This window comes from Callithrix jacchus, chromosome 6 (genome assembly GCF_049354715.1).
Source record: "Callithrix jacchus isolate 240 chromosome 6, calJac240_pri, whole genome shotgun sequence".
NCBI classification, from domain to species: domain Eukaryota; kingdom Metazoa; phylum Chordata; class Mammalia; order Primates; family Cebidae; genus Callithrix; species Callithrix jacchus.
The window spans coordinates 122,210,950-122,344,084 of record NC_133507.1 but is presented as its reverse complement, the minus strand read 5'-3'; the positions used below and the strand labels follow the sequence as shown (position 1 = coordinate 122,344,084).

The 133,135-nt window shown below is 42.9% G+C and overlaps 3 protein-coding genes, 1 long non-coding RNA gene and 1 other non-coding gene across 21 annotated transcripts; all 5 read right to left on the bottom strand.

The window, feature by feature from the left end:
* Positions 1 to 15,091: 15,091 nt before the first annotated feature.
* LOC144576695 (uncharacterized) lies at positions 15,092 to 20,677 on the bottom strand. The gene is made up of 3 exons (XR_013519033.1): positions 20,521 to 20,677; positions 20,028 to 20,124; positions 15,092 to 15,490 (listed from the first exon to the last, which is right to left on the bottom strand). It is a non-coding gene; the product is annotated as an uncharacterized LOC144576695 (long non-coding RNA).
* Positions 20,678 to 33,099: 12,422 nt separating this feature from the next.
* On the bottom strand, positions 33,100 to 75,575 carry CASP10 (caspase 10). 2 transcript variants are annotated; one of them, XR_001912325.4, is made up of 11 exons: positions 75,398 to 75,575; positions 70,584 to 70,925; positions 68,610 to 68,703; positions 60,285 to 60,420; positions 55,281 to 55,390; positions 47,538 to 47,574; positions 45,346 to 45,437; positions 43,322 to 43,430; positions 41,729 to 42,233; positions 40,517 to 40,715; positions 34,941 to 36,479 (listed from the first exon to the last, which is right to left on the bottom strand). XR_001912325.4 is itself a non-coding variant. In XM_002749624.6 (10 exons), the coding sequence occupies exons 2-10, from the start codon at positions 70,916 to 70,918 to the stop codon at positions 36,326 to 36,328; spliced, it is 1,572 nt and encodes a 523-aa protein (XP_002749670.1). In that variant the 5' UTR covers positions 70,919 to 70,925; positions 75,398 to 75,575; the 3' UTR covers positions 33,100 to 36,325. The 2 variants fall into 2 exon arrangements, 1 of the variants encoding a protein (XP_002749670.1); XM_002749624.6 differs by lacking the exon at positions 40,517 to 40,715 and having other exon boundaries at positions 33,100 to 36,479.
* Positions 75,576 to 85,864: 10,289 nt separating this feature from the next.
* On the bottom strand, positions 85,865 to 132,827 carry CFLAR (CASP8 and FADD like apoptosis regulator). Of its 16 annotated transcripts, none has more exons than XM_054257778.2 (11): positions 132,655 to 132,827; positions 129,166 to 129,241; positions 122,760 to 123,179; positions 118,929 to 119,034; positions 116,318 to 116,453; positions 115,381 to 115,463; positions 110,177 to 110,231; positions 108,206 to 108,255; positions 107,419 to 107,500; positions 95,190 to 95,700; positions 85,865 to 92,001 (listed from the first exon to the last, which is right to left on the bottom strand). In XM_054257778.2, exons 3-11 carry the CDS (start codon positions 123,038 to 123,040, stop codon positions 91,863 to 91,865), a joined length of 1,443 nt encoding a protein of 480 aa, XP_054113753.1. In that variant the 5' UTR covers positions 123,041 to 123,179; positions 129,166 to 129,241; positions 132,655 to 132,827; the 3' UTR covers positions 85,865 to 91,862. The 16 variants fall into 16 exon arrangements, with proteins under 16 accessions (XP_054113753.1, XP_078184256.1, XP_008997448.1 ...); XM_078328130.1 differs by lacking the exon at positions 129,166 to 129,241 and adding an exon at positions 124,800 to 125,055; XM_008999200.5 differs by lacking the exon at positions 132,655 to 132,827 and adding an exon at positions 130,368 to 132,112.
* LOC128932408 (coiled-coil domain-containing protein 85B-like) lies at positions 90,128 to 90,370 on the bottom strand. Its single transcript, XM_078328135.1, has one exon. It carries the CDS (start codon positions 90,368 to 90,370, stop codon positions 90,128 to 90,130), a length of 243 nt encoding a protein of 80 aa, XP_078184261.1.
* On the bottom strand, positions 113,375 to 113,437 carry LOC118154977 (U7 small nuclear RNA). Its single transcript, XR_004745219.1, has one exon. It is a non-coding gene; the product is annotated as a U7 small nuclear RNA (small nuclear RNA).
* Positions 132,828 to 133,135: the final 308 nt, after the last annotated feature.

The window sequence follows — 133,135 nt, the reverse complement described above, 5'->3', positions numbered from 1 at the left end:
CATGGTGAAACCCCGTCTCTACTAAAGATACAAAAAATTAGCTGGGCATGGTGGCGCTTGCCTGTAATCCCAGCTAATCGGGAACCTGAGGCAGGAGAATTGCCTGAACCCAGGAGGCGGAGGTTGCGATGAGCCAAGATCGTGCCATTGCACTCCAGCCTGGGTAACAAGAGCGAAACTCCGTCTCAAAAAAAAAAAAAAAAATGTGTGGCACTGGCCAGGCACAGTGACTTATGCCTGTCATCCCAGCACTCTGGGAGCCAAGGTGGGTGGATCACCTGACATCGGGAGTTCAAGACCAGACTGACCAACATGGTGAAACCCCGTCTCTACTAAAAATACAAAAAGTAGTCGGGCGTGGTGGCAAGTGCCTGTAATCCCAGCTACTTGGGAGGCTGAGGCAGGAGAATTGCTTGAACCTGGGAGGCGGAGATTTCGGAGAGCTGAGATTGTGCCATTGCACTCCAGCCTGGGCGACAGAGAGACTCCGTCTCAAAAAAAAAAAAAAAAAAGAAAGAAAAATTTGTGGCACCTCCCTGTTCTCCTGCTTCCTCCTGCTCCGACCCAGATGTCTCGCCTCGCTCCCCGTTTGTCTTCCACCATAATTGTAAGTTTCCTGAGACCTCTCCAGAAGCCCAGCAGACGCCGGCCGGCATCATGCTTCGTCTACAGTCTGTGGAACTATGAGCCAATTAAACTTCTTTTCTTTATAAATTACCCAGTCTCAGGTATTTCTTTATAGCAATGCAAGAATGGACTAACACAATGGCATACTGAATATTTTAAGCTGAAGGAATTTGCAAAAGCAGCATGTGCAGAAAGGGTTTTCTGACCTTCTCCTGAAGCCAGGTCATAAGTCCCTGAGGTGAGAGATGCCCTCCCTATACCTGGTGGAAAGGAGTGTCCTCATCTCTGAAGATGAAGGAACACAGAGGAATCTAAACAAACAGGCCTTGATAAGCTTCTGCCAGTGGGCTACACTTAATTCAAACTCTTTGCTCTATCATATTTTCCACCACTGTCCGCCCTTTATCAAACCTACATCAAACTGTCACTGCTTCTTGGAGTCTTCATTTCCTTATAAAGGCTTCCATGTCACATAAAACTTACATTAAATATGTTTATGCACTTTATTTTATTAATCTGTCTTTTGTTACAGGGTTCTCAGCCATGAACAGATTTGTCCTCCCCTACAATATCAGTATTGGTTCATCACTTGTAACAAATGTACTACACTAATGCGAGATATTAATAACGGGAAAGTATGGAGAGGGGAGAAGAGTGGGGGACAGAAGGTATATAGGAACTCTCTACTTTCTGCTTTTTCTTTTTTTTTCTTTCTGAGACAGGGCATTGCTCTGTCACCCAGGCTAGAGTGCAGTGGTGTAATCTCAACTCACTGCAACCTCCACCTCCCAGGCTCAAATGACCCTCTCACCTCAGCCTTCCAAAGCCAATCTGATTAAGCTAATCTGTTAAGGCTCAACAATAAGAAAATAACCTGATTCAAAAGTGGGCAAGAGATCTGAACAGACACCTCACAAAAAGATATGCAGATGTTAATAAGCATTGAATAAGCTAGGACTTCAGGTGCGTGCCACCATGCCCAGCTACCTGCTCTATTTTTCTCCACACCTAAAACTGTTCTAAAAAAAAATCTATTAATTTTTTAAAGTCTCACACTCTATTCTTACTTGATACGTGGGTAAAGATGACGGTGAAGTGAAGTGAAAAAAGGAGGGTCTTCATAATAAATAATGACTGGTCAACAAGCATATAAAATAAAATGAACCTTGATTTCCTACTCACACAAAATTCAAATTCAGATGGATAATCAATCTAAATATAAAAAGGAACAATTGGCCAGGCACAGTGGCTCACTCCTGTAATTCCAGCACTTTGGGAGGCCAAGGTAGGAGGATCACCTGAGGTCAGGAGTTCAACACCAGCCTGACCAACATGGCAAAACGCTTTCTCTACTAAAAATAAAAAACTTAGCCGAACGTGGTGATGGGCTTCTGTAGTCTCAGCTACTCGGGAGGCTGAGGCATGAGAATCGCTTGAACCCAGGAGGCAGAGGTTGCAGTGAGCCAACATCATGCCACAGCACTCCAGTCTGGGCAACACAGTGAGACTCTGTAAAAAAAAAAAAAAAAAAAAAAAAAAAAGCAACAAAACTTTTATGAAAAATCCTAAGAGAATGTCTTTATGATATTGGAGTAGAAAAAAACTCAAAAAGGCCACAAAAAGTGATGACCATAAGGGAAAGGAATCATCAACAGGACCACTTGACGATTAAGAGCTGCTGTTCAGGAAAACGATACAATTAAGGGAGTGAGGAGGCCGGCTAGAGAATAGGGGAGGAAATACTATGACAGGGAGCAAACACCTACGTGTGTTGGCAAGTGAAAAGGGGCTGTGGCAGAACAGCATGGATCCAGCAATGAACGGATATGGATAAAAAGAGCAACCACTAGAAATCACACAGTGTGTCTTCTCTGCATCTCAGTTCTTTAATATCATAGAGCAATAGTGCCAAAGTGAAAACCCTTTCAGTGATTTTCTGAAGGAAAATTTGCATCTTGTTTTAAGGTGGGTATTAACTGAAAGTCTCACCCAGGCTGAAAACCTAAACAGATGATGTCGCCTCCACTGTCAGCTGTATCCCCACCTCAGCTGATCGGATATTCACTCAGCACTCCAGGTGGATGCTCATCAAAGTACCCTTCTGCCGGGGCCTTCCTGCAACCAGCAACACTCAAGGACCCCAGCACTTGATCCACCCACAGGGTATGGCTTTTCAGAATTTTCTTGTCCTACTCCCTATTATATTGTTCTGGATATTTTTCTTTATCTGCTTAATTACCGAAATGGTAGAAAAAGAGAGAGATTTAAATACTATACTAAGGAAGTCGAATGTTTGAGCCTCAAAAGTGAAGGCTGTCATTCATTAAGAAGTTGTGCTGACCAGACAGCAGTGACTCACACCTGTAATCCCAGCAATTTCTCACACCTGTAATCCCAGCAATTTCTCACACCTGTAATCCCAGCAATTTCTCACACCTGTAATCCCAGCAATTTCTCACACCTGTAATCCCAGCAATTTCTCACACCTGTAATCCCAGCAATTTGGGAAGCCAAAGCAGGCAAATCGCTTGAGGCCAGGAGTCCAAGACCAGCCTGGCCAACATAGTGAGACCCCCATCTCTACTAAAAATACAAAAATTAGCCAGGAATGGTGGCATGCACCTATAGTCCCAGCTACTCGAGAAGCTGAGGCAGGAGAATCACTTGAACCTGGGAGGCAGAGGTTGCAGTGATCCAAGATCACGCCACAGAGTGAGACTCTGTCTCGAAGAAAATAAATAAAATAAATTAAAAAAATTTTTTTAAAGGTTGTGCTAATGAGTATTCTCAGAGAAATCAAGCAACCCCTGGGGAAATGTGGAGCTGAGGGTCAAAGTCTGAGCCAGAAGGCAGGCGCCTTCGGCCTGGACCCAGTAGGTTCCAGAAGCAACCTGTAATTCGTGTACATGCAGTTAAAAGAAAAGTCTCGCCCTGATGTCCCAGTGGCCACCAGACATCCTCAATAGCCTAGAAAACTTTAGAATCAAATTGATTTCTTCCTAAATTTATTTATTTATTTATTTTGAGATGGAGTCTAACTTTGTTGCCCAGGCTAGAGTGTAGTGGCACAATCTCAGCTTGCTGCAACCTCCACCCCCCAGGGTTCAAGTGATTCTCCTGCCTCAGCCTCTCGAGTAGCTGTGATTACAGGCACCCGCCACCTCACCCAGCTAATTTTTGTATTTTTAGTACAGATAAGGGTTCACCATCTTGACCAGTCTGGTCTTGAACTCCTGACCTCGTGATTCACCCGCCTTGGTCTCCCGAAGTGCTGGGATTACTGGCGTAAATCACCAGGCCTGGCCAGTTTCTTCCTAAAATTCTAATCAAATCTTACCCAAGGGAAATTGCAGCTCCTTTCTTTCTCCTTCCCCACTCTCCACCCAACAAAAAAAAAGTTCCACAAAACAGTGAGGTCAAAGGAGAACATTTTACTAGCATTCCAGGTGACAAGATGTCTGGAATTTCTGCAGCCAGAACAGACTCTTAGCAAACTGGTCTGGGAGGGTTGGGATCTGAGCAGGACAGGCAGCTCACATTTTTTCAAAGCTGCAGGACACAGCCTGGTGTGGAATGGCAAGAACACAGGCTGGCGAGTCAGGCAGCTGAACTGGGGGTGAGGCTGGCCCATTCAGCTCTCAGTCCAACTTCCACATTTCCAAATGTGGGAAATTAGACTAGAGGATGTCTAAGAACACCTTCCGTCCAAGCATTTGATGGTTGCATGATAATATGTTTTCTTCATTCAAGTTCTTGTCTTGTTTTTCTTCTGCAATTCTAGCGCTTGTGGTGGGGATTGCACTTCCAGTTCTGAGACATGATGGCATAGATTCACTTTTCCCTGCATCTCCCCTCTAAGTACACCTAAATCCCCTGGGAATAAATCAACAGACAATTACACAACAATCCTGAGAGGGGGGAAGTAGAGGCAGACTGGCTGGGGACCCAGAGGCAGGAACGACACACTGTTTTGTCCCTGGACTGTCTTTTTATTCCCACACATGCCATATTGAAAACTAAAGAAGCCTGCAATCCAGAACCGCCAACAGGCCTAAATTCAAAAGAACAAATAAAGAAAAGCAACAAAAAGAAAACCCTACTCTCTCTGGCCAAAGGACCAGGAAAGGGCAGCCAATCGGAAAACCCAGCAGGGAGATAGATGCCCATGATTCACACCTGGCAAGGACAGTTGACCTGGCCTGTAGCAGTGGGAATAGCAAGAGCTGCCTGGGACTCATGCCTCACTCCAAACCTGTAGCCGTGGCAGGCCACGGCTGGTTGTCCCCTGGGTCCATGATGAGGAAGCGGGAATAGCAGATGATGAGGTTGCAACCAGACTCAGATTTCTAGGTTCGTTCGTGCCACTCCGGATGGTTATCAAGTCCAGTTAAACCTCCTCGTGGCCAGATGCAGTGGTTCCCCATGTAACCCCAGCCCTTTGGGAGGCCGAGGTGGGCAGATCACTTGAGGTCAGGCGTTCCAGACCAGCCTAGCCAACATGATGAAACGCTGTCTCTACTAAAAACACAAAAATTAGCCAGGTGTGGTGGTGGGCATCTGTAATCCCAGCTACTCAGGAGGCTGAGGCACAAGAATCGCTTGAACCTGGGAGGCAAAGGTAGCAGTGAGATCGAGCCACTGCACTCCAACTTGGGTGACAGAGCGAGACTCTGTTTCAAAAAACATACAAAAACAAAAAACCTCCTTGTGAGGTCAGGTCAATCAATCAGTGACACAATTCAGATCTTAGATGGTGGATTCCCAGGGATGGAATGCATCTGATAATGGCCCCAGATTTGTGGCCCAAGACAAGCCACACATCAATAGGCCCAAGCATGTGGCATGTATGATGGATGCCCTGTGCTCTTTATGGCCCCCAAGCATCAGGGGTGGTTGAATGTATTAGTAGACAATTGAAGGACAGGGTTAAGTGATTGACCGGAGAGCATAAAATAACCTTGGCATGGACTACGCATCTCAGGAGAACAGTCTGGGGTCCCAGTGCAGCAATTCCTCAAAGAGGCAGTTATCATTTGCACTGCACATTTGATCAGGCTGTCTACTGGCTTCCTTCGATTGCACAGCCTCAGTGTCTCTGGAGGACCTACAAGGGCCCCCTCCCCATCCCCTTCAATTCCTTTCTAAAGATTCAGATAGGTGAGAGATTGGAATAGGTATTAAATAACAAGGCATGAGAGACCGTAGCCCTTTTCATCAGTTATCTCTTTGGGGCTGAGCATGGGCTTTTTTTTTTTTTTTTTTTTTGCCTGCAAAAAATAATCCCTATCAACTTGAGGCTTCTAATTCAATGTTTTCCATAAGGCGGCTTTGTGGCCTTGCCTGGTTATTTTCAGGAGATGGATATCAGTGTGTAGAAGAGAAACTTTTTTTTTTTTTTTGAGATGGAGTCTTACTCTGTCGCCAGGCTGGAGTGCAGTGGAGTAATCTTGGCTCACTGCAACTTCCGCCTCCTGGGTTCAAGCGATTCTTCTCCCTCAGCCTCCCAAGTAGCTGGGATTACAGGTGCATGCCACCACGTCAGGCTAATTTTTGTATTATTAGTAGAGACAGGGTTTCACCATGTTGGCCAGGATGGTCTCGATCTCTTGACCTTGTGATCCGCCCACCTTGTCCTCCCAAAGTGCTGGGATTACAGGCCTGAGCCACTGTGCCCGGCCAGAAGAGAAACTTTTTTTTTTTGAGTCAACAGAGGATCCAGGCCAAATTACAGCCCACCTCCCTGAGGATAGATGGAAGATGCTACCCTTGCCCATGTCGCAGTGGATGGGGAAATTCCCCCAACTGATAGGACCTGAGTGCCTATGAACCCATAAGCCAGGGTACAGAGGAGGGAGAGGTAGAAATCTAACCTTCCTTCTCTTTCTCCTAAAGAATAGACTGTGTGACTTCCAAGTCACTAAATTCATTGATTTGCCTGTCCCAGGCAGTTCCCCACTGAATCTGACAAAATGCTAGATGTGTCTCCACAAATAAATATTTTGTTCCTGTGCCACTGAATGCTGCAAACAAACATTTCTGTAAACATGGATTTTTCTGGTACCTAAGCTACCCCAACTGGATTAATCTGTCCACGATGCAATGCTGTGGCTAGACTCTGACACTGCAGGAGCAGAACACATTTCGAGATGTCAGCTTGCTCCCGCCCAAGTTGAAGGCAACTGGAACATTTGGGGAAAGGGGGTTGGAATCCACTATCAGGGCTATTATGGCCTCATTAGGGGAGACATTTGCTCCCACCTTACATGGACTTTTCAATTCCACTTAAGGATTTTCCTCAACAGGAGAGATTTCTGCCTGGCTGACCCCTGTGGTAATTAATGACATTTATACTCTTAGCACTGTATGTGTTCCCTTGGAGTATTATTTCTTTTATAAAAAGCATGCCTATAGCAATTGCGTTATTACTGGGATTAAAAAAAGCATGCCTGGCCGGGCACAGTGGCTCAAACCTATAATCCAGCTCTTTGGGAGGCTGAGGCAGTTGAATCACTTGAGGTCAGGAGTTTAAGTCCAGGCTGGCCAACATGGTAAAAATATATATATATACAAAAATCGGCCAGGTATGGTGGTGGGCACATGTAATCCCAGCTACTCAGGAGGCTGAGCTGGGAGAATTGCTTGAACCTGGGAGGAGGAGGTTGTCATGAGCCAAGATTGTGCCACTGCACAGCAGCCTGGGCAACAGAGGGAGACTCTGTCTCAAAAAAAAAAAAAAGTCATGCCTTCACTTGCCTTCCTCCTACCAATGTAACATGCACATATGGGGCATTAATCAGAGATTTCCCCCAGAAGACCCAAACAGCCTCTCTTGTTGAGCATATTGCACTATACCATGGAAGACAGGAACTGAAAAACTAGGCAGACCTTGGTTACTTGTGGTTACTGCCAAGTGACATTACCAACTCTCTGTTCAAGGATGGACTCCAGGCTGGGGGCAGTGGCTTATGCCTGTAATCCCAGCACTTTGGGAGGCCGAGGTAGGCGGGTCACAAGATCAGGAGTTCAAGACCAGCCTGGCCAACATGGCCAAACCCCATCTCTACTAAAAATACAAAAATTAACCGGACATAGTGGCAGGTACCTGTAATTCCAGCTACTCGGGAGGCTAAGGCAGGAGAATGGTTTGAACCCAAAAGGCAGAGGTTGCGGTGATCCAAGATCACACCATTGCATTCCAGCCTGGGCGACAAGAGTGAAACTTCATATCAAAAAAAAAAAAGATGGACTTCAGGCAATTACCACTGTTGGGTCATTTAACTAGAAAACACTGTGCACAACCTTTCTTTGACTCTCACTCAGGTCATGAATGATGCTGCTTCAGCTTGGGAGGCACAATGGACAAGCCATAATTCCTTAGCCTAACTAGTGTTGAGTAAGTACATAGTCCTTGACGTCCTGCTGGCCAAGCAGAGGCCCATGCAACTGGAAACACTTCATGTTGCACTTTGATTACTGAGACTGGCAAAGTAAAACAGTTCATTGTCAGGCTTAGGAAAAAAAGCCTCTCTCTCTCTAAAGCAGATTCAATGGGCTATGGGAACGCATGGTCACACTGCGGCTCATGGTTGCATTCCATATTACAGGCAGGCTTGATCATCCTGCTGGGAGTGATTGTAATCCTGACCATGATCCATTGTAACTGCAGAATAGTAACCTGAGTCCTAACACAGACCCCCAAAATCCAACCCATTCAGGTCCACGATGGGGTAGGCTATGTTTGTTGCTCAGGCTCAGAAAAATCAGTGGATGGAGTTGAGGAATTAATTGGGCTCCAGACCAAAATCCTATGTACTATCATCTGTCAGGCCAAGCCATAGGCAATTACAAAGGCTTTACCAAACAGGGGGTTACTGCCCCCTGTCCCCCCACCCCAGCAACAGAATTGAACAGACTTGGGGGTGCATAATCCATGTGTGGCAGGCCCTCGAGGGAGCTGCAGTCAGGGCTCAGCCCATCGCCTCCTGTATGCCTCAGGAAGGCCATGATGCTATGCACATTCATCTAACTTACCAAATCACCTCACCAGTTAACTTGTCCAGGCCCTCCAAAACAGTGTGGAGCAATACGTTAGTAATGAATTATCACGTTCCTGAGTTTAATGAGAAGACTTCCAAAATTTCCTAATTAATATGATTTTTGATTTGGGCTTCTAGTAGATATTTTTATCAAGTTAGGGACTTTTCCTTACCTATTAGGTTCCTGGCATTTGATAAAAATCAGAAACAGGCATTGGGGCCAGTGGCTCACGCCTGTAATCCCAGCACTTTGGGAGGCCGAGATGGTGACTCACAAGGTCAGGATTTTGAGACCAGCCTGGCCAAGATGGTGAAACCCCATCTCTACTAAAAATACAAAAATTAGCTTGATGTGGTGGTGCACGCCTGTAATCCCAGCTACTCAGGAGGCTGAGTGAGGAGAATCCCTTGAACTCAGGAGGCAGAAATTGCAGTGAACCGAGATAGCACCACTGCACTCTAGCCTAAGAAACAGAGCAAGACTCTGTCCCAAAAAAAAAAAAAAAAAAGAAATGTCCAGATCTTTTGAGATAATTAAAGGATTATTCTGTCTCAGTTTCTTAAAAGTAAATTATTTAGATTATGCTTGTGGTTTCAAGGCTATGTGCACCTTGTGAAGTCAGTTGGGAAATTTTTCTTCTATATCCCATATCTGCCTCAATAACAGAAATTTGCTTGTACATAAGTTGACTGTTCATTGCTTTTTATTAAATGGAAATTAGGTATTGGCCTTTTTATATATAGGAATCCTTTCCTATCACTTTATTAATTTTATTTTATTGTGGTAAGAACATTTAAGTGAGATCCACCCTCTTAGCAAATCTTTAAGTGTACAATACAGTATTGTTGAAGCAGATCTCTAGAACTTACTCATCTTGCTTAACTAAAACTGTATGCTTGTTGACAGGAAACTCCTCATTTCCGCCCTCCCCAGCCCCTGGAAACCACCATTCCACTCTTTGATTATATAAATTTTGACTACTTTAGATACCACATGTAAGTGAAATCACTCAGTATTTCTCTTTCAGTGACTGGCTTATTTCACTTAGCATAATGCCTTCAAGATTCATCCATGTTGTCACATATTGTAGAATTTCCCTCTTTTATAAGGCTGAATAATATTCCATTGTATGTGAATACCACATTTTCTTCTGTCAATGGATATTTTGGTTGTTTCCACATGTTGGCTACTGTAAATAGTGCTGCTATGACCATGAGAGTGTAACATACTTAGAAATCAGGAAGCATGATGCTTCTAGCTTTGTTCTTCCTCAAGACTGATTTAGCTATTTGTGGTCCTTTTATACTTTAGTGGTTTTTTCTGTTAAATGAAAAAATCTATTGGGATTTTGATAGGGATCATACCAAATCTGTAGATTGCTTTAAGTAGTATATGCAATAGAGTGATGCGTTTCCCCTAAAACTCATATGTTGAAACCTAATCCCAGTGTGTTGGTATTTGGAGGTGGGACCTTTGGGAGGTGATTAGGTCATGAAGATAGAGCACTTATGAATGGGACTAGTGCCTTATAAAAGAAATCCCAGAGAGCTCCACTCGATCACCCTAATTCCATGAGGACACATGGAGAAGATGGCCATTTATGAACCAAGAAGTGGCCTCTCACCAGACACTGAATCTACTAGCTCCTTGATCTTAAACTTCCTACCATCCAAAACTGTGAAAAATGAATTTCTGTGTTTTGTAAGCCACCTAATCTATGGTATTCTGTTTTAGCAGGCTGAATGGACTAAAGCACTGTATATGGATGAATTAATTTCTGAGCTCTCTCTTCTCTTCTGATGGCCTATGTGTTTGTGTTTATGCTATTTCCATGCTGTTTCAATTACTATAGCTTTGTAATGTATTTGAAACACATTATGAATTCCATATATGAAAAGCTTACAACTAACATGATACTCAACAGTGAACATTTTCTTATATATGGTCTTGATGATGTTGAGACTCTTTCTATTCGCAGTTTGTTGAAAGTTTTTACCACAAAAGGGTATTGAATTTTGTCAAATGCTTTCTTTGCATCTATTGAGATGCGATCATCAGGGATATTGACCCACAGTTTTCTTTTGCTGTAATGTCTTTGTTTGACTTAGGTATCAGGATAATGTTGGCTGAATTTGGAAGTGTGCCCTCTTCTTCAGTTTTTAAGAATAGTTAAGAGGAACTGACATTCTTCTTGAGATGTTTGGAATAATTCACCTGTGAAGCCATCTAGTCCCGGACTTCTTTGTTTTGGGAATGTTTTGATTATTGATCAAACCTCCACATTAGTTATAAGTCTGTTCAGACTTTCTATTTCTTCATGATTCAGTCATGGAAAGTTGGAAGGTTTTAGGAATTTATTAATTTCTTCTAGATTATCCAGTTTGTTGGCATAGAATTGTAGTCTCGTGATTCTTTTTGTTTCTGTGGCATCAGTTGTAATGTCTCCTTTTTCATTTCTGATATTGTTTATTTGAGTCTACTCTCTTTCTTACTTAGTCTAAGGATTTGTTGATTTTATCTTTTCAAAAAACCAATTCTTTTGTTTTTCTTTTAAAAATTTTGTTGATTTTTTTTCTATTGCTTTTCTATTCTCTATTTTCTTAGTCTCTAATCCTTGCTATTTTCTTCTACTAATTTTGGGCTTAGTTCCTCTTGTTCTTCTTTTTCTTCCCTCTCCTTGAGGTACAAAGTCAGGCTGTTTACTTGAGATCTTTCTTCTTTTTCACTGCAAATGTTTAATGCAGTAAAGTCTCTCTTAGTACTGCTTTTGCTTAGTACTGCTTTTATCCTGTAAGTTTGGGTATGTTGTGTTTTTCTTTTCATTTGTCTCACGGAGTTTCTTAATTTCTTTTTTGATTTTTTGTGCCTAATTTTTGTTCAACAATGTGTTGTTTCATTTCCACATATTTGTGAACTTTCCATTTTTCCTTCTGCCACTGATTTTTAGTTTCATTCCGTTAAGGTCAGAAAAGATATGTGGTATAATTTCAATCTCTTGAATTTACAAAGACTTGTTTTGTGACCCAGCATGTGATCTACCTTGGAGAAAGTTCCATGCGCACTGGAGGAGAATGTGCATTCTGCTGCTGTACGGTAGAACGTTCTGCGTATTTCTGTTTGATCCATTTGGTCTATATTGTTGTTTAAGTCCCCTGCTTCCTTATTGATCTTCTGTCTGAATGTTCTATCCATTATTTAAAGTACAGTGTTGAAGTCTCCTACTATTTTTGTATGGCTGGCTATTTCTCCCTTCAGTTCTGTCATTGTTTGTTTCATATATTTAGGTGTTCTGATATTGAATGCATATATTTGTAATTGTTATATCTTCATGGTGGATTGATGCTTTTTTCATTATGTAATGTACTTTAATGTCTCTTGTGACAGTTTTTTACTTAAAGTCGATTCTGTCTGATATGAATAGAGCCACTCCTGCTCTCTCTGGAACGCGTTGCATCCCTGACAGGAGGCATCATAGTTCAACTCTTCTAAAGGGGAATGATTCTAATGTTTCTGTGGGTAGCGGGGAAAGGAAAAGACCGAAAAATAACAAAATATGTGAGATAGTAAATGGGAGTTAAGAATTCTTTTCTGTCCTTGCAGACAACGGACCCCTGAAGGAGAAGAGTGTTCTGGCCAAATCTGCATGAATACACACAGTTCCATCTGCCTCGCTTATTCTAAAAATGAGCCCATTTGAGTAACACGAGTGCTTCAAAAATCTCTATGCACTAATTTGAGGGGGACGGGGCACAGAGGCCGAGGTAACTAGAAGGGAATGCTCTGAAACTAGGGCGTTGCTGTTATTGGAAAGAGGGGCAAAAGACAGCCAGATCTCAGGAACTTGTTTTCACTTATGAATAGACAAATGCTATCCCAGTTTGCATCAGAAGCCACCAGGGACAATATCAAAAGTTTCACTATTATGCCGGGCGTGGTGGCTCACGCCTGTAATCCCAACATTTTGGGAGGCCGACGCAGGTGAATCACGAGGTCGGAACATCAAGACCACCCTGGCCTACACGGTGAAACCCCGTCTCTACTAAAAAATACAAAATAAATTAGCCGGGCGTGGTGGCACTTGCCTATAATCCCAGCTTCTCGGGAGGCTGCGGCAGGAGAATCACTTGAACCCGAGAGGAGGAGGTTGCAGTGAGCCGAGATCGCCACTGCACTCCAGTCTGGGCGATAGAGCAAGACTCTGTCTCAAAAAAAAAAAAAAAAATGGTTTCACAATTATGCTGCAGTGTGAGCTTCCAGAAAGCAAGCTCTGGGAGGATGATCCAGGTAAGGATTGCTAACCACCCGAGACGCCTCAACAGAGAGGAGCTCCTTGTTTGAAAAGGGAGAAAATTGTCAAACTGGAGGGGAAGGAAACTGAAAGAAGTAATCACTAAGGAAAAGCAAGATGAACCCAAAGCACAATCAATCTAAAGTACCTGAGAATTCAGGAGAAAACAAATTAGAGAAGTAAACTAATACGTGTCTATGTAACTCCTTAAACAGTTTGCTATAAACCAAAAAGCAAAATTCGAATCAGCCAACAACAGCCAAAAAAAAAAAAAAACCTAGAAAAAACCTAGAAATTAGATGGTCTATCTCATAGAACTATCCAATAGTTGAAGACAAATGCATTTCAAAAAAGTAAGGAAAAGGCTGGGTGCGGTATCTCACACTTCTAATACCAGCACTTTAGAAGCCCAAAGTGGGCGGATTACTTGAGGCCAAGAGTTTGAGACCAGTCTGGCCAACTAGTGAAACCCCATCTCTACTAAACATACAAAAAATTAGCCGTGCCTACAGACCCAGCTACTCCAGAGGCTGAGGCAGGAGAATTGCTTGAACACGGGAGGCAGAGGTTGCAGTGAGCTGAGATTGCACCACTGCACTCCAGCCTGAATGACAGAGTGAGACTCTGAAAAAGGAGGGAAGGAGGGAAGGAAGGAAGGAGAGAGGGAGGGAAGGAAGGAAGGAAGGAAGGAAGGAAGGAAGGAAGGAAGGAAGGAAGGAAGGAAAGGGGAAAAGAAAAGTAAGGAAAATAAATGTTTCAGTGTTTCATTGTTCCCAGTGCTGGGGTGGGAGTGGATATTCTCCAAAATTATCTTGTAGATAACCTTTAGGAAATGGTAATGACATCTCATATATTCCAGGCATATTTCCTCAAACAGAGCAAGTTCCCACTTGCTCCATAAGACGCCCCAAGCCTTCTCAAGGCTCTTCTGGGTCCTCTGGATTTCAGCTCAGCCTTAGTTTCCTGACAACATCATGTTGTTCCCTCATACTTTTCTCTTTTGCCTCCCTTCTTGTTTGTTGCCCCCACTTGGAATACTCTTGTCTCTTTGATATCTCCAAAATGTGAATCCACACACTGTCCACTTCCTCCAGGAAGTCCACCCTGACTGCTCCCACCTAGTATATCTCTTCTGTTCACGTTCTTCTTGCACGTTCAGTCTAAAACCTACAGCTGCTCTTCGTTCGCCAACAGATTGTTCTCAAAGTTTATATCGAGATTGTTTGATGAGATTGCAAAATGCCACTTCCCATTTTTCCCCTGGCTGGCTTTTTAACCCATCATGCCTGACATCTAAACCTACTGCTTGATCACTACACAAGGCTGCCCACAGGCTGCGTTGGCGCAGAGACCAAAGACTACTATGCTCAACGTTAACTCCTGTCTCTCTGGGCCAGGATGAAGCCCAAAGACACAGAGCCATCCATTGATGCACAAGAAAATGAATGACTTTAGAAACCAGCATGCTTTCTTGCCAGGAGTGTGTGCAAGCAGGAATTAAACTACGTACCAAAACGATTCACCAAGTTGTGCATTTATAACTTGTGGATTCTTCAATATTTATGTAATGTTTTGATACAAATTTTACACCAGGAAAACCAACACGACTCATTCTTGTCTTCTAATTTTCTATTTTTCCTCCTGGACCTACCTTGCTAGATGTTTTCTTTTCTTTTTCTTTTTCTTTCTTTCTTTTTTTTTTTAACTCTGAAGATCTTCTGGAGAGATGTTTTCATAAAGATAGAGAAAAGGGTCTGGGCAAGGCAGCTCACACCTATAATCCCAGCACTTTGGGAAGCTGAGGCAGACAGATCACTTGAGGTCAAAAGTTTGAGCCTGACCAACATGTTGAAACCCCGTCTCTACTAAAGATACAAAAATTAGCTGGGTGTGGTGGTGGGTGCCTGAAATCCCAGCTACTCAGGAGGCTAAGATAAGATAATTGCTGGGAGGCACAGGTTGCAGTGAGCCAAGATTGTGCCACTGCATTCCAGCCTAGGCAACAGAGCAAGACTCTGTCTCCAAGAGAGAGGGGGAGAGAGAGAGAGAGAGAGAGAGAGAGAAGGATCGTACTAGGGAAAAGGACAAACACAGACACACTGAATAGAATCCAAATGGTTAAGAATATAACAAAGAGAATCAGAGACTATGAAAATTTAATTCAGGGGCATGGGGGTAGAAATAACTTGATACTGCTTTTTGGCTAAATTTGTTCTTCAGTTGAAAACTTCAGTCTGCCCAGGCACAGTGGCTCACACCTGTTATCTCAGCACTTTGGGCAGCTGAGGCAGATGGATAGCTTGAGCTCAGGAGTTCAAAACAAGCCTGGGAAACATGATGAAACCCCATCTTTACAAAATATGCAAAAATTAGCCAGGTGTGGAGGTGCACTCCTGTAGTCCAGCTACTTGGGGGTGGGGAGCAGAGGTGGGAGAATCACTTGAGCCTGGGAGGTCAAGTCTGCAGTGGGGCAAGATTGCCGCAAGCCCAGATCGCACCATTGCATTCCAGCCTGGGCCACAGAGCCAAACTCTGTCTCTAAAAAACAGAAAAAGAAAAATTATGCCACACCTTTCTTCCTGTTTGTTTTGTATAGTTATATACTTAAATTCAGAGGGGAAAATGTGCCCTGGAAAGGATCCAGGTGAGCCTTCAGGATCTGCTAATTTTCTTTATTCCCTCATCTCTACTCCCCACATTGCATCACTGGCTTCTTGATAGACGCACCTTACAGAATGGAAGTTCAGTAGCTGCTTTTAGTATCTTTGTCATGTGAAGAAAGCTTTGGGGTTGTTGAAAAAACCAAGGCCCCACAATGTAATTTAGGCTCATGGCAAACAGACTTTCTTCCCCCTAAATTCCCTTATGTTCTCAAGTAATTAAAACTCAGAGTTTGTCATGAGTGTCTTCATTCTGCTCCTATGTGCTTGCATTTATTAACTGAATAGTCTAGTTCATTACATATTTCAAAATGGTCTCAATTAATTCAGAAAAAAAGAAACCCTGCCATTTGGGTCTAAGCCCTCTCGGCCATAGTGCATGCGTCTCTGCCCTCCTTACCAAACAAGGAGCATCTCCTTGACCTCTCCTGCTCACACCCGTAATCCTAGCCCTTTAGGAGGCCGAAGAGGGTGGATTGCCTGAGCTCAGAAGTTCAAGACCAGCCTAGGCAACATGATGAAACCCCATCTCTTTAAAAAATACCAAAAATTAGCCGGTCGTGCTGGCATGCACTCAGGGTCCCAGCTACTCGGGAGGCTGAAGTGAGAGGATCACTTAAGCCTGGGAGGTAAAGGTTGCAGTGAGCCAAGATCATGCCACTGCACTCCAGCCTGGGTGACAGCGTGACATCATGTCTCAAAATAATAATAATAATTTTGAAATGCCAAAAAGCATAACAACAAATACAAAATTCAGCAGCAATCTTTTTACCCACAGGCGTATCCATGTATGTGTGTGTTTGTGCGTGTGTGTGTAAACACGATTTGATCATATGTATAGAGTTTTGTGTCACCTTTCTCCCTTCCACCCAGCCTCATTTTCCTCCATTCTCCTTTAAAGACTACCCCTCCGTTTATCCGCTTTGCCGGCTCCTTTCTTCCCTCACCTGCCTGAGTCCCATCTGCTTGCCTGGATCGGGAAGACTTTTTAATAGAATTTTCATGTCTGCTTGCTGCCCTCTGGTGGGTTTATTAGGGTTTATCACAAACACTGTGGCATTCACTCTGGCAATGACCACTAACATAAAATACCGCTGGTTCTTGGGTGTAACTCTCCCCCTGAGGAGTCAGATCTTTGACTTCAGGGAGTCAGAAATTTGTTATTGGCTTAGACAACAGAAAAGTATCTGGAAAATCCCCAAATATTTGGAAACAAAATAACACACTTCTAAATAATCCCTGGGTCAAAAAAGAAATCAAAGGGAAACTATGTAATATTTGAATTACATTAAAATCAGAACAAAATATCAAAATGCACGGGATGCTGCTAAAGCAAAGCTAGGGGGAAATTTACAGAACTAAATGCCTCCAAGGAGCAGGGGTGGGAGGGGCAGGAAGACAGGATTCAAGAGGGCATGAGAAATATTTTGGATTTAATATATATGTTCACTATCCTGACTGCGGTGATAGGTCCACCCATATGTATACAGTCACACATCACTCAATGACAGGCATAATTTCTGAGAAATGCATCGTCAGTGATTTCGTCATTATGCCAACATCACAGACTGTACTATGCAAATCTAGATGGTATCACCTACTACACACCTAGGCTGTATGGTCTAGACTATTACTCATAAGATGCAAACCTACAGAGCATGTTGCTGTATTGAATATTGTAGGCAACTGTAACACAGTCGTAAGTATTTGCGTATCTAAATATGTCTAAACATAGAAATGGTACAGTAAAAATACAGTATTATAATCTTATAAGATTGCGATCATATATCGGTCTGTCATTGACTGAAATGGCACATGAATATATATATATGAGTGTGTTTATATGTCTGTCATATATATGTCACATTTATGTCAAAATTTATCAAATTACGTAGTTCATGTGCCATTTGTTGTATGTCCATCATATCTCATTAAAGTGTTTTAAACGGCACGCAGGTGCGCTATTGGCAGCACAACTCAAGTGCATCTAAGAGAATACTGAAGGCACAATCAAGCTAATAACGGGTCGGATGAACTTTCTGAAATTACTAAGTCATCTCAAAGAAATCAAGAAAGTAGAGAAAAGTGAACTGATGTGACAAACAGAAAACAAATGGAAAGACAGATTTCAGCCCAATTACATTGGTAATTACATTCAATGAAAATAGACTAAATACTATAATTTTATGAAAACTTTCCAGAGTATATCTTTCTATAAGAAAAGAAAAACCTTACAGCAGACATAATTCAAGTATAAGAACATCTAAACACTGAAAGTACAAGGATGGAAAAAGATGTACCAACTGATATCATTAGACTAACACCACATAAGGCAAACATAAAGGAAAACTCCAACTTTCAAATGAGAAATTGACAATCCACAGTCATAGTGTAAGATATTTATGTTGCCTTCTCGATAATGGGTAAGAAACACAGACATGCAGTAGAGTTATACAAGATTTGAACAACACAATGAACCTTAACCTAAATAACATAAAATCAATTGTTAGTGCCTTTCTTTCCTCTTTCATAAGGTCACCATAATAATGATTCCTGCATGTGAAGGTTATTATGCGAATCAAACAAGTTAATACATGTAAACTCTTAGAACAGCTCCTGGCATGCAGGGTAAATACATAATAAGTAGGAACTTAACCAAGAAATAAAATCATAAGTATATTGCTTTTATATATTGCTTTTATTATAGCTCACGCCTGTGAGCTCCCAGCACTTTGGGAGGCTGAGGTGGGCAGATCACTTGAGGCCAGAAGTTCAAGACCAGCCTGGCCAACACGGTGAGATCCCCATCTCTACTAAAAATACAAAAAAAAAAAAAAAAAAAGCCACGTGTGGAGGCAGGCGCCTGTAATCCCAGCTACTCAGGAGGCTGAGATGAGAATCACTTGAACCCGGGAGGTGGAGGTTGTGGCGAGACGAGATTGCACCACTGCATTCCAGCCTGGGTGACAGGGCGAGACTCTGTCTCAAAAAAAAAAAAAAAAGTGGAATTAAATAACAGAAGAGACAGCTTTAAATGTTCAAAATGGGACCACAGGGAGAGGAACTGGAAGTGGGAAGTAGTGAGATCTTCCACTGGTAAATGAATGCTGCCGTCTCCTTCTCTTTCCCAGTCAGGAGTCTCAGGTAACACCTATTCCTTATGCCAACTAGGAAATCACTGACTTCCTGCCAATCATTCATAGTCGGCTCCATTCCCTTCCCAAGCTTCCCAGATAGAAAAGCAAATGTGCAGTGAGACTCAGATATCAAAGAGCTCCTTTATATTATCCTAAAAACCACTGATCTTTAACCCGGGCTCATTTTAGAATTTTCCCTAAACAGCCTGAGCTTCTGTAGTTGAATCAGGCACCTCAGATGCTGTCTCTCAGAGCATCTTGGCCTTCAGCATAAATGTCACCAAGTTGGCCACTTCAGTCATTCCTAAATGACATTGACAATGTTTGTCATATTCCTTATCGCTGGTTCTTTAATTTACTATATTTTTAATTGGCTGCCTTTACTGAAATAAAAATTTGAATGAAACTTTTGTAAAAGGACATTTTATATCACTACCACAAATGGAAAAACATTGCATTTGCCACAAAAGAGGAACTGGAAAACTGAATAACATGAGAATGTAACAGTGTTACTAATTCCAGCTAGACACTATTGCCTACTCTGTTGTCAAAAAGGGAAAAACGCATGTTTTGAGACATGATAAGATATATTAGTACTGGCCAGGTGTGGTGGTTCAAGCCTGTAATCCTAGCACGTAGGAAGCCAAGGTGAGCGGATCACTTGAAGTCAGGAGTTAGAAACCAGGTTGGCCATTATGGTGAACCCCCTTCTCTACTAAAAATACAAAATATTAGCTGGGCATGGTGGTGCACACCTGTAATCCCAACTACTCGGGAGGCCAAGGCAGAAGAATCGCTTGAACCCGGGAGGCAGAGGTGGCAGTGAGCCGAGGTCATGCCACCGCACTCCAGCCTGGGCAACAGAGCAAGACTCTGTCTCAAAAAAAAGATATATTAGTACTGACAGTGGGTTTTTTCCTTGATGTACGGGAATCATGAAGAACAACTTTTCACTATGTGAGCCATTGCCATTTAGTGCGTAATGTCTGGGTGTCGCCCAGTATCCCCCTGCGGCTCCTCCACCGTCGTAGGGTCCTGCACTATAGGAAGACAACGCATTTTAGCTCAGAGTTCGGGTCTCCAAACCTTGTCTAAATAATTCCGCCGTCCACTCATACCAGTCTATAGGGAACAATAATGGATTAATAACCAAAGCGAGGGCGCGTAGATCCCGACTGTCACTGGTTCCACCCAGTCCATTGGTGTCTAGACAGAGCACGGTAATAGTGTTCATCACTTCTCTTTTCCCCAGAGCTCCTCTGGAAATTCCAGGCTTACCTCAATATTCCCAAGATTTAAGTGGCCAACTCAAGGGCTCAGGCTGCCAAGGTCCAACCTCACAGGCCCTGAAAGTGGACACACCCAGGGGCTGCTCCTGGAAGGAAGGAGAAAAGACGGTGAGTAGAAGCCAATGTCAGCCTCTCTGGCTGGGCCCTCCTTCTCCTTGTGACTTGACCAGCAGCCCATAGCCTCTGGGCAAGAAACTAAAGTAGTTGTGAGCCAGCAGGGTCAGACTTCTAGAAGCAGCCAGCTGAGGAAAAGGGCCTGTCTTTTACTCTCTGGAAAGCAGTCCAGAGAGGTGGAACCTCAGTGTCAGACAACCTGGACTTCAGTATCAGAGAGATCTGGATTCAAATCCCGACTCTGCCTCTCACTTGCTGAGGAATCTAAACACCTTCTTTTGCTTCACTCGGCCTCCATCTTTTCACGTGGAAAAGATAAGGTTGCTGTGGGGAGTGAGTAAAGCAATATATGTAGTGCTTCAGCTCACAGACAGTGATGCTCCATAAATGCTAATTCTCTTGCCCACGGGTATTCCTCAGGCAGCCGCCAGTCACTGTCTTCTGAAGCTGTTGGCGGGGCACGGACAGGCAGGAAGCTCAGGACGAATAACCAGCCTTCCAGCCAGCTCAGACACAAGGTGAAACAGAAACCAGCAGCACAGAGCACATGACCCACCTCCTGCAAACCTTTGCTCCAGCCACTGCCGCTCCCCAGAGAAGCCGTCCCTGTCTCCTCCCACCCGTGTGGAGGGTGCTCACATTCTCCACCGTTTATCAGGCACTTGTTTCTTACTGCCTGGCCCTGTAAGTTGTCGTTTATTAACTAGTTTAGCTTCTTCTTTGAAAAATGAGTTTTAAAAAAATACCCTATCCATAAACACAAAGCAGTAGTTGTGTCACTGTATTTATTTATTTGAAGGACTGATTTTTACAAAGTGAAAACCCCTCGCATGGCCCCTTCAATGCTTCCTTGCAATCACCGTTGTCGACATTTTGATTCTTTCAGACTTTTTCCTAGACTTATAAAGCCATAGTAATTCTCGCTCTGCCACTTACTAGCTGTGTGACCTTGGGCAAGTTACTTAATGTCTCAGTGCCTTCCTTGGCTCATTCATAAAGTAGCTATAATGATTCCTGCATGTGCAGGTTATTATGAGAACCAAGTGAGTTAATATATGCAAAATACTTAGAACAGATCCTGTAATGCAGAGTAAAGATGTAAATACATAATAAGTAGGAACAAATATTGTGTATCTATAGATACATACACACACAGATCACATATACCATTTTATTTACAAAAGCAGGGTGAGTATACTATGCCAGTATCAATCTTTGTGTTGCATCTCAGCTCCAAATTCACCCTGTCCTGCTTGGTGACACCAAGCTACATCCCATAAAAAGATCTCCTTTACCGGCCGGCACAATTTTAGGCTTTGTCAGTAGAGGGCGCTAGAGGGACGTTGCAAGGCCTAGCAGAGGCCTGGGTTTCTCTTCCGGGTTGTGGTGCTTTTCTTCCTGCTCTAACGTTGTGGCTGCCAGCAGCTTGTAGAACAACACCCAGTGGTGGTCACCTTCAGGAAACTTTGGCAGCCTCCCAGCAGGCAACTTCCTGTTCATCAGCTGGGGCTTGCCGGCTGCAGACAGCTTGAGTGCTCTTGTACCGTTAGCAGTTAGCCTTCTTTTACTAGTGAATAATTCTTCCTATTAAATTTTCCCTTTCAAATTACTGGTGTGTTTTCCATCTCTAACTGGGCCTTAACTTTTAGTTCATGCTTGTAAAATGTATTAAGCATTCCCCTATTGAAGGAATGTGAGTTTTATAGTTTCCAATTTTTGGCTGTTACACACTGTGCAGTGAACGTGTGTTTTCATCCACTTGACTATTTTAGGAGGAAAAGAGTTCGTGGAAGAGGAATGAATTGCTCTGCCATAGGGTTGTGCAATTAAGTCTGAAAAATGTTGCCAAATTGCTCTCCCTATAAGGCTGCACCAATTTATATTTCCAATGGTAGAAAAAGTACCCACTTCCCCTTACCTCAGCAATCTTTTTTTCTTTAACATTTGCTTATCTTCGCAGTGTCACATTGTTTTAGTTTGTTTTGTGCAGTGACTAAGGACAGTGAACATTTTTCATAACTTCATTGTCAATTTTTATTTCTTCTGTGAAACACTTGTTCATATTCCTTATTCATTTTTTAGTTGGACTGACTGTCACTTTTTTCTAATTCATAGAAATTCTTTGTTGATTCATTCCTAAAAGTATGCGTAGTCTTACAAATTTTATTAAGAACCTTCATTCTTAGTTATGTAGCAAATATTTTCCTCTGATTCATTTCATGTCTTTTTTTATGTGATAAAATATACATAACCTAAAAGTTACCATTTTCATCATTTTAAGTGTACAGTTCAGTAACATTAAGTACATTGATATTAATGTGTAACCACCGCTTCAGTCTTCATCTTTCTAACCTTCATGGTATGTCTTTAAATGCATTCTTTGTGTCTTATATTATACAAAAGTTTTACATTTTTATCTACTTGAATTTATCAACCTTTTCCTTTATAACTTCTGGCTTTTATGTCTTCAGGAGGGAACTTTTTGCTGGTACTCTATTTTCTTTTAATACCTTTCCAGTTTTGTTTTAACATTTGTATCTTTAAGCTATTTGGCATTTTTGTGCTGGTGTGCTTGGTCTGAGGTGGGCTTATAACTTTACTTTCTTGCAGGTGGAGACCCAATTATCCTAACACCTTTTTTCAAAAAATCCATCTTTTCACCAGGCCGGTTGACCTGCCCCTGTAATCCCAGCACTTTGGGAGACCAAGGCAGGCTGATCATGAGATCAGGAGATCGAGACTATCCTGGCTAACACAGTGAACCCCGTCTCTAATAAAAATACTAGAAATTAGCCAGGCATGGTGATACATGCCTATAGTCCCAGCTACTTGAGAGGCTGCGGCAGGAGAATTGCTTGAACCCGGAAGATGGAGGTTGCAGTGAGCCCAGATGGCACCACTGCACTCCAGCCTGGTGACAGAGTGAGAGTCTGTCTCAAAAATAAATAAATAAATACACCTTTTCTTGATTATTTTTATTATGTCACTTTGCCAAAAAGTAACTGTCTTCTCTCCCATAGCAGATTATAATTTCTTAGAAGGGAGGGATGTTTCTTACATCCCTAAGTTTCCTCCTACCTGGCACATACAGAGCTTAGTACATGCTGGTTGGTGGTATGACTGATAGGAAGCTGAATGAGAACTAGCACATTTTTAATGAAGCAAAGCAGCAAGTAACAGAACTCTGAATCAAATAAAAGCTGTCTCCCAATTCATAAATGGATATACTTGTGGTTTGTGTTTGCGTTTTAATTACTAAGCAATCTGGCTCATCCCTTTGTGCAAAGACCTGCCTTAGGTTACAGTGTAGGAAACTGTATTAGCTTGTCCTCACACTGCTGTAAAGAAATGCCTAAGACTGGGTAATTTATGAAGAAGAGGTTTAATTGGCTCACAATTCCACAGGCGGTACAGGAAGCATAGTGGCATCTGCTTCTGGGGAAGCCTCAGAGAGCTTTTATTATTCACGGCAGAAGGCAAAGCAGGAGCAGCCATCTCACATGGCAAGAGCAAGACCAAGGGAGCAGGGAGGTGCCATGAACTTTTAAACAACCAGATCTCGTAAGAACTCTATCACAGGAACAGCACCAAAGGGATGATGCTAAACCATTTATGAAGGATCCACCCCATGATCCAGTCACCTCCACCAGGCCCCACCTCCAACATTGGGGCTTACAATTCGACTTATGATTGGGCAGGGACACACATCCAAACCATATCAGAAACAGAGGATGGGTGAGAGATTGTTTCTGCCCTTATGAAGTTTGCAATCCCTAAATACCCATCACTAGGGTGCTAGTTAAATCACTGATGATCCACACCTCCAGTGGAGCTGTAGCAGTCGTGAAAAGGATCAAGCAGATCTATGTGTTCCGAATCAGAGCAGTCTCTAAGATGTGTTACATGAGATAACCAAGGTGCAAAACAGTCTGCTACTGTTCGCGGGAAGAAAATGAGGGAAGGACACAGATACGCATATGCTTATCTAAGAATAAAACATCACTGAAAGAATATTTAAAACATTAGAAACAGTAATTATGTCCATAAAAGGAACTGAAGGTTTGGGGGACAGTATGAAATTCCCTTTTCCCTATGGACTGTTTTGTACTGTTTGAATTGTTTAGCCACCTGCTTGTAGTTCTATTTCTAAATCAAGAAAATGGGAGTTTTAGAAGTATGTTTGCAATGAAAGGAGAGAGATAGACACATGTACACATGAAACAGCAGTGGAGCAGAAGAATGCCAAGTTCAGAAGTCTCAACTTTGTGGTTCCAGAATCGCAAGGTGGCGCTGTACAAAGACGTTTCATACAGGGAAGTTTCCGTCTTGTTACTGGGCGTTGTCAATCTCAGGCAATGTGGCTGGAGGGCAGGCAGAAGGGAGCCTCTACGAAGGTTAGGAAACCTGTAGGTGGGGGGTCAAGGTGTCTGCACAGAGATGGCCATGGGCAGGGAGGCTGCTGAGATCTGAGTCTGTTCAGCACCCCGGACTGTTCTCTTCCTGCCCCTGATTTCCATTGTCTTTTTCAGAAATTTCAACAACCTACTGAGCACAAAGAGAAATAAAAGGGGAACTCTGAGTGGTTTGTCACATGCAAGGATCTGGAGAGGCTTGACACCGCATAGCTTTTGTACAGGCAGCTGTACTTTCGATTACTGGCAGAATGATTCACATTTCTCATCAGTAATGGCTCAGTCTATTTTTTTATTTGTTTACAATCTTCAAGATAAATGACGCCCATTTCTTACAGGCCTGGAACTGTTGATAAAGTTGGCTTGCTGATGTTTCTAGATGTAACTTAAGTGCAGAGGCCGTGGCTCCTAGCTCCAAGACTGCTTAGCATCTCTGGGGCTTGATTTTCTGATCTGTAAAATGAGAACTAAACACCTTTCCCTCACTCTCACCAGCATTTTTAGCAGTAGCAGGTCTAGAACCAAGGGCTAGAATTGTTAATTTGGCAGCAGCAAGAAGCCCCAAGCCAAAATTGGCTCACCGTTTCCCTGCAGTGTGGCCAACTGAGCATTCAGAAGGGCATGAGTGGGGGTGTGAAGATTCTTACTCTCTGATCCCTTCTGCCCTAGTGGAAGGATCCTTCTCAAGTTTCTAAGGAATTTTTTCCCTTTTTTTTTTTTTTTTTTTGAGAGGGAGTCTCACTCTGTTGCCCAGGCTGAAGTGTAGTGGTACTGGCATAATCTCGGCTCACCGCAACCTCTGCCTCTTGGGTTCAAGCAATTCTTGTGCCTCAGCCTCCTGAGTAGCTGGGACTACAGGCATACATTACCATGCCAAGCGAATTTTTGTATTTTTAGTAGAGACAGGGTTCCACCATATTGCGGCCAGGCTGGTCTCATACTTCTGGCCTCCAGTGATCCACCTGCTTCCACCTCCCAAAGTACTGGGATTACAGGTGCGAGCCACCATGCCCGGCCTTTAAAGAGCTTTTTGAAGGTTCTGCAAATGGTAAAATAGCAGCCTGATCCAATAGAGTGCTGAGCTTCTGATTGTGCATTCTGAGTGGAGGAATGCCAGCAGCAGTTTGGACGTGGGGGGTGTCATGGTGAAGATGGCTGATTCTGTAGATGAACACTTTGACTCACACTGATTTGTTACAAACCGGTTTGGGACCCTCAGAAGCGTCATAAGGCAGTTTCCCATCTGCAGCTTGCTTCCTGTTCTGGAGAATATATCCAGATCATTATTTTGCAACAGGAATTGCTCAGGGCAATAAAAAGTGAGTCAGTGCCCCTTATCCTTCCTTTGGCAACACTGATTAACTACAGTCACAGAAATCACCACCAAAGATACAGATGGGTACTCGACTGGAAAAATATACTCTACCCAAGAGAGCAAAACTTCCTTGCAAACCTGGCCAGGTATTCAACAAACCAATAAATCACCCAATCTGGTGGCTAAATGACATTAATCAGCATTGAGACACAAAAAAGGATGAAAAAAAGAGACTCCCCGACATCCAGCACTCAGTTAAAGATATAAAACATGATTGATGCATTTGAAGACCCTGTAATTCCTCCCCATTGGCATGTCCAAATCCCAGTCCCATCCCAGGCAACTACTACTCTAAACTCCTTATCACTCCCATGCATCCGTTTATTTGAACAATATACATATGAATTCCTAAGCAACACATAAGACTCTTGTTCGTGGGAAGAAATGCCAGATATAGGTGATGGGGAGGAAGGCAGCAAATCACACTGCCATGTATGTACCTAGGCAACAATCTTTCATGTTCTTCACATGTACCCCAAAACCTAAAATGCAATAAAATAATAATAATAATAAAAGGATACATATAAAAAAACAAAAAAAGACTCATTTGTGTTTTTAACATTACATGATTTATATAATATATATATTATATATATTATTTACTTAGCCTTATGTTTCTGATACACATATTTAAACTGTATGAAATTGCCAATATTTGGTAGTTTCCAATCTAAAAGAATGGCAATTTCACGTAGTTCAACCTAAATAATTCTAGTTAATTTTGTTTTACTACTTGATATTATTCCTTTATACGACTATGCCACAATGTATCTATCTTCCTCCTAATGAATATATAGATTGTTTGGGATGCTTCTTTTTTCTTTTCTTTGTGCTCTTACAAAAAATACTGCTCAGAAAACTAACACTCTTCCTTATTTCCTGGTACATGGCCAAGATTTCTTCTGGGGCCAGGCGTGGTGACTCACACCTATAATTTCAACACTTTGGGAGGCTGATGCAGGAAGATTGTTTGAGGCCAGGAGTTTAAGATCAGCCTGTACAACATGACAAGACCCTGTCTCTACAAAACAATTTTGTTAAAGTTACTTTTGGGATATAGATCCAAAAATGGAATTGCTAGATTTTACTGTGTGCAAATTTCCAACATATATAAATATTGCACATTGTTCTCTAAAATCATTGTGTCCATTTACATTTCCTCGATCAATGTAATAGAGTTCCCTTTCTCCATATCTTCACCCATACTTGGTATGGACAGAGTTTTAAATGTTGATAATATGACGAGCATAAAATGACATCTCACTGTGGCTGTGTTTTTCAAATTGATGACTAAAGAAAATGGTTATGTTTTCATATGTTTATTGCTCATTGGTATTTCCTTTTAATAACTGGTTTGTATTTTTAGCTCATCTTTGAACTAGTTTATGTTTTCCCCATCTAAATTGGTGTGTTTAAGATATTATGGATTTGCAGATTATATGTACAGTATATGTGTATGCATATCTCCTGTAACAGTTATACAATGGGGCAGATACCATTTCCCAGTTTGTGGCTCATCCTTTCTTTTTTTTGTTTGTTTGTTTTCGTTTTTGTTTTGAGACAGAGTCTTGCTTTGTCACCCAGGCTGAAGTGCAGTGGCATGATCTTGGCTCACTGCAACCTCCACCTCCCAGAGTCAGGCAATTCTCGTGCCTCAGCGTCTCATGTAGCTGGGATCACAGGTGTGCATCACCATGCCCAACTAATTTTTTCATTTTTACTAGAGACAGGGTTTCACTATGTTGGCCAGGCTGGTCTTGAACTCCTGGCCTCAAGTGATCCACCCACCTCGGCCTCCCAAAGTGCTGGGATTTCAGGCATGAGCCACTGTGCCCCAGCCTTATCCTTCAATTTTTTAATGTTGTTTTTGACGTTTTAAAATAATCAAGAAGCAAGCGTTTCTTCTTAAATTCACAAATGATAGCTTCATAGTGGGTTATCAAGGGAAAAGGTGAGACTTCTCAGGAAATATCTCTAACCTTTTAGGTTGAGGTCATAGAGAATTCTATCATCGGTAAAACAGACTTAGAGTGCAAAAGGGTAATATAACCAGGGAAATGTCATAGCATTGCCATAACCCCTAAAAACCTGTTGGAGATTTGTGGTCATTGGTTTTAAACGAGACCTGTCTGCAACGTGGAATGTTTTTACCCCACCCACATCCTTGAAATTCCAGTACAAATTCGGAGGGCACAGATTTATGGGTTTAGCCAGAGTTGGGATTCTCCCACCTCAGTGGAATAGGAAAGGCAAGGATGTTGGTGGGTACATGAGACTGTAACAAAGACGCGACACTAAGCTGAATGAAGAGGGAGTGAGGGGCGGTGCTGACATTGGAAAGACAATAGATGGGGCCAATCAACCTAACTGGAAGCCCCAGTGGCACTGAAGTTCCTTGAGGGGAAGGTCCCAAAAGAAGCAAGATGGAATGATGGGAGGTGGTTGTCAGAGAGGGACATGCTTGGAATTGAAATGTGAGTGAAAGTACACACAGTAGTAATGACAAATTTACTGGATGCATGACTGGGGAGACATGGAGGATATACTCCTTGAAAAAGGGTGGGGGAAATCTGTGACAAATGCAGAGTGAATAATGGGAAAATACATATCAAAATGGAATTATAAATGAATATACTTTTTTCTTTGTGTGTTTTTGTATTTCCCAAATACTCCATAATGAACATACATTACTATGTAATCAGAAAAAAGTTATCAAATAAAATTCCTTTATTTATTAGTGAGTCCATTTCTACTATTTACAAATACTTGGTTCAAAATCTCACAAAGTTATTTCCATTCTAGAATTTTATCAGTATTTCCCAGGCATTTTACAGAATCACTTAAAATAAGAACTAATGATAAATTTCACAGCATATGTTCTTTCTTTCAAGAAATACCTATCTGAAATATGTCTGTAGAAGTGGGGAGGACTGGGTATACGTGGACAGAATTGGGGGCAATACTCTCCTTGGACACCTTTGATATATTTTCTTATCTTCAAACAATATGAATATCTTTATACAAATATTACCTACTCAACATTAAATTTTGTACTTTTACTTTAAAAAGTAAAAGTACAATTAAATTTTTTTAATTTAAAAATCTTTTTATAAAAATTTAGATTTGCAAAAGTTATGTTAGGAAATAAATAGTTGTTTACTTTGCCAAATAAGCAAATATTTAAACACAAAATTTCCTCTAGTGCTTTTTTAAAAAGATTCCATTTTTTTTTAATGTATTAAGAGTTCCAGTTTTGAAAAACACCTGCCTGTAGTCCCAGCTGCTACTCAGGAGGTTCAGGTGGGAGGATCTCTATAGCACAGGAGGCAGAAGTTGCAGTGAGCCAAGATGATACCACTGCATTCCAGCCTGGGTGACGCAGTAAGACCCTGTCTCAAACAAAACTAAACTAAATTTTAAAATTTAGTTCCTGGCCAAGTGCGGTGGCTCACACCTATAATCCCAGCACTTTGGGAGGCCTAGGCGGGCAGATCACCTGAGTTCAGGAGTTCGAGACCAGCCTGACCAACATGGAGAAACCCCATCCCTACTAAAAATACAAAATTAGCTGGGCATGGTGGCACATGCCTGTAATCCCAGCTACTCAGGAGGCTGAGGCAGGAGAATCGTTAGAACCCAGGAGGCAGAGAATGCAGTGAGCCAAGATAGCGCCATTGCACCCCAGCCTGGGCAACAAGAGTGAGCTCCATCTCAAAAAATAATAATAAATATTTAAAAATACACAAATTAGCCAGGCATCGTGGCATGTGCCTGCCTGTAGGGGAGACTGAGGCAGGAGGACTGTTTGAGTCCAGGAGGTCCAGCCTGCAGTACACTATGATCGGGTCACAATACTCCAGCCTGGTTGACAAAGTAAGACCCTGTCTCAAAAAAAAAAAGGAAAAAGAAAAAGAAAATTTTAGTTCCTATTCAAAATCCAAAGATATAAATGTGTTCTACATTCTTATCACATCCTTAAGAGCAAACTGCAGACTTCCAACGAGACTAAAACCCTACCAGAAAAAAGTTCAGTTTAAAAAAAAAACCTGCCTGTAGTCTCATCTGCTACTCAGGAGGTTCAGGTGGGAGGATCACTTGAGCAGAGGAGGCAGAGGTTGCAGTGAGCCAAGGTGGTACCACCGCACTCCAGCCTGGGTGACACAGTGAGACCCTGCCTCAAACGAAACTAAACTAAATTTAAAATTTTAATTCATACTTAAAATTTAAAGATACAAATGTGTTGCTACATTCTTATATCCTTAAGAGCAAACTGCAGACTTCCAACAAAACTGAAACTCTTCCAGAAAAAAAGTTAAATAATTTGTCACATACAATGCCAGTCTCACTAGAGGACAGTTACACTTGCTTGGTGTGGCTCTGGAGTTCAGAATGAAACCCAGTGGTTTTAAGTAGTTTCTAAGGAGGCAGCTTCCAGTCGAACAGAGAACAATTAAAGCTGTCCAAAAGGGAAACCAGGTGGCTTGAAGGGACAGGGTGGCAAATCCAGAGAAACAAAGAATTGCAAATCCTCCAGCAACGGCTGTGAGGCTTCAGTAAATCACTGAGTACTCAGAGGGCTGGACTGCAGGGTCACTGGGGTCCTTTCAAGCTCCCAAATCCATACCCCCACTTGTGGTGAGTTCCCTCTGCTAAAAGCGTTCAGCAGAGGTGAGGGATGGTGGAGGAGGAGTCTGTCATGGAAAGAGAGGATGGAGCGAAGCAAGCTTCAAACAGATTCACCACTGGCACCTGAAGACCTACAGATGCCCATCCACGCTACATTAAAAAATTCAAGGTAAAGTTCATCACTTTCTGTGGGCAGGCCCCAGAACATGAGCAACCATTGTGTGGCAGTACTCAAATGTGAAGCAGTCACCTCGAAGAGCCAGGACACACATCTGTGAGTTTTTTGAGGTTGTTATTGCTCTGGGGTTTTTTTTTGTTTGTATTTTGTATTTTTAGTAGAGATGTGTTTTCACCATGTTGGTCAGGCTGGTCTCGAGCTCCTGATCTCGTGATCCACCCGCCTCGGCCTCCCAAAGTGCTGGGATTACACACATGAGCCACTGTGCCCAGTGACATCTGTGAAGCTTTAAAGATTATCACCAAAAAAGAGTTAAAACACTTAAAAATGAAGGTGGAGAGCTCAGAGGCTCTGAGAACAAATTCATAAACACCCAAGAGCCCAAGAATTCCAGGCTGAGAACAACTTGGCCAGATCATTCAGAAAGCATCCAACTTAGAAGATTCTGTGAATTAGATGTGGCACAAAAATTACCTTTATGAGGTAAACTTCTAATTAGTCTACCTCTGAGGATTTGATCATTATTGATTAAGGGCTGCTATTTGGCAACATTGACCATGGTGTTGTACCAGTCAGTGTCTGTTCCGATGGGTCAGATGCTTATATAAGCACCACAATGGTGGTGGGCAGATTTGATATCACTGGGCTTACCCGTAGCAATGCATTCTATTCCACCTGTGCATCCAGTACGCTTACAGTGGATGCTTATATATTTAACACTGCCTAGGCACAGGTACAATAGAATGCATTGCTAAGGGTAAGCCCAGTAATATCAAACCTGCCCACCACCATTGAGTCCCTGCAGCAGAGGCAAGTAGGTGCTGTGGCTCTAATAAAAATAAACACCAGTAGTTAAATTACAGTAACATTTGTAATAACACTTTATCAAAGTTTTCATGGCTTTAATTTTGTTTGGCAGTATCTAAACTTTTATGAAATAATGAATGAGGCCAGGCATGATGGCTCACTCCTTTGGGAAGCCAAAGTGGGCAGATCACCTGAGGTCAGGAGTTTGAGATTAGCCTGGCCAACATGGGAAAACCCCATTTCACCTGGAAATATGAAAATTAGCCAGGTATGGTGGTGCACGCCTGTAATCCCAGCTACTCAGAAGGCTGAGGCAGGAGAATTACTGAACCCAGGAGATGGAGGTTGCAGTGAGTCAAGATCGCACCACTGCACTCCAGCCTGGGTGAGAGAGCAAGACTTCATTTCAAAAAAAATAAAAAATTAATAAAAGAGAGAAAAAAGGGGAAAAATAGAAACATTTAATTACAGCTATTGTAGGTGAGTAAAACTAGGAAAAATATATAGGAACCTCAGTCAATCTGCCTATTCCCTTCATAAACGTCTTGGCATACAATGACTATCACCACTGTCAAATAGCTGTGATCAAATCACCTGTTATTTTTGAACTCAAAATTCACACAGACATTCGCACCCAAATATAAACAAACTTCATGTTTCACAAAATCTTGAAGGGCGCACTCTACCAACTGTGCACACCTCCCTCTGAGGAATGAGCCAAGGATGTCTATGCTCTGGTGTCTGGCTAGACCCACGACTCACAGCTGTAAATATTCACAGACCTCCAAAGTGCTTGCTGGAGGCCTCTAAAAAGAACATTGCCTGATTCTAGAATTTAATCTTGCACAAGCACTAAGTTCTAACAAAACAGAAATATGATACACACCAGAGGCCCAAAACTTAAACATCAAACCCCAAATGCTCCTGATGAATGAGGTTTTATCAACAGCATTTTGTTCAACTTGGCTCAGAGCAAGAGCTGGCCTTCTGCTGCTGTGGACATCATGAACCAGTGAGGGAAGAATTAGGTCGTACTCAGAGTATGTCAGGGGTACTGCTAGTGTTGAGTTGCTGCTAATAAAGTCAGCTGGAGTTACACACAAAGGAACTTAAGCCCTGCTATTTCTGTGGCAATTACAACCAGAAGACCCTACCACCTAAAGGCCTTATATGCGCCTTAGCACGGTTAGATTTAAATAGATGCACATGTACACATTCTTTTTCATCTTCCCAACAGCTCATGTTTTCTCTACTTTACAGATAAGGCTGAAAACAGCTAGCCTGATTTAGTTAGTGTTTCTGAGCAAAGGAACCACAGGACAAAACGGAAATGCAGGACTTTGATCTCCAGATCCTTCACTCTTCTCTTAGTACCTCGCCATCCTTCACTTGCAGGGAAGGACTGTTACATGGTCAAAGGCTATGTTCTGCCAACTGGACAAACAGTGGCCACTAGCTTTTAGCCTGGACTATTATGAACATGGTTTTGAGGGATCATCATCCTGATACATGTATAAGAATTAAAGAAAGAGAAAAGAAACATGAAAGGTGGCTTGACAGTTAAGGACAGGTTTATTTTAGAGAAAACTAACATAAGAGGGGCTTCTGGCCAAGTTAGGTCAGAGCCCACTCTCTTACAGAGTTTTTAAGGATTTAGGGTGGGACGTTTACCAGAGGCTTGGACTGCTTCGGTGTCTCTTTGTTGTGCTTATCTGAGAGGCAGAGTTGTGTGTCTATTCCCAAACATCCTTCTGCAGCTGCAGGCATACCCACCCCTCCCTGAGTCTGCTTTTAGCTTCTCTATATTAGTGTACCTGAAAGGAAAGGAATGTGCTTATAAAAGCCCATTGTTTTACTGAGGCCCATTGTGTAAAGGTGAAGTTTGGCAGTTACCCAAGAGACATGCCCCCCACCTCCCTCTGTGTCCAGCTGTCTTATCTGTGTTTTACTGTCTTCTCTTTCTAGCTGCTTGTTGTTAGAAGAGAAGTGATTTCTCTGAAATGCATGAGGCTAGAAAGGGAACTGGAACTTAAAGTGGCGGCGTTTGTCTGAGATGATGGTGCTTCTGCTCTGTCAATATGGATTAGACATTTCCTCTGTCAAGTTACATTCAAATCCACATGACGACCAGAGACACCAGAACAGTGTTCTTATGAATACTTCTTAGAGCAAATTTACTGTAAACAAATTTGACTTTCTCATAAATAATTATAAATTCAGGCACCATAGGCCGGATGCAGTGGCTCACACCTGTAATCCCAGCACTTTGGGAGGCTGAGGCAGGCAGATCACCAGAGGTCAGGAGTTCAAAAACAGCCTGACCAACATGAAGAGACCTTGTCTCTACTAAGAATACAAAATTAGCCAGACGTGGTGGCACGTGCCTGTAATCTCAGCTACTCGAGAGGCTGAGGCAGGAGAATTGCTTGAACTTGGGAGGCAGAGCTGAGATCATTGCACTCCAGCCTGAACAACAAGAGTGAAACTCCGTCTCGAAAAGAAAAAAAAAAAAATTCAGGCATGGCTGAGAGTTGTTTTTCTTCATTCCTTTATATTTTTATAAGGATTTACATATCAAAAAAAAAGCCTAATGTCCTGCCACACCCCATGGCATTCCAGTTTACCTGGCTGAAGTAAAATCCAGTAAACAAGGGCTGTGAGGTTGTTCATTTCCCCAGGCCTCAGCTGCCTTATCTATAAAGGAAGGTATTAACCACAGGACTTTGGATCTCCCTACCAGGGCACACCTTCAAAGATTCAAAATAGGGTTCCAGGAATTAAAGAAAGATTTCCTCTATAAATAGAAAAAAAAAAACTCAAGTACATAAAAATGTTCAAAATCTTAATGAAGAAAGCATCAAGGCATCCATACAAAGCCATTCCCTTCAGGCAAGCCAGACATCCCTCGGGCCAATAAGAGCCCAGTGATCCTGAGAACAGCTTCAGTCTCTGGGGCAGCCTCTCTCCTCATCCCTTGGGCCAGAGGAGCAAACTGTAGTAGTAGTGACAAGGTGGGCACTGTCTACACTACAGCTGCCAGCCCTGAGGAAATCCAGCCAAGAGAAAGGTGCTGCCCTGTAGATTGAGTCCTGATTCAAGCTTTGCCTAAAGCAGGTACTATCCATTCCTGGGTTTCCATGTGAACCAGCAATAAATTCTCTTCTTTGCTTCAGTCCATTTGAATTGGGTGTTCTGTCAATGGCCCCTGAAAGGTTCCAACCCCAAAATAGAATTTTTTTTTTTGAGACAAGGTCTCACTCTGTTGCCCAGGCTAGAATGCAGTGGTTTGATCTTGGCTCACAGCAGCTTCCACCTCCTAGGTTCGAGATTCTCCTGCCTCAGTCTCCTGAGTAGCAGAGATTACAGGTGCCCACCACCATGCCTGGCTAATTTTTGTCTTTTTGGTAGTGTCAGTTTGGTATCACCAAACTGGAGCTGGTCTCAAACTCCTGACCTCAGTGATCCGCCTGCCTCGGACTCCCAAAGTACTGGGATTACAGGCACGAGCCACCACACCCAGTCCAAAATGGAATTTGACATCAGGCTGTAAAGTTTCTGCTTGCAGAGCAGCTGAGTGTAAATGAGCCATCATCTTCCTACAGGGAAACCTGTCTCCAACCCAAGAAAAACTTCCTGCGTGAGCTCCTTCCTTATACAAAAGCAGGAAATGGGCCTGGCATAGACCAAATTTTCACCTCACCAGATGTGTAGAAGAGAAGTCTTAGGAAGGGGGAAATCAGAGGAGGGAGTGGGTGAACTGTGACCTCATTGTCCAATGTTCATGCAGAGGGGACACAGAATTATAACTAAGAGACAGTTGCCTAGAGAGGCAATCTAAGCTGCCTCGGCTAAGAACGGTGGTTCTTTGAGCACCAAGGAACCTTAAAATGTACCCAGGCCAGGCACAGTGGTTCACGCCTGGAGTCCCAACACTTTGAGAACCTGAGGTCGGAGGATCGCTTGAGCCCAGGAGTTTGAGACTAGCTTGGGCAACATAGCGAAGCCCCATCTCTACAAAAAAAATACAAAAGTTGGCTGGGCATGGACACACATCTGTAGTCTTAGCTACTTGGGAGGTTGAGGTGGGAGGATTGCTTGAACCTGGGAGGTCAAGGCTGCAGTGAGCTGTGATCCCACCAGTGCACTCCAGCCCAGGTGATGAAGTGACCTTGTCTCAAAAACACAGTACCTACACAAACCAAGGCCAACTACTCTCTCTTCAGGGTACGCATCCAAAACCAAGGCTACAATCCAAGTCTTCAATAATGAAAGTTTTCTGGCCAGGCATGGTGACTCATGCCTATAAACCCAGCATTTTGGGGGTGGAGGTGGGAGGATCACTTGAGCCCAGGAGTTTGAGACCAGCCTGTGCAACAAAGTGAGACACCTCCATTTCTACATAAAATAAAGAATAAAAAGTAGCCAGGCATGGTGATATACATCTGTAGTCCCAACTACTTGGGAAGCTGAGGTGGGAGGATAGCTTGAGCCCAGGAGGTCAAGACTACAGTGACCTGTGATTGCCCCACTGTACTCCAGTCTGGGTGACAAGAGTGAGACTGTCTCCAAAAAAAAGAAAGTTTAAAAAAAAAAAGTTTTCTAACATTTAGACTTATCAAAAGAAAAAGAAAAAAACAGACTGACTGTGTCAGAAAACAGGGTGTTTCCTGTTTCTAGAATGACAGGTGAAGACCGCCAATTTCTGTGCTGGGCAGGAGGTTGGAGGATGCAGCCAATAATTCATTTGAAGTCTAAGAACCAACAAAGACTCTCTGCTATAATGAAAGTTCATCCAGGGGCACAGGGAATATGAGTTTTTTCCTTAGTGTGAAAGCAGGCTGGGGCATCTGTTTCTTTGTTCCCTGTTTGTCTGCTCGTTGACTCACATCATTGTTGACAGCAGTGAGGATGGCTAAGATGTCTTCATGTCTGCAACAGAGAAGAAAAAAATTTTTTTTTTTTACAAAATCTCACTCTGTCACCCAGGCTGGAGTGCAGTGGTGTGATCTCGGCTCACTGCAGCCTCCACCTCCTAGATTCAAGTGATTCTCATGCCTCAGCCTCCCAAGTAGCTGGGATTAAAGGTGCTACCACATTCGGCCAGTTAGTAAAGACCGAGTTTCACCATATTGCTTGCCCAGGCTGGTCTCAAACCCCTGACCTGAGGTGATCTGCCCACCTCAGCCTCCCAAAGTGCTGGAATTACAGGCATGAGCCACTATGCCTGGCTCAGAGAAGAAAATTTTTTTCAACCAGGAGGTAGAAACCACACATCAAGTCTTAGAAAAGACACTAGGTAACATGTACCAGGTCTTAGATCAATAAATCTGCAGCAGATTCCACAGATACCAACAATGCCCTCTCTGTAGTCTTGGGAGAGATCCAAAAATAAACATGACACAATTCCTGGAGTTAAACACTTAAAATGCAGATATAAAACATTTACCAAGGATGGCATATACACAATATTCATAACACAAGGCAGAGTGTGGTCAACACCAAATGAAAGGTCCAGGTTCCACTGCAAGTTCAGAGGAGAACACACTTCCGGTTGGGAGGGAGAGAGAAGGCTTTATGCAGGTGGTAGCATTTGAGCCTGGGCTTGCAGGACATACAGCATTTAGCAGAACATTCTCAGGGTGGCCAATACATATCACTGGAAGCAAGCACAGGTTCTGAAGACAGATTCAATTTTGAATTGTGGCTCCATCACTCATTCATTGTGTGGTCGTAGGCTGGTTACTCACTGCTCCGTGCCTCAGTTTTCCCAGCTCTAAAATAGGGACCCATCTTAGGAGTTGCCAAGAGAATTAAAGAACATATATCAGGTGAAGCACTTAGAACACTGGCTACACTGCTCTGCTGACCATCATTTTTAGAATAAGTATGACTACTCTCATCCCCTCATCCTCACCATCACTGTTTTTCAGGTAGGGGATGCGGGTCCTGACCTGTTCTCAATCCCTGCATCTTGCTTTGCACCTGCTCTCTATTCCCAAATCTTCCTGTGTCTGGTTCCTTCTTATCACTTAGTCTCACCTGAAATATTACCTCCACCAACAAGCTATCATTATCCTGTTTTGATTTGTTCATGGCAGGTATCACTTCCTGAAATTGTCTCTTGTTTTTAGAGACAGGATCTTACTCTGTTGCCCAGGCTAGAGTGCAGTGCGATCACAACTCACAATAGCCTCAAACTTCTGGGCCTAAGCAATCCTCCCACTTCAGACTCCCTAGTAGCTAGGACTACAAGTACATGCCACCACACCTAGAAAAGTTTTTTCTTATTAATTTAAATGTCATTTAAATTAATATTAATTAATAATTAAATACCTAAAATTATTAAATAATTAAAGTCTCATTAATTTAGATATTAACCACTGAAAACTATAAAACATTGATGAAAGAAAGTGAAAAGGACACAAACAAATGGAACGATATCTTGTGTTCATGGGTTGGAAGAATTAATCTCATTAACATGACCATAGTACCCAAGGTGACCTACAGACTTAATGCAGTCCCTATCAAGATACCAGTGACAAGCTAAGTGCAGTGGCAAATGCCTGTAATCCCAGCTACTCAGGAGTATGAGGTGGGAGGATTGCTTGAGCCCAGGAGTTCAAGTCTAACCTGGACAACACAGCAAGACCCCATCTGTACAACAAAACAAAACAAAAACAAGCAAAAAAATTACATTCTTCATAGAAACAGGAAAAAAGAAGCCTAAAATGTATGTGGAGCCATAAAAGACCCCAAATAGTGAAAGCATGCTGAGCAAAAAAAGCAAGCTGGAGGCATCACACTATCTGACTTCAAAATATACTACAAATCTAGAGTTACCAAAACATCATGATACTGGGATAAAAACAGACACATAGATCAATGGAACAGAATAGAGACCCCAGAAATAAATTCACACACCTAAAGCCAACTGATTTTTGACAAAGGTGCCAAGAACATACAGTGGGTAAAAGAGAATCCCTTCAAAAAATGGTGTTGGGAAAATTGGACATTCACATGAAGAAAAATGAAACTAAACACTTATCTCTCATCATCATATACAAAAACCAACTTAAAATGCATAAGATAAAATATAAAACCTGAAACTATGATGCTACTGGAAGAAAACATAGGCCAAATATATCATGACATTGGGTTGGGCAAGGATTTTTAAAATAAGACCTCAAAAGCACAGACAACAAAAGCAAAAATAGATAAATGGGATTACATCAAATTAAAACTCTTTTGCACAGAAAAGAAAAACCAGAGTGAAGAGACAATCTACAAAATGGAAAAAAAAAAAGCTTGCAAACTATCTGGATATTAACTTCACAAGGGGTTAACATCCAGAATATACAAGAAATGTAAACAACTCAACAGAAAAAAAACATAATAATAATAATCCTATTTAAAAATGGGTAAAAGACTTTAATAGACATTTCTCAAAAGAAAACATACAAATGCTCCACAGGTATAGGAAAAAATGCTCAACATCGTTAATCATCAGGGAAATGCAAATCAAAACCACAGTGACAGCCAGGCACAGTGGCACACACCTGTCATACCAGCACTTTGGGAGGCCAAAGTGGGCGGATCACTTGAGGTCAGGAGTTCAAGACCAGCCTGGCCAATGTGGTAAAACCCTGTCTCTACTAAAAATACAAAAATTAGCCAGGCATGGTGGTGCATGCCTGTAATCCCAGCTATTCAGGAGGCTGAGGCAGGAGAATTGCTTAAACCTGGGAGGCAGAGGCTGCAATAAGCGAAGATTGTGCCACTGCGCTTCAGCCTAGGTGACAGAGCGAGACCTTGTCTCAAAAACAAACAAACACAGAGAGATGCCGCTTCGTTCAAATTAGAACGACTATTATCAAAGAAACAAAAAACAACCAAAATACATGTTGGCAAGGATCTGGAGAAAAGGGGACACTTACACACTGTCGGTGCTATTGTAAATTAGTAAGCCATTATGGAAAATAGTATGCCAGTTCCTCAAAAAATTAAAAATAAAAATACTACATGATCCAGCAATCTCCATACCAAGTATACAGTCTAAGGAAATGCAATCAATATGTCAAAGAGATACCTGCACTCCCCTGTTTACTGCAGCATTATTTATAATAGCCGAGATATGGAATCAACCTAAGTGTCCAAAAATGGATATATATGGATCAAGAACATGTGATGTTTATAATGGAATACCATTCAGCCATAAAGAAGAAGAAAATCTTGACATTTCTGACAACGTGAATGAACCCAGAGAATATCATGTTAAGTAAAATAAGCCAGAAACAGAAAAAAACCTGCATGTTCTCACTCATGTGGAATCTTTGTTTTAAAAGTTGATGTCATAGAAGCAGGGAGTAGAACCGCCATTACGGAGATGAGAGAGGGAAGGAGGGAAGGGAAGATGAGGAGAGGTTAGTCAATGCGTACAAAGTTACAATTAGATAGGAGGAATAATCTCGGGTGTTCTATTTATTGCACAGTGGGGTGACTGTGGTTAACAGCAAGGCATTCTGAGCTGGGCACAGTGGGTTGAGCTTATAATCCTAGTTACTTCAAGGCTAAGTCAGGAGGATTGCTTGAGCCCAGGAGCTCAAGACCAGCCTGGGCAACATGGTGAGATCCCATATCTAAATCAATCAATCAATCAATCAATAAGGTGTTATATATTATAAAATAGCTAGAAGAGAGACTTTTAGAGGTTCTCACCACAAAAACAAGATACATGCATGAAGTGATGGATAACTAGCTACCCTGATTTGATCATTATACAACACATATATGTACTGAAACATCAAATTATATCCCCAAAATATGTACAATTATTAAGTATCAATTAAAAATAACAAAGAAATTTCTGGAATATTAAAAAAACAGGCATTTCTTAATCATGCATGTATACTGTCTCCTTTTAATACTGTTGAATTTTTAAAATAATAATAATTTAAATATTCACTTACATTTTTATTATCTGTCTTTCCTTCACTGGACTTTTAGCTCCCTGGAGAGCAGATTTTGTCTCTCTTGTACACAGGCTGCATCCCCAGCCCCCAGTTCAGTACCCAGTACAGTAAGCACATAGTATGCCCTCAATAAATATTGCCTTGTTCCTGAAGCCATAGACATTAGCCTCTGATGTCTGTGGTAGAGATGGAGGGGCTGGTAAAGAAGAGAGAAAAGCAAAGTTGACTCAAGGCTCCAATCCTGAACTCCCAGAAGAACACTATGGCCATTCCTCCAGATGGGAATTCAGGAGTAGGAGCTCCTGGAGAAGGCTGGGGAGATGAGCTTAGAAACATGCATGCTGAATGTGAGGTCCAAGGGCTAAACAGAGGTAAGATATCTAGTGGGCTATTAATGAGATTGGCTCAGGCACGACGTCATTCACTGGCCCAGAAAATGTTTATCAGGTTCACAGTATATCAGGTCAGGGGCTGAGGATATCGAGTTGACTAAAACAGGGTCTCTACTCCCCAGGAATTCAGAGATGAGTGGGCCAGAGACGGCAACTTTGGAGACATTTTCATGGAGGCACCCATGGCCTCTAGGTAAAGCTAAAGCTGTTAGGAGGGTAGCATGTGGCAGAGACAGAAGGGAAGCTGTCAGAGCAGTGGCAAAGAGAATGCCAAAGACAGCACATAGGTGCTCAGGACTGACAAATAAACAAAGGAACAAATAAAAGGCCCCCATTCTTTTGTCCATGCTATTCCCTCTGCCCAGCACATCTCTCACCTGATTTTTGCCTAACATCTATTTGTTATTTCTAGAAGCCTCCTCTGATCCTTCAAATATGGGAAAGGTACTCATCCTGCATGTTCCCATTAACACCTATACATCACAGTGTACACTTACCAGCTGGGGATGTCCTTCCCTGTCTATTTGTTTGTCTATCCTTCTAGATTGTAAGCAACCTGAGGGCAAGAACTCTGTCTTTTTTTAATTCCGTATCTTTCTTTCCAGATCCATGCTGGTACTCAATACAAGGTTGTTGGATGGATGGACGGATGGATGGATAGATGGGTAGATAAACAGGAAGGTAGGCAGATGAATGAACAGGTTCATAGATGAAACAACTTAGAACTCTCACCCTTACCAAAGGTGTTGAATGAGAGTAAAATAAATAAATAAATAAAATTAATTAATTAAAAATAGAAGAATAAAAGATCTCTCACCTTGGGACCAATGTTTTCAGATGATTACACAGAGACTGAATATACCAGCTGCCTTCCTGCACATCCCGAAAGGATACATAGCCTGGGACAGTGGCCAGACCAAGCAGGAAGTCAGCCTCGACAGGAATACTGTCCTGCAGTATTCCCTGCAGGGAAGTGGGCTGCTGCTCAGGGTTCAGAGCATCTGCTTCGATGGAGACAGAAGGCTGTATCTCATCACCCTGGCAGGCCTGGATGAAAAAGAGTTTAGGTTTTTTAGCCAGTCCAGGGCACTGCAGGGCTGTGAAGTGAGACATGATCTCCCGAATGGGAATGAGGGCCTCATCTGAAGAGTAGACAGCTCCAAATTTCCCATGGGTCAGAATACAGAACACAAAGCAGTCCCCATTGACATGTTCTGGATTGCACTTCTGCTCCTGCAGGACCTCCTCCATGCGCCCTCTCGTCACATTATTGTATGTGCACACTGTGAACCCAAGCCAGTTGAACACACGCCTCAGGATCTCTGTTTTAAAAGAGAGAGAGAAAGAGAGAAACGGGAAATAATAAAATGAAGCAAAACAAAATGAGGAACTAAAACAAGACTGGACATGGTATCTCACTGTAATCCCAGCACTTGGGGAGGCCGAGGCAGGAGGATCACTTGAGGTCAGGAGTTTGAGACCAGTCTAGCCAACATGGTGAAACCCCATCTCTACTAAAAATGCAAAAATTAGCCAGGTGCAGGGATTGCACTGCTGCACTCCAGCCTGGGCAACATTGCAAGACTGTCTCAAAAAAAAAAAAAAAATACCCAGAACTGAAACAATGATAATAGTTACAAAAATTGCACAGCAAAAGACCTAAAGCTTTAAATTACCTTTTTTTTTTTTTTGAGACAGAGTCTTACTCTGTCGCCAGGCTGGAGTGCAGTGGCGTGATCTTGGCTCACTGCAACATCCGCCACCCGGGTTCAAGCAATTCTCCTGCCTCAGCCTCACGAGTAGCTGGGACTATAGGCAGGCACCACCACACCCAGCTAATTTTTGTCTTATCATTAGAGTTGGGGTTTCACCATGTTGGCCAGGATGGTCTGTATCTCTTGACCTCATGATCTGCCCGCCTCAGCCTTCCAAAGTGCTGGGATTACAGGTGTGAGCCACCATGCCTGGCCATTTTTATTTTCATAAAAATAAAATCTTACAATGAATCTCTTATCATGTAATAGCCAGCGTCGTCACAACAGTCCTGAAAATTGGCCATGGCCAATGTTTCATCCTGTTCCACAGTTGAAGAAGCCAAGGTCTCTCGACTCTCCAACCATCACAAACCTAGGTAGTGGTGGAGCTGGAGCTCACACCCAGGTTTTCTCATATCAATCCAGCATGCTCTCCCCGGTACATGCTCTCCCCTATTCAGAGTTGTAAACAGTCAGAAATTCTTACCACTCTTCAGCAGATTGATGCTGCCCCAGGGATATATAAGAGACTCAGAAACATGATATCATCCTTATATGTATATGGGAGATAAAAGTCACAGAAAGAAAATGTGAAAATAAAAAATATTTTTAAGATCCCCAATTTGCATTTGATAAACTATTCCAGACTTTCTTACCAGCATCTTTATAGGTTCCTCGTCTATCCTTCAGGGAGGTAAAGCTGTGGTTGTTGACAATGACACAGTGGCCTCTGTGCTTCCGATTCATCCTGTACACAGCTGCCGCCTTGAAGAACAGATAGAACCACTTAGAAGGGATCCTCATCTTAGGGCCTTAAATGTTTCTAACTAACCTCTCCAGTGGTATCCGTTGTGAGGAAGAGCAGGATGTATCTCCTCGTGCCAGTTGTTTAAACCATGGTTTTTGGGTTTTTTTGAGAGAGTCTTCCTTTTGTTGCCCAGGCTGGAATGCAGTGACACCATCTCAGCTCACTGCAACCCCTACCTCCCACTTTCAAAGGATCCTCCTGCCTCACCCTCCCAAGTAGCTGGGATTACAGGTACCCACCACCAAGCCCAGATAATTTTTGTATTTTTGGTAGAGGCAGGGTTTCACCATGTTGGCCAGGCTGGTCTCAAACTCCTCAAGTGATCCACCCACCTCAGCCTCCCAAAGTGCTGGGATTACAGGCGTGAGCCATCATGCCTGGCCAAAACCATGTTTCTATACTCTAGTCTAAACTCCTTGGAATATTTATGCCGCATTATTTCTAAAGTCACATATTGAAAGACTAGGAATTCTGACCACTCTGCAACTCAGTTTTACTGCACAAGGTGATCTGAATAAAATTTCAAAGATTCCTTTTTAAGTTCTAGAGCCCAGGACAAAGGATAAATTTCATTTGCACTAAAGATCAGACACTTCCTTTTTTACAAGATGCCACTCCCCAGTATCAGAGGCAGAGAGTTCTCAAGATCCTGGCTCTGGCCGGGTGTAGTGGCTCACACCTGTAATTCCAGCACTTTGGGAGGCCAAGATGGGTGGATCATGAGGTCAGGAGTTCAAGACCAGCCTGGCCAATATGGTGAAACACTATCTCTACTAAAATTACAAAAATTAGCTGGGCATGGTGGCACATGCCTGTAATCCCAGCTACTTGGGAAGCTGAGGCAGAAGAACCGCTAGAACTCGAGAGGCGGAGGTTGCAGTGAGCCAAGATTATGCCACTGTACTCCAGCCTGGGTGACAGAGTAAGACTCTGCCTCAAAAAAAAAAAAAATACTGGCTCTAGTGTGGAATTAGCTAATTAATTCCAAGGAAGAATACCAGGTCCTAATTAAAATCAGACTTTGCCCAGTTTGACTGGAAAAGCTCAGTTATGAAAGTTAAAAAATTGAATATGTATTTTAATATTGTCAAACCCAGGGTTTATGCAAAAGCATCTTCATTTTCATATTAGCAACATGAATGAAGAAAGCATACGCAAGGGTTTCATGAGACGACATAAATATCAGAGATTTTTTTCAGATGGTATACTTCTGGAGTGACCTAATGCCTTCAAAAAAAGAGAAATCTCTTTTGTAACTTTATTTCTGAATATAAAAATAATATGCAAGCTGGCATGGTGGTACTCAGGTGGCTGAGGCAGGAGAATCCTTTGAGCCTAAGAGTTCAGGACCAGCCTGGGCAACATAGTGAGACTGCCATCTTTGTATATAAATATAAATATATACATTTTCACAGTAGGAATTTAAAAATATGCGCAATTATTTCTGAAGACTGTTGTAAACAGCATGTGATTGCAAATTAGCTGAGCTGACTTTAGCAGAGCCTCTGTGGAGCTAAAATCATCCTTGAAATCATGATACATCTTTATCCAAGCAGAAAATAAGAGACTTCAGTGGATAAGAAAAGAAACTTCCCTCTCCAGAAATAACCCAAAGGGAATGCAGGACTCACAGTGCAACAGCATTTCCTCCACAGTCCAAGGTATCAATCACTTCTGATTGATGTAGAAAAAGTGGGAAGAACAGAGGTAATTACAGAGAGAGGGAGAAACATATCAGAAACAAACTGCTCTGAGCCCTCAAAGCCATCAAAGGCCGGACCCTACGGAGAGAGCACCTAAAGAAACCATCCTTTTGATTGCATTGGAAAAACATTTTTTAATTAAAAAAAGAAAAAAAGAAACCATCCAGACCTTTGTGCTGGTTTCAAAATTGGGAGGGTCAGCAGATGCTCCTTGCATCCTCCTGGAGACCAGGCTTGGTGCACCATTTGTGGCTCTGTTACCTAGAAAGAGAGGTACTCAGACTCCAAATATCTTCCCCAAGCACTTAGATTTCCTCACTAATAATTTTCTGACATCAAATCTAATTCTGGAGGATTATTTTTATCTCGAGGCCCTCCTCAGACAAATTCAGCCACCATGCCCTTCCTAACAGGAGAGGCTGATGTGTCTTTGCATTCCTTTTTGCTTTGTCCAGGTTGGAAACTATGCTGCTGGCAGGGATAGGGTGGGAAATTAATTAAAATCCCATGGATCATCTCAAGAATTCCAACTCAAGCATTGTTGGGTTGAGCAGGCATTTATCTGTTACTGGATATACAGAGGCTAGGTGGACCTCGAGAAGAAAAAAGAGGGAGGCTGGGTGTGGTGGTTCATGTCTGTAATCCCAGTACTTTGGGAGGCCAAGACGGGCAGATCACCTGAGCCCAAGAGTTCAAGACCAGCTTGGAAAACTTAGTGAGACCCCCATCTCTAGAAAAAAATATATAAAAAATTATCTGGGCGTGGTGACACATGCCTGTAGTTCCAACTTCCTGGGACATTGAGGTGGGTGGTTCACCTGAGCCCGAGAAGTCAAGGCTGCAGTGAGCTGTGATTATACTACAGCACTCCAGCCTGGCAACAGAGTGAGACCCTGTCTCAAAAAAAAGAAAAAAGAAATAGAAGAGAAAAAAGAAGGTTCCAGTTTGGCATCAGCTGAGGATCATACTGCTTTGAAGTGTTCTTGCAAACTCCCTGATTCTTCTGGAAAAGACACTATTACAGAGAGAAGGTCAAGGATGGGTTATTTGTCATGTGGCACTAACAGGGAAATGTAACATGAAACAGTTTTCTTTTTCCTCTTGTAGAAAGTTTGTAGTAGAATCCACCAAACTCTATCCTTATCTCTGGGGCATGAGTTAGTTATTAACTACTGCTAAGGATCAATCCTCAGGCTTAGCTCAGGCTGAGCAAGTCCATACTCTCCAGACCAGAAAACACAGCAAAAGAGATCCACACTGCAGTGGCTCAAGCACCTATAAATTTCTCCTCACCATGGGAGAAGGTAACACTCCAGGGGAAGCCACGTCTAAATGTTGGAAGCCACGCAGAGTTGTAAAGCTGAAAGAAACTGCCTTATTCCTCAGAGGGGTGAAGTGGTCGCCTGAGCTCACATAAGTAGATAGCGGAAGAGCCTGGCCTTAGGAGAGCTAGCTCTGGAACCAGACTCAGACTGCTGGGTTCAAATCCCAGCTTCACTTCTTTTTAGCTGCAGTGCAAACAAAGCACTAGATTTCATGGGTCTTGGTTTCCTCACTGGTGAGAATAACAGCAGTACAGTGATTGGAGGATTAAATGACATACTCCCTGGAATCTCTCTGAACAGTGCCTGGTACATGACAAGGGCTTCATAATGGTAACCGAGCCAATGTTATCAACATCATAGCACACCACCTCCATGTTAGGCAAAATGACAGATGGCTAGCAAAGTTGTATGTCTTGGACTCTGAAGGTTAATTTTCCAGAAAAAAAAAAATGAGGAATGGGCTGTGACAAACTCTATATACCACAGAAAGACTTCACCAAAGCCTGTTTGTTCATAAGCAGTTTAGCCCGATGGCAGATTCTGGAATACTTGCTTAAGGTTTTGGTTTCTGAGCAGGGATTCAGGGAACTAAACACACCATCCTCAGGTCCCTCCTCTAGTTTCTTCTCTCCCTCTGAATCAACATCTGGAAGCACTCCATAAAGGACACCCACCCAGACTGCATGTTCCACTGTCAGTGCTGGCCTGAAGGCTCCAGCCCTGCTGGGGGCTGTTTCTGCTACACAGAGAGTGACCTAATTCTGAAGGGTAGAGGGAGAGCAGCTGTCTGCACTTTCTAGAATCTGCTACACTAGGCATTCAGAGCAGAAACCACGCAGCCCTCTCCATACGGCCATAGAAAAGCCTAGTGTAAAACATGCATTCAATGTCTTGCCTTGAATTGGAATAGAAAATGAATTCTCCATTATCTGTAAACCTTCTTTTCCAAGTCACCTGAAATTCCTTCATATATATCAAATATATCTACCCCTGCCATACTGATCTAAGTTGTAAAAAGTGTATTAGAAACACCTACCATCACTCCTTCCATGCTTATTTTTCCAGGGCTCCTCCTGTTGAGAAAACAAACAAAAAAATCCATGAAATGTAGGAAATTCACACAGTTGGATGAGAAACAAAAACTAGACTTGATGGAGGGAAGGACAGATATCTAATCCCCAGCCACAGAAAAGGTCATTGGCAGGAGATGGGAAGAGAACCAGCTCTCTCATCCAAAAGAGAAAGTTCACAAAGACGCACTGGCAAAAACAAAGTGTGACATATGCTCAAGGGTATTTATTCATTGCAGCATTATTTGCACTAAGGACTTAAAATAGCCTAATGTACACCAATAGGAAGCGACTGAAAAAACTACGATATGTCCACACAGTGGGGTGAGATGCCGAGGACAGACTCTATAGACGTCTCCAGGGGTGCTGTCACATGGAGAAAGGAGAACGAAATGGTATTTGAGTACACTACCTCTTTTGTAATAAAGAGAAGATATGAGTTGGACTTTTTTCAAAAGTGACAATAGGATAAATCAAAAAACAAATAAAAATGGTAATTGAGGGAGAAGGAGAGGCAAGGATGCAATATAGACTACTTTGGCATACGTTAATGTTTTATATAATTAAATACAAAATTAAAACAAAGTCTAGGACCCTGTCTTTTTTGTGTCCTCCTCCCCATTCACCACCACTCCCTTCCCCCATGACCCTCAGCCATCAGCCTGCAGCAGAAAGCCCCCAAGGGAACATGAGCAAGGTGTTGGGGAAGGGCTGGCCCTGACCTGCGTGAGGGAACCAACAAATCACCCCCAAGTTCCTGGGAATGCCTCCCTGCTGGAGCCCCCAGCCTTCTGGGCTGCACAATACTATGATTTCCCATCTCTGGCCAGGTGTGGTGGCTCACACCTGTAATCTCATTTGGGAGGTCAAAGTGGGTGGATCACGAGGTCAGGAATTCAAGACCAGCTTGGCCAATATAGTGAAACCCCATATCTACTAAAAATACAAAAAAAAAAAAAAAAATAGCCAGGAGTGGTGGCACATGCCTGTCATTCCAGCTACTTGAGAGGCTGAGGCAGGAGAATCACTTGAACCTGGGAGGCAGAGGTTGCAGCATGCTGAGATCATGTCACTGTACTTCAGCCTGGGCAACAGACCAAGACTGTCTAAAAAAAAAAAAAAAAAATTCCCAGCTCTGGGGAAAACAAATGCAAAGGAGGCTTAGTTTCACTCTCCAAAAGGCTTCCTGCCGTTCTTTTCACAAGCCACTGTTCCCTTCCTGCAGAATCCTAGATTCCTTCCAAGCGGCAGACAAGAGCCTGGCCAGGCTGCCGTCTGGTTTTGTCCAGTACTTGAGTGAGTCTTCAGGACTAAAGGGAATGCAGACACAGCAGCAGGCTCTGCCCAGCCCCTTCAGACCTTAGCTCTCCTTGATTTGTTCTTCCCCTGGCTGAAAAAGTCAGCCAGAACAGGGACTAGAAAAAAAGCTTTAAGGTCTAGTCTGTCTTTCTTCTCCTGAGAATGTTGCATCCTCTGCTGACACCTCTTAAGTATCTATGTCAAAGAGGAATGAATGAATGAATGAATGTTGCACAGCCTAGCCACACTCAGTCATCTTTCAACTTCTTTTGATTGTTTTCAAGAGGAGTCCAATAAGGCCTTATTAAGAAGAAGGTGTTAGGTCTCCTCCAACGAGAGGCATGCCTCTCCTTAAGAAAATCTTGTGTCACACTTAAAAATATCTATTTGGCTGGGCGTGGTGGGTCATGCCTGTAATCCCAGAACTTTGGGAGCAGAGGCGGGAGATCACCTGAAGTCAGGAGTTCAAAATCAGCCTGGCCAACATGGTGAAACACTGTCTCTACTAAACATACAAAAAATTAGCCAGGCATGGTGGCGGGTACCTTTAATCCCAGCTACTCGGGAGGCTGAGGCAGGAGAATCACTTGAACCTGGGAGGCAGAGGTTGCAGTGAGCCAAGATAGCACCATTGTACTCCAGCCTGGGCAACAAGAGTGAAACTCCATCTCAATTAAAAAAAAAAAAATATATATATATATATATATATATATATATATATCAATTTAATTTTTCAACAAATTAGGAGATGTTGCTTAAAATTCAATGAGAGTCTCTTCTCATTGAGCCCAATAAAATTTTTTTTTAAAATCTTCAGGTGCTTAAGAAACATGAGATGTTTCACCAAGTTATATTTTATTCATCACTTGATGGAGAGAGGAAGGGCTGCCCAGATAACTTTTAAGACACCTTCCAACCCTAAGAGTGTGTGAAAACATGTGAGGTCCTGTGCTGCAGTCCTCCCACACCTCCAGCACTGCCACAACTATCCCCACACTGCACGTGCTGTGGCCAGAGTCATCCCATGTCAGCAGAATCACATTGCTTCAGAGGCCACAGCTGAGCCATGCACCTTTAGAAACCACTGGATTTCTCAAAGACAAAGAGCAGAATGTATGTGTGTGTGTGTGTGTGTGTGTGTGGGTGTGTATGTGTCTGTCTGTCTACATGCACATCAGTATCTGAGTACAAACCTACTTGAAAAAGTGGGTGGGAAGAGTTAGGTTTAGCAGGCAATTTAACTTAGAATTAGGGAATCCTAAAATGTTAGTGCTGGAAAACCACGTTTTAAAGAGCTTCTGGGATGGCCAGGCTCATGCCTGGAACCCCAGCACTCATGGGAGGCTGAGGAGGGTGGATCACCTGAGATCAACATAATGAAACCCTGTCTCTACTAAAAATACAAAAAAAAAAAAAAAAATTAGCTGAGCATGGTGGCGCACACCTGTAATCCCAGCTACTAGGAAGGCTAAGGCACAAGAATCATTTGAACTTGGCAGGCGAGGTTGCATTGAGATTGTGCCATTGCACTCCAGCCTGGGCAACAGAGCAAGACTCCATCTCAAAAAAATAATAAAATGAAATAAAATTTTAAAATAAAGAGCTTCTGGGGGAGGGAGGAGTGGGGAGTGGGGAGGGGTTTGCAACGCTCTAAACAAAGTTGTGCCCAGGGTCAGGGAGTTGCCCATAAATGTCAGTTTAAGTGGATTACAGTAACAGAATCAAGGGGAGCAGCCTCCCTCCCTCAATACCTCAATTAGATGTCTAAGCGCTTTTCTAGGACTGGAATTAATTGAATCAAGGGCTATTTTCCTAGAGAAAAGAAGCCAATTTAGGCTTTTATAAATAATTGCAATTTTGTGTTATTTCCCTTTGGGGGAGATACGGAATTCAAATAAACTCACAGCAAGCAGGCAGAGGTGTTTCTTTTAATTAAGGATGCACTTAATCTCTTAAGATCACTTACAAAGTGCCCTCCCAAAGCTGAGATTCCCTCAAATGCCTAAATACCTCCACCTGCTGAATCGGCTTCAGGGCAAGAGCCACAGAGCAAACCTTCCTGTTCTGTGTCACTTCCTGGCTGCTGCACAGTCTTCAGGTGGAGCATTTGCCCAGCCTTTGCCAAACTCCAGGAGCTACAGGTCATCTGACCAGTTTCCACTGTCTCCTTTATTTAAAAAAACAAGAACACCTTCCTGGGGAGACAGGAGGGTCCTTCTTTACAGTAGAATGCTGAGAGCCAACTTACAAATGTGGAGAGAATACTGGAGTCGGAAAAGCATTGCTTTACAACCAACATCGCAAATGCTGGATCACGCAAGAATCATCAGTGAACACTCAATCTAGGGGAAACTTCTCATGTGCAGCAGGATATTTACAGAATCTTAAAATATCTCTCCAGCACTTGCTTATTAATTGTATGGGGGGAAAAATAGTAACTATATAAAAATTAACTACAGAGTGAAGATATCAGAAAACCAAACAATCAAAATTAGCATCACGAATTGGAGGGCAGATGGACATCTTGTGCCTACAAACGGGATGCCCTGAGAAAAACACACCACTTCTGTGATATTCTGGCTAGAATGTATGTCTTGAATCTAATTGTGAAGAAACACCACACGTACCAAAGATAAACAAAATTCTACTTAATGAAAGGTGGGAGGAGTGACTGCATTCTTCAAAAGTCTCAATGGCGGCTGGGTGCGGTGGCTCATGCCTGTCATCCCAGCACTTTGGGAGGCTGAGGTGGGTGGATCACAAGGTCAGGAGTTCAAGACCAGCCTGGCCAACATGGTGAAACCCCATCTCTACTAAAAATATAAAAATTAGCTGGGCATGGTGGCATGTTCCTTTTATCCCAGCTACTCAGGAGGCTGAGGCAGAAGAATTGCTTGAACTGGTACCCAGGAGGCAGAGTCAAGCCACTACACTCCAGCCTAGGCTACAGAGCAAGACTCCGTCTCCAAATAAATAAATAAATAAAGTCTTGATGGCATAAAAGAGGAAATTAAATGGCATAAAAGCTATGGAAATGTTCAAGATTAAAGGAGACGAAGCCAGGTGTGGTGGCTCATGCCTGTAATCCCAGCTCTTTGGGAGGCTGAGGCAGGCAGATCACTTAGGTCAGGAGTTTGAGACCAGCCTGGCCAACATGGTGAAACCCCATCTCTACTAAAAATACAAAAATTAGCCAAACGTGGTGGCACATGCCTGTAATCTCAGATACTCAAGAGGCTGAGGCACAAGAATTGCTTTAACCCAGGAGGTGGAGGTTATAGTGAGCCAAGATCATGCCACTACACTTCAGCCTGGGAGACAGAGGGAGGCTCTATGCCCCCTCAAAAAAATAGAAAAAAAAGAGTAAAGATGACTAAAGGATCATGACAACTAATTACAATATTGCATTGTATTATATTGTATTTTTAATTTTTATTATTTTCTTTTAGAGAGGGTCTCACTATGTTGCCCAGGCTTGTCTCAAACTCCTGGTCTCAAGTGGTCCTCCCACCTCGACCTCCCAAAGTGCTAGGATTACAGGTGTGAGCCAATGTACCCAGCCTTACCCAGGGGTAAATACACTGTACCCAGCTGTATTTACATATGATCTTAGGTGGAATTTTGTGCTGGATGAACTGTCAAGGACATTATTGGGTTCAACAGACAAAATTGGAATATGGACCATTGATTTGATAAAAGTATTATATTAACGTAACTTTCCTGGCATTGATAATTGTATTATAGCTCTATAAAAGAATATCCTTGTTATTAGGAAATACACACCAAAATGTTTAGGAGTAAAGGGCCATGATATATGCAACTTACTCTCAAAAAGTTCAGAAAAAAAATTTGTGTGTGGAGACAGAAAAAGAGCACAAGTATGAGTGAATGCACAAAATAATAAAGCAAATGGGGTAAAACATCGACAACAGGTAGGTGAATCTAGGAAAACAGTACATAGGTGTTCTTTGTATTATTCACATTCTTACAACTTTTCTATAAAATTGAAATTATTTTTAAATCTAAAAATCATAACTAAAAATATGAGACCATGACAGTTGTAAAGAAGCCATAAAACAATTTTTAAGAATAAAAAATAAAGGCCGGGCATGGTGGCTCACATCTGTAATCCCAGCACTTTGGGAGGCCAAGGTGGGCAGATCACTTGAGGTCAGGAGTCCGAGACTAGCCTGGCCAACTTAGTGAAACCCTGTCTCTATTAAAAATACAAAAATTAGCCAGGTGTGGTGGCGCACACCTGTAATACCAGCTATTTGGTATTACAGGAGGCTGAGGCAGGAGAATCACTTGAACCAGGGAGGTGGAGGTTGCAGTGAGCCAAGATTGTGTCACTGCACTCCAGCCTGGGTGACAGAGTGAGACTCAATCTCAAAAAAAATAAATAAAATAAAACTTCTACAAACAACCCAACTAGAAAATGAGCAAAGGACTTAGACAGACACTTCTCTAAAGAAGATATACAAATGGCCTAAAAGCACATGGGAAAGATGATCAACAACCACAAAACCAAATCCTTGTGGTTTTTATTTGCATTTCCTTAATTTGCATCAAAACCACAAGGAATGGCTACTATCAAAAGGAAAAGAAAATAGAAGGAAATCAAGGAAATGCAAATCAAAACCACAAGGATGGCTACTATCAAAAGAAAAGATTAGGTTTTGGTGAGGAAGTGTTGCTGAGGATGTGGAGAAACTGGAACCCTTGTGCACAGTTGGTGGAAATGTCAAACAGTAGTCACTGCGTAAAATAGTATGAAGGTTCCTCAAAAACACTGAAAATAGAATGACTATATAATCCACCATGGGTACGTACCCAAAAGAACTGAAAGCCGCATCTCAAAGAGATATTTTCACACTGATATTCTTAGCAGCGTTCTTAAAAATAGTCAAAAGGTGGCAGCAGCCCAAGAGTCCATCAGTGGACGAGCGGATAACAAAACGTGGTAGACTGAGTCCTCACTCAGAGTCATCCATAGGTTCTTGGTAACTCCGACTTTCAGTGAAACAATGAACTGTATGCTGTAGGAACTTAAATCTTAGGGATTATTTTTGTTATTGTTTTTTGAGACAGGGTCTAACTCTGTCACCCAGGCTGGAGTGCAATGATGCAATCTCAGCTCATAGCAACCTCTGCCTTCCAGGTTCAAGCAATTCTTGTGCCTCAGCCTCCTGAGTAGCTGGGATAATAGGTGTGCGCCACCACACCCGGCTAATCTTTGTATTTTTAGTAGAGATGGGGTTTTGGCAAGGCTGGTCTCGAACTCCTGGCCTCAAGTAATCCACCCACCTTGGCCTCTCAAAGTGCTGGGATTACAGGTGTGGGCCAGCATGCCGGGCCAACTCTTGTTTATATCAATTAGCCAATGGTAAAATTGGTTTTATTATATGGTATGTGGCTGAGCATGGTGGTTCACTGCTGTAATCTTAGCACTTTAGGAGGATAAGGCAGGAGGTTTGCTTGAGCCCAAGAGTTTGAGACCAGCCTGGGCAACAGAGTGAGACCCCATCTCTACCAAAAAATTTAAAAATAAAAATAAATACATTATACAGTGTGCTATCACTTAAAGTCAGTTTCCAAAAATCTATCAATGCTGTTAAGTGAGGATATACTTTATATACACACAGTGGAATATTATTCAGCCTTTAGAAAGAAGAAAATTCTGAGATATGCTACAACTTAGATGAACCCCGAAGACATTACGTTAAGTGAAATGAGCTAGTCACAAAAGAACAAATATTGTATGATTCCACTTATATGAGGTACCCTAAGGAGTCTAATTTATATAGAGAGAAAGTAGAACAGTGGTTTCCAAGCTCCCAGGGATCATGATCACATTGTGAGGAACAGACTGCAGACTCTCCCAGTGTTTCCCCTTCCACCCATCCTTTCAGAGCTGAGCACCCAGAAACCAGAAACACACTTCTTGTCCTCTGGGTTGCCCAGCAACATGCTTGGCAAACCTCTTGTTCAATACATTAAGAATTTCAAAGCAGTAACAGCAGAGCATTAAACAAAGGTCTGCATTTGAACTCTGGAATTACTGCTAGGTGTCCTGTACTCCATAGATTTTATGTCCCTGAAGCCAAGTCTAATTGCATCCCACAGATAAGAACAGAGAAACCATTTCAAAACAACTCAGGGATGTGTGGAATAAGCTCAGACTAACTAGTGAGAGCTCACACTAACTACCTCTCACTAGTCAGCTAGCGAGAGCCAATTGTTAAATTTTCAGAAAATGTGCACTCTGGTTAATATCATGTTGTTTCCTTGAAATCACCACGGCGGGAGCATATACAGCAAATGGTACAAACTGGGGCCTCTCTTTTTCTTTTTGGGGTTGGAAGATGGAGCTGGTTGTTAAACAATGACCAGCACACCACTGAACCTACCGGTAAGGCTTCCAAGAATGTTTTAACTTCTGTTTGGGAAAACAGTTCTTCCTTTCCTTGATACAATGACTCAGCTTCCTTGTCTACAGGAGGTATCACTATCTGGGTAGCTGGAAATAAAATCACAAACAGAAAAACAAAAATCACCTTCTGATTCATAGCAATCCAAAATAACCAGTCATCAAAAGCAGCCATGTAAAGTAATTATTTTGAAGAGAATTGTAATTTTCTTTTTTTTTTGAGATGGAGTTTTGCTCTTGTTGCCCAAGCTGGAGTGCAAGGGAGCAATATTGGTCATTGCAAACTCTACCTCCCAGGTTCATGTGATTCTCCTGCCTCAGCCTCCTGAGTAGGTGAGATTACAGGCATGCGCCACCATGCCCTGCTAATATTTGTATTTTTAGTAAAGACAGGGTTTCACCATGTTTGCCAGGCCGGTCTTGAACTCCTGACTTCCGCTGATCCACCCACCTCAGCCTTCCAAAGTGCTGGGATTACAGGGGTGAGTCACCGTGCCTGGCCTGAGAATTGTAAATTTCTAATTGCATTTGTTTATGGAAGCCTACATATATACCTGGAAAAAAAGGGTACATTTATAAATGATTTTTATTCTTTGTATTGTTATATTTTCTATTACTTTTATGTTTTTGTTATTTTTATAATTTTATGAGTGCCTTAAAATTACTATATCCTTTATTAAATAGTATTTTAAAACTTACTGTTGTTTTAAGCTGCTAAAAAAAAAGTATGGTGTTTAATGTGCCAGATAATTGCCAAGTAGAGATTTCTAAAGCATTACCTCAAAAAATAATATCAGAATTCAGGCTATAATAGCAAAAAAAGAAGAAGGAAAAAAGAATGGAAGAAAAAAGACAATCCATTTAAAAGTGGCAATTATATAAAAATGTTATATCCATAATATGACTTCTAAGAGAATATTAATAAAAATGGGCTATCTCTGTATTATTAATATATTCATTAAAATGTCAGCTACATTATGTGGGAGGGGAAAGCAAGTTATAGAATATAATTAGCATGGTCTTTGTCAAATATATATGTGTCTCTGTGTGTGTGTAATAGCTATGTACACATACAATTGTTTCTAAATAGAAGAAAATCAGTAATATATATTTCAAACAGTGGTTATCTTTGGGAAATGGGTTGGTAATAGAAAAAAAAGAAAAGGAGAAAGACTTTTACCTTCTACATTCTATACTGTTTTAATTATTTGAATTTGTATTTGATTTTATTATTATGTACCATATTTGAATAATAAATTAAAAATACTAGGCCGGCACAGTGGCTCATGCCTGTAATCCCAGCACTTTGGGAGGCCAAGGCAGACGGATCATGAGGTCAGAAGTTTGAGACCAGCCTGGCCAAGGTGAAACCCCATTTCTACTAAAAATGCAAAAATTAGCTGTGTGTGGTGGTGTGTGCTTGTAATCCCAGCTACTTAGGAGGAGGCTGAGGCAAAAGAATTGCTTGAACCTGGGAGGCAGAGGTGGCAGTGAACCAAGATCACTCCACTGCATTCCAGCCTGGCGACAGAACAAGATTCTGTCTCAAAAAATAAAAATAAAAATAAAAAACTAAAGCAAACACCAAGGCTCAAGAAAACTTAAAAAGTTAGCCAGGTGGTCCTTAAATAAAGTTACCTAGCTTGGACTTTGGATCACACTTACAGAAATGTCTAAACTCTGATTCCCATTCTTTTCAGTCCTTTAGTCTTTCATCTTATTGGCAGAACTAGGCTCAAACTCTTAGAACTAAAGAAAGTCAATATTGAAATAGCAATAATGATTGACACCCAAAAGAGATCTCACACACAGGTAGGTTGTAGAAAAGAAAAATCAAAATTAGGGCCTGGTGCAATGGGTACACCTGTAATCTCAGCATTTTGGGAGGCCAAGTCGGGCCAATCACCTGAGGTCAAGAGTTTGATATCAGATTGACCAACATGGAGAAACCTTGTCTCTACTAAAAATACAAAAAATTAGCCAGGTGTGGTGGTGCATGCCTGTAATCCCAGCTACTTGGGAGGCTGAGGCAGGAGAATCACTTGAACCCAGGAGGCAGAGGTTTCCGTGAGCCAAGATCGCACCATTGCACTCCAACCTGGGCAACAAGAGCGAAACTCCATCTCAAAAAAAAAAAAGAAAAATCAAAATTAGAACTCTGCTGATGTAAAGCTCAGTCCTGGGCCCAGTACAGTGGCTCTCACCTGTATTCCCAGCACTTTAGAAGGCTGTGGCAGGCAGATCAGAGATCACTTCTTAAGGTCAAGAGTTCAAGATCAGCCTGCCCAACATGGTGAAATTCTGCTTTACTAAAAATACAAAAATTAGCTGGATGTGGTGGCAGGCACCTGTAATTCCAGCTACTCAGGAGGCTGAGGCAGAAGAATCACTTGAACCTGGGAGGTGGAGGTTGCAGTGAGCTGAGATTGTGCCACCGCACTCCAGCCTGGGCAACAGAGCAAGACTCCATCTCAAATAAAAATAAAAAAAAGCTCAGTGGGCATGATGGCTCATGCCTGCAATCCCAGCACTTTGGGAGGCCAAGGCTAGTGGATCACCTGAGATCAGGAGTTCGAGACCAGCCTGACTAACGGTAAAACCCTGTCTCTACTAAAAATACAAAAACTAGCCAAGTGTAGTGGTGGGCACCTGTAATCCCAGTACTCGGGAGGCTGAGACAGGAAAATCACTTGAACCCAGGAGGTGGAGGTTGCAGTGAGTCAAGATCATGCCATTGCACTCCAGCCTGAGCAACAGAGTGAGACTCTGTCTCAAAAAATAAAAATTAAATTTAAAAATAAAGCTCAGTCGTCAACACTCACTGAGACAAATGTAATCAACTACATAGAAACTAGTGTGTCTTCTTTTTAAATATCCAAAATAATATGACCACTTGCCCTGTGTTTACTTTATATGGGATACAACATTACAGGAAAAAGACAATTGGTTCAGAGGAAAACTCAGCGCTCATGTGAAGATTCCAAATATTCTTTCCATATCAATTTTTTGCTTTTTATTTCTCATTTGATAATTTGATGACAAAAAGAACTGTTTTATTCTTCATAAATTAAATTATGCATTTATTCATTGTTTTATTGAGATTTTATCAATTTAACAACAGTATATTTTGCACCTCAACTCATTCTGTGTCGTTTCCTCTTAGCTAGTTTCATTTTTAACCAAAGAAATTTGCACACTAGAGTCACTCACTGAACTAAATTAAGGGTGTGGCATAAAAGTTTCATGAATATACTCAGGAGTTTTTAATGTATAGCTCTTGTTTAACAGTGGAGAAGTGGACTCGGAAAAACATAGATATTTAGCATATTGACACATGGTGAGGCAGCCAGGTTTGACTTCTGTCCTATATAAAATATCACAGCAGAACTACCTTTATCAGACAGACTTAAAAAAAAAAAAAAATCTGGGTGAGTTGGCTCACGCCTGTAATCCCAGCACTTTGGGAGGCCAAGATGGGCAGATCACGAGGTCAGGAGTTAAAGACCAGCCTGGCTAACATGGTGAAACCCCATCTCTACTAAAAATGCAAAAATTAGCCGGGCATGGTGGTGCCTGCCTGTAATCCCAGCTACTTAGGAGCCTGAGGCAGGAGCATTGCTTGAACCCGGGAGGTGGAGGTTGCAGTGAGCTGAGATTGCCCCACTACAACCCAGCCTGGGTGACAGAGTGAGACTCTGTCTAAAAAATAAAAAATAATAATAATAATAAAGTTCTTCTTTGATAGTCGTTTCTGAGAATGTGAAGTCTTCATTACTTATCTCTCAGTAACAATAGTCACATGTATTGAATGCTTATTCCATGCCAGACAAGCATTTTACAGAAATTATCTCATTCAATCCTCACAAAAACCTATGATGTGGGTACTATTATTATGCCCACTTTACACATGGGAAAAGTGAAACAGAAAAGCCAAAAAAGTACCACTGCACCACGAATAAGCGGAGTCCTGGCAACCTCACTATAGACTCCACTCTCACCCCAGGCTATCCTGCCTTCTTTTTTATGTCATTTCATTTAAAACAATTTCATACACTCTCACTCCCATATTAGAATCAGAAAAAGATGTTTGTCTAAAACTATTTCCCTGCACTGAAATGTAAGTTCCAAGAGGGCAGGAGCTTTGCTCTGTACTTTGCTATATCCCCAACTTCTTTTTTTTTTTTTGAGACTGAGTCTAAGTCTGTTGCCCAGGCTGGAGTGCAGTGGTGTAATTTCGGCTCACTGCAACCTCTGCCTCCTGGGTTCAAGCAATTCTCTTGCCTCAGCCTCCCAAGTAACTGGGATTACAGGCACACACCGCCATGCTCTGCTATTTTTTTGTATTTTTTTTAGTAAAAATTGGGTTTCACTGTGTTGCCCAGGCTGGTTTCGAACTCCTGAGCTCAGGCAATCTGCCCGCCTTGACCTCCCAAAGTGCTGGGATTACAGGCATGAGCCACCACGCCCGGCCATCCTCAACTTCTAAAACAGTGCCTGGTACAAAATATGACCTCAACTAATGAATTCAATATGAACAAAAGGAAGATTTCTGGCTTTTCTAGTAGAATATTACCAGAATGATGAGTAAACATCACACACGGGCGTGGTGCAGTGGCTCACACCTGTAATCCCAGCACTTTGAAAGGCTGAGGCGGGTGGATCACTTGATGTCAGCAGTTGGAGACAAGCCTGGCCAACGTGGTGAAACCCTGTCTCTACTAAAAATACAAAAATTAGCCAGGTGTGGTGCCAGGTGCCTGTAATCCCAGCTACTCAGGAGGCTGAGGCAGAAGAATCACTTGAACCTGGGAGGCGGAGGTTTCAGTGAGCCGACATCGCACCACTGCACTCCAGCCTGGGTGGAAGAGTAAGTGAGACTCTGTCTCAAAAAAAAAAAAAACCCCAAACAAAAAAAATCATGCAAGGCCAACTGGGTTAAGAATGTCCATGGTCTTGTGCAAGTTAGCAAGCACAAGCTACTTACCTTTCTCTCTTTTATATTTCTCTATGTTTCTCAAAAGGTTAGGTACAACCTTTTCGCAGAGGTCCTCCAGGACTGTCAGATTATCTTCATCTATTTTATGTTGTTTCTCTAGAAATGCCAGTAACCCTAGAGAGGTCTACAAGAGAATCAATAGAATTACACTTCCTTCCCTACTGATTATCCACTCACTCAAATGTTACCTGCATGGCCACGAGGCACTAGGTTTTGCACTGATAAATAAGATACGACAGCATCTGCCCTCACATTGCTCAGGAGTGTAGAGGAAGAGGCATTACCAAGCAAATATGTATACAATCTATATTAATACCAGGTACCAAATATATAGAATTATACAACAGGAGCCATGCTTGCTGTATATTAACATTACAACAACTGAATGAGTAGATACTATTATAATCCTCATGTTAAAGATGAAATAATTGAGGCACAAAGAGGTTCCAGTAACTTGCTCAAAGTCACAAAGCTAATAAATGGCAGAACTGATACAATCTGATGCCACAGTCTATCTCATTAACCACTGAACTCTAACTCACTGCTTTAAGTGATACTGATTAGGGAACCAGCAAAAGAGGAACACCAAAGAAATGAGGGGGAAATGTTCTGAAAGAATTTTAAATTTGGTGTTTTAAAAGAAAAGGAATTCTCTAAAAAAAAAAAAAAAATCACAATTTGGGCCGGGTGCAGTGGCTCACACCTGTAATCCCAGCACTTTGGGAGGCCAAGGTGAGCGAATCACGAGATCAGAAATTTGAGACCAGCCTGGCCAACATGGTGTAAACCCCATCTTTACTAAAAATACAGAAATTAGCCAGGCATGGTGGCGGGTGCCTGTAGTTTGAGCTACTTGGGAGGCTGAGGAAGGAGAATTGCAGAGGTTGCAGTGAGCAGAGATTGCATCACTGCACTCCAGCCTGGTAACAGAGCAAGACTCTGTCTCAAAAAAAAAAAAAAAAAAATCACAATTTGATGAGCATTTTTTTTTATTTTATTATTTTCTTTTATTTGAGACAGAATCTCAGTCTGTTGCCCAGGCTGGAGTGCAATAGTGAAATCTCGGCTCACTGCAACCTCTACCTCCAGAGTTCAAGCGATTCCTCTGCCTCAGCCTCCTGAGTAGCTGGGATTGTAGGCACGTGCCATCACACCCAGCTAATTTTTGTATTTTTAGCAGAGAAATACAAAAATAAAAATTTTTGTATTTTTAATAGTAAGTAATAGATTACTTACCCGCCGTTGGAAGAGGGCCTGAACACCCCTCAGCCAAAACAGAAAGGTTCTAAATTCATGTGGTCTCTCGGGGAGAATACAAATAACCTTGCCTTTGTAAGGGATTCTGGGATTTCTCTTTGAGAGCTTTCACAGAAACATAACCAGCATAGCTGGCCTACACACATCCTGAGAGATCTAACAACTGTCAGGAAATCCGTTCTCAGCATAGCAATCAGCATAGAATACTGAGTCTAAAGGAAACCACACCTGAACCTACTAACTCTTTAGCAAAGAAACAGAACAAGAGCTTTCAGACCTTTGCTGCTAGTATTTGCCAGAGTGGTATTCTTAAACTAATGTCCAGGTCCCATTTAAATGTGTGTGTGTGATGTACTAAGCATCTAATAAACTTTTAGAAAGTATAATGAATCTCCATAATTACTTCTGGAATCACATCTTAGCTCCTTGTATTCCTCCTGGTAGGATGTTTCAAGACATGAGTTTCTGGCTGGGCGGAGTGGCTCACACCTGCAACCCCAGCACTTTGGGAGGTCAAGGCGAGTGGATCACCTGAGATCAGTAGTTCCAGACCGGCCTGGCCAACATGGTGAAACCCCCATCTCTACTAAAAATACAAAAATTAGCTCGGTGTGGTGGCAGGCACCTGTAATCCCAGCTACTTGGGAGGTTAAGGCAGGAGAATCACTTGAACCCAGGAGGTGGAGATTGCAGTGAGCCGAGATGGCGCCATTGCACTCCAAACTGGACAGTAAGAGTGAACTCTGTCTAATAACAATAATAATTCTGTAGCCACAGATCCCTTCAAGTAAAGTTCTAGAACCTGTGCAAACAAAAGAGAAAAAAAAAACATTTTCCGGCTTTTCTTATTTGAAAACTAACACTCAGTGTTCAGCATACAAGAGACAACTGCTTTAACAAATGACCTTTCTCTCATCCCTCACCCCCTACCTCATATTATTCAGAGTTCTTAACATAGGATGGGGTATAACAATAAAAAGTGGTCTCATTTTGTTTATAAACCTAGACACTGGAACATTTGTGAGTGGATGACCTGACTTGGGAAATAATCTTATCAAATCCACCTGGAGAGCTTGTCAAACTGCAGGAATCTCCTCTGACTTTGAGAAATTCTGCATTTAAGGTATAATGCTGCCATTTTAGCAGGAAATTGCTTTGCACCACCGCAAACGTGGGCACTGAAATTTAATGGCAGAAGCAGAATATCCTTACGATGCTTTACATAAAAGTATTCCCTAAAACAAAATCCTGTTTTTAAAAATTCTCCAAGAATTATTAACCTTTAGGTCGTGTGTGTGTGTGTGTGTGTGTGCATGTGTACATATATATGTATATGTGTATGTGTATGTGTGTTTGCGTGTGTATATATATGTATATGTGTATGTGTATATATGTAGTGTATGTGTATATATACAAAAACCCAAAAGCAAGGAGCATGCCAGCATCTAGTTTGTGGTCTTGAAATGACATCTCTCATTAAAAGAAACCAGGGCTTTTGGGAGAAATGAGAGATTCTAGGACTGGGCAGAAAATATGCAAGATGAACCTGAAATATTTTTGCCAAATAGTAAAGAAGCCATCAGAGACTACTAAGGTCATGTCAGAATGACAGGAACCAAACTGAAGATGCATCCCCTGGGGAAAAAAAATGGGACAACTGAACTTTTTTTCTTTCTTTCTTTCTTTCTTTCTTTCTTTCTTTTTCTTTTGGAGACAGGGTCTCACTCTGTTACCCAGGCTGGAGTGCAATAGCACAACCATTGCTCACTGCAGCCTTGACTTCTTCCCTGGGCTCCAGTGATCCTTTCACATCAGCCTCCTGAGAAGCTGGGACTACAGGTGCACACCATCACGTCCAGCTAATTTTTGTATTTTTTTTGTAGAGACTGGGTTTTGTCATGTTGCCCAGTCTAGTCTTAAACTCCTGAGGCTCAAGGGACCTGTCTGTCTCAGCCTCCCAAAGTGCTGGGATTACAGGCATGAGCCACCATGCCTAGCCTCAATTTGAACTTCAGTAAGGATAATAATTGCAATAGATTGAAACACCTCATATGTTTAATCCATGAGTTTAAATTTATATATATTTTGTAGTGGGTCACCCGCAGAGAATGAAAAGAAACCAATTAACTTAAAAACTGGATAACTAGATGGGGCACAGTGGTTCACGCCTGTATTCCCAGCATTTTGGGAGGCTGAGGACAAAAGTTTGAGTCCAGCCTGGCCAACATAATGAAACCCCATTTCTACTAAAAATACAAAAATTAGCCAGGCATGGTGGTACATGCTTGTAATCCTAGATATTCAGGAAACTGAGGAAGGAAAATCACCTGAACCCAGGAGGCAGAGGTTGCAGTGAACCAAGATCACACCACTGCACTCCAGCCTGGGTGACTGAGTGAGACTCCGTCTCATTAAAAAGAAAAAAAAGGAAACTGGATAACAAAAAGAATCAAGGATTTACATATAAGCTATATCACTGGGTAACCAAATAGTAGATGAGGGGAAAACGAAATGATAGAATTCTAATATCTGGCTGGGTGCAGTGGCTCATGCCTAAAATCCCAGCACTTTAGGAGGGCCTCAAACACCTGAGGTCAGGAGTTTGAGACCAGCCTGGCCAACAAGGTGAAACCCCATCTCTACTAAAAATACAAAAGGTTAGCCGGGCATGGTGACACACACCTGTAATTCCAGCTACTTGGGAGGCTGAGGGAAAAGAATCACTTGAACCCAGGAGGCAGAGGTTGTGGTGAGCCAAGATCGTGCCATTGCACTCCACTCTGGGTGACAAGAGCAAGACTCTGTCTCAAAAAAAAAAAAAAAAAAAAGAATTCTAATATCTCCATTTTTGCAACCCCTAAAAATTCAACATATAAAACAGTTGCTAATATCGAAGAGAGAGAGAAAATCAGGTACCTCCGGATGAAAAAACAAGACTACCTCTAATCCTGCCAAACAAATCTGACCTGAATCTGATGAAACCTCTGGATTCAGCTGCCAGTCTGCAGGAAATGCAGAGGACAGAGAAACATGCCGAACTGTACCACAAGTGTGCAGTCAGCAAAACCCAGCCTGGGAGAAACTCTACAGGCCAACCGTCAAGAGGTTCTTCAATGAATACATTTTAAGAAAAAGAAAGAGATTTGGGGGCAGGGAGGAAATCTAACCTACAGATTAAAAGACACTTGAAAGAAAAACTGGACAAGGCCAGGCACATGGCTCACGCCTGTAATCCCAGCACTTTGGGAGGCCGACGTGGACAGATCACCTGAGGTCGAGTTTGAGACCAGCTTAGCCAACATGGTGAAACCCTGTCTCTACTAAAAATACAAAAATTAGCCAGATGTGGAGGTGGGAACCTGTAATCCCAACTAATTGGGAGGCTGAGGCAGGAGAATCACTTGAACCCAGGAGGCGGAAGTTGCAGTGACCCAAGATCACACCATTGCAGACCATCTCAAGAAAAAGAGAGAGAGAGAGAGAGAGAGAGAGAGAGAGAGAGAGAGAGAGAGAGAGAGAGGAAGGAAGGAAGAAAGGAAGGACAGGAGGAAGAAAGGAAGGACGGGAGGAAGGAAGGAAGGAAGGAAGGAAGGAAGGAAGGAAGGGAGGGAGGGAGGAAGGAAGGAAGAACGGGAGGAAGAAAGGAAGGACGGGAGGAAGAAAGAAAGGACGGGAGGAAGGAAGGGAGGGAGGAAGGAAGGAAGGGAGGGAGGAAGGAAGGAAGGAAGGAAGGGAGGAAGGAAGGAAGGAAGAACAGGAGGAAGAAAGGAAGGATGGGAGGAAGAAAGGAAGGACGGGAGGAAGAAAGGAAGGACGGGAGGAAGGAAGGGAGGAAGGAAGGAAGGAAGGAAGGGAAGGAAGGACTGAACAAAAGTAAATTTGAGGTCTAGGGAAGCCCAGTTAAGTGATAAAATCATAAAGAAACACATCATAATAAGGCAGTTCCTTAAAAGCCAGGACAGCAATCAGTTCTAGGGGCCAAGAAGGGGCCATGACTGGGATTGGGTAAATAGAGAGCTTTCTAAAGTAGCTAACAAAATTCTGTTTCTTTTTTCCTTTTTATTTTTCTCTTTTTCTTCACTTTTTAAATTACTGTCTATTAATTTGTTTTGAAAACACCCAGCATATAAGAACACAGAGAAAATTCAGATGACACATTATACAATGTCATTCTGCATTTTGCTAAAACACAAAATTGAACTTCTTGATCTGGGTGAGGGTTTCAAGGATATTAGCCTTATAATAATACATTAAGCTGTGTATTAGTTTTGTGTCATTTTCTGTGCCCATGTTTTGTTGGTTGGGTTTTGGGGGGTTTTTTAGAGACAAGGTTTCAGTCTTTCGTGCAGGCTGGAGTATAGTGGTGTGACCATAGCTCAATGAAGCCTCAACCTCCTGGATTCAAGTGATCCTCCCACCTCAGCCTCTAGAGTAGCTGGGACTATAGACGTGCACCACCACACCAGGCCTAATTTTTTTTTTTTTGTATAAACAAGGTCTCACTATGTTGCCCAGGCTGGTCTCAAACTCCTGGCCTTAAGCAATCCTCTCACCTCAGTCTTCCAAAGTGCTGGGATTACAGGTGTGAGCCACTGTGCCCAGCCTGTTTTTGTTTTTTTTTTTTAATTTTTAACAATAAAAAGATAAACAGAGGCATGCCAATGAAAAAGCACAGAACTTCCAGGGACCATCTAAGTAGGAAATTAGTAGATTCTAACAAGGGACCACAACTATGAGAATGTTATAAACCCCACTGTGTGTTTTAGTTCATCCTGCCAGTCCCCCTAATTACTCATTATAAAATCCCACAAATAGAAAGGGTTCAGGCAGCTTTCTGAGAAATAAAGGAGGAGAAAGATCACATCATCCCTTTCATTCATGCGTTCATTCAGATCACGTAAGCACCATTTCGTAATAGATTCTGAAAGGTCCTGGAGTTTACTAATGGGTAAGACTCAGTTCCCACCCCCAAGCACCCCCACAGCCCTTCTTTGGAGAAAGGAACCCCAAGAGGTAGAGCAGTGGTGACCAATCAGAAGCACACAAAAGGCTGAAATCCCTGAGGGCTCTAAAAAAGAGGAAAAAATGACTCAAAGGTTTTACCTCAGACACTATTCACTTTCCCAGACCTACAGGCCTGACACCAGGAAACATATTTAATAAATTATTAAATAGTTCCCATTGTATCTACTACATGTAAAACAGCTTCCCATTCCAAGGTGACTTTATTTCAAGCAATTTGTCAATAATATCAGTTGATCTGGGAACACTATACATGTAGGCTTTTGATGTTTTCATTCAGAAGTTGAAAGGTGGCCGGGCGTGGTGGCTCACGCCTATAATCCCAGCACTTTGGGAGGCCCACGTGGGCAGATCACTTGAGGTCAGGAGTTCGAGACCAGCTTGGCCAACATGGTGAAACCCCATCTCTACTAAAAATACAAAAATTAGCCAGCCATGGTGCCATGTGTCTGTAGTCCCAGCTACTTGGGAGGCTGAGGCTGGAGCATCCCTTGAACCTGGGAGGTGGAGGTTGCAGTGAGTCGAGATCGTGCTACTGCATTCCAGCCTGGGAAACAGAGTGAGACTCTTGTCTCAAAAAAAAAAAATTAAAATTAAAAAAATTTTTACAAAAAGACGTTTGATGGTGGGTTTATGGCTCTTCACTTTATTATTATGTTTCCTTTTTTTTGGAGACAGGGTCTTGCTCTATCACCCAGGCTGGAGTGCAGTAGTGCAATCACGGCTCACTGCAGCCTCAACCTCCCTGGCTCAAGCAAGTCTCCCACCTCAGCCTCCAGAGTAGCTGGGACTACAGATACACATTACTAAGCCCAGCTTATTTTTGTATTACATTTCATAACTTCCATACATGTTATATGTATTCTTTTGAATTTTAAAACATTAGTCAACCTAAAATATAACAAAAATAGTAGTTGAATAATAAGTTAATGCTGTAGGATAAAATTTGAAAATTGCCCCCTTCCCAAATTAACTAACTTGCTCGTCACAAGTTGTTATTAAAGTCATAAGAAAAAACATATATAAAGTTTTGAGGCCTAGAAGAGCTACTTCTCTGCCCTTAAATGTGACCGATATGGCAATATTAGCAGATAGCAGTTATATTAATATTAAAAACATTACAATTGACTCAAAGCACCTGTGCAACCCTTTACAAAGCACATCCTCGAACATTTGTCTCATTTGATTTTCACAGAAATTCTACATGAGAGAAATTGCAGAATCCACTAAAAGAGACACTCAGGCTCCCTTCAAAACCTGATCTAAAGTAAATGGATGAAGAAATAATTTCCACTCTGCCATTGTTTACCACTTCTGCATTTCCTCATGTGCAAAAACCTTTTTACATCATAAAACACAGTGGATGGGCCGGGACAGTGGTTCACACCTGTAATCGCAGTACTTTGGGATGCTGAGGTGGGCTGATCATAAGGTCAGGAGTTCGAGACCAGCCTGGCCAACTTGGTGAAATCTCATCTCTACTAAAAATACAAAAATTAGCTGGGCATGGTGGTGCATGCCTGTAATCCCAACTACTGGGGAGGCTGAGGCAGGAGAATAGCTTGAACCCAGGAGACGGAGGTTATAGTGAGCTGAGATTGTGCCTCTGCACTCCAGCCTGGGCAACAGAGCAAGACTCCACCTCAAAACAAGCAAAAAGAAACCCGCAACGGATGCCAACGGAAGTGAGAATTTACCGTATGCTATGCCAAATATAGGCCTCATGCTAATGCTTCATGCACGCTGTTTCAGCTAATTCTCTTAACAGACCTAGAAGGAAGTCATATGATTGCCCACAATTTTACATCTAAGAAAACAGAGACTCAGAAAAGTTCAGTCATTGGCCTCACAACATGGGTTTAGAAGCAAAATCAGGACCAGAATCTAGGCTCACCTAACACCAAAGTCAGTGTTCCTAACCGTTGTATATTGTCTCCCACAAAAAATAAAAATCCCTAAAACCCTTTCCAGCATCTTCCTCATCATTGATTGAGACAGGGCTCACACAGACCCCATTCTATATGACCCACTCACCATTTCGGTTTTGGGAAGAGAGTCTCCAAGAAGGAAGATCATATCCTTTAATTTCTCTTCGTCAATGCCTTCTGACAGTTCATAGAGCAGGTTTCTAAGACACACAATCAAATGACAAATAAAGCCTTACACTTGCAGAGGACACCATAATCAATCAAGTGCTTTCATAGATGTTTCTGTCATTTGAATGATCAACTCAGTGTGTAGACAATTATTAATCCCATTTAGAGGTTCAAAAAATGAAAACTTTCAGTTTCTAAGTGACTTGTTTAAATGAAGATAACACAGTAAGTAGTAGAGGCAGGCCTTCTGCTTCCAAGTCTAGTGCTGTTTTCACCACACTCAGAAGGCATATTTTTAAAAAGGCATAAAACACAATTCTGACACACCCTCCCATCTCCTTATTCCAACTAGAAATTCAGACTTGCTTTACACACACTTGGTAGAGAGGACCCCAAGCCAGCCGAGGTACAGTTGGTTGTATATCGAAAAAGGAAGAAAACTATCCCAGCTTCGAGATAATTATATAATCCACAACCAGAAAAAGTGAGTATTTCATCCACATACTAACAACCCTATGTGTCAGAGATGGTCCTTCAGATGTCTAGTGAGCAGAATGGAAATACGGATTTCTGGAATTCATCATTCCTTTCACTGACTCAAGGGCAGCTCAGGTTCTGGGAGCCAGCTCCACTGCTAAGGCTTAATGTATTCTAATCGCCTAGACCATAAAACACCCTCCAAGGCTCTTCTTCGTGAGGTTCTCTGATCTGGACACTATGTCAGTGAACAATTTTAAACACTGTCATTGGCCAGGCACAGTGGCTTACGCCTGTAATCCCAGCACTTTGGGAGGCTGAGGTGCCTAGATCACTTGAGGCCAGGAGTTCCAGACCAGCCTGCCCAACATGTTGGAAACCCCTTTTCTACTAAAAATATAAAAATTAGCCGGGTGTGGTGGTGGGTGCCTATAGTCCCAGCTACTCAGGAGACTGAGGCAGGAGAATCGCTTGAACCCGGGAAGCAAAGTTTGCAGTGAGCTGAGATCATGCCATTTCACTTCATCCTGGGTGACAGAGCGAGACTCTGTCTCATAATAAAAATAAAACGCTGTCATCCATGATAAGGCCAATGCCTTAATTTTACCTCTTTGGGCAAAATGCCTATTTTTACGTCTCTGGATTTCCACCTAAAAATATATAAATATCTATAACTAGACATGGCATAAATGACATCCCTCCCTACCCCAGAAACACATCTCTTTTTTTTTTATCTTGCTTATTTCACTCCAAATATGCCTTACTCTCTTCTCAAGGCCCCGGGAAAGAGGTAGACAGAGCAGAGGATCCCAGGAGGGAGAAGATCTACACGTGTGGCGGCTGGTAACCAGGGAAAATGCAGGCTTGGCCACACTGAGGTGGACTTCACTGCTAGTGAGAAGCAAAACAAAGGGAAGCCACCTCCAGGCCCAGAGCTTGGGCTTGAAGCTTTGCTGACCTCCCACCTCTCATCTCATTAGCATCAGAGGCTGAGAAAAAGATTTAGAGCCTCCTGGTTTATCATCCAAAAAGATAGATAACCAAAAGATTTATTTTTGAGACAGAGTCTCACACTGTTGCCAGGCTGGAGTGCAGTGGTGCAATCTTGGCTCACTGCAACCTCGCCTCCTGGAGGATCAAGTGATTCTCCTGCCTCAGCCTCCCAAGTAGCTGGGACTACAGGCACATGCCACCACACCTAGCTAAGTTTTGTATTTTTAGTAGAGACAGGATTTCACCATGTTGGCCAGGATGGTCTTGATCTATTGACCTCGTGATCCGCCCACCTCAGCCTCCCAAAGTGCTGGGAATACAAGTGTGAGCCACCTTACCTGGCCACCAAAAGATCTTAACTGCAGCTTCCTTTCAAAGCCCAATGGCCAGAATGAACACTAGATGGGAGATCCTCCCATCTTCATCACAGACGCGTCCTCACCTGAACAGAGAGACCCTTCTTTGGGTGGGCAGCAAATGCTCCACTTTCTCTTTGGTGTAGTTGAGGTACTGCAGCAGTTTCTTCTGCCCTATGATATAGAGGAGTTCAGCCAGGAAGAAGGGGCTGCTCTCACTCAGCAGATCCTCTGCCAAGAGATGTTCGAAAACATCTGAGGCTGAGCTGGACTTCTCCAGCTTCTTGTGGGTGACCAAGTCTCTGCAGAGAAACTTGAGGTGCTCCACATCTTCGACTCCCAGGTTCGAACCAATAATCAGAAGTTTCTCACGAAAGCTCCCTTTACAGTTTTTATCTGAATGTGGACCTTGAGAACTCATGTCCAGGCTGAAAGAGACAGAGAGGTGAGGCAGGGCACCACTCTGTTAGACAGTGAGGACATATGGCACCCTGACTTCCCAGGCCCTCCCCTCATCACAGCCTCCTCTGTTGTGGGCATTAGACTTTCCGAGAGGTGCTGAAAAATAAAAATTACTTTGAGGCTACTTCAAAAACCAACAACCCAGAAAACTTTGCCCCAACACTTGCAAGTTACTTTTTAGGAAGCTTGGAGGAAGTTTATATTGAAACTTAATTCACTTTGATTTCTCCCAAATCAAAATGTGCCCAGAGGGAGAAAGTTAAGATGGAGGGACACAGTACTATTTCTTTCAAGCCTGGTAGCCTGATTAGAGCCATTACGTTCATCTCCACCAAGTGGCAGAAACAGCACTTGGATCTATGCTTTAAGTTTTAGAAACAGAGACTGGGCGCAGTGGCTTCAGCCTGTAATCCCAGTACTTTGGGAGACTGAGGCAGGCGGATCACCTGAGGTCAGGAGTTTGAGACCAGCCTGACCAACATGGAGAAATCCCATCTCTACTAAAAATACAATATTCACCGGGTGTAGTGGCTGGCGCCTGTAATCCCAGCTACTCAGGAGGCTGAGGCAGGAGAATCGCTTGAACCCGGGAGACAGAGGTTGCAATGAGCCGAGATCATGCCATTGCACTCCAGCCTGAATGACAGGAGTGAAACTCTGTCTCAGAAAAAAAGAAAAGTTTTAGAAACCAAGCAACCTAGGGGAGGCAGGTTTATCCTTTTGAATTATCTATCAACACAAAGACAGCGAGGTACCATGAGGGATGTGAGTTACATCTTCACTTCAGACTGCTACCTGTAAGCGGACAGGCCTCTATCTTACAGAAAAGGAAGGCAGAATCTAGACTTCAAGCCTGAGCAACATGGCAAGACCTGGTCTCCGCTAAGAATACAAAAAATTAGCAGGGCATGGTGGTACATGCCTGTGGTCCCAACTCAGGAGACCAAGGTGGAAGGATCATGTGAGCCTGGTGGGCAGAAGTTGCAATGAGCCATGATTGTGCCACTGCACTCCACCCTGGATGACAGTGAGACCTTATCCAAAAAAAAAAAAAAAAAAAAAATCCTAGACCTCAGAAGGAATGGGTGGTTTTAGACAAGAGTTTTTCAAATCAGTGCAGGAAGTTAAAAATTTCATGGGTCAAAAGAGAGCCCGCATAGCCAAGTCAATTCTAAGCAAAAAGAACACAGCGGGGGGCATCACACTACCGGATTTCAAACTATACTACAAGGCTACAGTAATCAAAACAGCATGGTACTGGTACCAAAACAGAGATATAGACCAATGGAACAAAACAGAGGCACCGGAGGCAACACAACATATCTACAACTATACAGTCTTTGATAAACCTGACAAAAACAAGCAACGGGGAAAGGATTCCCTGTTTAACAAATGGTGTTGGGAAAACTGGCTAGCCATGTGCAGAAAGCAGAAACTGGACCCCTTCCTGACACCTTACACTAAAATTAACTCCAGATGGATTAAAGACTTAAACATAAGACCTGGCACCATAAAAACCCTAGAAGGAAATCTAGGCAAAACTATCCAGGACATAGGAGTAGGCAAGGACTTCATGAACAAAACACCAAAAGCATTGGCAACAAAAGCCAAAATAGACAAATGGGACCTAATGAAACTCCACAGCTTCTGCACGGCAAAAGAAACAGTCACTAGAGTGGATCGGCAACCAACAGAATGGGAAAAAATTTTTGCAGTTTACCCATCTGACAAAGGGCTGATATCCAGAATTTACAAAGAACTCAAACGGATTTACAGGAAAAAAACAAACAAGCCCATTCAAAAGTGGGCAAAGGATATGAACAGACACTTTACGAAAGAAGACATATATGAGGCCAACAATCATATGAAAAAATGCTCATCGTCACTGGTCATCAGAGAGATGCAAATCAAAACCACATTGAGATACCATCTCACGCCAGTTAGAATGGCGATCATTAAAAAATCTGGAGACAACAGATGCTGGAGAGGATGTGGAGAAAAAGGAACACTTTTACACTGTTGGTGGGAGTGTAAATTAGTTCAACCATTGTGGAAGACAGTGTGGCGATTCCTCAAGGCCTTAGAAATAGAAATTCCATTTGATCCAGTAATCCCATTACTGGGTATATATCCAAAAGGCTATAAATTGTTCTACTATAAGGACACATGTACACGAATGTTCATTGCAGCACTGTTTACAATAGCAAAGACCTGGAATCAACCAAAATGCCCATTGATAATAGACTGGATTGGAAAAATGTGGCACATACACACCATGGAATATTATGCAGCAATCAGAAATGATGAGTTCGTGTCGTTTGTAGGGACATGGATGAATCTGGAGAACGTCATCCTCAGCAAACTGACACAAGAACAGAAAATGAAACACCGCATATTCTCACTCATAGGCGGGTGATGAAAAATGAGAACACATGGACACAGAAAGGGGAGTACTAAACACTGGGGTCTATTGGGGGGAAAAGGGGAGGGCCAGTGGGAGGGGGAGGTGGGGACGGATAGCCTGGGGAGAAATGCCAAATGTGGGTGAAGGGGAGAAGGAAAGAAAAGCACACTGCCATGTGTATTCCTATGCAACTTTCTTGCATGCTCTGCTCATGTACCCCAAAACCTAAAATCCAATAAAAAATAAAAAATAAAAAAAAAAATTTCATGGGTCGGCTGCTCTGTCTATGGAGTAGCCATTCTTTTGTTTACTTATCTAATACATTTGTTTTTACTAAAAAAAAAAAAAAAAAAAAAAATTACGTAAATAAATGTTTCCATCTGACAAGTTTATAAACTACAGTATCCTCTATACTAAACTTCATTATAATCAGAGGAGCAATGCAGTGATAACATTTTCATTGTAATATTATTTATTCTATAAGCACTTGAGGTATATAGTCATTATGCAGAACTTCGCTATTTTTAGAAACAGGAAACTACTTTCTAAAGGAAGGAACAGGCAGTGTGCAGTGGCTCACACCTATAACCCCAGCCAGGAGTTCGGGATCAGACTGGGCAACATGGTAAAACCCTGTCTCTACAATAAATACAAAAATTAGCCAGGCATGGTGGTGCACACCTGTGGTCCCAACTACTCAGGAGGCTGAGGCAGAAGGATCATTTGAGCCCTGGGGGTGGAGGGTCCAGTGAGCCATGATCATGCCACTGCACTCCACCCTGGGTGACAAAGGGAGACCCTGTCTCAAAAAACAAACAAACAAACAAACAAACAAAAAAACTGCTAGACCTCAGAAGGAAAGAATGGTTTTAGACAAGAGTTGCTCAAATCAATGTAGGAAGTTGAAAATTACATGAGTCAATGTTTCCATCTGACTAGTTTATAAACTACTGTATTCTCTGTACTAAATTTCATTATAATCAGAGGAGCACTTCATGAGGCCAAGGCAGGTGGATCACTTGAGGCCAGGAGTTTAGGACAAGCCTGGGAAACATGGTGAAACCCTGTCTCTTAAAAAATACAAAAATTAGCCAGGTGTGGTGGTGCCTGTGGTCCCAGCTATTTAGGAAGCTGAGGTGAGAGGATTGCTTGAATCTGGGAGACGGAAGTTGCAGTGAGCCAAGATTGTGCCACTGTACTCCAGCCTGGTGAAAGAACGAGACTCCGTCTCAATTAAATAAATAAATGAAGGAAAGAAGGAAGAAACACATAGCAAAAATCAAAACCTCCATAATAAGGAGTAGTTATATCGAGATGGCATAACTAGAGATAATACAAATTTTCTCCTGGGCTTTCAACTGAATTTCTCAAATTTTATTTATACATGAACATACACATTAATTTCAGTGTTAAAAGAAACAAAAAATGGTGGCTCACGCCTGTAATCCCAGCACTTTGGGAGGCCGAGGTGGGCAGATCACCTGAGGTCAGGAGTTCAAGACCAGCCTGATCAACATAGTGAAACCTCGTCGCTACTAAAAATACAAAAATTAGCGGTGCATGGCAGTGCATGCCTGTAATCCCAGCTACTTGGGAGGCTGAGGCAGGAGAATCACTTGAACCCGGGAGGTAGAGCAAAACTCTGTCTCAAAAAAAAGAAACAAAAAATGTCATTTTAAATGTGATGATCCAGGGGATCTTCCCTGCTGCTAGCCCTGAGGTCAAATGAGTGGTTTCCTGGACCTGTTTCTATTCTACCACATCTTACATTTGCCTTGTGGTTTCTTGACAATTCCAATTTCTAGTTTTAATGAGTCTGCCACACTTTGTCTCCGGGAACTAACATATTTCTGCCGGTAAAAGGCTATGTTGGAGGCTTCTGGATTTTTGAACTTTTGTTTTCCCAGGCATGGCAAAGAAATCTAAGCAGAAATAATACCATTGCTGACAAGTTTTTGCAAGTTTCTACAACATGAAGCCATGAAGCAAAGGAAAAGATCCAAGCATGAGACTCTGTGGTATTTAATTACATACCTTCAGATCAGGCTCCACCAATCCTCTGGAGGTAAACGATTCTCAGGGAAATTGCCTGAAAACAAAATTTTAAAGAAAGTAGAATCCTCTATGTGCTCCAAGGTCCAAGGAAGCTCCCAATTTCGCGGGAAGAGACTTCAAGACTTGCTGGCTGTTGAAGTGAAAACTGGATCCTACTGGGCTGGGTAGCCTGATACTGATTTCCTGCCAATGTCGTCACTGCTTATTTGGCTTTTTCCCTCCCCTTTTCCAGGCTTAAGATAACTGACAAACAGCGTCTCCTAAAGGCTAATTTACAACTTTCTCACTGTAGAGCTTGGGGTTTCCCCATGTAAAGCGAAATCTTCCTAGAAATGAACCCACGGAAGCCATGAAGTCCTCCAGGCTTTCCTTAGGATCTCCATTTTCTTGTTAAGTCAAAAAGGGAATCTATCTATAGTTGGTGGGAAAAGAATAAAAACAAAACAAAAAAAAAAGAAAAGAAAAAAATGGGAAGCATCTATTTTTCTAATCATCTCCTTCCCCAAACACTTAACTTTTCAAATAAAGTCAAGTTAACCCTTTCCTTAGTCCACATGCAAATAAACAAATAATTTTTTTTTTTTTTTGAGACTGAGTCTTGCTCTGTCACCCGGGCTGGAGTGCAATCGTGCAATCTACACTCACTGCAACCTCTGCCTCCTGGGTTCAAGCAATTCTCCTGCCTTACCCTCCCAGGTAGCTGGGATTACAGGCACACGCCACTATGCCAGGCTAATTTTTTTGTATTTTAGTAGAGATAGGGTTTCACCATGCTGGCCAGGCTGATCTCGAACTCCTGACCTCGTGATCCACCCACTACAGCCTCCCAAAGTGCTGGGATTACAGCCATGAGCCACCACACTCAGCCAATAAATAAAATTTTTAAATGATAAAAGAAAAGTGGGGATTCACTTTCAGTCTTTGTGGGAGAAATTAAGAAATAAAAAGAAAAGGGGAAAAAAAAGAAAAGTGGGGATGGTGAATTACAAGCCCATTTGGAGGTATCTGCAAGAGACTCAACCAATTAATGGTAGACAAAACTGACAGTGCATGTTCTCACAGCACATTCAAACCAGAAAAAAAGAGACTTTGAAGACATTATTTCTAATAAAACAATACTGAACACTTGCTTTTTTTTCTTTTTTTCTTTTTTTGAGATGGAGTCTTGCTCTATCACCAGACTGGGGTGTGATCTCAACTCACTGCAACCTCTGCCTCTGGGTTCAAGTGATTCTCCTGCCTCAGCCTCCTGAGCAGCTGAGACTACAGGTGCGTGCCATCACACCCAGCTAATTTTTGTATTTTTTAGTAGAGTCAGGGTTTCACCATGTTGGCCAGGATGGTCTCAATCTCTTGACCTTGTGATCTACCTGCCTCGGCCTCCCAAAGTGCTGGGATTACAGGTGTCAGCCATCGTGCCTGGCCTAATACTGCACACTTCTATTGTAACTACCATGTGCCATAGGGTATTTACAAATTTTTACTCATTTCACCATCCCAACAACACCCCAAGATAAAATACTATTACTATGACTCCTGCTCTAACATGTGAAAACTACAACACAGAAAGGTTAAGTAATTTTCCCAAGGTCACACAGTGAGCTACTGGGAGGGCCAAGATTTAAACCAGCAAGTTTGGCTCAAAGTCACTACACTATAATTAAGCTACCTCAAATGTGCAGAACTCTGGAAAGACGTACAGAGTCTTAGAAAGATGTTTTATCTCTGGGGGAAAAAGCAAGATTATGATGCTTTGATTAGCAAATGTATTAAAAAGTCCTTTCCATGTCCTAGGCATCATTCGGAGAACTTCCATGAAAGACAAGTTCTGGTCAGGCACAGTGGCTCACACCTGTAATCCCAGCACTTTGGGAGGTTGAGGTGGGCTGATGGCTTGAGGTTAGGAGTTTGAGACCAGCCTGGCCACCATGGTGAAACCCCATTTCTACCAAAAACATAAAATTTGCCAGGCATGGTGGCACATGCCTGTAATCCCAGATACTCAGGAGGCTGAGGCTGGAGAATCACTTGAACCTAGGAGGCAGAGGCTGCAGTGAGCCAAAATCATGCCATTGCGCTCCAGCCTAGGCAACAGAGAAAGACTCTGTCTCAAAAAAAAAAAAAAACTCTTCTTGGGAAAGGGGGGCCCGGGTGCAGCAGGCTGGGTTACTCACTACCCCAGTCTCAGGCAGGGTGGGGCCCTGCCCCTAGAATGCTGCAGCAGAGTGAGGAGGGGGCCCCAACTGACCATAAAGCATGTAAGGACCACCTTCTCTGCCTGTTCTGTTGGGCCCAGGCTAGTCATTATTTGGCCCAGCCTGGGGCTCCCCCTGTGGTTTCCAGCTTGCAGTTACTTTGAATTAAACTATAAATATTATTTTCTGGAAAATAATTTAAAAAGAAAGACGAGCCATAAGTCTTGGTCTTCTATTTAGTTGTTTTATTATAAATATTTCATTTCTGGCGGGGGTGTGGTGCACACCTGTAATCTCAGCACTTTGGGAGGCCGAGGCGGGCAGATCACTTGAGGTCAAGAGTTCGAGACCAGCCTGGCCAACATGGTGAAATACAAAAATTAGACGGTGGCGGACTCCTGTAATTTCAGCTGCTCGGGAGGCTGAGGCAGGAGAATCGCTTGAACTGGGGAGACAGAGGTTGCAGTGGGCCAAGATTGTGCCATTGCACTCTAGCCTGGGGGCAGAGTGAGTGAGACTGTCTCAAAAAAAAAAAAATTCATTTCTTGGGCCATTTAGGGAGGCAATGTAATGAAACTATCACTCTCTCACCCTGTTCATAAAATATGTTAACTCTTTCAACTTTGACTCAATAATATTAAATATTTAGCAGGCAATTCAAAGCTCTGAATTGGGCACAATTGGAAAGCAAGGTGAGTAAAACATAGTGCCTGCTTTCCATAATAACTATGATGACTGGTACTACCATTTCTCAACTCCTCCTTCCCTGATGAACTCATAACAACTCCCAGCCTCAGCTGGCATTATTATCCACATTCAATAGATGAGGAAACCCAGATTCAGAGAAGCAAGGAATCTTGCCACCATCTCAAAGCTACAAACAGGTATTCAGGGCTCAAACACGAGTCTCTCTGACTCCAAACCCCTTGCTCTTGATCCCCGGGCTACCGTTGCCCGAATGTCAGTATGACATCATGTAGCATCTGTTAAGTGTGGGCAGGGGGTGGCGATGCCGCAGGGAGGCTTCACCTCGGTGCTACAAGGGACAATCCAGTCAGGCATTCCTTAGAGGGAGTGGTATTTGATCTAGGCCTGGAAGGTAAAAGCAGAATACAGGCCCAGGAAGTAAAACCGAAACTTCTATCCTAGTGGTCCAGGGAAATATTTGAATCAGGTTACAGAAGGGAGATGGTACGCAGGGAAAATGTTTGTATTCAGCATTTTCTACTTGCTTCTACACAATCAATTACTGAGGGCATGTTGATCGTGGTAGAACAAACACATCTTACAATCTCTTTCCTGATTGGTTGCAGTCTACTGAGTCCACATGAAGAGCCAATCAAAACCCTCATGGCCTTTTGTAGAGGTGGATGTCAGCGACTGCTTTAGTTCCACCTTAGGAGCGTGTAGTGGTAGCAGTGTTTGGCTTTTCTTTACATCCAGTCTCTGGTCCAAGTTCCCCACCTTCTATTCAGATAGACTTTAAGAACAATGACTCCTGTACTAAAGGATTGCCATAAGCAATGGGGAAGGAGGAAGGAACATATTGGCTAGAGAAGAGCTCGGAGTGCTGAAACCTCCACCCCAACCAATGAGGGTCCTTCAGAAGGTCTTGAAGTAGCAGGTCCTCTAGATTTGACACCCCCAACCTCCAGGACTCCTTTACCCCCACTTTGCGCCATACCTTTGGTACAAAATCTTTGGGTTGTCAATTTTCTGGCCATGAAAAACCTCTATGGCTGCAGCATCTTTGCCTGAGTTCTGGCCTCCATCCAGGAAGAATGAGGTACACAGACAAGTGAAGGGTGAACAAGACGGAAAAGAGCTTTATTTAGTGTTAGAACAGCTCAGAGGAGGCCCTCAGTAGGTAGCTCCATTCTGTAGGCAGGTTGTCTGTTCACTGCTTAGTTCTCAGTAGAGAGGAGGCCCTGGAGAGGGTGGCTCCTCTCTGCCAGCAGGTTGTCTCTGCAGCTCTCAGTGGAAAAGGTAGCTCCTCTCTGCAGCTGGCCATCCCATTTTCTCCAGAGAGTACTCCTCTCTGCAGCTGGTCATCTCATCACTTCTCAGCCCTCTTAGTCCTCTGGCCATCCTCTGCCCTGCTCTGGCTAAGCCCAGGGCTTTTATGGACCTCAGAGGGGAGGAAGTGGCTGCTGATCGATCCATAGGCACCTGGAGGAAGCACCACAAGTCCCCACTCCAGTTTGCAGGACTGGAAGCCCCACCCCCAGCCTTCAGGCCTTCCCTGGCCTGAAGGTAGGGACTTACTGGGGACCTGCCCCCTTCCTCCCAGGACTCTGTCTGCCTCCCGCTGCCATTCAAGGCCCTAGGATTTGGCCTCCATGCTGCTCCAAGATCAGAGCAGTTGCCAGGAATGGAGAGAGGCCAGGCAGTAGGAGCAAACACCCCCAAGCATGCAGGGATGAGGTCGTAGTAGGTCCTTCCTGGGACCCTCAGGGTGCAGGCTGCAGAGAGGTCCGCGTCCTGCACCTAGAAGGGTGGCTGCAGCCACACCCAGGAAGGCAGATCCTGTCTGCTCCTGGCCCTCATCCAAGAGCACAGGGAGGCTGAGATCTACAGCTGCAGTCTGGGTGGCTGGGTTTGGGCAGCTGCAACAGTACCCGAGGAACTCCCACTTCAACTCAGAAGGTGGGGAGCATCCACCAGCTCCATGGGGTGTGTAGCCCAAGCAGTGCCTCCCTGTTGCAGCCAGCATGATGGGAGCAGCCACTGCCATCACCTTTATCCACACATTCCAGACCTTCCCAGAACTGTCTTATGTGGCATATGGGCGTACAGTGAAACTAAGGTCTGAAGGAGTAGACTTTTTCTGTCAAAGATCCCATCAGAGATTTCCAAATAGCCAACAGGAAGGAGATGATAGCTAGACAAGTAAAATGCAACCAGACCCGGGCAGTGTGGTAGTGTGCTCCTATAGTCCTAGCTACTGAGGAGTCTGAGGTGGGAAGATCACTTGAGCCTAGGAGTTGGAGACCAGCCTGGGCAACATAGCAAGATCCCATCTTAAAAAAAAAAAAAAAAAGTGACTCATTTTGTGTTCACTATGCTACATAATAGAACAGAGCCGCTAGGAAATTCTGGGGTGGCAAAACCTCAAAGTTCCGCAAGATGGCAGTAGTTCCTAAAAGTTAAATTAGCAATAGCAATTGGTTGGCAAGGGAACTAGGTGGATGTGATTAAATTGAGTAATGTGGGAGAGGGGTGGAGGCTCATGCCTGTAATCCCAGCATTTTGGGAGGCCAATGCAGGCAGATCACCTAAGGCTAGGAGTTTGAGACCAGCCTGGCCAACATGGTGAAACCCTGTCTCTACAAAAAATACAAAAAAAAGTAACCAGGTGTGGTGATGGGTGCCTGTAATCCCAGCTACTCAGGAGGCTGAGGCAGGAGAATCTCCTGAACCTTGGAGGTGGAGGTTGCAGTGAGCCACGATCACACCATTGCATTCCAGCCAGGGCAACAAGAGTGAAAGTTCATCTCAAAAAAAAAAAAAGAAAGAAAGAAAAAATGAGTAATGCTTATTATATATATTTATATCAATAATATATATTTGAACTTAAAATATATATATTATATATTATTAAAATTATATATAACATATATTGTATATTATATATATTTAAAATATATAACTTTAAAATATGCTATATATCAATAAATTTAAAATGTAGCATATAAAAACCACTACATATATATATATATACGTATATATACGTATATATATATATATATTTGGGTTTTTCTTGAGACAGGGTTTTGCTGTATCGCCCAGGCTGGAGTGCAGTGGCAAGATTCACTCCAGGGCTAGTTCACTCCAGGGCTCAAGTGACCCTCCCACCTCAGCCTCCAGAGTAGCTGGAACTAAAGGCATGTCCCGCCGTGCCCAGCAAAATTTTTTTAATGTTTTTGTAGAGACTGGGTCTCATTTCTTTGCCCAGCCTGATCTTGAGCTCCTGGGTTCAAGCAATCCTCCTACCTCAACTTCCCAAAGTGCTGGGATTACAGGCATGAGCCACAGCACTGGCCTGAGTAAAATAGTTTTAATGCTGCAAAAAATAAAAGCAGCAAGGTCCTTCACTTTGAGGTGAGTTTGTTGTTTCTAGGACAAAAAAACTAAATAATTTTTCAAAAGGGAAACATATGACTTAGCCACATCTATAAAAATTCACAATGAAGCCAGTGACAAGAAATGTCACCATATCAACTTATACAAAGGAGCTTGTTACAGCGAGTAGCTAGTCAGGTCTGAGCAAGGCAGGAGAGGGCTCCCCCCACACGCACCAAGAGTGTTGGGAATCATCAGGTGATGGTCAGGTTGTTGTTAAATGTTTCTCTAAAGTAATAATTGGTCACACAGGTGATGCCAGGGACAGGTAGGCTCCTAATAGAAAACAACTGAAACTGATCATCAGCTTCCCAAAAAGGTCTCAGGAGTCGGAAGAAGTAACGAAAGATCCCAGAAATGTGCCAGCTTATAAAAAAAACCCAAGTCAAGGGGGCAAGCCCTGCACTTGGTTTCTCAGCTCACCCACCTGGCCCTCTTCCAAGTTATACTTTCCTTACTGCTCTAAAGCTTAATATACATTCTTTCTCAGGCAACCTCTGCCTTCCAGGTTCAAGTGATTCGTCTACCTCAGCCTCCCAAGTAGCTGGGACTACAGGCACACACCATGCCCAGATAATTTTTGTATTTTTAGTAGAGACAGGGTTTCACCATGTTGGCCAGGCTAGTCGAACTCCTGATCTCAAGTAATCCACAAGCCTCGGCCTCCCAAAGCACTGGAATTACCAGCGAGAGCCACCATGCCCAGCCTAAGGCTTAATAAACTTTCGCTCCTGCTCTGAAACTTGCCTGGGTCTTTCCTTCTGCCTTCTGCCCTTCAGGCGAATTCTTTCTTCTGAAGAGGCGAGAATTGAGGTCGCTGCAGATTCGCCACCAGTAGCTTGGATACCTTCCACCAGTAACAAATTCAGTTAAGATGGCAATACACCTCAAATTTATTTTATTTTGAGACAGGATCTCACTCTGTTGCCCAGCCTGGAGTACAGTGGCGCCAGCTCAGTTCTCTGAAACCTCCATCTCCCAGGCTAAATCAATCCTCCCACCTCAGCCTTCCAAGTAGCTGGGATTACAGGTGCATGCTAATACCCAGCTAATTTTTTAAATTTTCGTATAGACAGGGTTTTGCTCTGTTGCCCAAAGTGGTCTCAAAGTCCTTGGCTCAAGTGATCCATCCTCCTCACCTCCCAAAGTGCTGGGATTACAGGCATGAGCAACCATGCCCGGCCAAACTTATCTTTATATGTTTGTTACAGGCAAAAGTATCCCAAGATTGAGGCTCAGCCCAGGAGGCCAAGTGGATTCAGAAAAGATTTCAAGAGCATGCTGACTGAATAAAGTGAAAGCAAGTTTATTAAGAAAGTAAAGGAATAAAAGAATGGCTACCCCATAAGGAGAGTAGCCCTGATGATCTGCTGACTGGCTATATTTATGATTGCTTCTTGACTATATTATGCTAAATAAGAGGTGGATCATCCATAAGTTTTCCAGAGAAGAGGTGGAGAGATCTGGACCTTTTCGACCATACAGGGCAACTTCTGAAAGTTGCTATGGCATTTGTAAACTATCATGGTGCTGGTACGAGTTTCTTTTAGTGTGGTAATGGATTACAGTTAGCATAGAATGAGCAGCCAGGGTACCCAGAGGTCTCTTCTGTCACCATCTTGGTTTTGGCTGGTTTGGGTTTGCCTTTCTACCACATCCTATCTTATCAGCAGGGTCTGTGACTTATGTCTTGGGAAACTAGTCCTGCCAAACTCCTCGCATTCAGTGTAATCACTATCAAAATTCCAGAGGCCCTTTTAACATAATTTGGCAAGCAAATCCTAAAAGTTATATGAAAATTTAGGAAATGTAAAACCAATACAGCCCAAACAATTTTGAAAAAGAACAGGCTAGCCAGGTATGGTGGCTCATGCCTATAATCCGAACACTTTGGGAAGCCAAGGTGGGTGGATCACGAGGTCAGGAGATCAAGACCATCCTGGCTAACATGGTGAAACCCTGTCTCTACTAAAAGTACAGAAAATTAGCCAGGTTCAGTAGCACACGCCTGTAGTCCCAGCTACAGGCAAGAGAATCGGTTGAATCTGGGAAGCAGAGGTTTCAGTGAACTGAGATCACGCCACTACACTCCAGCCTGGGAGACCAAGTGAGACTCCGTCTCAAAAAACAAACAAACAAAAAGAACAGGTCAGGTGCAGTGGCTCACCCCTCAGCACTTTGGGAGGCAGAGATGGAGGACTGCATGAGGCCAGGAGTTTGAGACCAGCCTATGTAACATAGCAAGACCCCATCTCTACAAAAAAAGGAGCAAAGTTGGAGGACTACATTTCTGGATTTCAAAACTTACTACAAAGTTACAATAATCAAGACAATGTGGTACTAGCATAGGATAGAGCAACAGAATAGAGTCCAGAAATAAACCCTTATAGTTAGTTGATTTGTAATAAGTATAAAACTATTCTATAGGGAAAAAAATAGTATTTTCAATAAGTAATGCTGAGACAAGTAGACATTTATGTGCAAAAGAATGAGGTTGGACCCTTATCTCACACTGCATACATAAAAATAACACAAAATGGGTCAAAGAGCTAAAATCATAAAACTTTAGAAAACATAGGTGTAACACCTCATGGGCAATTGATTTAGACAATGGTTTCTTAGATATGACACCAAAAGCATAAGCAGTAACATAAAAAACAGAGATCAATTGAACTTCATCAAAATTAAAACTTGTACTGTAAAGGATATTATCCAGAAAGTCAGAAGACAATCCACAGAATGGGAGAATATATTCGTAGATTGTATCTAATAAGAAACTAATATCCAGAATATTTAAAAGAATGCTTACGGCCGGGCGCAGTGGCTCACGCCTATAATCCCAGCACTTTGGGAGGGATTATAGGTGGATCACGAGGTCAAGAGATCGAGACCATCCTGGTCAACAAGGTGAAACCCCCGTCTCTACTAAAAATACAAAAATTAGCTGGGCATGGTGGTGCACGCCCGTAGTCCCAGCTACTAGGGAGGCTGAGGCAGGAGAATTGCTTGAACCCAGAAGGCGGAGGTTGTGGTGAGCCAAGATTGTGCCATTGCACTCCAGTCTGGGTAATGACAGCGAAACACCATCTCAAAAAAAAAAAAAAAAAAAAAGAAAAGAAAAAGAATGCTTACAACTCAACAATAAAAAGTCAAATAACCCATCGGGTGCAGTGGCTCATGCCTGTAATCCCAGCATTTTGGGAGTCCGAGGCAGGCAGATCACCTGAGGTCAGGAGTTCAAGACCAGCCTGGCCAACATGGCAAAAGCCTGTCTCTACTAAAAATACAAAAATTAGCCAGACACGATGTCACATGCCTGTAATCCCAGTTACTTGGGAGGCTAAGGTAGGAGAATCATTTGAACCCAGGAGACTGAGGATGCAGTGAGCTGAGATCACACCACTGCACTCCAGGCTGGGCAACAGAGGGAGACTCCATCTCAGAAAAAAAAAAAAAAGACAACCACATCTTAAAATGGGAATTTGATGCTGGGCACAGTAGCTCATGCCTGTAATTCCAGCATTTTGGGAGGCTGAGACAGCAAATCACCTGAGGTCAGGAGTTTGAGACCCGACTGGCCAACATGGTGAAACCATCTCTACTAAAAATACAAAAATTAGCTAAGCATGGTGGCAGGCGCGTGTAATCCCAGCTACTATGGAGGCTGAGGCAGTAGAGTCACTTGAACACGGAAGGCGGAGGTTGCAGTGAGTTAAAATCATGCCACTGCACTACACTCTGGGTGACAGAGTGAGACTCCATCTCAAAAAAAAAAACCTACTGCTGGTGGGAATATAAAATGGTGCCACTACTTTGAAAAGCAGTTTGGCAGTTCTTCAAAAGGCTAAACACAGAGTTACTATATGGCGAACATTCTCACTTCTAAGGTATATGCCCAGAAGAAATGAAAACATACATCCATATAAAAACTCATATGCAAATATTCATAGCATCATGCATAATAGAAAAAAAGTGGAAACAATCTAAATTTCCATCAACTGATGAATAAAATAAAATGTGGTATATCCACACAATAGAATATTACTCAGCTATAAAATGGAATGAAGTATTGGTACATTCTACAGCATAGATGAACCTTGAAAACCTGCTAAATGAAGGAAGTCAGACACAAAAGTCCATATGTTTATTTTTATAAAATATCCAGAAGAGACAAATCATAGAGACAGAAAATGAATTACTTGTTTCTGGAGACTGGGGGAAGAGGAGGATTAGAGTGGCAGCTAATTGGTATGGAGTTTCTTTTTAGGTAGATGGAAATGTTCTGGAATTAGACAGTGGTGATGATTGCACAATTCTGTGAATATACTAAAATCCACTGCATCACATACTTTAAAAGGGCAAATTTTATGGCATATAAATTACATTTCAATAAAAAATAAAAAGACAAGGAAACCTAGGATATGTCACAATCCCATGCCACAAACTACTTACACTTCACAATATAAAAACTATATCAACAAGTGTAAATTATGTTCAGTACATTGCTTGCTAAAGTAAGGTCATGAATATATCAAAATATTTTATAAAAGTTAAATTTAAGAGACGCATCATTTCTCTTTTCATTGCATCACTAATTCATTCAATATATATTTGTGTGCCAGGCTCTGAGTCAGGTAAAACACCTAGGAGAGATATAAAGATAAAACTGTTGAGAATTCTGCACTCAAACAACATACTCTCCAAGAATTGCAGCGTGAGATATAAAATCAAAAGAAGCCTTGGAGGAGATTCACATGAAATAGTACTGTTCGGGAGAGGGGGTGATAATTCCAATGGAAGAGATAACTGACTTCATGGAGGACAGAAGGAGATAGTATTTGAGCTGGCCTTGAAGTACGGTTATATTTTAGAGATATGAAGATGTGGGGTAGGGTGATATGGCGGGATTCCAGATGGACCATAAATATACAATCTCCAAGACCAAAGATCCAGAGGTTGGAGCTGTGAGCTGTTCAATTTGGCTGCGCTTACAGTGTTTGGAGTGGGGAGGCTGAAAATGAAGATACCGACTAGACAGTTAAAGACTCTGAATGTTTGAACTGCAATTTTATTGTGTACGCACTGAAGAATCTTTTTTTTCTTATTATCTAAGATTTAACTTATTTTGTTTTATTTTAATTTTAAGCTCTGGATACAAGTGCAGGACGTGCAGGTTTGTTACATAGGTAAACATGTGCCATGGTGGTTTGCTGCACCTATCAGCCCATCGCTTAGGTATTAAACCCTGCATGCATTAGCTGTTTATCCTGATGCTCTCCCTCCCACCACCCCTACAAAAGGCCCCAGTGTGTGTTGATCTCATCCTTGTGACCATGTGTTCTTATTGTTTAGCTTCTGCTTACAAATGAGAACATGTAGTGTTGGTTTTCTGTTCCTGTATTAGTTTACAGAGGATAATGGCTTCCAGCTTCATCCATGTCCCTGCAACGGACATAACCTAATTTCTTTTTTTGTCTTTTGACAGAGTTTCACTCTTGTCCAGGCTAGAGTACAATGGCATGATCTCAGCTCACAGCAACCTCTGCCTCCTCTTCGTTTAAGCAATTTCTCCTGCCTCAGCCTCCTGAGTAGCTGGGATTACAGGCATGCGCCACCACACCCAGCTAATTTTGGATTTTTAGTAGAGACAGGCTTTTGCCATGCTGGTCAGGCTGGTCTCAAACTCCCAACCTCAGATGATCCGCCTGCCTCGGCCTCCCAAAGTGCTGGGATTACAGGCATAAGCCACCATGCTAGACCTGATCCCATTCCTTTTTATGGCTGCATATTATTCCATGGTGCATAGGTACAACATTTTCTTTATCCAGTCTATCATTGATGGGCATTTGCCATTGTGAGGAGTGCTGCAGTGAACATACATGTGCATGTATCTTTATAATAAAATAGTTTATATTCCTTTGGGTATATACCCAGTAATGGGATTGCTGGGACAAATGGTATTTTTAGTTCTAGATCTTTGAAGAATGGCCACACTGTCTTCAACAATAGTTAAACTAATTTACATTCCCACCACCAAGGTAAAAGTGTTCCTATTTCTCCACATCCTCCCCAGCACCTGTTTTTTTTGACTTTTTAATAATCACCATTCTGACCAGCATGAGATGGTATCTCATTGTAATTTTGATTTGCATTTCTCTAATTATCAGTGATGTTGAGCTTTTTTTCATGTTTGTTGGCCACATAAATGGCTTCTTTTGAGAAGTGTCTGTTCATCTCCTTTGCCCACTTTTTGATGTTTTTTTTTTTAATGTCTATTTAAGTTCCTTGTAGTTTCTGGATACTAGACCTTTATCAGATGGATAGATTGCAGAAATTTTCTTGCATTCTGTAGGTTTTCTGTTCACTCTGATGATAGCTTCTTTTGCTGTGCAGAAGCTCTTTAATTAGATCCCATTTGTAATTTTTGGTTTTGTTGCAATTGCTTTTGATGTTTTTGTCATGAAATCTTTGCCCTTGTCTATGTCTTGAATGGTATTAACTAGATTTTCTTCTAGGGTTTTTATAGCTTTAGGTCTTACATTAAGTCTTTAATCTTGAGTTAATTTTTGTATAAGGTGTAAGGAAGGAGTCCAGTTTCAGTTTTCTGCATATGGCTAGCCAGTTTTCCCAGAACCATTTATTAAATAGGGAATGTTTTCCCCACTGCTTGTTTTTGGCAGCTTTGTAGAAGATCAGATAGCTATAGATGTGTGGTCTTCTTTCTGTGGTCTCTATTCTGTTCCATTGGTCTATATGTCTGTTTTCGTTCAAGTTCATTGCTGTTTTGGTTACTGTAGCCTTGCAGTATAGTTTGAAGTTGGGTAGTGTGATTCTTTCAGCTTTGTTCTTTTTGTTTATTATTGTCTTGGATTGTCTTGGTTATATGGGCTTTTTGGTTCAATTTGAATTTTAAAGTAGCATTTTTCTAATTCTGTGAAGAATGTCAATGGTAGTTTAATGGGAATAGTATTGAATCCATAAATTACTTTGGGTAGTATGGCCATTTTCACAATATTGATTCTTCCTATCCACGAGCATGGACTGTTTTTTCATTTGTTTGTGTCCTTTCTTATTTCCTTGAGCAGTAGTTTGTAGCTCTCCTTGAAGAGGTCCTTCACTTCTCTTGCTAGCTGTGATCCTAGGTATTTTATTTTCTTTGTAGCAAATGTGAATGGAAGTTCATTCATGATTTGGCTCTCTGTTCGTCTATTGCTGGTTACAGGAATGCTTGTGATTTTTGCACACTGATTTTGTATCCGGAGACTTTGCTGCAAGTTGCTTATCAGCTTAAGGAGCTTTTTGGAAACAATGGGGCTTTCTGCAAACAGACAGTTTTACTTCCTCTCTTGCTATTCGAATATCCTTTATTTCTTTCTCTTGCCTGATTGCCCTGGCCTAAACTTCCAATACAATGTTGAATAAGAGTAGTCAGATGGGGCACCCTTGTTTTGTACCAGTTTTCAAGGGGAATGCTTCCTGCTTTTGCCCATTCAGTATGATATTAGCTGTGGGTTTATCATAAATGGTTATTATTTTGAGATATTTTTCTCACATAAAGGGACGTTGAATTTCAGTTTTATGAGGTCAAGCATACACATTACTTCCCACTGGCACCCCTATGCAATATTAAATGCAAAGATACCCTCAGGAGTCCTGTGCTGAAAAAAAGTGCAAAATAACTTTTTGTTGTTGTCCGTGGTGCTGGTGGTTTTATTTATTTATTTATTCTGAGACAGGTTCTCACTCTGTCTCCCATGCTGAAGTACAGTGGTGTGATCACAGCTCAACCTCAACCTCTCTGGGCTTAGGGGATCCTCCCACTTTAGCCTCCCAAGTAGCTGGGACTATAGGACTAAGCCACCACAACCAGCTAATTTTTTTACTTTTTTATAGAGATGGAGCCTTGCTATATTGCCCAGGCTGGTCTCAGACTCCTGGGCTCAAGTGATCCGTCGGCTTCAGCCTCCCAAAGTACTCAGATTATAGGTGTGAGCCACCACGGCCTCAAAATAACTTGGAAAGTGGGAATAGTTGCTTGTTGTTCCTGAAAACTGTCTCTTTCAACTTTTCAGCCTCTGTTGCATAATCATGACAAACTACACACAAATACACATACAGATACACATCAGTTAAAACTAACTTCAAGAAATATAAAAATAAATAAATAATTTTAAAAAATCATTTAAGCTTTTGGATCGTGAGCAAATCTGTAGACGCAGTATCCCCTCTTCCACTTACCGCTGCAGCCAATAAAGGCCATTCCTGCCATTAAAAAAAAAATCGTTTAAAAAGTGGTATTCTGCTACACTGCCCAGGTCCTCCCACACGGTCTGGGATGCTTGGGTCCTGAAGAGCTTCTACTGGTGAGCCGTGTGCCGCCCGCGCTGGCGCTTCAGTCCACAAAGCGGCAGAGGTCGTGCAGCTCACGGTTCTCTGCCAGCAGGCGCCGATTGAGCTGCCTGAGCTGACAGATCTCGTCCAGGTGGCCCTGCAGCTGCCAATTCACCTCCTCCATGAGGCGGTCGCACTGCACCAGTGCCGCAAGGCGCATCGCCTCCTCCCGCCGCTCTTCCTTGCCCAGTGTTGCCATCTTCTCGTCGGTCAGCTCCTCCAGGCCGCCTGCCTCGGCCTCCATGGCTAGTCAGGCCGCTGGAGCATCGCCTACCTGCCGCTGAGGCCCAGGGGCACAACGTGGGGCCCGGCGCGGCTTGGGCTCGGGCTCCGGCTCTGCGCGCTGCAGGCAGTGGCGCAGGTCAATTCTAATGATATTTTAAACAACGGTCCCCTTTTAGGTCACACTATCTAATCGGAGAAAGATATACTTGATTAGCTGTTAAATGCGACTTGAGGTCAAGGTGAAAGAACAAGTAACCTCTAAATCATAAGGCCATTAAATGAATACAGACTGAATGTTTGTGTCCCCTCAAAATTCAAAAGGGGAACATTTTCCCCAATGTGACAGTATCAGAAGGTGGGGCCTTTGGGAGGTAATTAGGTCTTGTGGGTACAGCCCTCATGAATGAGATTAGTTCCCTTAAAGAAGATACACATTGGGAAGCTGAGGCAGGAGAATCGCTTCAACCAGGGAGGCAGGGGTTGCAGGGAGCCAAAATCCGCCATTGCACTCCAGCCTGGGCAACAAGGGCAAAACTCTGTCTCAAAAAAAAAAAAAAAAAAAAAAAGATACACGAGAGCCTGCTTCCTCTGTCTTTTTCTGCCATGTGAGGACATGAAAAGACCAACATCCGAGAAGACCTGGAAGCATGCCTTACCAGACACCAGATCTGCTACCACCTAGATGTTGTATATCCCAGCCTCCACAACTGTGAAAAATAACTGCTGTTTAAGTCACCCAGTCTAAGGTAATTTGGTATAATTGCCCAGATGGACTGTGATGGTTAATACTGAGTATCAACATGATTGGATAGAAGGATGCAAAGTACTGTTCCTGGGTGTGTCTGTGAAAATGTTGGCAAAGAAAATTAACATTTGAGTCAGTGGACTGGGAAAGGCAGACATCCTCAATCTGGGTACGCACAGGCAGAAGAACATAGAAAGACTAAACTGGCTTAGTCTTCTGGCCTCCATCTTTCTCTTGTGCTGAACGCTTCCGGCCCTCAAACATTGGACTCCAAGTTCTTCAGCTTTGGGACTTAGACTGGCTTCCTTGCTTGCAGATGGCCTTTTGTGGGCCTTTACCTTGTGTTTGTGTGAGTCAGCACTCCTTAATAAACTCCCCTTTATGTATACATCTATCCTATTAGTTCTGCTCCTCTAGAGAAACCTGACTAATACATGGACTAAAATAGTTCCTGTCCTTTTTTTTTTTAAGAGATGGGGTCTTGCTATATTGCCCAGGTTGGTATGCAGCGGTTATTCATAGGCACAATCATAATCTATGATCCTGAACTCCTGGGTTCAAAAGATCCTCTGTCTCAGCCTACCAAGTAACTTGGATTACAGGTACCCATCACACCCAGCTAATTTTTGTATTTTTATTAGAGACAGCGTTTTGCCATGTTGGCCAGGCTGATCTTGAACTCCTGACCTCAAGCGATCTGCCCTCCTTGGCCTCCCAAAGCGCCAGGATTGCAAGCAAGAGCCACTGTGCATGGCCTTTTGGTCTCTTATGTGTAAGAGAGGATAAGTTTCTTTCTCAGAGTGTGCTGCAGCCAGACATCGTATTTCTCCTTAGCAGAAACTCTGCTGTTCCAATCATACATGTGGCTATTGAGTTCAATGTGGAGATCCAGGAGTGGACGTTTTCTGGAGGAAACAAGAAAGGCAAAACTTAATGCCATGCAAATATCAAAGAGAAGACAGATTGTCGTTAGGGTGAAATGAGCCAAAAGATGTGAAAGTTCTTTGAAACTGTTCCTTTCTAAAGGCACCACAAGCTGCTTAATGAATGATCCAAACTAACTTACAGTGCTCTGGCCTGGTGGCCACCATCCTCCTCCCTCAAGGGGCAGCCAAGTTTCATTCTGGGAATATACCAGCCATATGATAACCCATGTGGATCACCTATGCAAATAAAGAGGGCTCAAAAGGCCAGTAATACCACTGGTCCATGGAGTATCTATCTTGGAAGGCTGAGTGGCTCCTGCTCTAACCCGTGCTTCCTGCCAGGCCACCACTAAGGAGACCAGGTAAAGGCCATGAGATTTATTCCTGGGGTATGCAGAGGTACAGCCCAGAATGCATTTGACAGGTGGCTCAGAAATATCATTCTAAACTGTAATTAGGGTACAACTGAAAAAAGCTAGTTAATCTTATACTTGAGGTACACTGTGGCTTCATTCAGCTTAAATGGATACCAGGACACTGATGTTTCTCTTAGAAAAGTATTCTTGCCAATAAACATTTTAAAAATGTTTATATAACAAAGTCTTCCAGACCTGAATAGTCAGATACCATTTTTCACCTATCAAATTGTCAAAACTTAGGGAAATATAAGAACATGCAGTGAGGGAGAATTCAGGGACACAGCTACTCTCCCATTAAGCTGGTATGACAATCCTACAGGACATCTGGTAAGATACCTCCAAGGCTTGAAAAATGCATGTCCTTTGACTCAGTAATTTCACTTCCAGGAATTGTCCTGCATGAAAACAATTAAGGATAAGAACAAATACTAAGCTGCAAGGATGTTTAATACTTACTTTGTAGGAAAGCAAACACTATCCAACAACTGAAGATTGGTCAAGTAAATTAAGCTATAGCCTTACAATGGGCTGTTGTGCAGACATTAAACTGATGCTGTAGAAATGTGACTACTGACATGCAAAAATGTTTGTAATCTGTTAAACAAACTAAAAGCAAGTTATAAAGTAGTGGTAGGCTGCGAGTTTCAGGCGATACACAGGCTAGAGGGGTACTGGTCCTTGCCCTCTCCCTGTGTGCCTCACCGCCATGCCTTGAAAAACAGGAAATCAAGGACTTTCTGCTCACAGCCAGGTGAAAGCATGTCACATTTGTCAAGATCAAGAAAAACAAGGATAATGTGAACTTTAAAGTTCGATGTAGCTATACCTTGGTCATCACAGAGAAAGAGAAGGCAGAGAAACTAAAGCAGTCCTTGTCTCCTGGTTTGGCAATAAAGGAGCTGAAATGAGCCAGACATGCTGATTTGAACTGTATTAATATTATTTTAATTCAAAAAAAAGAAATAATAGATTATGATTCCATCTGGGCTTGCAAACATACTTCTGGGCTGGGCATGGTGGCTCACACCTGTAATCCCAACATTTTGGGAGGCAGGAGGATCACTTGAGGTCAGGAGTTCGAGACCAGGCTGGCCAACATGGTGAAACCCTATCTCTACTAAAAATGCAAAAATTAGGAGCATGGAGGTACATGCCTATAGTCCCAGCTATTCAGGAGGCCGAGGCAAGAAAATTGCTTGACCCAGGAGATAGAAGTTGCAATGAGCCAAGATGTGCCACTGCACTCCAGCCTGGGCAACAGAGCAAGACTTCATCTCAAAAAAAACAAATGAGCTGGGCACGGTGGCTGATGCCTGTAATCCCAACACTTTGGGAGGCTGAGGCAAGCGGATCACAAGGTCAGGAGTTTGAGATCAGCCTGACAAACATGGTGAAACCCCGTCTCTACTAAAAATATGAAAAAAGAAAATTAGCTGGGCATGGTGGCGTACACCTGTAATCCCAGCTACTCAGGAGGCTGAGGCAGAAGAATCACTTGAACCCCGGAGACAGAGGTTGCAGTGAGTCACGATCACACCACTGCACTCCAGCCTGGGCAACAGAGCGAGACTCCATCTCAAAAACAAACTAACAAACAAAAAAGACATACTTCTATATGTGGTTGTGTGGCTATCAAGTAAAAAAGATCTGGAAGGCAATACATCAAGATTTGATTAATAGAAATTAGTTTCAGTAAGCTTACAACTACTTATGACATTCTACTTTTAGCACCTAGGTATATTTTAGGATTTTTCTATAAATGCTATACATTGCTTTAATAAAAATATTAAAAATAAGTCTGGGCACAGTGGCTCACACCTGTAATCTCAGCACTTTGGGACGCCAAGGTGCATGGATCACTTGAGGCCAGATGTTCCAGACCAGCCTGGTCAACATGGTGAAACCCTGTCTCTACTAAAAATACAGAAATTTAGCCAGGTGTGATGGCAGGCGCCTGTAATCCCAGCTACTCTGGAGGCTGAGGCAGGAGAATCACTTGAAACCCAGGAGACAGAGGTTGCAGTGAGCCAAGACTAGGCAACTGCACTCCAGGCTGGGCAACAAGAGTGAAACTCTGTCTCAAAAATAAGATAAATTAAAAATAAAAATTTGTTCTTTTTTTTTTTTTTTTGAGATGGAGTCTTGCTCTGTTGCCCAGGCTGAAGTGCAGAGGCGCAATCTTAGCTCACTTCAACCTCCACCTCCCTGGTTCAAGCAATTCCCCTGCCTCAGCCTCCTGAGTAGCTGGAATTACAGGTATGAACCATCACCCCGAGCCTAAAAATTTGTTTTATTCATATATTGATTTATTTATTGGAGACAAGGTCTCCCTCTGTTGCCCAGGCTGCAGTGTAGCAGTGTAATCCTGACTCACTGCAGCCTCAAATTCCTGGGCTTCCTAGGCTCAGGTGATTCTTCTACCTTAGACTCCCAAGCAGTTGGGACTACAAGCGCATGCCACCACATCCAGCTAATTTTTAAATTTTTTATAGAGCAAGTTCTCAGTTGCCTGGGCTGGAAATTTATTAATTTTGAAGGAAAGTATTGAAACTACAAGCTAACTAACACAAAGTGTTTATAAATCATGCCAGGTCTATATTGTAGTCCTAGGGCAACCCTAATGCAGGAGGGAAAATCTCTTTTCCTCCCTGAAGAGAAGGGCAGCAAACGTAGCACAGTGGTAATTCCCTTCTTGGTGGCACAAAAATAAGCAGGTGGTCCAGGACTGACCACCTCTTGGGGGCTCACCTTTCTTGTCTCAGTTTCTGGGAGAGGCACTGCAGGTACAGGGACGGTGAGCCACAGGACTCTTCCAGCAGGGACACATCTGCAGTGCAAAGGCTCCAGAAGAAGTCAGCTTCTCGGTGAACTGTGCACGGCCCTCGCTGCTGAGACTTGGATTCCACATTCTTCATCGCTGGCCCATCCACCTCCAGGAGGCTGCTGTCCTCCAGCTGGCCCTCTGACACCATATAGTTCTGAATAAAAAACACCTTTGGCTTCCCTACTAGATAAGGGCATAAATCTCCCATAAACATCCTCCTGATGTGATGCAGGGGGAGCCCTGGGTGAGTCTGATCCACACCATACACAGTCTGGGAGCCTCCTCGGCTCACCAGGACACACACAAAGCTGTCGTAGTCTTGGTGTTGGGGCATACAGGCAACTCGTTGAAGAACCTGTAATATACCATCCATAGTGAGATGCAAGGATTTCTGAACTTCATAGCCCAGGGAAGTGAAGGTATCTCGAAGAAGCTCTGGGGGAAACAAAAAACAAACATGGAAAAGAACACTGGAGTGAGGAGAGCTCAAGAGGAACTGGGAAGGAATCCTAGTCATGGTCTAATCTCCATTAGGAAAAGCTTCGGCTTTTGTCATATTTAGATGGGCCTGAGTCCTAGGCAGTTGGAACAAAATCACCTGAAACATGAAAGATAAGACTTTAGGTACCTAAATATGGTCTCTGCCCTGCTATACCACTGTCCCTGCCTGATGCCAGCCACCACCACAACCAGCCACAGGTATAGACTAGTCTAGAACCTTGGATTGACTTTGCCTCGAGAAGCGGTGTAAGGTAGTGGAGAGAGCAGACTTCGTGTCAGACAAGCCTGCTTTCTAATGCTGACCTTACCACACCTTGGGCTGCACAACCTTAAGAAAGTGGGTCTCCCTAACTTTATTAGTTTTTTTTTTATTTTTTAGGTTTTGTTTGTTTTTTTCAAGGCAAGGTCTCATTCTGTTGCCCAGGCTGGAGTACAGTGCTACAATCATGGCTCACTGCAGCCTCGACATCCTGGACTCAAGCGATCCTCCCACTTCAACCTCCCAAGTAGCTAAGACTACAGGCACACACCACTATGCCTGGTTAATTTTTGTAATTTTTATAGAGGTGGGGTTTTGCCATGTTGCCCTGGCTGGTCTTGAACTCCTGGGCTCAAGTGATCCTCCCACCTCAGCCTCTAAAAGTGCTGGCATTACAGGTATAAGCTATCACATCCAGTCCTGAGCCACTGCACCCAGCCCTCCCACCTCCTACTTTAAATGGAAGTGATAACATCCACTACTCTGATAATTAAATAATACAAATAAAGCTCTTGATACTCAATAAATATTAGTCTTGTTCCTTTGTTTAAAATCTTTTTTTCCCTCGTCTAGAAGTTTCTATGGCCCTAGAGATCCTACCAAGTCCAGTTCTTATTCATCTGTTCAGTCTGCCTTAATTGGAGGAATAAACACAGCATCCTGAATCAATTTATATCTTTCTAATAGCAAAGGGAGACTTTTTTCTCTTCCCCATTCAGAAATTCCACATCCGGCCTGGGGCAGTGGCTCATGCCTGTAGTGTCAACTACTTGGGAGGTGAGGCAGGAGGATCCCTTGAGGCCAGGAGTTTAAGACCTGCCCGGGCAACATAGCGAGACGTTGTCTCTACAAAAAATAAAAATAATAATAATTTTTAAATTCCATATTTGTTTGAACTACTCGTTCTATTTCTGTTCCTTATCTGGGGGATGCCTCCAATTTTTAGTTCATTTGCTGGGCAGAAATTCTGCTCTATTCAAAACCCAGAAACTGGCCAGGTGCGGTGGCTCACGCCTATAATCCAAGCACTTTGGAGGCCAAGGCAGGCGGATCACCTGAGGTCAGGAGTTCAAGACCAGCCTGACCAACATGGTGAAATCCCGTCTTAAAAATAAATAAATAAATAAAAGGGAAAAAATTAAAATTAAAATTAAAAACCCAGAAACTAAACAAGCATCTCCCAATTCAGGATGTCACTCAAACTATTAGTCCACTTCTCTGTATTTGTTTCGATGTCTCATCACTGAGTACCAACCTATATTCCTCTCCTGGGCTGTGATCTTCCAAAAGTTTACCTCTGTGTTCACCCCAAACCAAACAACACAATAATAATTATAGCAGGTATCACTTCCACCAAGGAATAAAGGGGCCCCATCTTATACTAGTTTATGCATCACAGAAAGAGATCAAGAGGGGGGAAAATACCTCAAGGCATCACATAACTGTTTACTACAAGTTCTCAATTATGCTAAATGGGAATTATATGAAGCATAGATAGTTACAAATAAGTCAAAGATTCACAGCTTCACTCAGTAGTTTCAACCTTCTTGCCCAGCAAACTTTACCAAATACTAATGAAATATAAAAGTGAGTGAAGACTCAATTTCTCTTCTGGATTCTTAGAAGAAAACAGGAGAAAGATAAAGGAAAAGAAACACAATCATGGGTTTAAAAAAAAAACTGGACTAAGGAGCCACTGGACCTGTGAGAGTTGGCTTGAGTGCTCTGAATTTAATTCACTCAGCCTATGAGCCATATCTATATACTCACATAGGGTCTAGGAGAACTTTCTGGCCCAGGCTTCTGGGTTGGCCTAAAATCCTACCAGATATGGTGGTTTTAAAATACATTCAGAAACTCTTTGATACTCCTCCCTTACAAAGATAGAGTACCTCCCCTCTCCTTGTAAGTAGACCAGATTTGGTAACTCATTTGAAATGAATACACTGTGGCAGAAGTGATAATATGTCACTACCAAAGCTAGATCACAGAAATGATACAGCTTCTACCTGGCTCTTTCTTTCTCTCTCTCTCTCTGTCTCTCTCTCTCTCTTTTTTTTTTCAGTCTGATTGAAGTCCAGACCTCACAATCTTTCTTCTGAGTGGCTCACTCTAGGGGAAGCCCACCACCACACCGTGAAAGTACTCAAGCAGTCCCTCAGAGAGACACATGAAGGACAGACTTCCTGCCAACAGCCAGCACCAACTTCCCAGTCATGTGAAGTGGAACCTCCAATTCCAATCAAGCATTCAGATGGCCTGCTGACAACTGATCACAACTTCACTAGACTCTGGGCCAGAACAGCCCAACTAAGCTGCTCCAAAATTCCTCACCCACAGGTGAGGATATAATTAAATCAGTAACTGCGAAGATATAACTAAATTAGTACTTAATTTATTAAGTGAATCTGCATTAATTTAATTAATATAATTAAATTAATTTGTGGAGTGATTTGTATACATTTTTAGGTAAATAATTCACTAGGTTAGTCCTTTAACCTTTCCTATCAGTAAAAGGAAATGGCTTCTTACCTTTCTCCTTTGCTTGGCCTACAACTAAGGATTAAACAATGAATTATTGGCTGAACACAGCAGCTCATATCTGTAATCCCAGCACTTTGGGAGGCCCAGGAGGGCAGATCACCTGAGGTCAGGAGCTCAAGACCAGTCTGGCCAACATGGTGAAACCCCATCTCTACTAAAAATATAAAAATTAGCTGGCATGGTAGTAGGTGCCTGTAATCCCAGCTACTTGGGAGGCTAAGGTGGGAGAATCGCTTGAATCCAGGAGGCAGAGGTTGAAGTGAGCCAAGATGGTGACACCGCACTCCAGCCTGGGCAACAGAGCAAGACTCCATCTCAAAAAATAAAATAATTATTATATCATGTAAGAAGAAAGAGATACAAAGAAGATGTTGATTGATATTCCTAAGTCTATAATCAATAAGCAGCATTAGCACAGAAATAGGAGATGTGATTAACAGGTTGCAAATAACCCATTAAATAATGAGGGCAGCCAGGCATGGTGGCTCATACCTGTAATCCCAGCTATTCAGGAGGCTGAGACAGGAGAACTGCTTGAACCTGGGAGGTGGAGGTTGCAGTGAGCCAAGATTGTGCCATGGCACTCCAGCCTGGGCGACAGAGCAGGGCTCTGCTTCAAAAATAATAATAATAATGATGATGATGATGAGGGCAGATGCCTTCATAGGATCTCCAGGTAGCTGTTATTAGGACTGTAATTTTGTACAGCCTTTTTGAGGAGCAATTTCGGAGTACCATTAAATTTTAAATGTGTATATTTATAAAAAAAGAAAAATGTCTGTGGTAGAAGAGGCCTGGCCGCACTGTTCCCTAGCCATCTCCGCCGAGGGTGCAGGCAAGGCTTTGATACCCAGAACTGCATCCAGGCTGAATAAGGAGAGAACCTGGACTCAGACTCCAGTTCCATCACTGCTATTCTTTTCCAAACACTTCCTGTCAGGACTCACACGTCTCTAATCATGGAGTATTTGCTCCTCCAGGGGGCAGAAGCAAACAGGGAAACACCAGACTCAAAGCTCTTTTGTTTACTTATCTCAAGATTGGTTCACTCCCCTCAAAACCTCTCTTCACTGATAAATGTCCTTCCCTATCAAAGTCCTTGAAAGAAACCTTCTCCCTACCCATGCTGATATGTGAGGCTTGGACGGAACAAATGCTGTTGTGTGCTTTCCGGCTCCTTCCTTTATTTGTGCTCCCTGAAGGTTCTGGCTGGGGAAGTCCCTGTCACATGACCGTGAGCAGACAGCTGTGTAGTGCTGGGCAAAAGAGGAACCAGCCTTCGATCACAAGATGTGAGTTTCAGTCCTAGCTCCTCCATCCCCACCTGTTAGTGTCTGAATCTTGCATGGTCTTGGAAGAGGACTGAGCTATACCAGCAGAGGAGCTAAGAAGGGAATGGGAATCTGAGGTCTGGGTCAGAAGATCCTTACCTAAAAGAACAGGAGAAAAATGGCTAAAGCTGGAGCTGAAGCCAAAAACCACACAGGTCCCAAATGCCAGTAAGAACAGCAAGATAATGACAGTGTGACTTTGAGTCAGTTTGAGTCAGCCCCAGTTTATTCATCTCTAAAACTAATACTTGGCCAGGTACCGTGGCTCACACCTATAATCTCAGCCCTTTGGGAGGCTGAGGTGGGAGGATGGCTTGAGCTCAAGAGTCTGAGACTAGCCTGGACAACACAGGGAGACCCCATCTCTAGAAAAAATAAAAAAGTAGCAAAGCATGGTGGTGCACAGCTACTCAGAGGCTGAGGCAGGAGGATCTCTTGAGCAGGAGGCTCTTCAAAAGGTGACTGTGAGGGCAAGGTACGGTGGCTCATACCTGTAATCCCAGCACTTTGGGAGGCCAAGGCAGGTGGAGCTCTGGCATTCAAGACCAGCCTGGGCAAAATGGCAAAACCCTGTGTCTACCAAAAATACAAAAAGTAGCTGGACATGGTGGTGCACATCTGTAGTCCCAGCTACTTGGGTAGCTAAGGCAGGAAGCTCATGTTCACTTGAGCCCAGGAAGGGGAGGAGCCAAGATCAACCCATTGCACTCCGGCCTGGGAGACAGTGAGTCTCTGTCTCAAAAAAAAAGGTGACTGTGACGATCCAGTGAGAGTTCTGTAAAGATGCTTTGCAAACTCTGAGTGTTTATTCAAATATAAAATATTGACTTCAAAGGAAATAAAGGCAGCCATTTCTAAGTACAAATCACCAGTCTTATGGTGGTGTGCCTCTCTCATGGAATCTATCTCTTAGGACCTGGATGGAGGTCTCTATATTCTAAACTAAAATGCACCCAGAACAAACAGAGTCCACGTCCTATGTATGGCGGTAACTGTTTTGTCCTTCCACATAGAGGAAGAAACACTTGGGGACTGGGTTTGGAAAATAAAATTTCCACAAACTACAGAAGCACCACTTCTCCTTCTAGAACCCACCCTGGAAATTCCACACCCAACCCGAACTGATCTCTGTAAATTTCAACTGTTCTTCAGAACTTCTTGAAATGATTCTGGGGGTGGAGGGGAGGGGGGCGGGGTTCCTTCTAGCCTGTTAGTACAGGGCTGTTCATGAAAGGCCAGGGTCAGCACTACTCACAGGTTTGAGGACTTCACAGATAAACCAAAAAAACCTAAATACAGTAAAATGTCATAACTCTATTAATTTAGAATTTGTTTTGATCTAAATGAGGGTACATGTATCTTGATAATTTCTATGAAAAGGGATTCATTAAATAAATGTATCAAGGCCGGGCACGGTGGCTCAAGCCTGTAATCCCAGCACTTTGGGAGGCCGAGGTGGGTGGATCACGAGGTCAACAGATCGATACCATCCTGGTCAACATGGTGAAACCCCGTCTCTACTAAAAATACAAAAAATTAGCTGGACATGGTGGCACGTGCCTTTAATCCCAGCTACTCAGGAGGCTGAGGCAGGAGAATTGCCTGAACCCAGGAGGCGGAGGTTGCAGTGAGCCATTGCACTCCAGCCTGGGTAACAAGAGAGAAACTCTGTCTCAAATAAATAAATAAATAAATGTATCAAATAAACAAGAATGAGGGAAGACTTCACCAGTTAATTTGCAACCACTTATTGAGTACCTTCAATAAGCCCATGTTAATTGCTATAGAGCACATGAGCAAAATGCAAGATAGGCAAAACATTCTTAGCGGAAAAAGGGAGTTCTGAGGTCAAATGTGCATGGGAAATGCAAGGTGGTCAAAGCTAAAATAGGTTTCTTTGAAGGAAGACTTCTCAGAGCCTTTAATAGGCCAATATGCATTGCAATTCTCCAAGAGGGAAAGAGATTAGGCAGCACTGCTCAAATTTTCTTGATCAGAAAACTCTTGTTTTACAAAGTTCCCCTTACTGCCTACAGAAACACTTGGATGAGAAAATACAGATCAAATATATGATGTAGTTTCAATTTTTCAAGGAGCTTATAATCTTGTTAGGGAAGCAAAGCTTATAAATGCACATAAAACAAAGATTGTGCAGTGGTTCATGCCCATAATCCCAGTGCTTCGAGAGGCCAAGGCAGGAAAATCACTTGAGCCCAGGAGTTTGAGACCAGCATGGGCAACATAGTGAGACCTTGTCTCTACAAAATATTTTAAAAATTAGATGGATGTGGTGGCACCTGTGTGTAGTTCCAGCTACTTGGGAGGGTGAGGTGAAAGGATTGCTTGAGCCTGGAAGGTGAAGGCTGCAGTGAGCCGTGATTGTACCATTGTGCTCCATTCTGGGTGACAAAGCAAGACCCTGTCTCAAAAAATAAAAGTACAGAAAAATGTTCAAGCTTTTCAGAAAGAGCAGGAGAGAAAAAAAAAAAATACTTCCTCTTGGCTGGGTGCAGTGGCTCCTGCCTGTAATCCCAGCACTTTGGGAGGCAGAGGTGGAGGCGGAGGTGGATCACCTGAGATCAGGAGTACAAGACCAGCCTGGCCAACATGGTGAAACCCCATCTCTACAAAAATACAAAAATTAGCTAGGTATGATGGCGGTTCCCTGTAATCCCAGCTACTCAGGAGGCTGAGGCAGAGAATCACTTGAACCAGGAGGCGGAGGTTGCAGTGAGCCGAGGTCATGCTATTGCACTCCAGCCTGGGCGACAGAGCAAGACTCCATATCCGAAAAAAAAAACTTCCTCTTAAAATCTGCAAACATCATCTTTTATTCAGGGACCTTAAAAACAACCAGAGCTTCCAGCAGCATGTTAGAAGGAAAATTTTAAAAAATTAAATAAACATAGGGAAAAAAAACCCAGAGCCTTAGGCCAAGCTGTAAAGCCCATCTGTTAGAGATATGAGATGTTTGCTGCTATATTCCTAACAAGATAAAAAAGTCTAGTGTTTAAAGATGGCCCACCAGAACCTAGCACAGGTCTAGCTTTGCTATGTCACTGACACAGATGACAGACCAAGGACTTAATTTTCTTTTTTCTTTTTTTTGAGACAAAGTCTTACTCTGTCACCCAGGCTAGAGTGCAGTGGCAAGATTTTGGGTCCAAGTGATTCTCCTGCCTCAGGCTCCCTAGTAGCTAGAATTATAGGCACCCAGCACTGCACCCAGTTAAGATTTTTGTATTTTTAGTAGGGATGGGGTTTCACCATGTTGGCCAGGCTGGTTTTAAACTGACCTCAGGTGATCCACCCACCCAGCCTCCCAAAGTGCTGGGATCTCAGGCTTGAGCCATTGCACCCAGCCAGATTTAATTTTCAATTCTACCAAACTGAGATAATGAGCCCCCAAATCCCTCAGCATTTACCTTTGCCTCAAGAAGAGGTTACTGACCTCTATAAGGATTCTTTTCAAGAATGAGCTACCAAAGAATAACCTTACTTCATGCATAACACAGCTGTGAGACTAGACTCCACCTCATTGCCTTAATATTTGCTTCACACAGGGCCAAGCATGGTACTTTGCACATAGTAGGCACTGAACATTTATTGGACAAAGAAATAAAGTTAAAAATAAATCTATAAATACAAAGAGCATACTTTTACCTGGCTCTTTGCATTTATAGGTTTAAAAGGCTTTTATCTGGCTTTTTGAGAATAGAAGGGATGATAGGCAGAAGAGAGTCTGCTAAACTCTAAAGATAAAAAGGTAAGGCTTTTATAGACACACTGACACTGGGAGAGCTTATTCTTTCATTCATTCACCCAACAAATATTTATTGAGCACCTATGTACCAGGTACTATTCCAGGTATTGGAGACCCATAGTAAGAGAGATGGATAAACTCCCCTACCTTCACGGAAATTATATTGAGACAAAGTAGTCAAAAGCATAGGCTTTGGAGTCCAGCTTTTGAATCCCAGCTCAATCAGTACTAGAGAAGGTAGGAGTGTAGTTCACTGCTTAGCTTCTTCACCCTAAAAATAGAACATTCCTAGCAAATTAGTTCTAAGTAGAATGACAAAAAAATTTAATGGAGAATAGTACCTATATTACGGCATTATTTATGAGGATTAAGTAAGAATCCATGTAAAGCAATTAGCAAAGTACCTGGTACATAGTAGATTTTTAATAAATTATGTACTCTGAGCACAGCTGTGCCCAAGTTAGTCCTATCACATTCCTGTTTGTTTCTTTCAGAGCCCTTATTTTGGTTGGCAATTAACCTTATCTGCTTGTTTATTATCTGACTCCTGCACTATTCCCAAGTGTTCAATGTTAACCAGGTGGCAAAGTTAACTAGAAAGAGGAAACCCACATAATTACTCTAGAAGCCCCCTAACTATGGATTAGATGGAAAAGAGATGAAGGGTGCTACACTAATAACAACCATTTTCAACCAAAGCAGGATTCTGGGCCTATTTTTTTTTTTTCTGAGATGAAATCTTGCTCTGTTGTCCAGAGCTGGAGTGCAATGGCATGAGCTCAGCTCACTGCAACTACTGCTTCCCGGGTTCAAGCAATACTCAGCCTTCTGAGTAGCTGGGATTACAGGTGCGCGCCACCACATCTGGCTAATTTTTGTATTTTTAGTAGAAACAGGGTTTCACCATGTTGGCCAGGCTGGTCTTGAACGCCTAACCTTGTGATCCACCCGCCTTGGCCTCCCAAAGTGCTGTGATTATAGGCATGAGCCACCACACCCAGCCATGCTGTCTTGTTTCTTACCTGCTAATTACCCAGCTGAGCCCAGGGGCGTTTATAAGTGGCCTCAAGCCCAGTTATTGATTTTGTTCCCAGAGGCAGGGAGGGCTTGAGTCAAATCACCCTAATTCTCAGGGGAAGGGCAGCAGTAAGCATCCCCGGTACCCTGTAATGGCCCAGGCCTACTCTTGTCCAGCACTGCACCACCAAGATGTTGAACTTAAAAATACTATGTCTGACCAGGAGGGACCTGCTGCCTAGAACTGCCATTCTGATTCTTGGAGCTCATATACAGACACATTAGCAGCCATGGGGCAGGAAGAGATGTACCAATGCAATCGAGACTAATACTTGCTCACACCCTGACCAAAAGCATGATGTCCCAGGCTCTGCCTGCAATTCTACCATCCTCTTCCATCTTTCTCTCTTATCAGGTCTCCACCCTCCCGTGCCCCAACCTTTGTACTTAGATTCTCCTCTGCCAAGCCCATTCAGACTGTGACTGGTAGGAATGTTGTGCTTAGCTTTCCACTTGAGTGTTTATCCAAGAAGTTGTCCCCTTTCAGGTTATGGCCTCCATTCCAGTGTACCACAGCCTATGGGGATGCAACCCACTCACCCTTGGGCACAGAGTGGGCCTCAGTGCCTGGTCTCTCACTTGCCTGAGATCAGACTCTAAGTATCAAGCGCAAAGCCATGGTGAGGTCTTGCTTATAGCTAAAATTAAACAAGGAAATGAGGATAATACTAGTTGGCATCTAGTGCATGCTCACACTGTGCCAGGCACTGTTCTAAGCCCTTTCTAAGTACAAACTCACTCATTCTGCCCTACCTCCGGTCCTGTTATTAACTGACTTTACAAAAGAGAAACTGAGGCTTAAGGAGGCTGAGAACTCAGCACTACAGGAAAAATAAAAATAAAATTTAAATTAAAAAAAAAGAGGCCAGGGACATTGCCCAAGATCACAAGCCAGAACATGGCATAGCCATGATTCAAACTCACACTGTCAGATTCCATTTCTCAGCTCTGATTATGCGCCTATAATGCAGAAAAATATGAATATACATTCAGCCCCTGTCCACAAGAGGCCCACAACCCAGCAAGGGAAGCAAGCACAGACACTGAGTTTTAGCCAAAAAATTTAGTTTTTCAATTCACAAATCATGGCTTTTTTTATGATTCTCTTCATAAAACAGATATATGTACAATATCTACTGATGAACAAAACAAAACTGACCAAAACCAGAAGTACAGGACAGTTATATAATCTCTTAAAACGGGAAGTGACTCATTAAGAAAATATTTTCTCATTCTTATATGAGTACTAATGGCTAAAAAGGAGAGGACACTTATCTACAGCTGAGGAGACAACATTTCTCACATCTAACCAAAAATAGGACATGAGCAGGCAGGATTATATCTGAAGTCCTAGAAAATTTAGTCTTATATTTGCTAATTCGACTTTCTCATAGCCTCTCTTCCCATAAAACTCCCCATGGTAACATTTTAAGTAAGTCTAAAAGACAGTTCTGACTCATCTTAAGAGAATGTTGAGAAGCTCTAAAGCTGGAAATACAACGATCGATACTCTTAAAGAAGAGCTAAATAATTAAATAGAACGTCATTCCACTTTTCTAGGCTCTTATTATTCTCTTTTGATGTATCACCAGTGATTCAGTTTGAGTCAGACATCCAACAACAACTGAGCTAAAGAATCAACTCAGATTGAAGCAATGGTGACGCACAGATAGAAGAGACTGAGGCCAACAACCAAAGCAAAGGATAGCAGAACTGAAACATTGCTCAGGAAATACCCAGAGCTCTGTAAGTGAACACACATTTATCACATCTTTAATGTTCCCAGGAAAGCTTTTGTAGTCTATCTAGGTGAAATGATAGGGCATGTGATAATATCTGAAGCCAGAATGCCTTCCATTATTATCAATGTCCCTCTGGATTCCAGCACTCCTCCCTTCTACAGCATCCAAATAAAAAGACAAGACTAAAGCTCACCAACTACCATAAATGATGTCTTTGTGCTAGAGACACTGTTACGTGTTTCTCAAACCCATTTCATTTTCCTCCTGACACACAGCTAATTTCTCCACGTCCACTACAGTTAGATGGAGCCACGTGACTGAGTTCTGACCAATGGAATGGGGTGGAAATGATGCACCTTTAGGCCTGGTCCCTAAAATTTCTTATGTGATCCTCCACACATTCTCTCTTCCCTTATCTGCTAGCCAGATGCAGGGAATTCTACAGAAAACTCCAAGACCTCAGAAGATGATGGAGCCATTGAATGGCCACATGGAACAAAGCTCCCCACTAGCCTGTGACATGAATGAGAAACAAGTCTCTATTATAGTGTTGAACCACATATTCTTTTTTCTTTTTCTTTTTTGAGACAGAGTCTTGCTCTGTCACCCATACTGGAGTGCAATGGCATAATCTTGGCTCACTGAAGCCTTGATCTCCTTGGGCTCAAGTGATCTTCCTGCTTCAGCCTCCCATGTAGCTGGGACCACAGCTATGCACCACCACACCAGCTAATGTTTAACTGGCCTCAAGAAATCCTCCCATCCCAGTCTTGAAAAGTGCTGTGATTCCAGGCGTGAGCCACCACACCCAGCCTGAAGCAGATTGTTGCACTGATTTGTCATGGCAGCTGGTGCTGATCACTCTGATGAATACAGCTTGCCTGTGCCATGATCTCAATGTGGGGGAACCAGTTAATCTGCAGCTTCCACACCTACCTGTCTCATTGCCAATGCAATCGATTATCAGGCAGATTCCTAGGGGCTTGCTCTTCATCTTGTATCTCTCTTCAGGCATGCTCTGGAAAGGAAGGCAAGAATTGCTAAAGACTCCTGATACTGCTCTGTTTCTATAAGGTCCCACCCATATGCCATCTCTTCTTCAGGATTTCCTTTGGCAGGTGAGTCACTCAACAGACACAGCCTGAAATTTCCCATTACGACAAATGTTTCCCATCAATATCAAATTTTTTCTCTTTTAGGGTAATATGCTTAAGTCAAACACATTATTTTCATTTTTATTTAATTTTAATGAAAATCCCAGTTTCTTTATTGGCTTTGTGGAATAAAGATAATTTGAAAAAGAGAAAACATGAGTCATCTGTCTCCACAGTAACCTGAAGTTATATAAGTGGTATCTTCCCAAGTACAAAGGGAGGCCTTTGATTGCCTCTGCTTACAAAGAGGTGTCAACTTAAGAAAAAGCCAGAACAAGTCAAAGTTCAGTGAAGTATCACTGCTGACTTGTATGTTCAGCAGTCACTCAGCTGAGACAAGGGGTGCTATTTTGGAATTTTCCTGCATTTTCCAAAGTCCACTAATGCAATCCACTTAAACATCTTTCTCTTTGTTATTCAGGGTTCCCTTGTATGGAAGTTCTCAGGAGAACAACACTCTTAGCATCCCATTATCACAAAGAATTCTTAATGGACAGATATTTTTAAAGAAGTCAGGGTTCTCCACAGCTATGGAGATACTATACCAAATCAGATCATTTATTCTGTACCTGAGGCAAAAAAGCTTCTGATTCCTGAATGGATGTCTTCACTGGTTCTTCTGGGGGATGAGAGAGACAAATCATTTACAAAGCTGAAGGAGAACTAAGTCCACCCCCACACTGGCTGAGTTTCTTTGTATCACAACTGTCCTCCCTTCCTATTTTCTTCAATTATGTCTTCTTTCCCCAGTTATACTTGGCCCCAAGGTTCCAACCTCACATTGAATAAACTGACATAAGAAAACACAAGTCCCAGTGCTACCAGGGGCTATCTAGAAAAGCTGCTTAAATGGCAAGTGAAAGAAGGCTCTCCCCTACCCAGCTCTAGGTGAAGAACAGGTGGCTGGTGAATTTTTAACTTAAGAGTAGAATCTAATAACCTCACCACCCAACAATACTGATAGCTTTCCTATATGTGCTGAAACTGTTGACAATACCTAAAGGGAACAGCCTTAGTGCAAAGCAAGGAAAGCTTATATATGTTTGCTAGTTATAAAACAGATGGCAGTGTTTTCACAGTCCAGCGATACTGGAAGACCATAAAATAAAATGTCAATGGCAAGACAGTGACAATGGGGGCAGTGAGCCTGGCAAATGGAGGTAAGCCTACAGCAAATTTTGCTAGACAAAAAATGACTTGATTAGGTTAGGGAGGTGGAGGAACCACCAGTTTTGAGCCGAGATTGTGCCACTGTACTCCAATCTGGGAGTAAGCCCCTTGGGTAAGATTGAAGCCCTCCATCGCAGCCCATCAGCCCCTGCTTCCTGGAGTTCAAAAACACAACCATGTGCTTTATCAGTGTAAGACTGAGTCTCAGCTCTCACTTCAAGAAGGACTCAAGACAAGCAAAAGAAGTAAACTTTTGCTGGGTGCAGGGGCTCACACCTGTAATCCCAGCACTTTGGGAGGCCAAGGTGGGTGGATTACGTGAGGTCAGGAGTTTGAGACCAGCCTGACCAACATGGTGAAATGCCATCTCTACTAAAAACACAAATATGAGGCCAGGCACGGTGGCTCATCCCTGTAATCCCAGCACTTTGGGAGGCCGAGGCAGGTGGAACACCTGAGGTCAGAAGTTTGAGACGTCTGAGCAACAGGGTGAAAACCCGTCTCTACTAAAAATACAAAAATAAGCTGGGCATGGTGGCACAAGCCTGTAACCCAGCTACTCAGGAGGCTGAGGCATGAGAATCACTTGAACCTGGGAGGCAGAGGTTGTAGTGAACTGAGATGCACCACTGCACGCCAGCCTGGGTGACAGCACAAGACTCTGTCTCAAAAAAAAAAAAAGCTTGGTGTGGTAGCACTTGCCTTTAATCCCAGCTACTCAGGAGGCTGAGGCATGAGAATCACTTGAATTCAGGAAGTGGAGGCTGCAGTTAGCTGAGAGTGCACGACTGCACTCCAGCCTGGGTGACAGAGTGAGACTCCCTCTCAAAAAAAAAGTAAACTTTTAAAAAATGATCTATAGGATCAAGTGCTAACGTTTTAAGACAGAAGACAGAGATCATGTGGGTTGAAATGACTCGTCTTTAAATTGCATGTCTTCTTTCCTTTTTAGGAAAGGGGGGATATCATCTGTAGAGTATCCAGATTTATTAAATGGGCTATAAGACAAGAACTTATTTACCTTTTCTCTTCCTGCTGCTAGATATTTGGTTTAACATGGTTCGTTATTATGGTTGGATAAATGTTCAACATAGCCTGGTTATAGCTCCATTCCATTTCAGTTATAAACGTCACATCTCTTAAAATATAGCCAAGATGATGACGCTGATGGAGTACAATGGTGTTCAAACTTAGATAAGCTAATTCAATAGACAACTAGAAATGCCAATGAGTCTATCTAACAGTTTAGTTTTTATTTTGAGAACTTACTTAGACTATGTAAAGGAAATGGCCAACTCTAAAAATGCAACATTTGTACTAGAATTATCAAGCATTTATAAAGAATGAATATAAAGAGAAACTGGCCTTACGTTGAGTGCCAAGTTGTTCCTTAAGTCTTTGTTCTTTACTTCTCCCATTATGGAGCTAAAATATAAAGAAAAAGGTCACACTTCTGGTTATTTCAGAGGCACACAATACATTACACCTCTTTAAATGTCTCCATAGAATTCTTAACCCAGGAAAAAATTAAAATATCATCCCCACAGTTAAATTATCTAAGGAATAGCAAGAGCTGTTAACTTCCCAAATCCCATATTACATTATCAAAGAACAAGGAAATTCTGCTTTTAAGATGAAAATAGGCTGGAGGTGGTGGCTGACACCTGTAATCCCAATACTTTGGGAGGCCAAAGTGAGTGGATCATCTGAGGTTGGGAATTCAAGATCAGCCCCTACTAAAAATACAAAAATTTGCTGGACATGGTGGCATGTGCATGTAATTCTAGCTACTCAGAGGCTGAGGCAGGAGGATCACTTGAACCCGGGAGGCAGAGGTTGCACTGAGCTGAGATCATACCATTGCACTCCAGCCTGGGTGACAAGAGTGGAACTCTGCCTCAAAAAAAAAAAAAAAAAAAAAGAGGAAAATATAAGGAAAGTGTAAATATGCTAATCTAGCATATTAGAATGTTTCAAAACAGCCCAATAAAAGCTGATGTTATAGTATAGTATAGTTGCTATAATAGCTCCAGGTTAGGATAAGCTGTTAGCACATGAGATTGACATTCCACCTGTTCCTTCAACATAGGGGCAAAATACAGCATGGTTCAGAGTTGGATTTTGCCAGGCGCAGTGGCTTACACCTGTAATCCCAGCACTTCGGGAGGCCAAGGCAGGCTGATCACCTGAGGTCGGGAGTTCAAGACCAGCCTGACCAACATGGAGAAAACCCATCTCTACTAAAAGTACAAAAAAAGCCGGGCATGATGATGCATGCCTGTAATCCCAGCTACTTGGGAGGCTGAGGCAGGAGAAGTGCTTGAACCCAGGAGGCAGAGGCCAAGGTAAGCCAAGATCGCGCCATTGCACTCCAGCCTCAGCAACAAGAGCGAAACTAAGAGTCGAATTTCTAGGCCAGATTAGACCTGGCTAGGAATCCTGATTCTGCCACTTATTAGCTATGTAACCTCGAGCAAGTTATTTAACTTCTTTATGTGTGTTTCTTCATATGCTAAATAAGGATAGCAATAATACCTACCTTATAGATTTTGCATGAAGATTAAATGTACATAAAGCACTCAGCACAGTGCCAAGCACACGCAAGTACATAATAAATGTCCAGTTTTTGCTTTTCTATCATTATCTAACTACACATAAGCAACATATGGTCTTGATTCTGGGGAATCAAATATTCTTGATAAACCACTTCTGAGGGCTAGAGTAAGATTAATCAGAGAATGAAAGATTGAACCGACCCTTTCTCTTCTCAGATGACAGGTCCTATGTAAGGTACACATACCACATGCTGTCAACCCATCTGAGACACTCAGCTTTCAAATGACAGTTCTTCTCTGAAGCTAACCTAGCCAAAAGAGAGAAGTACACTATCCGTTAAGCTGTGTCACTAGCTAAGTCTGTGTGTCTAAATTAAAGAAAAACATGTTAGTTGCCTTTTTCACTAATAATCAGTGACTTAGCCAGACGCTGATCATATCAGATAGAAATTGGCCCCGCGCATAGATGTGTATTCACTTTTACATACTATTAGAGAGAGGTAACATATCAAATCAAAAATGGATTTTAAAAGCATTATATTGTTGCCATACAATTTTTTAATTCTTTCTTTCTTTTTTTTTTTTGAGACAGAGTCTCAATCTTTTTTTTTTTTTTGAGACAGAGTCTCAACTCTGTCGCCCAAGCTGGAGTGCAGGGGTGCAATCTCAGCTCACTGAAATCTCTCCTGCCCAGGTTCAAGCTATTCTCCTGCCTCAGCCTCCCCAGAGTAGCTGGGATTACAGGCACCTACCACCACACCTGACTAATTTTTGTAGTTTTAGTAGAGACAGTGTTTCACCATCTTGGCCAGGCTGGTTTTTAACTCCTGACCTCGTCATCCATCCGCCTCAGCCTCCCAAAGTGCTGGGATTACAAGTGTAAACCACTGTGCCAAGGCCTTAGGGTCACATATTAATTATAGGAAATTTAAGGAGAAATTAATATGCAGAGCATATTGGCTCACAACAGGCTACACAGCAATGAATATTTAACACAATATTTAAAATATGGCAGGTTTTTAACTAAGAATGACAATATAATTTATATTAGACAGACAATAGCAGAGAAAACTCAGAAAACCTGGAATGGAATTCTAAATCTGCTTTTTCTCATTGTTTGGTATTACAGAGACTCAGAAGAACAAAAGGAAGCACATTTCATTCTTTAAAAAAAATATACACTAGGCTAGGTGCAGTAGTTCATGCCTGTAATCCCATCACTTTGGAAGGTGGGGGCGGGCAGGAGTTTGAGACCAGCCTGACCAACATGGAGAAACCCCATATCTACTAAAAATAAAAAATTAGCCAGGTGTGGTGGTGCATGCCTGTAATCCCAGCTACTCGGAAGGCTGAGGTAGGAGAATCGCTTATACCCAGGAGGCAGAGGTTTCAGTGAGCTGAGATTGTGCCATTGCACCCCAGCCTGAGCAACAAGAAAGAAACTGTCTCAAAAAAAAAAAAGTATGCTATATCTAAGCTATGGCAGGAGGAGTATATAGTTTATTATATACATCATCGTGCAGTGAAAGGAGTACGGGCTGGGCCCAGCTCTGCTAGTAATTACTGGTAGACAATCACTTAATGTTCTTTAGGGCTAAGTTTCCTTATTTTGTTGATGAAAGGGGTTGGATAATAATTCATAAATCCATTTTAGCTCGGAAACTGTATTGCTTAGAAGTGTTTCTTACAGACTTATTCTCCATGAGAAAGGGTCTCACTCTGTCACCGGGGCTGGAGTGCAGTGGCACACTCTCAGCTCACTGCAACCTTAACCTTCCAGGCTCAAGCAATTTCTACCACCTCAGCCTCCCAAGTAGCTGAGACTAGAGGCACACCATCATGCCCAGCTAATTTTGTATTTTTTGTAGAAATGGGGTTTTGACACATTGCCCAGGTTTGTTTTGAACTCCTGGGCTCAACCAATCCACCTGCCTTGGCCTCCCAAAGTGTTGTGATTATGGGCATGAGCCACCACACCCAGCCAAAAGCATTTTTTTCCTTCTTTTTTTTTTCAGGGGCTTTCCGGCAAAAACTGAAAAGCCTGCTAGATAAATTCTAAAACAACTGTTAACACTGCCAAAAGCATGTCTAATTTAACAATGAAATTGTACCCCAGTCTAAGTCCTCAGTACAAACTCCACATACCTTTATATGAACACGAGGATGAGAGTACACCAAGATTTAACTTCTTAAGATAAAAGATTAACCAAAGAACAATTCTGATACCTTGTACTAAGTACTATGAACACAACAATCAAAAGTGACTATATGATACTTATGCTAATGAACCCAAAAAAATCTTTTTTTCATTACTCAATAACAGAATAACTTTTGCTGAAATCATTAAAATTAGCTCAGTAAAAAAGAAAATGCACAAAGAAGTACAAGGATATTTATTTTATAGCATTATTAGTAGTAACAAAAGATCGGAAACAACCTAAACATACAGCCACAAGAAAGGGCTAAACACATTATAAACATCTAGAAAATAAAACTAATCATTCAAAATAATGATTAAGTAGAAGCAGTTCCATGTTAATCATATGGAACAATTTCCAATAATTTTCAGGTCAGGACAATGGGCACAGGACGCTAGCATTTGTACAAGAGAAAAAAGCAAACACAAAATACATGTGTAGACTATCTCTGGATAGTTACAGGATGAACTAGTTCACAACAGCTGCCTTTAGGGAAAAGAACTGGAGGTCAGTATTATAGGAGTAGCAAGAAGGCATACTTTTTTTTTTTTTTTTTTTGAGGCAGAGTTTTGCTCTTGTTGCCCAGGCTAGAGTGCAATGGCACAATCTTGGCTACTGCAACTTCTACCTCTTGGGTTCATGCGATTCTCCTGCCTCAGCCTCCCAAGTAGCTGTGATTACGGGCACCTGCCACCATGCCTGGCTTATTTTTGTATTTTTAGTAGACATGGGGTTTCACCATGTCAGCCAGGCCAGTCTCTTAACTCCTGACCTCAGGTGATCCTTCCAGCATAGCCTCCCAAAGTGCTGGGATTACATGCATGAGCTACCGTACCCGGGTAGAAAATATACATTTTTTTTTTTTTTTTTGAGACGGAGTCTCACTCTGTCACCAGGCTGGAGTACAGTGGCGCGATCTTGCCTCATTGCAACCTCCACCTCCCAGGTTCAAGCGAGTCTCCTGCCCCAGCCTCTCGAGTAGCTGGGACTACAGGCACGTACCACCATGCCCAACTAATTTTAGTATTTTCAGTAGAGATGGGGTTTCACCATGTTGGCCAGGATGGTCTTGATCTCTTGACCTCATGATCTGCCCACCTTGGCCTCCCAAAGTGCTGGGATTACAGGCGTGAGCCACCATGACCACCAGAAAATATACTTTTAAAACTTCCTGTAGTACATTTAAAAATCTTTTTTCCATAGGCATGGTGCATCTATTTTTATTTTTAAAGTTACATTTTCTTTTTTTTTTTTTTTTGCCAATCAATTTGAGCTTATGAGGTTGCTCAGGTTAGCCTTGAACTGATGACCTCGCCTTCGCGAGCGCCATGACCTCCGGCGGGAGCCACTTTGGACCCCTACATTTTCTTTTTTTAAATTACAATTTCAAGTGAATAAATGAACAGTGAAAAAAGTCCCATTATCCAACTGTATATAAATATATATGTATATATGTGTGTGTGTGTGTGTGTATATATATATATATATATATATCTGTACAGATACAAACCATACAGATGCAAACCCACATAAAAAAGAGTCTAGAAGGAAATATATCAAAATATTAACAGTGATTATCTTTGGGTAGTAGAATATAGATGATTTATTTTCTTTTATATTTCTCTGTAGTCTCCAAAGATCTCAATGAACATGTATTAGCTTTGAAATTATAAGAAGTTACACATTTTTAAAACAAGTACATGTTTCTATCACAATTTTTTCAGATATTAAATAAATTACATGCTGTGAGACTATGTATATTTTTATTAGAACCCTGAAGTGGTTTCATGCTGGGATTCCAAATGCTTGCTCCAGACTCACCCTGAAGTTATTTGAAGGATCCTTGAAACTGTTTTTGATTGCTGCTTGGAGAACATTCTTGTAACTTGTCCCTGCTCCTTGAGCTATAAAAGCAGAAGGGAGGTACTGAGTTAAAATTTATAAATTATTATCAAATAAATCTTCAACAATGGTTCAGTCCAAGGTCAATCATCATCTTTCAAAATACCCTAAACTTTCCAGTCACCTTACTGAATTCAAAATATTAGATGACTCTTCCACCAAGCATCACTAAGAATGGAGTATAAATGCTACTTCTGTTCTTGATCTTTAATCAGTCTTTTAGAGTGTGTTGGGGTGGAAGAGTGCTCTATAGATCAATGAGTCTCAGCCATGCCCTTTAGGCTGTGATACTATGGTGGCAGTGAAATTGCTAACAGAGCTCAAGCTGAGGCTGAGTCTAAAAGACAACGAGGGACGTAAGTAAGGTAAAAGGCCAATGTGAGTCTGGTCCCTTATATCAAGGAAGAAATCGAATGTGCTCTTTTCTATAAGGAGGTTTTGTGAAACCTGTGACACATGCAGGGAAGGTAGGAGACCCAAGTGACATCACCCAAACTTGGATAGTGGTTATCAGGCCAAATACTAGAGCACGGCAGTAGGGTTCAGCATACATGCAAAACACCTGAATATCCATAGCTCTGCCAGCCTGTGCAGATCCGAGATTCTTTCTTGAAAATTGAAATGTTAAGAACTGCTTGGCAGCATTTTGCAGAGATCATGAATATACAGGGAAATGGAGTTGGCAGATCTGGCATATGAAGGATATAAAGTGACATGATTTCTAGCCACAAGCTAAAGGGGGCTTTGGTCATTTGGGTTCCATTCCATCCACCTATTCAACAATTGAATCTTTACCAGTCATGCGCCCCGTGCACAGAGTCCTTCCTCTAGACCACTGAGAGGCCAAAATTCTTACCAGACTGCTTGTACTTCTGGATTTTTGTCTTCAGGTCTAATCTGTGGATGTTCTTTAGGCATTTTTCTAATAAATCCAGTTGATCTGGGGCAACCAGATTTCGTTTCTCCAACTCAACCACAAGGTCCAAGAAACTCTAATAGAACCACCAACAAAAAACAAATGTCAATAGAGCTAGCTAGGCCAGGTGCAATAGCTCATGCCTGTAATCCCAGCACTTTGGGAGGCTGAAGCAGGAAGATTGCTTGAGCCCAGGAGTTTGAGACCAGCCTGAGCAAAATAGCGAGACCCCCATCTCTACAGAAAATAAAAAAATAAGCTGGGTGTGGTGGCACACAACTGTGGTCCCAGCTACTCAGGAAGCAGAGGTGGAGGATCACTTGAGCCCAGGAGGTCAAGGCTGTAGTGAGCTGTGATTGTGCCATGGCACTCCAGCCTGGGCAGCAGAGCAATACCCTGTCTCAAAAAAACAAAAACAAAAAAACAAAACAAAAAAAAACCAGAGCTAATAAGCCCCAAATGTAAAACTCAGTCCACGTGATTTATAACAGTAAGAGAATGTGACAAGATGAGCCCTTTCAGTGACCTTCAGTGATCTTAAACCAGACATCTCAGTCATGAGCACCTTAGACTTGTGATTTTTACTCAGAACAGAGGTGGTGGTAAGTCTTTTGGTCATCAAGCTGCTCCTTGGGTGCAGACAGACACGTGTGCCATGTTGTGTCATTGAAAAGGACCATAAAAGAGCAGGCCTGAAAACAGAACCCACCTGAGTTTATTATTTTCCAAAAGATCAGGCTGGTATTACAGTGAAAAACTCTAAGGACTTCTCCGAAAAAGGAAGAAAAAAGGTAGCTGGGGAAAGACTTTATGAGAAAAATCACATGATATAGTTTCAAAGTTCCCAAAATGTTTGAATCTATGCTGGACCTTCCAACTCATTCTGACTCAGGGGGTTATAGAGAAGTAAAATTACAACAAGGTTTGAGTGTTTTGCCATTCATTTACCTTGGGCCACAGGGATTATGAACAAACTATATTTCAGAAACAAGCATTGCTGTGGGGTTTATTTCCTTTGCATTTAACATTTGGTTACTGAAGTGCGATCTTTATTTTAGAAAACAATAATCATAATTTAAATATATATAAATGACGGAGAGACAATTACTAGGAGAAACCAAAAAGGGAGTTCCAGTTTCATTTCCCTTCCCATTTTGCATTTGATGGGACTTAAGAAACAAAACTACAATCATTAGGAACATAAGGAAATTCTCAAACAATGACTTATTTGAATTCTGAGGCAGGCACTGGCCTGCCTCCTTTGAGGACCTATTGTCATATTTTGGAAACAATAGGTTCTCAAACATTTCCTGGCCTGTTACTAGGTCAACATTACCATGTAGGGCCAACTGGAATGTTTTTGTTTTTTCCTTTGAGATGGAGTCTCGCTCTGTAACCCTGGCTGGAGTGCAGTGGCACAGTCTTGGCTTACTGCAACCTCTGCCTCCCAGGTTCAAGCAATTCTCCTGCCTCAGCCTCCCAAGTAGCTGGGATTACAGGCATGCACCACCAAGCCCGGTTAACTTCTGTATTTTTAGTAGAGATGGGGTTTCGCCATGTTGGCCAGGCTGATCTTGAACTCCTTAGTTCCAGTGATCTGTGCAGCTTGGACTCCCAAAGTACTGGGATTACAGGCATGTGCCACTGTGTCCAGTCAGGCCAACTGGAATTTAAATATTTTTCTTTTTCTTTTTTTGGGGACAGAGTCTTGCTTTGTTGTCCAGGTTGGAGTGCAATGCCACTATCTCAGCTCACTGCAACCTCTACCTCCTAGATTCAAGTGATTCTCCTGCCTCAGCCTCCTGAGTAACTGGGATTATGGGTGCCCACCACCATGCCCGGCTAATTTTTTGTATTTTTAGTAGAGATGGAGTTTCACCAGGTTAGCCAGGCTGGTCTCCAACTCCTGACCTCAGGTGATCCACCCACCTCGGGCTCCCAAAGTGCTGGGATTAGAGGTGTGAGCCACTGCACCCAGCCATGGATTTTAAATATTTTTCTAGCAATCACGACATCCCCAAGATCTTCACCACTACCTGGTTTTCAACTCCAAATCTCTATTTTTACCATTTCCCAGATCCATCAGTCATAAGAACCTCCCCCCACCCCACTTCTACATGCAGCCTAGACCCCACACTGACCTTGAGTCAGCTGAAGAGAAATAGATGGCAGTATGAGAGTGATACAATAGTGGACTAGCATCTCCTTCCTGTTTCTACCCAGCACAAGCAGATGGGATGTCCTTCCCACACCCCCGTGAAACCAGGGAGGGAAACACATATGAGCCAGGCCTATGAATTTTACAGAAATAAGGATAAAATCCAAGGATGAAAGAAACATCCAGGGCCACACCAGAAGATACTATCCTATTTCTTCTCAATTCACAAACCAATTCTCTTCTCATTAATGTTATCATTTAAAAACCACCTGAGATGTCTGACTCCCACTACAGTGGTTGCAGACTGCCTGCTTCCCTCTCTATATATCAAAAAAAAGCAGCTCCCATTTCTCATAAGCTCTTAGGACCATGAACCAAAAGAAGAAAACTCACCTTCTCCTTGTTTATCTTGCCTCGGCCCATATAATCCCTCATGAGGAAAATTAATGAGGACACATCAGATTTATCCAAATTCTCACCGATCTCTGCCATCAGCACTCTGCAAACCAAACAAGTTCATTTAGTTAATTCAGACATCAGTCCTAAGAACTCCAAGAGCCCATGCCTTCCCTATGCCAATAATTTATTCAAAGACTAGTTCTTGCCTCTAGGTGAATGTGTCCCTCTCTCATAAAACAGCAAGCCTAGATCACCCCAGGAAGAGATCTTAATAGGAGATAGTACCTCCTTTGCCAATTAACAGCTTCTGAAAACAGCTCAGTTAATGGAAGCTTCCCTAAAGAATCCCCTAGCCCCCACCAGAAGTTATAGTGAAATGACTTAAGAACCCAAATGACTAACATAAAGACAAATCGAATTCAAAGTAGCCTTATCATCTCTGTTTAACAAGCTCTCAGATGATGTTGATTCAAGGACCATACTTTGAATTGCAAAATGCTAAAGGAGCCTGGAGCTAAAGGAGCCTCATGCCTGTAATCCCAGCACTTTGGGAGGCCGAGGCAGGCGGATCACGAGGTTAAGACATCGAGACCATCTTGGCCAACATGGTGAAACCCTGTCTCTACTAAAAATACAGAAAAATTTAGCTGGGCATGGTAATGGGCACCTGTAGTCTCAGCTACTTGGGAGGCTGAGGCAGGAGAATCACTTGAACCCGGCAGGCGGAGGTCAGTGAGCCAAGACTGCACCACAGCACTCCAGCCTGGGCAACAGAGACTCCGTCTCCAAAAAAAAAAAAAAAAAAAAATGCTAAAGGGAAAAACACCTGGGATATCCCAGCCCACTTCTGAACTTAAAGGGTACAGGCATCCAGATCACAGGGATTCTGAACTTAGGTGTTTTTGCCTAGAAAGCTTCTCCTGACTCAGTGGTGGCTGAATCTACCACTATACTTTCCACCCCTCACCCCCCTCAGGAAGTAGACGTTGAGAACCAACAACCACAGTTTACTGGAGCTCCTAAGGACACCCTGTAGTTAGTATTGTTACCATGACATTGTCATCAAGGACATTTTCCCAGTTTCCTCAGATTTTTGAGGATGGTGGATTTTTCATACTGTCCTAGAGCTTACCAAAACATCTAGCACATGCCAATATACAAGGAAGCCCACTCGACCAGATGAATAAATGAATCTAGTGCTCACCTTGAATAGCCCCACCTCTCTTCCCAGAGGGCCTAAGAATCTCCACTCATCATAGCAAGGAAATGGGAAATGGAGTGATTGCCCTACTCTATTCACTGAAACCCAGTTGGCGCCTCCCAGAAAGTCTGAAGATTAGACATTCAAACTGATGGCTGGCCCAGGCGCAGTGGCTCATGCCTGTAATCCCAGCACTTTGGGAGGCCAAGGCAGGCGGATCATGAGGTCAGGAGTTCAAGACCAGCCTGACCAACACAGTGAAACTCTTGTTTCTACTAAAAATACAAAAATTAGCTGGGTGTGGTGGTGCATGCCTGTAATCCTAGCTACTCAGGAGGCTTAGGCGGGAGAATTGCTTGAAACCAGGAGGTGGAGGCTGTGGTTCCAAGATCGTGCCTGGGCGACAGAGCAAGACTCCATCTCAGTAAAATAAATAAATAAAACTAAAAACAAACAAACAAAAAAACTGATGGCTGAATAGGTGGAAGATAAAAAACAACAACAACAACAATAATAATCCCTTGTATCTGTAGAATGCTTCACAGTTTAAAAAGTACTTCACATAGTAAATTATCACAACTGATGCTCGCAACACCTTATAAAGTTGGGTATTATTATTTTTCACTTTACAAGTAGGAAAACAAAGGCCCAACAAGGTTAGTAATTGGCCCAACCTGCCTGACCCATAACTGGTAGATCTGAGGCTTGAAACAGGTCTTCCAGCTACAGTGAGCTATGATCACGCCACTGCACTCCAGCCTCCGTGACAGAGCAAAACCCTATCTCAAAAAAAAAAAAAAGAAAAGAAAAGAAACAGGCTTATACCAACTTCAAATCTCATATACTTTCCAAAGCCCACACTGCTTTCAGCTCTCTTTAGTATAGTTCTTGATAATATATATCATCTCCAAATAGACATTATCAACATAATAAAAGGCTGATGGTGGAGAGAAAAAACACCGGCTAGGCACAATGGCTCAGGCCTATAATCGCAGCACTTTGAGAGGCCAAGGAGCACAGATCACTTGAGGCTGGGAGTTCAAGACCAGCCTGGCCAATACAGCGAAACCCTGTTTCTACTAAAAATACAAAAATTAGCTGGGCATAGTGGCACACGCCTATAATCCCAGATACTCAGGAGGCTGAGGCAGGAGAATCACTTGAAACCCAGAGGCAGAGGTTACAGTGAGCCGAGATCGCACCACTGCACTCCAGTCTGGGCTACAGAGTGAGACTTCGTTTCAAGAAAAAAAAAGAAAAGAAAACATCAACTTAAGGTTACAAGTTATCTTCCTTTCTCAGTAGCTTCCCTGCCCCTCTGAACCTCTAAAGACAGTAACGTATGAGCAAGAGGAAGGAGCAACCCAAAGCTTGTCAGAACTAAAGAGGACTCCAATAGCCATTTCCTCTTTGAACTGAAGGGGCTTAGATTAGTTAACTGACGAGATTTTCAATTCAGGCTCTCCAGCAGCGAAGGAAGGCAGCCCACCCTGATAAACTTCCTTAGCAGGGGAAGGACCAATGGGGATTCAGAAAGGATGATGAGGTTTCTACAAAGGTAGGAAGATTACTGTCAGACTTGTTATTTCCTTTCTTTGTACCAGAAATTACCAAAGACTGACTTCACAGAAAATTAACTAGCAAACACCACTGCAGATCTCCCTCTTTTTTTTTTTTTTGAAACCGAATCACACTCTGTCACCCAAGCTGGAGTACAGCGGTGAAATCTCAGCTCACTGCAACCTCCACCTCCTGGGTTCAAGCAATTCCCCTGCCTCAGCCTCCCGAGTAGCTGGGATTACAGGCACATGACACCACACCCGGCTAATTATTTTTGTATTTTTAGTAGAGACAGGGTTTCAACATGTTGGCCAGACTGGTCTTGAACTCAGGTAATCCTTATGCCTCGGCCTCCCAAAGTGTTGGGATTACAGGCGTGAGCCACTGCGCCTGGTCTGCAGATCTCACACTGTCAGAGGCTGGCAAGAATGACCAGCTTTTAATCGTTCCTATCCTTCTTCATGTCTTGTCATTCTGTCCTTCAGGCAAACACATATCATCTGTCCTGTCCCTTCTACCTGCATATGATCCCAATTCCTTTGAGAAAGCATGTTTCAGTTGGGGGCAGTGGCTCATGCCTATAATCCCAGCTTTTTGGGAAGCCAAGGCAGCTGGATCACTTGAGGTCAGGAGTTCAAGATCAGCCTGGCCAATACGGTGAAACCCTGTCTCTACTAAAAATACACACACACACACACACACACACACACACACAGACAGCCTGATGTGGTGGCATGCACCTGTAGTCCCAGCTACTTGGGAGGCTGAGGCAGGAGAATCGCCTGAACCTGGGAGGCAGGGGTTGCAGTGTGCCAAGACGCACCACTGCACTCAAGCCTGGGCAACAGATGTCTCACGAAAAAAAAACAAGAAAGCAAGTTTCAAGAATGTAAAGCGTTCACAGGAATGAAGTGACATCATCTGGCAGTTGGATAAGTGGGCAGAGAAATTAAAGTGGCTGCACTTCTTATTGTTCTCATTTCTGCCATTCAGTAAAGTCTGAGATACTTCACTTCACTCCCTCCCACCCATCCAGCCTCAGGAAGAGTTGATGAATTAATTACCTGTAGTCCGAAACAAGGTGAGGGTGCCTGAGCAGGTGGTCCTCCACAGCTTTTCTGTCCATTTTCAAGATCCGCTTGAGCAGGTCGAATCGCCTCACTCTGTAGAGCAGTTCAGCCAAGCTCACGAGAGAGAGCTTACCTCTTTCACGTAAAATATCCAGAAGGTCCCTGACATTAGGTGGAACCACATCTATAGCAACATCCCGGCACAAAAAGAGCAGCATCTCCTTCTCATCTGTGTCAAGTGCTTCTTCAACCTGATGGATGACCTCTGCAGACATCCTACTTTTAGGATGGGAAAGCTCACAAGGGTCTACAGGAGTACAGCTCCAGGCCAGTCAACAGAAAGCCAGGAGGTAGTCAACTTCATTTCTGAGGGATGACTTCATTTCTTTCAGAATCCTTTCCAGTGGAGGAGGTCTGTGGTTAAAAGGGAATTTTTTTGAAAATTTTATCAAGCTAACTTATGCCTAACATTGAAAGTACAGGTTCTTCTTTTCTTGCTGGTCTCCCTGACCTAAGTAGATTAAGGTCACATCGTTAAATCTATATTAAGGGATCCTTGGTAGACAGAGCTAAACACTCAGACTAATCCAAAAACCATAAGATAGAGAAGAAAACCTACATTGTAAAGGAAATGAAGCAATATATGAAATCATCTCAAAGGAAACCCCACACGCTTTTTTCAGAATTCATCAGGTGGTAAAGCACGTTACAGAAAAAATTAAACTAAGAGGTTTACTTAGTTGTAAACTAAGGAGGAAAAGGGAAAAGCCCAATGACTACAGGCTGACTAAACCAGGGAAACTTGTGTCACAGGGTTAAACTTCCGCTTCAATGACTCCACCCACGTGGCCTTTAACAAACAATGGAGAAAAGAAGTTTCTGTCCCTGTGCCACTCCTTTGTTTCTAGTTGCTCTTCTACTTCAAAAGCCCTTCACTCACACCTGGAAGCAGAAACTTCTGCTACCATCCTCCTAGACTCCAAGCCCCTTTCACAACTTCATCATGAATGCTCACAGGACCTGCCACCAAGTTGTCAGGTTTGGATCACATCTTCAGACCCTGAGCCCCATGGAGGTGCCAGAGGACCTGACTCTCAATGCACTGCTACATGGCAGCAACTGCCATCAGTGCTTCTGATGTTCTCAGTGGAACATCAGAAGTTACAGAGGATCTGGGGGAAGGTCTCACTCCTGGGATGGGGCTGGGTGAGAGGGGCAAGGAGCTCATGCCATGGGTGTGTTCTTATTTTTAAAAACTAATTTATTCATCTTTTTTATTTTCTCCATTTTTCAGTACAACATGGGTGTTTTAACTCTTTCCATTGGAACTCATATTTTTTTTCAAAATTTAAGTTGCTAACCTATCTAAATTTCATAGCTAAAAATTACATTAAATCAGCTCTTGTGTTCTTTATCTGTTCCTACAAGACAATATTTCAAGTTACAATCAAATTTATTAACAAAAATAAGTGGAAATACTCCCCAACCCTAAATTGCTAATGGTTGCTTTGTATTTGTATACAAATATATTTATGTATTTATCTAGCTGTATTTAGTGAAAGAAGTACTGAATCCATTTATTTATTTACATACAATATCAGTCCACAAAAGATTTGAGGTATCGTAAAATAAAAACACATAAATAGAAAAGTTTTATATGAGAACAAGGGGAAAAAATTAGGTTAGAAATTTGAAATGGGTGTGCCCATTCATTCAAACTTCACTTAAACATGACTATTTGTAAATAACTGGAGAAATTAAATTTGCTAAGTCAAATATACTAAAATTAAATTTGCTCAATGAAAGTGGAAAAACCAGTGCTCAGACTATTTTACATTTTTTTAAATCAGAAAGATAAATGCTACTTTTATGTGTTCTGGAAAGCCCAAATCTATACTCGCAAGCCAGCAGTGCTTTAATCTCACCATCAGCTTCCATGAAAAGGAGGTCAAGATAATTTCTATTATATTCACTAGTGGTCACAATTTTGTCAACAGTTGTTATTATAAATTAAACTATAAAATATTTACATACACAGGCTGGGCGCGGTGGCTCACTCCTGTAATCCCGGCACTTTGGGAGGCCGGGGCAGGAGGATCACAAGGTCAAGATATCGAGATCAACCTGGCCAACATGGTGAAACCCCATTTCTACTAAAAATACAAAACTTAGCTGGGCGTGGTGGCGTGCATCTGTAATCGCAGCTATTCAGGAGGCTGAGGCAGGAGAATCACTTGAATCCAGGAGGCAGAGGTTGCAGTGAGCTGAGACGGCACCATTGCACTCCAGCCTGGCAAGAGAGCGAGACTCCATCTCAAAATAAATAAATAAATATTTATTTTTCTTTTCTTTCTTTCTTTTTTTTTTTAAGACAGGGTTTCACCATGTTGGTCAGGCTGGTCTTGAGCTCCTAACCTCAGGTTATCTGCCCGCCTTGGCCTCCAAAGTGCTTGGATTACAGGCATGAGCCGCCAATAAATAAATATTTTAAAAGTATATACGCTGAAGGGATAAAATAGACCCAAAAATAAAATCATTAAACACAAGAGTAAGAAATGAGATATTATACAAATTCACTAACATGTTTGAAAAAGAACAAAACAGAACTACTAGAAATGAAATGCTTAATTCTCTATTTTTACAGTCATCCAACTTTTGTAATTCCTAAATATCAACAATATGCCAAGAGTTAACAAAATTAGATAATCATTTAAAAAAACATTATCTAAGTTTTTTCTTCCAACCATCACACCCATGACTGCTTTCTGCCAGTCACGCACACTCAGCAAGAGCACTGGCATACTGTCTTCCCTCTGTGCTAATGGGGGAAGAGTTTGGCAGCAAATTCTAGATTACTCAGTGGTAGCATCTGGCACACTGAGAGAAAATATCAAAAGGAAACTACAGATCCCGTGTGGAGCCAGCCCACTCAGATGCAACAAAATATCTGTGTGTGTGTGTGTGTGCGCACGCGCACACGCGCGCACTGGGGTGGTGTTGGGGGCAGTACACTGGCTAGAGTGGTGGGCATTTGAGAAAGGAAAGTATACTAGGGAGAGGTAGGGCTGGGGTCCAAATCATCATTACTTTATTGGGGTTTCTTTTAAGCCTAAGCCAAATTACTCTTAGACTAGGGAAGCTCATAAGGTCTTCAGTTTTTTGCAAAAAAAAAAAAAAGAGTCCTACTGTGTTGCTCAGGCTGGTCTCAAACTCCTGGACTCAAGTGATTCTCCTGCCTCAGCCTCCCAAAATGCTGAGATTACAGGTGTGAGCCACCACACCCAGATGAATGTGTTCTTTAGAGCCCAGTAAAAGGGCTTGTGCTCAGTTTCCAACCACACCCTGCCTGAGATGCCGGACTCAGTGTCCCATTCACTTCGTCTGAAGAGTCACCTGCCTTCACCTTACTCAGATGAAGGGCTAAGGAATACCCAAGCCCAATTATTTTTCTTCCCTGCTTTCAAATATCCAATCCTCCTGACTGATCAAGATTCCATTAATTTCATTTCTCCCTCTGGTGTTTTCAGCAGTTCAGTTTCCCTAGCCAGACAAAATTGGCACCTATGTACGTTTTCAAGAATTTTAAAGGAATTCCCCTTAACTCCCCTCACAGGCATATTCTAATTTAATGACTGTATCTCCCCTTCTTTCCACACCCACACCCTGGTACAGACTGTCCCTGATCTTCACAACAACAACAACGAAAACCTGAGACCAATTTCTGTTTCATTTCTCTTGCCGAAGTCATGAGACCATTGCCAATTATTATTCAAAATGCCAACAAAGCTTAGGCAAGTCAGAGTTATCTTTCACACACTAACTAACAGGAGCATCCAGTTCTGGAAACAGAAATACTCCAGGCATTTTTTGTAGAAATTACGCTTAATACTGGTACTAACAAAACTGCTGGAAGGGCTGGAGGAAGGGGCCCTGGCAAAGACTCCTGGGGCTACTGCAACGACCTTGCCTCAGCCAGGAAAGTGAGGATCAGGAGGCTGCCACTAGAACTGAGCTCAAAGACCCTCTGACAGTGGAGACCCAGAGATCAGGAGGCACATGCTGCAAACTCTGGCCAGCACTTTCAGCTCTCGCCTTTTTGCCTCCTGGCTGCCAGCCCTGCAACATCTAGGGTTACCAAGTCCCAGGAAACCCCTCAGTCCCAGTAAAATGGGGATGGTTGATCACTTCAGCACCCCTGCCTCAGACAGAGTGAGCCTCCACTACTCCTACACCTCGAGTAGCAACTAGTTCTGAAGGAAGGGAAGAGATACCACAATCTTACCACCACACCCTGGTTTCCTGAGCTGGGCCCCTACTGGCTGCTGAGCAGTTTCATTTACAAAAAGACCCTGGTTAGCTCCTTTCCCACACCCTTCAAGGAGTGCTCCAACCTCCACCACTCTCTTCCATCCCAATACCACCCCCAGTGCCATTTCTCAGATGTGTATCAGGCACAAGCTCCTGCCAACTTCCACCTTTCCACTGCCCCAGCCGGTTCCTCCTGTCCCTCTGCTTGCCTATGGCTAAGCCTCCCTGCATGCCCTCCTGTCTCTTCTAAGCCCCTATGTCTACTCTCATCATTCTCTCGGCCTCCAGAGACGGCTACTCCCAGCTCGTAAAAATGTGCAAGTCTCTTCCATCTTAAAAAAATAAATAAAACCAAAACCCTCATAAAAGTCTGAGGGTCCCCTAGACCTCATCCTTTCACTTTATTCCCTTTCACATAAAGCAGGGACCTTGAGAAGGAACAGTCTGTACTCAGTGCTTCAGTTTGTTCACCCACAATTCACTCCTCAACATGCCTCCACCTGGATCTCCTCATCCCACCATCTCCTCTACACAGGGACACTCAGTCCTGAGCCATACTGGAATCTGAGGCAAAAGGGACAATCAGTAATACTGATGCTGTCTTTCTTTAAAATGTTGATATTTTGTTTATTACAGCTTTTTGACATTTATGTCTATTTTTTAAAATATTGCATTAAGTAATCCCAGCGCTTTGGGAGGCCGAGGCGGGTGGATCACAAGATCAAGAGATAGAGACCACCCTGGCCAATATGGTGAAACCCCTCTCTACTAAAATACAAAAATTAGCTGGGCATGGTGGTGCATGCCTGTAGTCCAGCTACCTGGGAGGCTGAGGCAGGAGAATTGCTTGAACCCAGGAGGCAGAGGTTGCAGTAAGCCAAGATCCCAACACTGCACTCCAGCCTGGTGCCTGGCAACAGAGTGAGACTCTGTCTCAAAAAAAAATTGCATTAAAATATTACCTATCTTGATTACTGACTTTTTGAGCACCCCCTTAAATGTACCCAAAGTGAGTGCCCCACTTGCCCCCACTAGTGTCCTAGCTGATGACATAGCTCTTGTTGAGTCCTGGTGACCTAGTTGCCACATCCAAAAGCTTAGAAGACCTCTTTCATCTGATTGCTAGACTCCAGCTGACACTGCTAATTAATCCCTCCTTGAAACTCTTCTCCCTTGGCTGAGCTCACACTGCTATATTCTACACAGACCCTCTCTAACTTCCTCCTACTCTTCAGCATTCTCTTTCTGCACCTGTACCTTAAGTGCTGGCATTCCCTACCATCCATCTCTCATCCAGACTCATTCCTTTGGCCTTTCTGTTCCCCCTGCTTCCGACCTTACGCTCTCCAAATCTACCTTCTATCTAAGTGAACTTTCTAAAGTTCATGCTGGAACTGGCCAGGGGCAGTGGTTCACACCTGTAGTCCAGCACTTGGGAGGACAAGTCGAGAGGATCACTTGAGGCCAGGAGTTCAAGACCAGCCTGGTCAACATGGCAAAACCCTGTCTCTACTAAAAATACAAAAACTAGCTGGGCATTGTGGCGCATGCTTGTAATTCCAGCTACTCGGGGGGCTGAGGCAGAAGAATCTCTTGAGCCTCGGAGGTGGAGATTGCAATGAGCCGAGATTTCACCACTGCGCTCCAGCCTGAGCAACAAGAGTGAAACTCCATCTTGAAAAACAAAACAAAACAAAACAAAATACCTCTATTAAAGCACTTAACACATCTCGCTGGTACCCAGCCTTAGCCCTAAACAGGTGTCAGCAAATCAGTTAGGTTTAGTCAGGCTTCTCAATCTTTCTCAGAGAACACAACACTGCCTCCAAACTATCTGGTATCAAAAGCACATAATGTTCCCTGTAATCAGTAGCAAAGCATCCAGCATGACCAGCTAAGCCACCCCAAAGATGTACTTAACATACCCTTCTTTGTACTGCTTCTCTATCTGAAGCAAGGTCATAGTATGGCATAAAGCATGTCATGTCCAATGAACCACGGCATGAATGCAAATGTCATTTCTTAGCAACCCACAAAAATGAGCGGCAATGGAGAAACCTGTCTTGCCAGCTGCAGAAATTAGCATGCATACCTGGGACTTTCAGGCGTCTGGGAAGCCCCAGTGGTGATATGAACATGAAACACTTCAAAGTGTCACCCAGAAGTTTCTAAAAGAAGAAGAGTTGCACAATTCTGGGTAAAGTAGAATGTGGCCATCTCACAGAAGTTTTGTACATTCTTCCCGAATGTAATTCACCTTCCTCCCCCATTGGTATGCAGAACCTATGGATGTTGGCTGTTTGTATAGCAATTCAGATAATATGATGACCCCATTTTTCCTGCTCCATCTGTAGGCATTTTAAACCTCAGATACTGCATGAAATGTCATTTTATGCCCCCTTCAAAATATTTAAAATAAGGATGTGTAATAATAAATCATCTTGTGGTCCCTGATTTCTGTAATACTGCAGCTACATACTCAAACATAGTCTAGAAGATCATGATCTAAGGTTAAAGCCTACATACATCCCAACTTGGGATGTTACCAACCACTATTACATATTACATTTACATTACATATTACATTATAGCTGATATTACATATCAGCTAAAAACATGCATTAAAAAGAAGGAGAATCACTTGAACCCAGGAGTCGGAGGTTGCAGTGAGCCAAGATCGCACCACCCTACTCCAGCCTGGTGACAGAATGAGACTCTGTCTAAAAAAAAAATCAAGACAAAACAAACAAAAAGAACCCATATCATAACTGCCCTACCCTGGCCCACAGGCTTCCTCCAGTCAGGCTGTCAGTTGCTCTTGTCTAAACTTGAAATCTGCCTTGACTTGAAGTTACCTGTGTAAGTAACTTTTCTGAGTCCTCCTCAACCATATTTTGGGGTTATGGGGACAAGAATGAAGTTTAGATCCATTTCTGTGTCCTCGGCACCCAGAACTCTGCCTGGCCCAGAGAAACTCAATAAATGTTGGTAGGATTATACTGAATTAAAGGCAAAGAGGCATTGCAGTCCATAAACATGAGTTTAATTAGCCCCTGGGGCTCTACAGGGAAGAAATAACCAGACTCGAAGGGTGTCCGAGTCCCCAGAGTCCACTCCTGGTATTTGAAAGAGCAACACGCCTCGGAGTGTTGTGAGTGCTCCAGAGACTCGACCTAGGGCCGCGAGGACTCAATCCTCTTCTGCCGGTATGGGGGACAGTGCCCAGATGTCCCAGGAGCCCAGAGCGACAACAGCCCAGGGGCGGGGGTCAGGCAGGATTCTCCGTCTACTCACGCCCGGGCAAGAAGCCGGCTCTTCCTACTGGATCTCCGCCGTTACCAACTCCCACCCTCGCCGGACAAGCTCAGACCTGCCGCTCCACAAAACTGGAATTGGAAATGCTCCAGATGGGACGAGGAACAGGGACAGAGATCAAATGCATCAACAGGTGGCCTCGCCGGAGGGAGTCCCAAAACTTCTGCCTGTGAGCGCCTTCGAACCTAATCCACGCCGCCCACCGGTGACACGTTATCACACAAGACTCAAATTCTCGAATCCTCTCTGCAGAATTCCCCGCCCCCGAGCAGCTGAAACTTGCACAGGGCCACACGCGTGTCTCTGGGTGGTCCAGGACTGAGTGGGCACCGCCGCTGCTCCCCCACCACCTACAGGGAGCTGCGGTAGGACCTCTGAGGCCCCAGGGGCCTAGGCAATTTCCGGTTCAGCTTCCTGGAAGCCCCTAACCAAGACTCAAAAAAATGCATGCTATCCTGCCCACCCAGGGTCGCGCAAGACTTTCGGAGGGAGGGGGAAACCCACGACCCTGCAAATGGTTTCACCTGGGAAACCGGTATAAGGAAGCAAGTAATAGGGCGTTAAAAGAAGGTCAAATGTCAGTTACAAACAGAAACGTAAAACAAAGTCGCTAATAGAAAGCCATTTTAACCAGGACACGTGACCCAAAAGCTGTAAGTAAAACAAGTATTAACAAAACAAGAAAATTTACGTAAAGCAAACAGTAAACATTCAAAATTCCCTTTTCAACCCAGTGTTTTTTGTTTAGATCTTGGAGTTGAGCCAAGTTTTTTTTTGTTCAACGAAACTTTTGTAAGGTTATTTAGGGGAACCACAAACCAAAAGGACCAAAACTCCGTTCCTCTTATCTGAAATCTCTATCTAAAGCAGGTCAAACCTTCTAGAGGCCCCTCTCCATTCTAGATTATCGCCGTTTGCCGTTGTCCTAAAAGCTTTACATACGCTATCGCCCTACTGGGTTCACCCGCTTAAAAACAAATTTAAAATGTCAACCAATTAAAATATTCGTAAAACTTCTGGCGTCCTTGAATTTACTTCCTGCTCCGTGGAGCCAAAAACTGATTCTGAATTTCAGTGTCCTTTGTTATTCTATTGTGTGGCACTGCTAATATTAAAAGAAAGTGGCCTTCTGTCCAAATCCGGACACCCTCAAGCAAGAACATCCTAAAGCCATTTTACATTTCCCAGTCCTTTAGAAGGGATGCCAGAGTGGCAGAAACAGGTTCATTTTATGGCTCTAAAAACTTCATCAGTCAAGCATTCTCAGCTTTTCCAAGGTAAGCTTTCCTTGCACTTGGGCAAAACAGACATTAAACTGCTCTGGAAAATAACCGCCCTGACCACACTACTGTGAAAATTCCCGCCCCGGCGCACTGGGTAAGGTCGAGCGCGCACACACGACCCTTCGGAAAGTCTACATTCCCAACAAGTTTTGAAAGGAAAACTGCCAATCTTCTCAACAGTTCATCCCAAGAACTGAACTCGTAAGATCATCTAAAGCAAAGTTTACACGACGCTGAGGATCCGCCACCAAAGCTCGCGAGTGGCCTCTGGGGCTGCGGCTGCAGGGGTGGCCAGAGTTGGCCAAGGGTTATTTCCGGTGCATCTGGTCCGTCGGCGTGTAGCTAGGACCTCAATGGCCCAGATCGCCTGTTTCTGGGAATCCGGGGCGCCACTGCGGGTAGCAGGGGTGACGGGGCTCCAAACGGGGCGGAAGCGGAAGCGGAAGCGGGGGCGTTCCGCCCAGCTCTGTGCCCGCAGTAAACAGACGAGATAATGAATCTATAAAAGTGACTCAGGCTGGCCGGGCGCGGGGCTCACGCCTGTAGTCCCAGCACTTTGAGAGGCGAAGGCCCGCGGATCACGAGGTCAGGAATTCGAGACCACCTTGGCCAACATAGTGAAACCTCGTCTCTACTAAAGATACAAAAAATTTGCCGGGTGTGGTAGCGCGCCAGGTACTCGAGGCGGGAGAATCGGTTGAACTCTGGAGGCGGAGGTTGCAGTGAGCCGAGATCGCGCCATTGCTCTCCAGCCTGGGCGACAGGGCGAGATTCCGTCTCAAAAAAAAAAAAACCACCTCAGGCGGTTCCAGAAGGCACCCCCCACCCCCCATTCTCCTGGCCACTGCGAGAAACCACCTGCGGTTTCCTGGAGCGTGAGGCTGTGAGGAACTGCCAGGGGTGGGACGCGGGCGCCCGGGGCTGACGCAGAGCCAGGAGTCGGGGCTCCGGGTGTGGCGCTGGGTCGAGTGCGGGGCACGTACCGTCCTGTCGCGGCCGGACTCTCCTGCCGCTGCCACCTCAGCCTTCGCTCGGTCAGACTCTGGGCGGGCGCACGGAAGATGGAGGAAAGAAAACCGAAAGCCTGGAAGCGTACTTGGTGCTGCTGTGCGATCGCTGTTCGTTGCGCTTCCCTTCCACGTCCCATCCCTTCCGTGCCCCACCCCCTCCCGTGGTCCTTGGATAGCCCTGGACTTTGTCTCAGCTGTTACTGGACGAAAGTCCAATAGCCGGCACTCACTGTGTTAGACCGAGTCCCCACCCCTATCCCCGGGAGTCCTTTGGAGTCGTCGGTGAGGCCGCCAGCTCGCTGTTTCCTGCTGTGGCTTGTGTATTCAGTAATCATGGATGTCGACACAAATTCCACGCGTTAGGTGTAAACGCTGCGAGTGTTTATGATTGATGTCTGGGAGTCATAGCAAACTTGAACGTGCTTTGTAGTTTTTTTGTTTTTTGGTGTTTTTG

Bases quoted from the DNA above. Each gene is read 5' to 3' on its own strand.
- CASP10 (XM_002749624.6), bottom strand. From the start codon at position 70,918: ATGAGTTCTCAAGGTCCACATTCAGATAAAAACTGTAAAGGGAGCTTT. The intron at 60,421-68,609 runs GTGAGTGGGTCA...ATTCTCTTGTAG, and splicing joins CTCTTCCCAAAACCGAAATG to ACCTCTCTAGGGTTACTGGC. The intron at 45,438-47,537 runs GTAGGTGTTTCT...CTCTCTTTCTAG, and splicing joins TAAGCATGGAAGGAGTGATG to GTAACAGAGCCACAAATGGT.
- LOC128932408 (XM_078328135.1), bottom strand. From the start codon at position 90,370: ATGGAGGCCGAGGCAGGCGGCCTGGAGGAGCTGACCGACGAGAAGATG.
- CFLAR (XM_054257778.2), bottom strand. From the start codon at position 123,040: ATGTCTGCAGAGGTCATCCATCAGGTTGAAGAAGCACTTGACACAGAT. The intron at 116,454-118,928 runs GTGAGTTTTCTT...TGGTTCTATTAG, and splicing joins GCAAGATAAACAAGGAGAAG to AGTTTCTTGGACCTTGTGGT. The intron at 110,232-115,380 runs GTGAGTCTGGAG...TTTATATTTTAG, and splicing joins ATCCTTCAAATAACTTCAGG to CTCCATAATGGGAGAAGTAA.